General features: G+C 37.8%; 1 protein-coding gene across 1 annotated transcript; it reads left to right on the top strand.

Moving 5' to 3' along the window:
* The first annotated feature begins 76,442 nt into the window (after positions 1-76,442).
* AHR (aryl hydrocarbon receptor) lies at positions 76,443-141,904 on the top strand. Its single transcript, XM_052800776.1, has 11 exons — positions 76,443-76,982; positions 84,727-84,914; positions 117,432-117,547; positions 121,293-121,382; positions 122,783-122,906; positions 128,045-128,175; positions 129,045-129,247; positions 130,937-131,046; positions 132,546-132,687; positions 133,516-134,779; positions 138,800-141,904. Exons 1-11 carry the CDS (start codon positions 76,927-76,929, stop codon positions 138,953-138,955), a joined length of 2,580 nt encoding a protein of 859 aa, XP_052656736.1. The 5' UTR covers positions 76,443-76,926; the 3' UTR covers positions 138,956-141,904.
* Positions 141,905-144,179: the final 2,275 nt, after the last annotated feature.

The raw sequence follows: 144,179 nt of genomic DNA, 5'->3' as shown, positions 1-144,179 counted from the left end.
TAAGGATAATTAAAATATTATAAATCACCACTCAAAATGGTTTGCTCCAGAGGTAGTCTTCTGAGTCAACTGCTACTGAAGCTTCTTTAAACTTATTTCTTAAAAGCACTGATTCTCTCCACTAATAAAAGGACAAAGCCAATGCCTGGGGGTGAAAAATGTCATCAAAAGAGCACTTTCAGCTGATCCATGAGCAGTCTAACAAGACGTTAGTGGAAAAATCTTAGCTTTCCCACACATTCATAACTTCTCCACAAAGTCTGCATACTATAGTAAGGTTACACAGTGTAGTGCTATTGATTTCCTCTGAGGAGTATGCCTCCACAGTAATTTCATTTTAATCCGGTTTATTTACTTCTATTTTTCTCATATATATATATAAATATATGTATGTATATATACATATTTCCCAATGAAAGGGAAGCTAGCATTAACTGAAACATATCCTCAATGTCTTTCAGCAGCTGTAACAAGACTTAACTACAACTGAATACCAAAAGGGGAGGAAAAATTCTCTCATGGCAAGCAGCACTTTTGCAGGACATTTGATACGCAATATTATGCACGATAAACCACAGTCAAACAGAAACAATCAGCTTGATGACATATACCACATCTGGGTCATAGGCAGCTTGACAGTGTTTTTGCCTTGAGCCATAGCCATGTCAACTTTAATGTGACATTTAGCATATTTAACCATGACATATGACACATCTTTAGAAATCCTTATTGTCTAAATAACCTATTTTTACATGCATAATTGCCAACAAGAGTAAATAAAATTCAGCGTGAAGTGACATTTTGTAAGACCTTATCAGTTTTGTCCTGTGGCATTAGTCTAGCATATGCTACAGTACATAAGGCATATCCTGGATTGTTTTTCTTTAAATCCTGCACATTGACATTATCTTTAATATTCAATGCTAATTGTAACAAGGAATGTGAACTTTTCCTGGAATTGATCTGTCCTTTCTTTTCCTTTATATTTTCAAGTCCTTTGGACAGTGAGGTACTGTGTAAAATCCCTGTAAGTGACTGCCGTAACTTATGACAAAGAGTAGGGGACTTGACTTGGAAAGAATCAGTAACTGTGTACGACATCATTGCAGTGTGTAGTAGTAGCTGGACAACACATCTGGTGATGCTTAAATCTCTAACACTCTGGAGCCAATAATTTGACATAAGGCACCTTTTAAGTTGATTAATTCATTACATTTAGGGACTCAACTGGGTTCTCTGAAGAGAATAGAACATGCTATTTTTTCAGTTCATAGTGACATTGGTTCTAAATTTAGAGCAAAACATGAGTCTTCCAAGGTATCAAGCTTCAAACTGTGTTGATAAAAGACATAATTGATGTTATTTTGTTTTAGCATTCTGGTATTCCTGTTTTCTATCAGTCTTCCTTGTTTGTTCAGGATATACTCCTACATAGAAAACCACACTTCCAATATAATTATCTTGCTACATAATAGTATGAGAACATCAAATCTGGACTCTGGAATTTCTTGGGAAGATTTAGATCTTGATTCTGATCAAAGTTAAAAGAAACCTGCTTTTGGCTTGGGTGTTTATCCTGGTGAGATTCTAATATCAATCTTTAGCCTTGAAACATCTAATGGACATGAGTGATTCCTCCTCAGCACAGTTCTGTGACTAAAAGGCCTATGACATTTTATAAAAATCTAATTTTACCAAATCTATTTGTATATACAGGCCTCATAAGAAAACATTCCCGATCCTTACATCCATAATGTCATACACAATAGAAATGAGGAATTATTTTCCAGTTCACATGCACACACACATTTTTTTATATATATATATATATATATATATGCACCACCTCCCCCCCAAAAGCAGAAACCATTAATTCTTTCTTACTGTATTAGCCAAAATTCAGCTAAGTTAACATTCAAAATTAAGAAAGATCATGAAATTGGATGGGACATACACTTCAGGTTTAGTTTCTAACTGAAATTTTGAGCACTTATTTGCAGCTCTCAGAACCTTTTAGGATTGGGCCACTTGACATGAGTCAGCTCTGTGACTGATATTATATAGCTTAATTACGCTTTTTAAGAAGACTGTTCATTTTGGCAACAGTGACGAGGACTGAAAGTACAAATACGTATTTCAACAGAGTTTACTGGAATTAAGGACCTGACGAAGGAAGAAGAATATACCTTCCTCAATTTTTCACTAAGCTGAGCTGTTTCTTTATTGGAATTACAAGCCGTTATGCCAGCAAAGGATGTAGTGATAGAGATTCAGGGATCTACTTCTTCTTAATCAAAAACATACTTGGTCATTGGGCTGGTTTTGGCTGGAGTAGAGTTAATTTTCTTCATAGTAGCTAGTATGGGGCTATGTTTTGGATTTGTGCTGAAACCAGTGTTGATAACACAGGGATGTTTTCATTACTACTGAGCAGTGCTTACACAGAGCCAAGGCCTCTTCTGCTCCTCACCCCACCCCACCGGCGAGGAGGCTGGGGGGGCACAAGAATTTGGGAGGGGACACAGCCGGGACAGCTGACCCCAACTGACCAAAGGCATATCTCAGACCATATGGCATCACGCTCAGCATGCGAAGCTGGAGGAAGAAGAAGGAAGGGGGGATGTTCGGGGTGATGGCGTTTGTCTTCCCAAGTAACTGTTACGTGTGATGGAGCCCTGCTTTCCTGGAGATGGCTGAACACCTGCCTGCTGATGGGAAGAGGTGAATGAATTCCTTGTTTTACTTTGCTTGCGTGCACGGCTTTTGCTTTACCTATTAAACTGTCTTTATCTCAACCCACGAGTTTTCTCACTTCTACCCTTCCAATTGTCTCCCCCATCCCACCAAAGGGGGAGTGAGCAAGCGGCTGTGTGGTGCTTGGTTGCCAGCTGGGTTTAAACCACGACAGTCCTTTTTGGTGCCCAACGTGGGGCTTGAAGGGTTTGAGAGAAAGACAGATTTGATTGGAATGTGCTAGGCTGAATTTATAGCTGTTACTGCTGTTTAGCTATTAATTGACAGGCTCCTGTGCTTGCCACAAGGCTTGCTTGCCTTACTGTATATTACAGTCTAGTGCTCATTAGTGCCTGCTTTTTGCTTTTGCTGCTTGCCATACTGCTGTACTGCTTATTATCTTACTCTGCTGTGCCTGGGAACATTTTGATAACAGCAATGGTGATGTGCTGGGGTGGTACAAGGCCAGGGCATTGCTGCTGTTTCTGTGTGGCTGTACTGGGCAGGCTAGAACTCCAGTGCAAACCTGTGTTGAAGGGACTGTGGCCTGTGGATGAGTCCACACAGGAGCAGGACACCCCAAAGCATCTGTGGCTGTGGATGAGTCCACACTGCAGCAGGTACACCTTGAGGCATCAGTGGCTGTGCATGAGGTCATGCTCGAGCACCTCAAAGTGAGTGGCCGTGGATAAGCCCACAACAGAGCAGGTACACCCCTGGAGGGACTGCAGGCATGGGTAAGGCCATGTTGGAGCAGGTTTACTTCTGAAGGGACTGTGCTGTGGATAAGGCCATGCTGGAGCAGGTACATCTCTGAAGAGACTGTGGCTCATAGATAAGGCTCCACTTGGAGCAGGTACACTCCTAAGGGACAGCAGTCTGTGGATAAGTCCAAGCTGGAGCAGGGGCAAGGGGAGGAATTCATTGCAACGTTAAACCCTATGGTCTGGTCTGAAGGGACCAGGGGTGGAGATTGTAATGGAAATACCTTTAAATTATTGTAACCTGGGATTTGATTTCCATGTTATAGGAATTACTATAACAGGAACCACCGGAACCAATGGAGGACAAGCCTTACAAGAAGCAATGGAAGTGTAACAGTGACACAACCTGAGCTGGCTTAGGTGCCCAGCCACAGGAAGCTTCATAACATTTCTTCCCCCATGTAAATTAAGAGAATTTAGCATCAATGACCAGCTGACGATCACGTTGTTCACAGACTGCAGTTTGCTCTTTGCTGTTCCTCCTCTTCAGATTGGCAGTGCCTCCCAAGTCCGCAAAGAAGACAGCAGAAGTTATAACTATTACTTATTCACATTTTTAAACTAATATCTGCATTCTGCTTTCTCCTCAAGCTTGCTTATATAGATCTTTGGAATAAAGTCTATAACCTGCATCTTTCTAAAAAAAACAGAAGTTCTAGCCTGACCGGCACTTCTGGGCTTTTCAAAGGAGCAAAGCTAAAACACTGCAACAGGGCTGTGGAAGAGGCCAGGCTGGATGATCATAGTGGTACATTCTGATCTGGTGAAAAGATTTTCTTCTGTAGAATAGAGAAGAAAACAATTCCATTAAGTAACTATTTTTCCTTTGCTACTCTTGAACTAGATGACCAGATAACTGTGATACACTTCAATGTTACAATCAGGTGAGTACTGTATAAACACTATTGCTCAGAAAGTACCTGGTACATTTTACAGTACTGAAGTGATTGTGTTCTGAAGTTTGATTTACTTTTTTGGCTCATTAATGAAGTACATAGTTAAGTTTTGAATAATATAAAACCAGAAGTTTCTCAGCCACAACTTTGTGCTAAAATTGCTCTTCACTAAAAAGAACTGAGATTTCTCATACAGTTTGATGTCTGTAACATGTTTGTGCTAAGAGAAACAAGTATGGAAAATGAGATCTACATGATCTAACTGAACCAAAACAAAGCAGACTTTAATCTTTTTCAGAGGAATTTACAAGTTTCCAAACTATCATTTAAAACTGAAGTTTTACAAATTAATATTCTTAGTTCCATAATATATATTACCTATAAATGTGGTATCTGATACATGGCTTAATAATACTTATGTGCTGGGAACAATTATTTTCCATAATAAATAATAGCAGTAGTCTCATATATTAAATAAGAGTGTATATGCTGCAAATTATTTCTGTTTTCTTCATTGGGATTTCATGGATGTTGCTTTGTGGAAGATTTCTATTGTGAGCTAGTAAGTTCTGGCTGACATGATAAAATTATGAACTGTTTCAGTGTGCTGAGAGACAGCTGTGAGTTGATTAGGGCTTTATGAAGTACCTGCTAAAGCAAGAGAGAGCCCCAGTCATGTTGGGACTTTAAATGTGAATGGTTAGCAATATTGGCTGAAGTGGAGACAAATGATTCCTCCAACTATACATACTGGGGAGGGGGGGCGGAGAAGAGAGTGAGTTGAAAATCTATGACCAGATCAAAAGGTCATAACTAACAAAGTGAGACATTTTCAAAAAGAATAAAAAGGATTTAGGTCTTTTGCAAGAATAAAAAGTGATGGGCTAAAATGAGAGTCAGAAGGATGTGCTTATATAGCAGAAGACATATTTAGCTGCTGCACCATCTGAGGTCAAAGGAAGTTTATGTGGAATGGAGAAAAAAAGAGAGATGTAAGCAGACAAACTCATGCACTCTTTGATTTGAAAGGGAGCTGCTAGGAGGACAACAGATGCTCAGGAGCACAGTTAACCACAGGAGTGACTAACAACATGGAGCTTGGGATGGGATGTTCCTGGATTACCTTGCAGCCCCTCCGTCAGCACTGGGGCTGCCTCTGGGCTCACAGGGAGTCACAGTCTAATGAAGCAGGAAAAGCTGCTATCTGAAGAGAGGAAGATTTGGCTCACTGGTCTTCCCATCCCCACCACGCTGTGCTTCAGTTCCTCAGGTTTACAGTGAGGGTAATGATGTTTGCATAACAGCATAAATAAAAGGACAGAAATGGTACTTCTTGAGTGTTGCTCTTACAATATATAGAAAAATGTCCACAAGCTAGCATTTGGTTTTCTATCGAAGATATGGTTTTCTGTCTTAGCTTATGAGAACATTTGAGGATTTTATTATACACCCTTTATTTCCTAAGTCTTGACTAAGAACAACTTAAGCTTATATTTATAACTCATCTATACTTGAATTATTAATGTGTCAGATATGTTCCCTAATTTCCTTTGTCTTTCTAGGACATTTTTTTTAATTTTCCACAAAACATTTGTTTTTTCATCTGTAACTATATGTCCAAGAAAGAAGCAATAAAGTAATTTGCTTTTTAGAGTTAACTTACTTTATTACATCATCTTTACATGTTGCATGTCTCTTTCCATGATTATATTAATCTGTTTTAAACTGTTGATCTTATCAAGCTAAAACAAATTAACATAAACAGCCGAACAACAGATTTCAAATGTGGGATTAATTTAATGTAAATTTCAGTTTTATTTGCAATGTCTGGGTATTTTGTCACCCTTGTTTAGCCTTAGGTTGTTGTATTTCAATTTGGCAATCATTCTATACAAGTGTCTTCTTAACATCTCAGTCCTTTAGAAGAGAATTGATACGTTGTTTGATTAGTTATCCAGTTAAAAACTGAGAGGTTGGTTGTTTTTTTTTTTTCAATAATAGGTTTTCTTTTCATTGAATACTAAGAGCTACTGAAAAATACTTTTTTTTTTACCAGAAGCACTCTCTGAAAAAAGTATTATGTTTTCAGTAACACCTGATGGAAATACATTGTATGGGATAAAATGGTTTTAATGGAAATATTCTGAAGGGAAAGCAGTACCCTGACCAGTTTTAATAATGGAACAGTTTTATCGGAATAGAGACTTGGACCTGGAAGAAAGCATGGTTGATAATTTTTATTTTATTTAAGTTGTTGGAGTTATAAGTATGTGTAAAGTGACTATCAGCATATTCTGTTATTATCTTGCCACAGTAATTTTTTTCAGTGACAATCATGTTCTGTTGCAACGTGTCCATAACTTCTCATTTTTATTGATAGGAATTATGGGGAATACTCCCATGAGGTCAATTGCTGGTTAAAAAGACAAAAGTAATATCTTTCAACGTACCTACTACGTATTAGTCATAGAACTGTATAAAACTTTGTGTAAGCCCACACTCTGCCAGTAATAAAGAATGAGGAAATTAAAGGGATTTAAAAAAAAATCCCAAACCTTAGTATAAGAAAACATCCATGTCTTAGTTTGATTCCTGTAATCTCCCCACATCTTCCTTCTTTGCTGAAAATCACACTGCAAGTTTTCTTACTCTCCAACTGCTCTGTCACTACATCATACTGCCTCTGAGGACCATCTCATTGACTTGCTGTCTTTTACCACATGAAACTCCTTTTCCCACTTGTTTGGCTTTAGGAAGGGTCTAATTGCCCTGTTTTCCTACTTTGCCATCTTTTTATGTCATCTTCCTTCTACAGCAAGCAAAATATTGTAACCTGTCAAGGGTAAGCTAGAGCAAATAAATTAATTAACAAGTCGGCATTAATAAATTGCCCGAGGCTGGTTGCAGACGGGCACCACAGCACCTGAACGCTGCAGCGAGTGAGAGGGGCAATGATGCCTGCTCAGAGCCCCGTTCCAAAGATGCCCCCGGCTTCACCTCCTGACACACGGCTCAGTGCCACCAGCCCAAACCTCCTAGACTGGGCCACCCAAGAGATGCTGCTGGTGCCTACAATCAGGGGCTCATGGATATCACAGTGCAGTAGCTATACTTCACTGCTGATACATGGAAACATCCCACAAGAGGAAGCTGTTTGAAAAAAAAGGGTTTTTAAAGCAATTTTAAATGAATATAAATTCAATACAAATGGAAAGTCTTATTCAGACTCATGCAATCTCTCTCACTACATGAGAGTTTGCCCTGCCTATCTTGGGATGTTATTTGGTCTGCTCTGTCCCTCAATGTAACCTGGTATCTGTGGAAATAATAGAGAAATCAGACAATATCCGGTGTTCAAAAAAATAAATACATATATATAAATATATACATGCATTTTTATACCTAGAACTAAACATTTGTGGGATATTTCATACATTTAATTTACAGTCAGACTGTAGTTATTTTCTGTGCTCTCTGGTATTTCTTACCTTTACATTAGTTAAAAATAAAAAATTTGCAGTTCTGTGTATTTTAAATCCCCCCATCACGTTTGTTTCACCCATATAATGTAGCTATCCATAATTTTGGCCAATAATTCAGACTATTTAACCTTTTGTTTCAGTTTGATAACTTTACATTATGGGAACAACATCAAGGAAATTAAGTAATTTTGTTATTTCATTTGTATAATTGAATTTTTCTGAACTATAGCTGAAACGGAATCCAAACTTGAGTACAGAGGACTAATCTACGCTTGCAGATTTAGCATGAGAAGGAATATTTTTTGGATCATAGACCGATTTTATACCAATGACTACTGGGTAAAGACGGTAATAAAAGAAAAGATCATAGAAACTTGGGGCTGCTGCTGCCCAGAGGATGACGGGTGAAGTAGCACAAGAGAGCGATGGTGCAAGTCTGTGCTGAGAGGAAGCACCGGACTCTGCTTGCTTGGAGGGATAAGGAACAGACCTTCCTGGAAAGAGAAACCCTCCTGCACATCCCCAGGCTGTGTCTGCCTCACTAGGATCCAAAGTTCTTAAAGGTGCAGGAGTGGGCTGTCCCCATGGGCTGAACGACCAGCTGACAGGGAAGACCGGCCTGGCTGAACAGAGAGCTTTGGCTGGAACTCAGGAAAAAAAAAGAGAGTCTACGAGCTTTGGAAGAAGGGGAAAGCAACTCAGAAGGACTACAAAGATGTTGTGAGGTTATGCAGGGAGAAAATTAGAAGGGTCAAAGCCCAGCTAGTTCCTAATCTGGCTACTGCTGTAAAAGACAATAAAAAAAAGGTCTATAAATACATTAGCAACAAAAGGAGGGCTAAGGAGACTCTCCATCCTTTATTGGATTCAGGGGGAAACATATTGACAGAGGATGAGGAAAAGGCTGAGGTACTGAATGCCTTCTTTGCCTCAGTCTTTAATGGTAAGACATGTTGTTCTTGGGGTACCCAGCCTCCTGAGCTGGAAGACAAGGATGGGGAGCAGAGTGAAGCCCCCACAATCCAAGGGGAAATGATTAGTGACCTGCTACACCACTTAGACACACACAAGTCTGTGGGGCAGGATGGGACCCACCCAAGGGTACTGAGGGAGCTGGTGGAAGTGCTCACCAAGCCACTTTCCATCATTTACCAGCAGTCCTGGCTAACCAGGGAGGTCCCAGTTGACTGGAGGTTAGCAAATGTGACACCCATCTACAAGAAGGGCCAGAAGGAGGATGTGGGGAACTACAGGCCTGTCAGTCTGACCTCGGTGCCAGGGAGGGTTATGGAGCAGATCATCCTGAGTGCCATCATGTGGCACATACAGGACAACCAGGCGAGGAGGCCCAGTCAGCATGGACTTATGAAAGGCAGGTCCTGCTTGCCTAACCTGATCTTCTGTGACAAGGTGACCCATGTAGTGGATGAGGGAAAGGCTGTGGATGTTGTTTACCTGCACTTCAGTAAAGCCTTTGACACCGTTTCCCACAGCATTCTCATGGAGAAACTGGCTGCTCATGGCTTGGACACGCATATGCTTTGCTGGGTAAAACACTGGCTGGATGGCCGGGCCCAAAGAGTTGTGGTGAATGGAGTTAAATTCAGTTGGCAGCCAGTCACAAGTGGTGTTCCCCAGGGCTCAGTGTTGGGGCCAGTTCTGTTTAATATCTTTATCAATGATCTGGAAGAGGGATTTGAGTGCACCCTCAGTAAGTTTGCAGACAACACCAAGGTGGGCAGAAGTGTTGATCTTCTTGAGGGTAGGAAGGCTCTACAGAGGGATCTGGACAGGCTGGATTGATGGGCCAAGGCCAATTGTGTGAGGTTCAACACGGCCAAGTGCCGGGTCCTGCTCTTGGGTCACAGTAACCCCATGCAACATTATAGGGGGAAGAGTGGTTGGAAAGCTGTCTGGTGGAAAAGGGCCTGGGGGTGTTGGTCGACAGCCAGCTGAATATGAGTCGGCAGTGTGCCCAGGTGGCCAAGAAGGCCAATAGCATCCTGGCTTGTACCAGAAATAGTGTGGCCAGCAGGACTAGGGAAGGGATTGTCCCCCTGTACTCAGTACTGGTGAGGCTGCACCTCAAACCCTGTGTTCAGTTTTGGGCCCCTTACTACAAGAAAGGTGTTGAGGTGCCAGAGCATGTCCAAAGAAGAGCAAGGAAGCTGGTGAAGGGTCTAGAGAGCAAGTCCTATGAGGAGTGGCTGAGGGAACTGGGGTTGTTTAGCCTGGAGAAAAGGAGGCCGAGGGGAGACCTTATTGCTCTTTACAACTACCTGAAAGGAGGTTGTAGCGAGGTGGGTGTTGGTCTCTTCTCCTGAGTAACAAGTGATAGGACAAGATGAAATGGCCTCAAGTTGTGCCAGGGGAGGTTTAGATTGGATTTTAGGAAAAATTTCTTTGCCAAATATGTTGTCAAGCATTGGAACAGGCTGCCCAGGGAAGTGGTTGAGTCACCATCCCTGGAGGTATTTAAAAGACATGTAGATGTGGTGCTTAGGGACATGATTTAGTGGTGGACTTGGCAGTGTTAGGTTAATGGTTGGACTTGATGATCTTAAAGGTCTTTTCCAACATAAATGATTCTATGGTTCTATGATTCTATGATCTTTAAATGTTCACATGGTTTTTGAGAGCAGAGAATAGTTATTTAATCTTAGACAGGTTATCACACATTCCTGGACTAATGGCCATTAGATTTGAAATGGAGTAGCTTGGAACAGTGATGGTAAACCTTTTTGGCATCTGGTGCCAAATTTATTTTAAAAAGCACTGTAGCTCACTGACACTAATGCCCACCCAAATCTGTCAGTGCAAAACTTGGCATCGGTACAAACACTTTGCGATCCTTGGCTTAGACAATGGAAAAGCTCTTTGTAATTTGAGATGCCTGTTGAATGTGTGTGCTATACAATACTGCTAGCCAGGCTGCCATTGTCCTCCTAAAGGAATATTTTTCTTCCTAAAATGCTACACTCACACAAAGAATTTAGCTCAAAAGAAATGTTTGATGTCTACTGCATTTCTTTTCCTGTTTGTAGAGGATACAAAAGCTCTTAAACTGCCTAAATCAGATCATTGTTCTCTACGTCCAATTTTCAGCCCAACAGCAACACATTTCACTTGCTTCAGAAGAATGTGGATAAAACTGTCCAGGAGCTTGTATGGAATAATTTCCTATTCATGGAAGTTTCTTACTGACTCCTATAAGTCTGAGATGACTTTATGCCTTTAAACGTGATAGTTCCCATTCATTCCAAAATTACTTTTTTAGTTGACAGTCACCCTTAATGAGAACGAGGCCTGGTTTAGAGGATTTAATTCGCAGACAGTATTGCAAAAGACACTTCAATGGGAAAGATGTTACATTGCCTAGCAATAGATTTTTGTATCTGAGTTCCAATTATTTGTTTATGCATTCTGAGGTCTTGTTTGTTCTTTTTGTTTTGTTTTGTTTTTAATGTGGACATACACTAAGCTTGATTCTGCCATTCAGTGTTTTTTTTAGTGCTTTATGACTTATCTATTTATGCATGCTTGCTATTTTGGTTCCTTGTCCTCCAAATGTATGCAGTATATTTACATTAGTGTACTAGTTGCATTTTTGACTGCTGAAGCATTCACCTAAAAGCAGGATGTGAATGTAGAGGATGCAGATGAAATGCTGTCCTTTGCCCTACAGTGAAAGAAGGGCAAGGTAAATGCTTGGACAATTCTGCTCATTGAATGTGTGCCATTCCAGGCTGGTATAAGTCCAAGGAGACAAGCAGTGAGATATGCCTGCATCACATCTAGAAATTAGTCTTTGAAAATGTTTGGACCAATATTGAATAACACACCAACAGGGGCAATAGAGTGAGTCAAAACCGGAGCACAGCCCCTTCATTTCAAGAAACATGTGAAGTGTTTTCCCAGGTATGAATCTCTCATTATGGTCATTCCACATGATCTGGATGAGATACTTCACCTCCTTTCCATCCTTGTGCTCCCCTTCTCTCTTTTTGGCTTTCATACTAACTTTCAGTATGCCAAAGATCATTTTCCCAGCAGCTTCCTTACTCATGCATGTGACTGCCCTCATCCTTTCACCGCTTATAAATTTACTGTGAAAGATATGGTTAGACATGAGACATGACAAATCCTAACCGCAGAGAGCAATCAAGCAGCTCTTCAACAGCCATCACAGCTCTGAATTTTGGCATAAAAGCAACATTACAAATGAGTTTGTGACACCTCAGCAGAAGGCAAGGACCCTGCTACTGGCTGGCTTAATGCCATCACAGCAAGAAGTGCCCAAGAAAATGATCAAAATCTGAGAAATGGGGCTTCAGGGGTACAGCTATGCCGATTAGCTTGCTGTGTATTCTTTTCTGAACTACAGTACAGATTTTTTATATTATCTCAATTGAGGAGTGGGGTTGGATGTATATTCATTTCTCTATTGCACACTCAGACAGCCAAATTAACAGAGCTTACTGCTGGTTTTTGCAAAGCACAAAGACTAAACACTTGCCTTCCCCCCCAAAAAAGAAGTGTGTGAACATCTACTACCTTTCCCACAGATATCCTACAAGGAACTAGGAAATCAAGTAGAGCCGATTTACTGCTCTTTGTTGTTATACTCAAAGAACAATTTTTTATTTTTTTTAAAACGCAACAATTGCCCAAAGTGGTAGGAGTGCCAATATTTGAGAGATAGTTAACGCAATACAAACATTCCACACACAGTTGATTAAATGAAAAGCAACACTAAATAACACTCTATCTATAGTACATATTTCATTCATTGCGCAGACCTGGCCTGAGGCTTGTTTAAAAAAGCACCAGATGTTTCTCCAAGAAATGTATTTGTCTTTGTGTGATGACAGATGCTCTTTGAAATCACAAAGTATGTAATAGCAGAGTTTGCCATTTGAAATCAGGAAATTCAATTTGTTTTCTCAGAGGCACAACTGAAGGGCAAAGCCCAGTAAGAATTGCTGTATAAACTAATGCTTTTTAACATTATGTACTCCTCTTGCTACTTTGAACCTCATTTCCAACACTGTTCCCAGACAGAAATGGGAAAATCAGCTTCCAAATAGAAGCAACCTCTGCCAGTGGGAATTTTCCCTCTGTACTTTCCTAGTATGTTCTTTTTCTCAAAGGCAAGTTTACCTTTTGTATTAGTCACCTCACATAGTCTTGTAGACTGGGTTTTAAATAAGCTAATCAAATGGCTTATGGGAGGAAAATGTACTCAGTATGAACAAATTAAACAGAAGAAATGTCTATCTACTGTGTAACGTATCCTCTTAGTAATTCTCATATTGTAGCGAATTAAAATGATGCAATGCAGCAAAAGATGAATGCATGCCTAAATTTGATAGCAGAATCGTTTTGTTTCAAAGTTTTCAAAACAAACTGGCATTGAAAGAATCACTGATATGATAAGCCCAGTATGTGAGTTCATGGATATATATTAACAATCTAAAGTGATGAGCAAGCAGAAACAGGAGTTTGACTGAAAATAAGTTTTCAACCAAACCTGCATCAAAAATTGTGGCGAGAACACAGGCCCAAATTTTCCCTGTTTGAGCTTCTGTTACAAATCCAGAACTCCTGCCTTGTTCATGGCAAAGTTTGCTGAGGTCCAAAACCTGGGAGATTTTCATGCATCCCTAGTTCATTAGTGGTATGGGATAAAAAAAAATGTAAAAAAACCAGTGGTTTGGGCAAAAGTTAAAGCATAAATTTCAGGTCATGCATCCTTAAGAAGAGAAAGCAATGGTTTGAAAACTGTGTCATAATGTATATGTCCTGTAACATGTCTGAATATGCAGGACATAGTTCCTCTCGCACTGAGAGCAGCGAGAGTTGTTTCAGGCTATAGCAATTTGAATCTAGATTACTCTGAAGTGTCTAAGTTTAAGAAAGTTTTTTAGCTTTTCTTTTTTTAATCTTTCAGTGGTCTCAATGCCAAGCATTTGTTTTGGAATAAGCTCTGAAAAAAATGTAATGCTTGTATCAAAAATTTTCAAACTCCTTTTGCTAAGAGATAATTTTCTTGTAAGATATTTGGCAACCTCTGGTTGAGGTAGAAATAGCACAAAACCCCCAATTTCTTGACATATGCTAACTTTTGTGCTTCAAGTGTGGCACAAGCTAATGTGCATGAAAAATATGATTTTTGTGTCACTGTCCAACTGCATTAACCTATAGCAATATGAAATATTCATAATTCTCTAATAATAAAACTTATTATGAATTTTTCCACTGCTTTGAGTGGACACAGATGAGGTACACCTAATCCTTTTCTCACTTGTGTGGCTGTCAGTGACAATAGCCAGGAGGAGAGGAAATTCAGGGCCAAGACTTGTTCACACAGGAAAATCAGTGCAAATAAAACTAGGACATACAATACAATGCCCCTGGAAAAGGCAATCCTGCCCTCCTGCTCCTCTCCACCTCTCCCTGCCTTGTGCCAACATCAACATGTGTATGGCCACGTGCTAAAGTAGATCCAGGTACCGACCTGAATTGAAACTGAACTGGCAAGGAGGGAGGTTCTTTTCTTTTTGGCTGCTGCAGTGAGTGTTAGGCTGTGATGGATGAGGAGGGAAAGGGTGGGTTCTGCTCTTAGACCCTACCCTTTGATAATACAGAGAGTCTTGGGAAAACAGCTGCATAACTTGGTCATCTTAGCTTCTTGCCTTCCCATTCTTTTCTTCCAAGCTCCTGCCAACACATGCTGAAGATGCAGCAGACCACATAGCTTTTGGATTGTCACTCTGAGGATGAGGTCAGAAGCAACTACTGGGCTGTATATCAGCCTTCTGGTTTACAGTACGCTAACTTCGCTACCTTGAAAACACTGTAGAGAGAATAAAGCCTTGTTGCAATCCCGCACCGTAAAAAATCAGGTCTTTCAATTAAGTTGACTGGGTTTATACAAGTGCTGAATGAGTACAAAAGAAGTCAGAATCTGACTCAGAGGTTCAGTGTGCAGAGCCAGTGTTGGGGAATTCCTGAATATAGCACTTCTCCAGATTTTATAATGCATATAAATAGTGGTACATTTATGCCTACTTCCAGTAACAGCCTGCCCATTACTGAAAAAACATGCATTTAGTTAAATTATTTTAGGAAGTAATTACTGTGTTCTTAACCCTGCAGTAACTGGTACACAGGAGACCAGTCACTTCTGAAAACTGTACACTTCATGCCTACATGACTTCCATTTGTTTATGAGCTTTTCCTTTGTTTTTAATTATTGGCAATGCTTAAAAGGTCTTTCACTGTAAAATTTAAATCCTCAAAATTAGATAATGTGCTATTTTTACCCACTCTTTGATTATCACTTAGAAATATATCCTGTTAGCTCACGTGTTCTTATGGGGTGTATCTGGCTTTGATGGCAGTATTTCTCTTACCAGGCAATATACTCCTGGGAGTGTCACTTAGAATACAAAGAGACACAAGCCTGTGGATAAATCTTTGTGGCATGGGGGTCTTACAAGTCATATTTTTTACACTGTGTTGTGTTTTCTGCATTTGTTTTTGGGTTTTTTTCCCCAATAGTATATACAAAAGCTGAGATCAAGTTTCTGTGTATCAGACTTGAATTCAATGCTGCATTTATTTTTTTAGCATCTAAGTCATTAACTCAGGGCTTCAATTCCATGACCAAGCCGACGATGGTTGCAGTGGTGTCACCCTCTCTCTCATTTTTGATCAGGACATTTCTGCTTGTCCCTAGCAGCCCCTGCACTGCAATTAGGTTCATTTTGTTAAACCATCAGAAATCTCCACTGCCATAAAAGTGGTTTGTTTGCTCCTGTTTTAGTTTGCCGAAATGGTGTGGCACAGGGTCTCGTGCAATCACTCTGCCAGGGGCTGGCATGGGTTGGGTGTGTGCTGGCCAGCAGGCTGGCCATCTCAGGCCGTGGTGGACCTATGGTCTGTGATCCCTGTAAGGCCAATGGAGAGATGTAGACTCTCCCATGGATGTTAATTTTGATCAAGTAACTAAGAAAACTGTCCCACTCCATTGATTTTGGCATGAAAATTATATGCCTCATAGAATCTGTGTGAATACCACTTCCTTGTGTCCAACATCTAGCTTGCCCAAGGAGCAAGGAAGCAGGCATGCAATTCCCACCAGCTTGCATGACTCTTCTGTGAAAATTGTCCTTGACAAATCTTGCTGGCAAAGTCTGCCGGCTTGGACATGGGAGCAGCTTATGAAGGTTTCAGTAAACAATGGATAAGAGCAGAGATTTGAACCCTGGGGAATCTCTGAGAAATGTGAAATATAACTTCAGTGAAGGCAGGATTTCCCTCTATCAGACTTTGTGCTTAAAGATAGGCACATGCTTGCACCACTTGCTGAACTGCACCACTATATTTTGCTTCAGGTTTCCCATAGCCGCTTCAGGACTTCAGTTCATCCTGTCCCTTCAATAAGACTCTGGGAATGTGGACCTCAAAGAGACATCCTGGTTCATAAACTCCCTTCTCCTACCACATCACGGAGTCCCTTTCATTAGTTTATCCTCACCCACAGATCCAAGACATTTTCTATATATTTAGTTTCATCCTTGAAGCTTCTAAAATGTGTTATGTTTATATTGTTTCATTCTTTTGATACTATATTTAAGCAAGATAATTCCATGCACTCATAGCAACCAGCACGTAGGGGCCATCAGCACAGAACAAACACACACAAAATTGTTACCAAATGTTCTTAGTATATACTTTTCAATAAAAGAGAAACAAAAACCATGCATAGTCTGACTTCTCAACATGGCCACTTAATTACTTACTTGACAAATTGAATAATAAAATGCAAACGAATTCCTTCAAGATTCTGAATTCTTTTAGCTGCAAGGTACAGAAGATTTTTGGTGGATGGGTGGTCTAATAATTTGCCTTTTGTTCAACAATTTTTCTTGAGATGTGAATAGGTCTGTGTTTTCCTAAGTGAATCAGTGCAACAGTGATATATCATCAGATAATTCACAAGGCACATTGGTGGGGAAGGGGAGAAAACATGAATGAACATCTTTTGCAAAAGATTGACTATTGAAAGTAGGAGCTACTGGTAATGAGCTCCAGACATATTGCTGTAGGAGTGATAAGAAGAGGAAATGCTTTGGGCAACATTGTTCTACAAAAATAGCCCTTTTAAAATGCAACATGGCTGGCCTGTCTTTAGCAGCATAGCTGTTGAAAGGATTGCATTAAATGAATTGTACGATAGATGACTCTTGACATGCTGGGCTCCTCCTTGTTTCAGATTCTACTTTATGGATCTTGTTAAGCTCTGGGACTGGAACAGCAGACTCTTTCAACAGATAACATGAAGAAGTTCAGCTATCTTCTCTGTAGCTCCCTGTTATCTAGCATTAATGAAAAGATTAAGAATATCAGCTTATTTTAATTTGATGGGAAAGGCTCTGGGTATTTTTTTTACAGCCATGAAAGGAGTGTCTGACACAATCTGGGAAAGCACTGGCATTCAAAGAAGTATTTTTCTGAATCCAGACAGTTATATAAGTTTCACTGGGTGCCATTGCCAATTTACTGAAAGCATTTTTTTTTGGTATTACATATCATTTCAATTGTAAAGACACTAGAATATTTGCTACCTCTTGTTCTAAAGACTTTATTAGTTTGGGAACGTCAGATTCTAAACAACGTAATTATTCATCATTAACTTTTTTCCACTCTTCCGTCTGGAATAAACTTAATTTCAGGCCAGGCTTGTTGGGAAACTTCAAATGAGGGAAAGAGTAACCAGACAGTAAACAAAGGCAGAAGTTACGTTGTCATGGATGCATTTTTAAGTCATGTCCCAAAAGCATTGCTCATACGAAGGTGTGCAGGTGTGTAAGCATGACTGTAGCTTATACAATGCAGTAATTATCTAGGTCTAAGGACTTTGCTGTTGGCAGAAGAAAAAAATCAACAGTTTCAGTTAGCAGTCCACAATTTAGGCACAGAAAATTCATAGCAGATGTTCCTTGCAAAAGCTTGGCTCTTTGGAGGGAGATAAGACTTTTGGATACATATTTCTACAAAATACCCACTAGCACATTTTCAAGGCATTTGTTTGCTGCTTCGGTAAAAAAAGAAATGTTTTTTCCTACATCAGATACTTTAGTTGAAAAAGAGATATAATTAGATAAATACTTCATTTAATTATTGACTCCTTGAAAAAGAATATACTTATGTAACTTCTTGTGCTTTTTAAAACAATCTTAGTTTTAGGGCCTAGCTCCCAACACTTGAGGTTGTTCTGAAGGGAATTCTCAAGCAGTGAGAAGTGAGGCACATGTTTTCCACACTTCTTTAACCACAATTGTAGGCAGTTATTGCTTTATGAACTGTCCTGCATCAGTAGGCTGCAGATATACACAGTAATTAAGGTGACTAGCTTATTGAAAACATTTTATTTTTGTCTTAAAAATGGAAGTGAAATAGCTTGCTGATAAATTAATTGTGTAATAAGTAGCTTTACTGAAACATGAAAAAGACTGTCTTTGGAAGTGCCAAAGATTGAAAGGACATGAAGAGTATATTCTTACCAGATGAAATGGCATGGCTGAGGGACAAGGAGGTGACATGGCTGAGGTATGGCTATTCTCCATTTCTCTCATGCCATCTGAAGCTTATGAGAAGCAGTGGTACAGATTTTACTCTAACTGAAATCAGAAACCCATTGGCTTGAAGATGTCTGAGCCCCTGTAAGCCATTTTAGATCAAACATAAGAACTACATAATATGAATTTGGGAGATTTGTTGTTGAATAATTTGATTCCTCCCAGGAAACTTGCACAGACATTTTAAAGTTCTTGGGAAGACAGAATTTTCAGACACCTTCAGAAAATATACAGAAGTGACTAACCGTAAGTACCACAGTCCAGCAAACTATTTTTATTTTCTGACTTGAGGTTTCATCTTTTAGTCCTAAGCAAAGTCTACATTCTCACTTTCGCTAAAATGGGAAGCTATTTTATCTTGTTATTTTTCAGAAGAGAATACTGGGCTTAATCATAAGTGTCTGGTGCCATCTTAGACTATTCAGCATATCGTATCATTTCCTGAAGGCTGGAGGTCTCCCAGGTTGTCCTTCGTCATATTGTAAGCCCTGGGTTGATGTCTCAGGCACTTAGGGATGTCAAAAATAATGCCATATGCTTATATATAAGCACTTGAAACCGCCTCGATGTATTTGGTGACCTAGGACTAGGAGGATGTTGTGAATGAGCTTTGATGCCTGATTCTACCAGGCCTGTAGAAATTGAGGACTCAGTCTTTGTATCAGTGTTTAACATTTTGAAACCCCATTTTTAAAGCCCAATGGAAGGAATTTAAAGACACCAGGGAGAATCTAACAATCCTCCCATTCAACTTAAGTTTTGAGTGGAGCAGAACACAAACTACAACTGCAGCTAGAAATCCATTTTTTCTCCAATCATCTGACTCTTTGTTAATGAAGGAGAAAAAGGGAAGTAATTTTCTTCCCTAAAATCAATAATCTATTACTCTGATGAAAACCGTGCTTCAGCTACCAGCCAGTTCCATAAATTTCAGAATCTGCTACGTAGTTTGCTACTAATTAGTGAGTAATACCCCATAAAAGCCATTGCGTGTGAACTCTTTCCTTTAAAAACACAACCCTCAATGGGAGTTGACTTCCTTACTCTCCTTCGAAAATTCCATCCCTGGTATGTATTATTATATTAGTAAACAGTTATTATTCAGAAATTGTTACTGGCTAATTACATTAATTGGGGAAGGCAGATAAGGAGGAAACCTCATGACTGACTAATTACAGTAAATAGTATGCATGTCTTCTTAATGGTGGGGATACAGTGAGTTGTGCAAGAAACTCTGTTCAGGAGCTACAAAGGATGCAGAAATCAGTAATTTCTTATTCTGAAGACAGGTACCCTGTTCAAGGAGCTTTTAATTTTTCACATGGTTGCACTTGCATTTTGTCTGTGGCTATTCACTCCCAAAGTCTTACACTGTTGAAAGACGGTGGCTTCTGAGCCCATTGCTGCCCTGAGGCTGTCACAATGACCAAAAATGTCAAATTTATACTCAGAGTCTCAGTAAGTACAGGAAGAAACAGTACTGCTTATATCATGCAGACATTTATTGGAGTAAATGCTTTTCTCTCCCAAAACAAATATAACTGGTCAGAACTACAAGTTACTAAAGCATGGCAAATAGGCTCAGCCCAGTCAGGAGGACTTGAAATTACTTTAAAAAGGTCGCTGAGTCCCAGACGACACAACAAATGGGTGCGAGTGCACATTACACACTCTCTGAATATGCTTTAATGTTGTTGCTCCAAATGCCTGCTTGGATATTTTTCTGACTGTTTTTGGCAATTTCTCTTGGCATGAGACTATGATCTATGTTGAAATGATAAAGGAGACATTGTTACAATGGAGTCAGTGGCTCTGAATCATAGCCCCCTGCATAATTGTTTCTCTCTTTTACTGGCAACCCACTAACACTGAGGATGCTTTCGGGTGTCTATTCTCTGTTACCGAGGTATTTCCTATGCCCTGTGGTAAGCATTCTCATGGAACAAAGAGTCTGAGAAAAAGGTCCTTTTAAAGGACAGATCTGTGGTGTCTGGGGATAACAGAGAAATAAATTAATTCGTATCCACAAGTTGAAGTACGCCTACAAGGCAGTTAAGTGCTGTTATTCTATTTTTAAGAATAGTTCATGGCAGTGTTGATGTATGTTGTATTAGAACATGAAAGCAACCATAGTAGGTCAGATCCAAAACTTCTGCAGCTCAACATACTCTTTCCTATTGTGATCAATAGCAAATGACATTACTCACAAGTGTCTGAAAAGGAAAGCATCAGATTCGAAGAGCTGATGGGCATGACATATTCTATATAAAAAGCTCTTTAATCCAGATCATGTTGGAGCATGTGGTATCTTCAGCAAAGGCTGAAAAGGAAAGAAACTCAACATGGCATCCCAGATCTGCACCAAAAATTATGTCTGACCTGGATTTGGGTCATAAGGTTAGGTACACTTTTAGGGTTTTTCCATTTTTAATTATTTTTGAACCTGTGTCAGGAATGTTAATGCCACAGAAAACTAAACTCAGGGATTTAAATTTCCAGCCTCCTTTTCTAACACATGGATAATTTTGCTTCTTACTGGAAGATTATTAGTCTGGCCATTATATTGAGATAGGGGAAGGCAATGAACAGTCAGGCTTGATATAAATTTATTGAAGGTGCATCCTTCCATGTCTTATCTTTCTGATATGTATCTTTTAAAACACGTGGCTCATGCCAAAATCACTTAAAACTAAGAAAAGAGAACACTCCCTTCCACAACTACCTTGTGCTCTTTGAAGGTATTGCCCAGTTGTTAAGAATAAAAAACGTAATGTGAATTGGAGGCAAAAACTGCATAAAGTTTGTATTTGGTTTACATTAAGAAATAATAATCTAGGTTGTAAAAGATGTCAGCATTGTTGAGCAAACAACTTAAAACTTCATTCTCCCAAGGATAAACTAAACTTCCCCTACACAGAAGGAAATAATTCCTCACAAAATGAATTTTGATGTAAACATTCATAAGCACTATGGGTACAGAATCCTGTAAGGGAATGCGAACACCGCATGCTTGCTACTCTAGTGATCAAACCTTTTGGTCTAATACATAGACTTCTTTGTCTAAGTGGATTGCTCCTCATTTAAGGACTGATGCCCATAGATAAGTCTTTATATCACCCACAGGAGTCTCCTTTCTTATAAAGGGAAAGTATAATTTATCGTATTTTTGAGCTATAACCTACAAAATGCAGCACCTACAAAATTGTTGAGCTCTCAGTGTTATCAAAGACGAGAATACTGTTTGCCTCATTGTAAACTTTATCAAAGATAATGGAAAGCACTTGCCCTAAACAGTTAGTACCAAGCTTGGTGAAGATATATCAGGGTAAAATCCTCACATTGTTTTCTCTAAATAGGTATTGAAATATTCTACTGGTGTCATTTGAGATAGATTGGAAGTGCCACCCAGAATCTGTTAATAAAGGGCCAACATGTTGCTTGCTTGACTCATAGTTTCTAACAATATATTATACACTGTGCACATGTGGAGAAATAATTTGATTTCTGCTAGCACAGATTAAAGCAGAAAATGACCCACTGTGTTTTAGAGACACTTTAATCCCTCTCCATTTAATCCAGAATTATTCAGCATTAAAGGTAATATTTAATGCAGCTAAAATTAATTAATAACATTCATGAGTGATTGTTTGATTCATAGTACCTTAAACGTGCAGGTGGATCTCACTCAATGAAAGAAACACAAAACCAAATTTTAGAAATCCAACTGTCAAGGTTCCTCTCGGGCTGAGGCAGACTGATCAAATTCAGACCAAATCTGTTTTTGTCCCTGCATCTGCTCTCAGTTTACATGCCAGTACATGAATTTGAAATCAGTGGAATTACGTATGTGTAACTGAGAACAGAATTTGGCCCTTCAGCTGTCTCTGCACCTCTCCTTTCTCATAAAATTTTATTTTTCTTAGCAAATGATTTAAATATGTTCAGTTACATTGTTGTCCAACATCACATATATCTGTTCATTAGGCATCTGTGTTGTGGAGTAAGCTGTGGATCAGCAGTTAAACATGAGATTTTAAACAGAATCCTATAAACCCTGTTTTGTTTCAAGTCCAGCACAGATGTAGAGCTGTTCATCTTCATTTAATAGCTAGTATATCCCTGAGGTTTTGGTATTTAAATGGCATCATTTTCCCTTCTATGCCTCATAATCTTCATATTGCACCTTTTCATTAAATATTACTTCCAGGCCATGATACTCAGCTTACTGTTATTTAATTTTCCTCAATTTTTTTCCCACTACAGATCTTTCCTCAGAGCCAAAATTGGAGTGTTCTTATGGGCTGAAATCTTGGTGAAACTCCCACTGAAACTGGTGCAGCCAATATTTGGTGCTCTGTTTTCATTCAGACAAGCTTCTTTTTGTGGCAGCTGGCACACATTTAGGAAAGCTCAAGGCACCCTTGGCCCCTATGTTAGTCCCACCAATTAAGACAAGGAAAGAAACTCTGGGCCTGGCCCTCTGTGAGTATTTTGCTACTACTCTTTTTGCTAAACCAATTGCTCCTTATGAAAATCTTTCTGCAAATGCTCTGTTAGCACTCCATTCCCTCCCTATTGGTTTAAATCTGATGACTGGGTTACTTTTCAGAACATCTCAAGTACAATATAAAGAGTGTTTACATTACATATTCATAAAACAAGAATAAATTTCCATTACATTTATGCAAATGTCTGGTCTAACTTGTGTAAATTGTACATTCCCTGTGCACAAAGAATGGGCCTTATTACATTAGTGAAAATAGGCTAAGCAATTAAAAGGAGGTAGTACTTATTCCAACTCACTATAAACATACAAAAAAATTGAAATTAAAGATGATAATATTTGGATCTTTGGGATTAGGTGGAGGAAAAAAATGAACATAAATGTGAGAAAGAACAAGTTAACCTTAAATTCCCTGCTGGCGTCCTTAGCATGCACATGTGTTTGGCAACCATGAAATACTTGAAATATGAGACCTGGCAGTGTCATTGTGCCAGACACAGTTAGCATTAAAAATATTCTTCCAAATTATTAAAAGGTGCTCTGAAACTGCTGCAAAAACAAAGAGTTCCTAATCCTAAAATATACTCCTTAAATTGAGCATATATATGTATTACCGTCCTTTAACACTAAAAGAAATTGAGGTACATTTACGCACTCAGGACTGATTATCCTCCATCAAATGGAACTATGAAATGGCTCCAGGTTGCAAAATCACTCGCAATTTGACTTTACAAAGCTTTCATTTTCCACCACAATGCCATCATATAGACAACTGCTACAGCCTGTAGCGGCCAACAAAGGCTCTCTGTCACTCGACAAGTCTTCTGTGCTTTCTCTTGCCAGAATTTCTTTTTTTTTACATTGATCATAAGAAAGTGAGTGGGGTCAGCATTCATTCAATTTCTGTAATCTTATCAGGTTCTAAATGGCACTGATAAATAAGGCATACGTCTTAAGTGATTAAAGTGCTGTAATTATTTTAACTTTACTTCAAGTGCAGTTGATGTCAGTTCCTCTAGAATAAGTGTGTCCATCCAGAATGTAGTGATTACATAAAAGGCTGAAGGTCACTTAGAGGTAAACTTTCGTATCTTTGCACAGGATTTATGTACATACACATTCCCATTTGCCTTCTACAAGTATAGTATGGTTTAAGGGGAACTGCTGCTTACATCAAGAAAAATCAAAAGGCTGTAAAAGTGTACTGATTTGAATGAAAATTCCATTTGCTTTAAAAAAACTTAAGTTGGGTAACCTGAAAGTGACAAAATAACCTTTTTTAGTAACATCAGAAAAAAGCTTCTCTGACATCTTAATGGAATGATCCCTATTTTCCATTAAAATTACTTTTTTTAACTAAGAAAACTCAACATTTTTTAATACTGAAAGTGGAAACATTAAAAATGTTCAAAACTGGAACATGGTGCTTTATTTTTTTTTAAATGAATTACCTCAATGTTATGTGGGGTTTTTTTTCATGGGGCATTCCAGCACTTTCAGTTTATGTTCTCTTTCAGAAAGCAACAAAAGAGAAACATTTGCCAATGAAATGGGCAAGCTGGTTCCCAGCCAGCTTTATTAAAGTGTAACTAGAGATAGGCAAGCTAGGTGACTTCCAACATTACCTTTTACTGGTAATGTTCTACATGCACTTAAGGAATTCGACAGCCAAAAAAGGCTGTAGAGAGAGATCCATCATACATCTGTGCCGCAAGACCCCCAGCACATTCTACAAGAAGTTAGTAAGAATAGCATCTAAGAAAAGCTTACACTAAGCTAGGCTGACAGTTTCCACAGTTATAAGACCTTCTGTATGAAGAAATACCATGAGTTCCTGATGTAAAGACTGTTCAATGTGAAATGGAGATATGTTCCTTTGGTGCTTTCTGTAATTTTAACCTGCCCCTCCTTTTGCTCACTTACTGGGCTTTGCCTGTGTCATGAATCCTCTGATGATTTTAGTTCACAGCCCTGCTCAGCTTGGTCATCTTCTGACAAATGACTGCAGCTGTCAATGCTTGCTCCCTCTTTGCAAGGGACGGTGAGGACTGTGCTAACTAAAGACACTGCTATCTGTACGGATACACTATTATCATTGTACGATAACACTGTATTTTCGTAAATCAAACTATGAGTGTCCCTTGGCCATATAACTCCTCCAGCTTCAGGGAACACATAGATGTTCACCTGCTGAGGCTGAAACAGTAGAATCTCATGGGGCTTCTTTTGCAGTTAGCCTTCTGGGCTGTTGACAACAAAATTCTCAGGTCGGTGGACCACTGGCTGGATGATTCTTCTTGTTCCCAGAAGTATTTGTTATATCCTGGAGTTGTGATATTTTGCTGGTCTGTACAAGTTCCTTTAACATTCCTATAGTTGCATGTTCACCAGTACCCAATGCTTCATGTTGTGATGACACGTCGTGTTTTCAGTTTTGTTGAGTAAGATTCTGAACAGAAGAGTGGTCATTTCCACTTGTCAGCAAGGAAGACTGCTCCTCACACTTGATTTCTAGATGGAGTCAGATTTTGAGGCAGAGCATTGATCTATAAAGACTTGCCACTTTTATTATGCTGACATTCCTTAAAGAGGGAATGGATAGAGGTTTGACAGTTTCTTTTCCATAACTGGAACTTTTACAAGGGACTGTTTACAAGGGCATGTAGTGATAGGATAAGGGCTAATGGACTGTTGTGGTTTAACACCAGCCAGCAACTAAGCACCACGCAGCCACTCACTCACTCCCCCCCACCCAGTGGGATGGGGGAGAGAATCGGGGAAAAAAAAAAAGTAAAACTCGTGGGTTGAGATAAGAACAATTTAATAGAACAGAAAGGAAGAAACTACTACTACTACTACCACCACCAATAATAAAATGGCAATAATAATAATAAAAGGATTGGAATATACAAAACAAGTGATGGACAATGCAGTTGCTCACCACTCGCTGACTGATGCCCAGTTAGTTCCCAAGCAGTGATTCCCCCCAGGCCAATTCCCCCCATTTTATATACTAGACATGACGTCACGTGGTATGGAATACCCCATTGGCCAGTTTGCGTCAGCTGCCCTGGCTGTGTCCCCTCCCAACTTCTTGTGCCCCTCCAGCCTTCTTGCTGGCTGGGCATGAGAAGCTGAAAAATCCTTGACTTGGTCTAAACACTACTTAGCAACAACTGAAAACATCAGTATTATCAACATTCTTCTCATACTGAACCCAAAACATAGCACTATACCAGCTACTAGAAAGAAAATTAACTCTTTCCCAGCTGAAACCAGGACAGTATCCACCCCTTATTCTATACCATTTATGTCATGCTCAGGTCCCATACTTCTCAATACATCCTAATCAATCATCATCACCTTTTCCATCCTTGGAGAGATATATATATATATATACACATATACACATACACACACACACACACACAGAGATATCATTCCCTTAATCTATGGACCATCTCTATAAAATGTTTGTTGAGTTCATTCAGTCCCTGACTTTGGGCTTTATCTGTCATACCAGTTTTTCTGGGCAGGAGGGATGGTGCGAAGTCCTCTCAGTTGGCAGAGCAGGATCAGGCTTCAGTGCAGTGTGGTGAGCAGGTGACATTGGACGCAGCAGGAGGATGGTGTGTAATGTTGGATTGTTGCATGCTGAAGTCAGTTCTGGTTCCATCACCACTGCGCTTCGCTCAGGTTTATCAAAGTTCATTATTGCTTGATCTAAGTGATTCTTACTGTAATACCATTGATATTGGCTTTAAACTGCAAGAGGGTAGATTTAGATCAGATGTAAGGAAGGACTTCTTATTGTAAGGGTGGTGAGACACTGGAACATGTTGCCCAGAGAGGTTGTGGATGCCCCATCCGTGGAAGTGTTCAAGGCCAGGTTGGATGGGGCTTTGAGCAACCTGGTCTAGTGGAAGGTGTCCCTGCCCATGGCAGGGGGTTGGAACTACACGATCTTTAAGGTCCCTTCCAACCCAAACCATTCTATGATTCTATGATAACTAGCATTTTATAAGCATATATTTCACATAAAGACTACAGCAACAGCATGTTAAACTTGACCTAGGTAAACCTGCTTCCTGTCATCCCAATATTTTGTTGTGTTTTCACAACTTTTTGTGCTGATATGTAGGAAGCTACAAGCTAACACCTTCATGCATATTGTTACTTTTTCCAGGCATATGTTGTAAGGTGGTTTTAGCTGTGGCCTGAGGTAGGAGATTTTATCCCATCGTCAAAAGAAATTCCACCTTCTCTGAAAGTTCCTTGCTATCTATTGTGCTAATTAGCTAAACTGTGCATGCCTACGTTGCACAGTGCAACTCTATATAAAACTATTTAATGAGATCACAGAGGCAGTATGACACTGTTTGACTGTGTGATAACCACAGTGTAACCACAGTCATCTGTGTTGACTGCCCCAGTACTGACATACACTTGAAGTCAGGCAGACCTGTAGTAAAGAAGGTTAACAGCACTTCTGTAAGCCAGTGCTCCATCTCCCTTCTGCTCAGTTCTCTCCATCAGATAGTTTGATCATGAAAAATGCTGGTGGTAAATGACTACCACTAACACCTACAGCATATTAATCTGGGCACTAAAGAAGTCATCCATGCTTTATCCATGCTTTGCTATCTAGTGAGGGCTAAGTGAACACTACTGTGCAGTGTAATCTCTTTACCAAAAGCAAATTTCTGAAAATACCTGCTTTTTCTTGCAAGGCCTGTGGGCCTTCAGCTGTCTTTAAATCTGCAAAGGCAGTCCTAAGAGGCAGCCGGTGTCTGCATGTTTAAAAAATGTTTTTTTCAATATTTTCAAAAGAAGATGGGGCCATTGAGCTATGGAAATGCACCATTTGTCCTCTGTCCCAAACAGAAATTAAATATGCTCCAGAGAACAACAACTAGAGTAACAGCTCTGGCTGTAACCCAGTAAATTCTTCCCTGTTTATAATCCTCTTTCCTGTATGCCAGTAACAAATATGGTAGAAAGAACTTATTGGCTGAGAGTGTATTCTCTACCCTGACTTTTCTTCAGAAAACTACTCAAGGTTCTGGCTGTCACGTATCACTCAGTGTAGTGATCCTGGTTAGCTGTAGATTAGTTAGGGGCAGCTACACCCTGGTTTTGATCACTCTTTTTCCCTAGCTGCTTTATTTTTAGAAGATTGGTTTGAGCAAGACATACCAGGACTTAACTGTGCACAAGCTGTCTGGGGTGGTGTACATGGAAAATAAAGATTAAACATTGAGTTTAGTGATATAAAGCTTTTGAAGCATAGACAAGTAAGAGCATAACAGAGTCAGAAGCTTTAGGTACAGAGAAGTACTGGAAGGAGGGAAGGAGATGAAAGCCCTGTTAACGCTATGCTACATTAACACTGCAGAGTTGTCAGCCTAGCCCACAGAAATGCCTATGCTTCTCAAATAAACCTATCTATCTGCTCTACCCACTTCTGTATACTTGTATAGCTGTGAGAACTGGTGACAGACAGATGCGGTTACTGAATGCCAGAATCAACAAAACATAAAGTATTGCCCAATTCTCACATATCCTCTCTGTTGAGAGACCAGCCTTCAAGTCTCCATCTCTGACAGGGGGATATGCTAGTGTCAGATCGGACACAGGTTGAAGGGAAAGAGACAATATTCATGACCACTATATTTCTGCATCTGGGGTCAATAATCAGCAATTATTCTATATGTAATTGATTATAAAGAAAAAGTAATTAACTCTATATAAAGACATACAAAATAGTATCTGAAATTCCCTGTACTGAATGTTTTGCATTTGTAAATCTCTGTAAGACTGTAAAGCATCTGTTATATGGGTGTCTAAAATGTTACTAATTTAACTGGCAAGAAGCCAGAACATAATCTGTGTAAAAGTAGTTGGTGGTCTCTTTAATTTAGAATTTCTTACACCCTCCTGCTGGTAGTTTTTCCTGTACACCTTTCACTTCTAATTCCTCAGAGTATGATTTTCAGCAGCCAGAATTTTAACTAACTCAAAAAGATTTAAAGTGGCTTGGGATAATGTGCATACTGAGAGTTAGAGGGAGGTTTAAGACTCTTTCTTTTAGGCTTACCTAGGAACTTGGCACTGAGTTTTGAGGGCAGGTCCTCAACAAAGAAATCATAAAATACATCTACTGCTTCCTCTTAATTCAATGACAGACTCTCAGACTCTGTGGAAATTGTTAGCTTTTAAAGACCAGTCTGCCTTTAATTATGCCAATAAACTCTGTATGTCTATCTGTCTATTAGGGAAAACATTGCTGGCATTGTTTTTAATACAATGTTTTTAATTTACTTAAAGGACAAGAAAATAGAGTTAAAACCATTGTCCTCCAAGCAGGACTTAGAGGAGAATGAAAAATAAGTGCTGGGTTTGCCAGTGGCTAAGAATGGATTTTCAGCATCCCGACACAAAATTTTCCTTCTTTTCCTGCCAAAATAATGAAATGAAAAGTAGAAACATAAATGAAACACATGCTAAAAGTAACAGGTCATGGGCCACATCCTAGAATTCCTATTAGTACCCAATAACTTCATAAAACTGGGAGCTGTGGTCATGGAGCACTTGGATGGGAGCTCACTGCAACCCACAGGAAGTCACAGACAGGATTTGGGGCTCCAGACTGGGGAAAAATGAGCACGAGGGGCCCATCATCAACGAAACCATAATATGGGTCTCCACGGAAGCCAAAGAAAGAGGTTTGTGTCGTGTCTCCTCACTGTGTAGCAGTGGAGGAGTCCCTGTTGGCTGGAGACACACTCTTGAGTTTTGGGACCCTTCTGCTGCCCAACCTGCCCATACCCTGGGCTTTATGCTAGAGAAACGAGCGTTTGTCTTACAAGTCACTGAAGTTCATAAGCAACTGTGGCCAGATGACTTATATCTACTTACAGGGCAAGAGGTCAGGTGTAGTGAGCACTCAGGACCCAGGCAGCTGAGGCACAAGCTAGGCTTACTGCTTTTTCTTGCTCTTCTCCAGCTGACTATTTTCTATGTCATTATAACTATTCCTTTTCCTTCTCACGTTTCTGATCTTTTTATTACATTGAAAATCTTTTACTCCATGGCAATTTCAGGATTTTTTTCTGTTCAAATTCAGTAATTAATTCTCAAGAGTTTATAGTTTTGTCTTAGCAGGGGCAGAGTATGCAAATGATGTGTTGTACTAACATTTCAGAAAAGATACAGTTACTAAAGGGAACCTTTTGAAAGTGGAGTCTCTTGGAAGCTTATTCTGGTTGACACTAGTAAAAGGCAAAAGTCCCAGTTAAAATAAAATGACAGTTGTTTATATAAGCAGATCCTAGTTACTTTAATTATTGCTTTTGGCAGGATCCTAGAAGTTTAATCTTTCTTAAATCCCACAGTAATGTCTGCTGGCTGAAGGATTTAGTTACCATGAAAAAATATTCAGCCACTACCTAACCTAAATGCAACTATACACGAGGGCAATGTTACCCAAGACAGTTTCACTTGGATGAAATGGGAAGATTGTTCTCATTTACTAATTCAGTTAGAAGCCTGAGGAACATGAGATACATATAAATCTAATTTCTTCAATATAGCAATTTAAAAAGACTTTAGGTCTTTCAAGTTAAAAGGTCTTATTTATATTTCCTGATGTATGTCGGTCATTGCAGCACAATTTGCTCAGTCACCTTTTTGGGGGAAGCCAGTTTTATAAGAACAAAAAAGAATACATTCATAATATGGATACAACAGTGAAAACAGTCTGTCATTTGGGAAGCAACTATCCCAGTGTGCATCAAAGCAGATTTCACTACAATTGCAGTTCCCGCCTTCAACTCCTTCTTGAAAACATCACACAAAGTGTCAGGAAGCTGCAATGGGCTGTGATGTCCAGGGCTGCTGAGCTGCCCAGTGGGTGTAGCTTCATGGCAGAGAGGGTAAAGTCATTCTTTGAGTAAAGTGCTATTCAAGCCAACTCTAACACCGATGATCAAAACCACCATGGTCAAAAGGAAATTCCTTTTTCCCTCGCTTCAGTGAGATTTCTTTAAAGTTCTGACCTATTACTTTGAAAATCTATTTTGACTACAGAGTTAGCTGAAATATCTAATTAATTAAGTTTTCTTGTACAAGGGATGACTTAAAACTATCATTTGACAGCACCTTTTCTTGCAGCCCTTCAGCACCATGAGGCCTTAACAACCTTTCCTATCCTTCTGGCCTTGTGATTCAATGCAGCCCCACTAATTTAAGAAAACCAGTGCTGTGACTCTCTTGGGTTGGCTGGTGATAAAATTCCCTTCTTTTTTTAATTGCAACTCAAGGTGGACTATACCTCTACTTCTAGTTCTCATAACCCAAATAAAATACTTCTCTGAGACTTTTAAGAGATAAAGATTATTTGTACATTTCACCTCTATATTTTATTTCTATAACAAGAATGTTCGGGTTTTGCAAAGATGATCGAAATGTAAAATGCAACTCAAGGCATCGCTTTACATATTGTTAAAAGTAAATGTAATTTTACATTGGACTTAAAAATATTATATAAAATTAAATTATGAGATAAAAAATCTAAATATTTCTGGAAAGATAAAAATCTTTCTGGTGAAAAATTTCACTACTGGCAAGCCCTCATTTTTTCAACTAAAGGTTTCAGTCTAAAAGAATCAATCAGATCTAGTGGCCACACTATCAGAGTATCCAACCATTCAATCAGTAACTGCACGTGGCCAAGCCACATTCACATGGCAATTCTGTTAGCAATCAAAGTGGCTGGTCTGTATCCAGCTACATTATGCTAAGATCATGTATCACCACCAAACAAGCATTTTATTAGTTTAATATAAAGCAGGGTGACATCAGGAAAAAATAAATGACTGCAAAATGTTTGACAGTGACCCTCTGTGAAAAGCATTTTACTCCGAGAATGACTTAACCCCCTCCCTCAGTATTATAGTGCTGAGAATCTTTACATTATTGGAGAAGCCCTTTTTCAGATAAGGTATAAAAGTCATGTGCTCATCACTTATGATAACTGAAGATTCTCTGATAACATATCTTTTTATAAAAAAGGGCAGAAAAAACTGAGAAAAACCCAACAGATTTCTTCTTAAAATAGATTTCTACGTTAAAAAAAAAAAAGTTTCCTTGGAAAAGATTATTTGAAAACAAAACAGTGGCTTCTTATAGCTGTCTTCTAGAATGAGTAGCATGCAGAAAAAAGTATATATTGTTATGTATACAACACATGATACATTCTGCAAAAGCAGTGATTTCAGCCACATCCAGGAAAAAATAATGCTTGGATCAAAACATTAAGTGGCTTATAGCTACTGATTTTTTTTTTTTTTACATTTTTCTATCATCTAGCATTGAGTAAAGCAGCCCATAAATATCTCCTTGTTCTAGTATGTGTTGCTTTAGTTGATGTTTTTGAATCATTTTAGTGAGCTCTGGCCTAAGACACTAAAGAAGTACAAAGAAAATATATTCCACACACTGTTCTATAACAAGAGTCCATATGCTGTGTCAGAAATGATGTTGCAGACAGTGCCAACAGTCTTTTTGGTTATGTAAGAGAAGAGGAGAATGTGTATGGAGGTGAAATGGAATTAATAAAATGGACTAAGCTATTTCTTTCACATTAAAAATTGAATCTAACTCATCTCAGAATGCCTTTTAGGCTATTGGATATAGATCTCCTGACAGCTGCAGATGTAGTCACAGCAGTATTAGGAAAATAAAGATTTTTTTCTTCCACAGTTCAAGACCTGAGCACTGCCTAAAAAGGGAGACATGCCTTTGAGCATTGAACTTTTGATATTTTTCTGACTTTAATGCATACCAACACTAGGAGTTCAAAGCATGGATTTAGTAACCCAAGGAAAAAAAAAACCATTAATTTCAACCGTGATTACATAAGAACGCACAATACAACGTAACTTTTTCTTGGGAAACCTTGAAAATCCCTGGCTGTTGTTTTGTTTTTCTTCTCCTTTTGGGGGTGAAAATGGAGCAGGGAGAGAAAAGGGTGTTATTCACAATCATCTGAACCATTTCAAAGTTAGCAAACATTTCTATCTGTAAAAGTGGAGATCTGTAGTAGGTAGCAACCTGAATGCCTCCAACAACAATATCATGTGCTTCCACGCTGAGACAGATGGCTATCCGCCTAGCAATCCAGACAAAAAGCCATCCATTCCCTTTGGGCCCCTGTTGTGGTGCTCTGTGCAAGGCTGAAGCCAGAGGTGTTTTCTGGCTGGGTGGTAGATTGGACCTCAGGCTATTTTAGGAAAGCTTCAAGGCTGCCCTGCATTTCAGTCAACACCAACTCTGCTATGATTGCAGCTGTACAGCTACTTTCACCCAGCCACAGTGCAGGTTGCTGGATTTGTTTTGTCTTTGCTTTCACCAGATCACTTTTCAGGCAGACCAAATCCCTGATCTAGTTCCTGGAGCAGCCACCTGAAGACTAGAGCTGGCACATAGAAGGGCATCAGCCCTCCTCTTTTCAGTGGTGGTGCAGCTTGTTGTTGAATTGACAAGGCTGCATAAGTAGAATCTAAAAGTAACTGTTCCTGCAAAAGAGGATTTGAGAAGATACCGAGGGACCAAGGATAGACCGCTTCTTTCAAGAAAAAAGGTCAGATGAAGGGCTGCTATGTCTGACTGCAGCCACCAGGTATTTCTGTAGAAAAGAAAAGAATATGTATTAAAATTTTAATAATCTTTACCCAGCCTGACCACCAAAAAAAGTTGGGTGTAGAGAAGGGTATTACAAGATAATAAGGGCACTTTAATGTCAACCACATGCTTAAAATCTCTTAAACATAGGAGCAGCTTACGAGCAGCTTACAGTATTGAGACAAATGTCACATCATTAATGTTGTATCTCTAAATTTTCTTTAACTCAGAAAATTTTCCTTAGCTCAGAGTACAAGAAATACATTATTTTGTATTTTTAAGTTGAGCTTATGATACTTAATGCTTGGAAAGTGGAAAAAAAAACCCAAGGCATTCTTTCTAGAGGTAAGTGAATGAAAGTTTCACAACAGGAGTGTGCTATTCAGCTTCCCTTCTGGGCATGAAAATATTATTGAGAAGGCTCAGAAGAGTGCGGTCTATTCTCCCAGAACTACTAGACACAGTATTATCCTTTTTCCTATGGGTGCAAATCCCTTCCTTCAGAAGAAATCAACAAGAAAAGTTTACAAGTAACCTGAGATCAAATGCAGTCCCTATCTAATGTAAGAAATGTTCTCAGGTCCTGGATTACAGACAAGTCCTGGGCTCACTGAAGTCAATAGAAGTTTTATTGTTGATTTCACATGAACTAGTTAAAACTTAAAATTGTGTTAAGAAACAGTTACCATCTAAAATATGCTTAACATTTGACTTAGGGGAACTTGAACATGAAGCAAAGAGAGCTTGGCTTCCAACTGGGCCACTGACCCTGCTGGCCACATTCACAGTTATAATTAGGTTCCTTTTTGCTTGTTTGGCACTGTAATGGGTCTTTGAAGTCTATATTTCCTCACTGCATTTCTCTCCAAGTCACTAAAGACACAGGGCTCTGCTCCAACCTTGCCTCCAGGTCTATCACATAAGGCCCTTGCTGGTGTGCCATACACTCTTCTCTGGTTGTCAGCACCCACCTAGCAGAAGCCCCAGGGTCCTGGACATGGCAGCCAAAGGCTGGCTGAGAGCCACTGGCTCTCCATTCTTCCCATGGGTTCTTTTAATCTACTCTGGGGCTGGGCAAATAACCTCTCTTTGCCTTGGTTTCCTGATAAGTTAAAGGAGTATACTAGTGTGTGCAGTAGACCATGGAAAGACAAGTTGTGGGGAGCGAGATGTTCTGCATCGGTACCTTGGAAGTGGACTTGAGCTTCAGTCATTGGCCCTTACCTAACCAACTATGCATTGCAGTGAAAAAGCCAGTAAATAAAAATTTCTGGCCCCAGAAAGAGACTATGTTGTGGCCTGAAGAATATAACCTGATCATCTGCTAACTTTTTCTCACACTGCGGAGAGTCTAACAACAAATGTTAAGCTTAAAAGAATTTTTTTTTGTTTATTATCTATCTATTCTTGCTTATTATCTTACTATCTATACACCCACCATTGTTTGTTATTCTTGTTTATTATGCTTTTTATCTCAAGTGAATTTAAATTTCAAAAAAGATAGGAGAGTCATATTTTCTCTGATTAAAAACACTGAATGTAGGCATTGAAACCTTTTGCTGAAATCTCTTTCTAGCTATTTATATATATATGTATAAGCATAGATATGATTGCAAGCAAATTTTATTCACACACTTTTGGGAAGACAGAAATAAATATCACTGGTCCTCACATGGCCCTCATTTGTATTTTCATATATTTAACAGTTACAGATGTGTACAGCTTCTTATTAAAATGCAATTTTAGCTCTTCTAAATACCTGTATGTTTAGGTATATTTACTTTTCATATTGCAAAAAGATACTGTACAATATGGTATTAAAAAGAAAACATACATAAAATGGGATTATACTCCATCTCCATACTTCTTGTACTACAGAATTATTCTTTCCATGAGTACTAGGCTTTGATAGTAGTTTAGGGAACTTTTAATTTGTAGCTCTTGAGGAACGAGACAAACTATAAATAGAAAGTTCAAAAAATATTTTTCCAGTCATTTTCTAATTGTTTTTGACAAATTAAATCAAAACACTGTAACGTTAATGAACTCCTAGAACATGTTATTAATGGTTATTTTGAACCATAGCAGGGTGTTTGCATTAGAATGTATTCTTATTAAGTTCCTATCTTATTCCAGCCCTGACGTTGAATGAACACTCTGTATAATTTCAAGTAGCTGGAACAACGAGAGCTAAGTCTTTGCTTAGAGTTAAGAATGTAAGTGCTTTGCTGGACCAAAGCCACCATGTTTAACACTGAATTGGGTGTGCCAAGACTTCTTTCTGCCAAAACCCAACTTAGTAAAAACCAAAAAGTTTTGGTTTGGCAAAGAGAAATGAAAAAATGGTTGAGGAGAAGAAGAATTTCTAGTGAAGGTATGCCTCGGAGCATAGATTAGCCTGGGGAGTAGGTTGTACTCTGTTGGTAGAAGACATAGGTTTAAATTACTTTTCTGATTGGCTTGAAGCAAAGATTTTGTCTCTGGTCTCTCTGAATTGAAAAGAAGTATGGACTTTCAGTGTAGAATTTCTAAACTCCAAGTCTGGAATAAGTGCCCTTCCCAGTAGGGTGCAGAGCTTTCTCTCTCTCCCATGCTTTTCTTGAATTCATCCTGTGCTGATACAAAAAGAGGTTTCACGACCAATTTTCTGTGTGTGACAAGGAAATGCTCCCAATGCAGATCTATCCAGCAATTCGCAAAACTCAGCCCTCAGTGAGAACAGGATCTCTAATAGGCAAACTACCCAAGAAATCTTGCAATACTATGATAAGGTAAATACTATGGTACATAAAATAAACTTTTTTATTGTTTATTAAGAAACTCCTTTTCTTCAACCTTTCTTTTTCTTCTACAGTGAAAGACAGAGACCCGTCTGAAGAAGGCAAAGGAGATCACTGCGTAATTCTACAGGTCAGTCTAAAGTATATGTGGGACTTTCTAAAGAATTTTGAAATCATTTCAGCTAAACTGATTTTAAAGTCAGAAAGTATAGGACCAGCAAGATGTTTTCTTTGGAGAGCAGTTGTTTGAGCCTAAAAAAAAATCAGTTAAAGTATATTGGATGCCATTTCATTTCCCTATCCTCAGAACAGACATATGGGGCGACAAGAACACCAGTCTCACCGGCATTGAATAAGATAAGGGAAGTTTACAATTCATTGAAAATGTTGAAAAAGATTGATTTAATCTATTTTGGATGTAAACCACATTAAAAATATAAAACCAAAAAACCCAGAATATTTTTTACAAACCAGAAAACCACTTTCGAGTACCTCCAATTTTAGCTTATTTCTTGTTGAAATGGTTTCAGAAGTCAAGAAAATATTTCAATAAAAACCCATCAACCCCCTTACACAATTCAAGATTCAGGTTGTACTATATTTTAAATCACTTTGCAGAACCAATTTAACAGTTTTGCAGAAGACAGATTGGACGCTGCAGATCATATCATTCTTTTCTGGTGTGATTTCTAGCTGGCCACTGATAGCTCTAAGCCATAGAACTTAATGATATTAAGAAAGCCTATTTTACACAGTTATTTTTTACAAGAAGTTGGCATTTATCAGTCATAAACAGCAGCAAGGTAATACTGTGGCTTGACACTGTTTTGGTTGTAGCGATTATGTGGTAGGAAGTGGGTGTCAGGTTCCCTTGGTAACAAATAGAGGGTAAATGACATACGCTGAATCACCAATGAATCATTAAGAGAGTTCTCCTTCTGATTTTTGGCTTTTATTTCCAGATTCTAAAGTTATGATAGTTTTAAGATGATGGAAGAAGGTGAACACTTCACAGCATTCACAAGTGTGTGGTAAGAGTTACATCGTTATTAGATCTCCTAACACTGTGAAAACAGGAAGCTTCAACAACCAGCACTTACTGTTTCTTTCAGCTAATGACATTTAGAGTTAAAGGGTGTCCAGGTTCTTTGTACAACAAGAGAGAGGATGAGGGTAGAAGTATGAACTCTCAGTGGCCAGCAGCAGAACCACGAAGTTCAGCACAGTTCAGGGAGGTCTGGATTTCGCTCACAAAATTTACAAGAACTCATGCCCTGTAAGCACATGCTGTACTACACACTGTGCTCGAAAATGAACTACAGTATCTTTTACTGTAAATAAATATATGGATTTTGATAACTAATCAAAATAAAGTGATAACATACGCTAATTTGAGTAACTGGGAGCTCCCCCAAACTTAAGACATGATGCCACAAGTTAAAGTAAGAAATATCAGGCTGTTAAAGGGAACAAGATTATCTCCTTAGAGAGAGAGTGTGTGTCTGTGTGCGTATACATGTACATACATGGGTTCATTATGTGCATGTATAGTCATTATCATCAGTATTAGTTTGAAATTGTTATAAACGGAAGTTGCAAAAGCAATACCAGAGTTCAGACTGTCACTTTTGAATGCATTTAATTACATAAATTAAAAGATTTACTATAAAGATACACATAAAGTTTATTATGTATTGATTTTTAATTCCTGTGGGAGTTCATTCAACAGGACCTGGACCACGTGAAGGTCTAGGCTCTGGTGCCTTGACACACCAGTTTGAATTGGAGAGCAACTAGATCCACCCTGTCAGAAGCTTCACCCTCCACTGGCTTTGTCTGTTCAGTACTATATGACAAACTGCACTCATTGAGTAGGCAGCAGCAGAAGGAGCCTGGCAAAATTTTAGTACAGAAAGTGAAGAAATTTATTATGCAGGTTTTCCATCTGAACATTTCTAGATGTGAATATTTACAGCAACATTTGGATATTTATTGCCAACTCTATTAGCTGGAGTTTTGTTTTCTGTTATTAAGTGATTGCATTGAATTAGCAATAGTCTAGTAATATAATCTATTCAGGCCTCCGTGATGGTTGTTGTGTACATTCCAATGCTCCTGAGGGTTATAGAATAGTTGAGTTATAATAAGCAAATGATGCTGATAGAAAAGTGCTTTAGGATTGTCTAGGGCTATGACATACTGGCAGTGTAATGACTATAATGAAAATGAAGCGTGCCTTATAGACTCACAACATTATATGTTCTGTATTAAAGCTTGCGTTTCTCCCAAGAGAAATTTCCTCAGAAGAGAAGCATCATGCTTCATCTCCAACTGATTTATCTTTTTTATCATCTTGTGAAATGTTTAACTCTGGTTAAAAGAAAATTAACAAATTCAAAACTGGTTCTGGCTGCCATCCCAGGGCACAATAAAGAGTAAGTTTAAATTAGTGCATAGGCTATTATCTTGGGAACAACACCACCACTACTTTTCTTGACTTTTGACTTTTCTTGTGCATGTTTTAAATTACACAAGCACATTCAACTGTGAAAGATCTTGTTGGGTCATTCCATACCCTTTTCTTTCTAAGTTGAATTCAATCATAAAAGTTTGCTTCCAGCAAAAGCTTTCAAAGCAAGGACACAATGTTCTTAACTATTACTCTCTTTCTATCTTATGAAATTGTACATGCATCCTGCCAACTTGGAAATCAATGTTTTTAAGAAAATGAGAGGCTTTTGATGTCTTTACTGGAGCTAAGTACCTTCTTCTTCCATATGTATTACATTGCATGGTGGTGAATAAATCTCTCTGCAGATCCAGAGGTGAAAATTGAAGCCAAAAGCTTCCAAAAATTTCTGCCGCCTGTAAATGTGTACATGAATGTTGAGGTTCTGCAGTCAAAAGAATAACGTAATCCACATCAGGACAGTTTGTGCTGTTGTCAGCAGAAGTATCATGAGAACATGATAAACTAGTGGCCCAATTAGACCAAGACTGACTCTGACCTTGATTTCATACAAGGTTCTTGTCCACTCTGATTTTTGTAGTATCAGACTTTAAAATAGAGCCTCCATAACCATAAGGAAAACTGAAGCCCATAATTCTCTATTGGTAAAGGCCCAGACATCTCTGGGCTTGAAATTGCTGGACATAAGTGCAGTTGTGTTGACTCAAAGGTTAAGCAAGGAAGACTGACTATGGCCAGCTGACTATGCTTGCGCTGATTCTTGATATACACCGCCAGCTACTCAGCATAGCTTTATGTACATCATGGACTTCGGTCACCCTGGAGATTACACCAATGCAGCTTCATCAGGTGCTTTTCATGTACTGCTGAGCTTAGGTCTCCCAAATGCAGGTAATTCTTCCATGTGCTACAGTTACTAAATCTTCACAGAGCAGAACCCTGATAAAAAAGTGAATGCCTGTTTATGCTGCAGTCTCCATCTCTGTTTCTATCAACAGCAGTATCCCAGGTGCTAATTTTGCCAAAGTATTTAAGGTATAAGAACTGTTTCACATTGGCCAAGTCACATTAGAAGATAGATTTAGCCTTGTCAAAAGAAATCTAGGCCAGTTGGCCCATGAAAACATTGATTTGTGTAACATTTTTTTAGTTCCTTAAACCCGCAGTAGAAGGGCTAGATATCTATCTAAAATTAGAGAAGATTGCATAAATTGCCTGGGCATCCAAAGAGATGGAAAGCATCTATGGTAAATAGGCTGGGTTCTCCTCTCCTGGTTTCCAGATATGTCTCCTTCTCTCTATTGATTGTACAGGAAAAGAAGGGCCTGTGCTGGTGGATTCCCCCTTCCTGGGGCAAGGTAAATAAAACTATGGCAAGGCAGCACTAAAATGAGACTCTGAGTTAGGAGACTGATTCACCGTAAAGATTTTTGCTGAAGCTGCACACAGTTAGTGGGAGTGATTGGCACCATCTATCTCACCATGCTGGTAGCCCATCTAAAGAAAGTTGGGGAGTGCATGGTTGCCCCAATATGTACCAAAGTAAAGTTTCACTGACTCTGGATAAATGGTGAGAAAAAATCTTTTAAGTTTTGATGGACAAACCCAAACATACATATTTAGCATTTACGTGCTTTCAAATATAGTAAGTGCTTATACTGACATTTAAATTTCACAAGTACGAAGTTTCTGCTTTTACAAACTAATCTGATACATCTCCAAAACACACATACTCTTTCCTTTGCGATATGGTGCAATATTTTTTCTCTTTTTTTGGCTTCTACTTCCTTAGTTAAGGAGCAAAATAAAAAGTATACCTTGGGAGTTTAGGAAGTTATTAAGAAGAGAAACTTATTCAGAAAAGGAACTTCTTGTTTCTCAAGGATGCCAGACTCAGACAGAAGACGTCTCTTTTTTGTCTCTCTGTTGTTTTTTTTTTCAGCTACAACATACACTCTGGTTATTTGACTCATTATATTCCACTACAGAAATCATAACTGAACACTGGCCTTTTGTTTATCTTCTTCAAACAAAGTCCTATGTCTGAATATACAGCCTTTTCCAGACAGATGTTTTTATTTTACAGAGGAGTTGCAACCTCTAGTTTCACCTGGCCAGCTTCATCTCAATATTTCATCAGTGTCACAGGTGGAGATCATTTGCTCTGACTTCAAGATTACTATTCTTTCTCTTTGCAGATGAGAAATTATTTTCTCTTGTCTAGCAATGAGTCAGCAACACATTATGATGTATGTGATCATCTCACTGCATGAATTTTCAGGCAACCGTACACCGGATGTCAGCTTGTTGCTGTGCATTATCTATTTCTTATTTAAGTATTGTGTTCAGAGAATCCTTCTGGGTTGAAACAACAACATAAATAAAATAGTATGTAAAAAACAATAAGAACGGCACAGCAGGAAATAATAGTTTAATTTGTTTTACCCAGGCTCTGTCATATCTTTACCTTCTAAATTTGTTTGTTTGTAGATATAGGAAGCATGTCTACTGTGTGTTTGACTTCCATCACTTTTTTTTATATTCTTGATACCTGGAACCACCTGTATTCAGAAGGGTCCCACAGAGGCAAGCACAGCCCCCGTGCCCAGCATCACCAGTGAGCAATCCAGTGCAGAAGAGGCTCCAGCTCTGGAGCCATTGAGATGTACGAGGTGCCCTTCCTCTTCGTACTTGAAATTTTAGGGAAAATCACAGGGATTGTGTAGCAGAGTGCCCAACTTTCAGACATATCCATGAAAACCAAACCAGGTGCTTTGCAATTCAGATGATGTTCCCGGATTTGGCTACACTTACTCTGTCCTGTGATGACTGGCTCTTTACCATCCTGCTTTTTCCTCAGCTTCATTTTACACTTTGATTCTTACCTGTTTTCCTTCAACATCCTTCCATACTCTTTTTTTCTATTTACTTTAGTCCTTTCTAATCAATAAGGAAACTAACATGAAAGTGCTGTCTTCACACGGCTCAAATATATAATTATTTTACCACTTCCTCTACCTTGGGTATTCCCTTTTCTTTTTGCTTGATAAGCTTTACAGGAAACCCATGTCTCTATTTGTATAGATGCTAGACAGAATGATACAGGGCTTTGTTCTTTACAGGCCCTCAGGCACTACCAAATAGTATCATAATATATGTCCTTAAATTAAGACCTATACTTTGATGACAGAGAAACTCACCTGCAGAGGAGTGAGTTTCTTCTTTCTGCTTTCTACTTTCCCCCCAGATCAACATGCAAACTTTTAAACTAAGATTCTTCATCTGAAACTATGGAGTTACCTGTTTCACAAGCTGATCCTTACACCTTCATTTTTAAGCTGTTTTACTTTGTCCAACTAATGACCAGATGAGAGTCAGGCACACAGTGTAATTACACCAGCATGTCAAAGTACTGCACAGCAGCAGAGGCAAAGCAGGTCTTTGTAGGAGAGCCTTTAGACTGTGACATGCATAACAGAAAGAAACCTGGTCTAATTCTGTCAGTGTTATGTTGTACTCGCGAGTATCTACTCTCATCTTTTAAATGCTTGATAATAGTAGATTCTGTTTTTTGGGGGGGAGCGAAGACTGCTTTAGATCACTCATGTCATAAACCAAAGCAGGGGTCATCTGCCTTATCTTCATTTTTTAACATTATTCACTGAAGAAAGAAGAAAAATAAGCTTAGCCAACACTTTTTGAAGTATGCTTATGTTTTGAAAAGTTGTGAATGTAATAAATCAACCCACATATCTGAGACACCTGTATTTCATATACCTGTCACAGGATTTCTCAGGGAAATAGCTAATAAGGTTTAGTTTTGTATAGTGAATGTAACCCTTGAATGACACCGCAATATTCCACTGAGCCTTTGAAAAACTATAGGGCACTCTGGCAGCAGTGGGAGTTTAGGGTGTAAGAAGAGAGACTGGGGAAGGAGACGTGGCTGGAAGAAGAGCTGTGGGAAGGAGTGGAGGTGATGTCTGAGAAGTCACCTGTTGATTATACCGTGCAGATGTTATGTTGCCTGACACACTAAAATTAAAAGAAATGACAGAGAAAAAAAAGAAAAAAGAAAAAAAAAAAGAGGAGGAATGGCATTTCCTTCAATCCTGTGAAACAGAATAGGCACAGTTATTTAGGCCATGCTTTAACCTGAGTTATTTCAAGGTGAACAGAATTACCTGCATTGACTGGTTGTCTCTGGAGTGAAAGAGCACAAAGGCAAAAAAACAGGTGGGCAGCAGATGGTCCCGGCTGGTGCCTGCACTGAGCTGTCAGTGGGAACATCCTGGGCTTCACCAGGAGCTTCACTGAAAGTCTCAGACTGGTTTGCATAGTGAAATGGTAAACTTTAGTTTCTGCTAATTTTCTTTTTACCTACCTGTTGAGTTATACCTCAGGTTCCCTTCTGAGATATGAAAGAAAACAGAGGAACTGGAAAGATTTTTTCTTAAGTCAGAGGGGTTTGGAGGTTTGTTGGGGGAGAGATTAAGTTAAAACAATGTCACCTCATACTGAGAGACTGTCATTGATGACAATTTAGAAATATCTGGAAAGAATTTATTCTTTTTTTTTCATTTCCCCCCTGAGGCACTGTGCACTTGTGTCCCTTGGATACATTTGTAAAGCCTGTTGTCTTTTGTTATCGGTTCCCATTCTTTATATTTCCCCTTCAGGGAAGAAAACTTCTCTTCAGGTAAAGAGTCAGTCTTAAAACAACAGAAACAAAAAGCAGGTGGACTACTTATTTTAGATAAAAGGATATATTCTTGAAAGTCATTTGGTTCGTCTGTTTCTGTTGCTCATGTCAGGACCTATTTAATTCACCTGCAGCAGTAATCTGACTTCAGTTATTTCCACACTTTGGGCTGAAATTCTATCAAAAGACAAAAGCACCGTTGTGTCTACTACAACTTGCACCTCAAACTTTGTAACAGGCTCAATAAAGCAGTGTGTGGATGTGTTCAGCTTTCAAAAAGTAAATTTTTATCTCTGAGGACAAACGTTTGAAATTTTCTTCCTAAATTAGGGAAGAATATATTTACAAAATAGCTAATTAAAACAAAATATATTCATAAAGCTTCCTCTTAAGGCTGAGGATTGATTACTTTATTCTGGAAGATTGTAAAGACATGATCATTATTTTGGGGTTCTTATTCCCAACCAAAATAAAACATTTTGCTATTTTTTTACCTTCAGTGGCAACATTCTCCTTTAATGTAAAATACAGACTCTTACTTTCTCATCACAATATCTTAAATATATGACCTGATCAATGACTTGTTCCAAATAGTATTTGTGTCACTGAGAAACACATTTCTGTGATGTTTTCTTTAGTCGTGTGCGCACAGAACTTCCTCTGTGCACAGAATCTCCTGATTCTCATCATTCTGGAGACTCTGCAGACAAATTACCTGCCTTTCATCTTTCTGCTAGAGGGCGGGAAAAAGATTACTAGAGAAAAAAAAAGGCTTAGTAAGAGTGTTTGTGTAATAGAGTTGGAATGTGAGACAAAGAGAACAATTTCAGGAAGAAAGACTTTTAAAAGAGCGGAATGGAAAAGGAAGATGAGAAGATAAGTTATGCCTTCTTTTACATTTACCTTTAAAGTTTCTCCCCTACTGTATAAAATTCTTTAGTTTTTATTAAATAAAATGCACCATTTATTAAATGTGCTTTTATTAAAAGTACTGTTGGTACTATTAACCTTCTGATGGATGAACAAGTCTTAGGGAAGAATTTTAATTTGGCTGGAGAAGAATGAAGGGAACATACTAATCTGTTTTTCCCTTCTTTTGAAGCAATGTTAGGAAGTAATGCTCAAGTAAATTAGAGAAGCATGAAAATATGGCATAGGATCTAGTTCTTCTTCCTTGATAAAAACAGGACTAGCCGTCTTATCAGACATGATTAAATAAGGAATTTCATAATAAAGTAGAGCAGAATCTGCCTGAATGATGCCCAAAAGAAGATCTGGGAACTTTAATTTTACTTCATCCATTTCAGGGACTGCCAGGCCTTGAATATGACATTCTTAGACTTAAAGTTTCAGAATTTTCAGATCTTTCCCCCACCCCCAACATTTTCAGCTTTGGAGAACGTTTGCTCACAGTGGCTGTCCTGGAGGGAGACAGACACCGATCTCCTCTTCAGCATTCCTGTGGGTGGGAAGCTGCTTCATCAGTCTTGCAGGAAAATCTGAGAAGTTTGATATGCTCAAGTATGCACTTAAGTCTGATGGAGGTTGATACTGATGTAGGAAGTAGGTAGTACTGGATGCCTCAAACTGGAGGGAATTGAACCTGAGGTCCAGTATCTGTGTCCTAACCACAAGGCTGAGTAGTAGCCCAAGTGAGGTGCCACTCTGGTGGTTAAAGCTGATTCATCTGTGCTGCCGAGAATGGAGGTGCCATGGGGCGAAAAGGAAAGCAGGTAAAAGAGAGACTAGTCTAGTGGTTGAAGTATCCTGCTAAGGGACACAACTAAAATGCCATGGACAGGACTATGTATGCATTTATATTAGATCATCACTGAATAAAATCAAAACTAGTCCTGGAAGTAAGGACTACAACCCCAACCTTTTGCTGAAGCTACATCTGAAATAAGCATATGAATTAGACAGGATGATTTCATCACTGTTGGTTTCTTAATAACTGTGTTACTTGAAATCTTAAACAAATGCTATAAACATATGTAAATATACATATAAACATGCATGAATATAAAAGTAGTAATTTTCTAACCAGTATCACCTGCTAAACCATTAAATCTTCATCGTTTAAACAGGAGAAAATCTGATCACTCTGTGCCTTATATTGCTGTAATTACTCCAAGTTTTCTTGAGAAAACACTTGCCAGAAACCTGTGGTTTGCTTATGTCTCAGAACGATATTGCTATTTACTTGCATTATTTGGTAATGTTTCATTTTGACTGTCAGATTCTAGCATCCCTTACTTCTGTGATTAATTTTTACTGAAAGAAATCATCATCCCCCCTCCAAAGTTGCTTAAAATCACTTGCCTGAATTATTAAAAAATGCAGTTCCACAATATCACAGGAACTCCCAAATTCTCTTTCTTCAAATACTATGTCCTGAAGTTCCTTTAATGCTGTTCCCAGAAAGTGACTCATGATTCTTTATTAATTATGAAACATGTTAACTTAATGACTGCACTAAAAATGTGTTTTTCTCTTCTCACCATAGCTTGAAGGAAGTATCATTGCCAAAGCACTATCTCTAACACTGATCTCGTACAAGTAGTGTACACGTAACCTGTTCATGATTGATTCTTTAAAGCCTAGCCAAATATTTTTTTAAATGTTAATGCAAACCTGATTTCATTTCATTAGACTACATCTTTAATTGCATGAATAATTGTGGACATTTAAGGTTAAATATTAATTTCACTAAAAATGAGAACAAAAACTCTCTGACTGTAGGGTGGCCAGCATTTTTCTCTGTTCATGCATAAGTTTCTTGCTGATATGGCACATTGGCCTTTTTTTTATTATTGGGTTTTGCACTGTAATAATCTGAATAATACTACACTGGAAGTAACTTGCTTTTGTGAGTTTGATGGATAGGTTATCCCAGTGTCAGGAATTAAATGGGAATATTCCAGTGTTAGCTTCAGATACATTCTCCTGGTATCATCAAGGGCATGTCTGGAGAGAAATCTTGTGTTTGTATAGAGATGGTAAGTGGAGCAGTTCATATTCTTAGTTATGTTGTGCCCTCTGGCAAGCCTGCCAGGAGAGTGCTGTGCTTGTTTTGTGAGGAGAAACCTCCTCCACATTCCAGCATAAGCGTATCTATTGTTTTCAGACATAAACAGATGTGTTCCTTACCTAAGGGAAGCTCTCAAAAATATGGAAGTAAAACAGAAGAAACTGATGTGAAACCACAAACAGTATTTGACCTGTCTGCATGCATTAATAATCCCAATTTTAGCTGAAGGCAGAGGTCTGTTGCATTCAGTTTTATTTCTTTGCTTGATTTCTGCCCTGCAGTATGTAAGAACAATAAAGGATGTAAGTATTAACTTCATGTTTTTATTTTTAATTAGGATTTTGTTAAATACATACATGCTTATTATGTCGTTCCTAATTGTTAAATGCAGGATAATTCAGATTTGCTTAACAAGAGCTGGGAAAAGGGGAGTAAACAGATTCTTTGTTCTGCCAAACCACCCTCTATTCCACAGGCCAAAATCTCAAAACTTGGGATGAGACTGAACTATAGATCCAGAACAGAGCTTTTTCTAATAATTCTGATAGGGTGGATGAATTTTATTTGCATGCACCTCTGCTGATTTCTAACAAAAACCATACATTTGTCAACACTTGGATTTTTTTACTTCTATGCATTTACTTTCTGCAACATGCTGATCTGTCTTTTCTAACCTTAAACTGATGTCTGTAGGACGTTTAGATATGTGTTAGACTTTAGCGGTCCATGGGAGGTAAAATGATAACCCACAAGTGGATCAGGTTTACAACTCCTTCATGAAGGCAAGGCACACCAAACTTGTGTAGCTACTGGGTGTGCACCTTCTCCCTTGGGTGCTACGACTCTCTCCTCTCTTTCCTCACCCATCTGTACCACAGTTACAACACAGACTGTATGATGAAATTTTAAAAAGCTATTATTGAGTAACTACTACTAGTACTGAGAAAAAGTACTTTGTGTTGGAGAAGGACAGCAGGATGAGCGTATCAGTGAAGGGGAAGAAAGGAAAGTGTTAAACAAAATGCAAGTACAAAGGAAGGGGAGAAATATTGGAGTGAGGCGCAGTACACCCAGCACAGTACTCTACTGGAGCCAGCTCTAGGCACTCTGGGAAAGCAACACGTCACAGCACAGCACTGGCAGATCCAGCATCTCTCCAGCACACCATACTGCGCTGATGCTGGTGCTGCCTTCGCTATCTATATCTGTGTCATATTGCAGAGCAGATACAGCTGGCCTGGGTTAGAGCCCTCCCTGCAAGGCTACATCCATTTGCAGAATTAGCATCTTGGATGTAACAAACCTTATTTAAAAGAAAAGATGCCCAGAAACTCAGATTTTTTATTATTTTTTAATCCACAGATACCAGATGGTCAGAATAGAAGCTGGTTGTGACTCCCCAGTCCTGGAATGATGAAACTGTAGTGCTACAAGAAGAATAGAATAAGAATCTAGAAAACGGTATGGCAAAAAGTGATGGAAGGATTCAAGAAATGGAAATTAACTTTATTTTTAAATGCTATATATTCCAAAGTATTCAATTTTAAAATTTAAGTGCAAGTAGCATCTCACTTCCATAAAACTCAGTGAGACATAATTTAGAATATGAGACTAAATATAAACTAGAACTACCTGTCAAAAAAGAATAATTAATGGTTCAAACCCTTGTTACTCAGAGACAGAAGAATTTAATCAGTCTCATTCATAAGTAAACTGTAAGGTTTAATTTGTTCATAGAGCAAACAAGATTTCCTGTAGAAATTCTTCAGAATTAGTTATCATGATAGACTGCTATCTTTGTTCTTTATTTGTTATTTCTGAATGTGCATCATATTAAAACCTTGGTTTCTATGCTACTGCAGTATGATTCATATCTTGTGGTTAAAAAGACTGGCTTTTGTTTCCAAAATTTCTGCTGTGAGAAAACATCTGCTGAAATGTAGATAGTTTGTGGATGAAATATGTATTCTTTATAACTTCCTCCAGTAAGAATAGGCTCATCACAAGACATGTGACAACATTATTCACATAGTTACAGTCAAGTTGGCACATCACCCACTAATTGTATGATCAAAAATTTTTTCTATTTAGAAAGAAAGGTTTCATGTAATATTTGCACATGTATGATTTGCATAATTTCCAGGTTGTAGATGTATACATTACTGTTGTTGCAGGACAGACTATTTCTATTACTTAAAATGATATTATCAAAATTATTATTCCGTAAAATATAATCATTTCTATTACATAGAACAAAGGCTTCTTACAATACCAAGAAACACTTGTTCAACTGGAAATCCAGCTTTAAGTCCTAAGAGCAGAGATTTTTTCTTATTCAGTTGCAGTTTATTGGGCTGTAATGGGAACTGTCTAACATGTTACAACATGAGTACTCATTGACAGGAGCTACCTATTGCTGGTGGTATCTCCCAGGCTTCCAAATAGAGCTCATACGTCTAGACCAGAAATCCACACTTTTGCGTCCCTGTGTTTCTTTACCCCCTTTCGCAACAGAGGACAGCTCCCAGAAGGAGTAGGAGATCCCCAACCTTTCTGTTATGTGCTCCATGATGTCTACCAAGTAGCCACCTTCTCCTCCTCAATACTTGATGGCTTGGGCAATTCTCTTAGATAAGAAATGCAACCTCTTTCTCACCAAATTGGAGCCCCACCTCGTATTTCCAATCTCAAAGCAGTCCAGGCCTGCACCACTTGCAGATTGCCTAGAAGTGTACCCATGCCACCTGGAGAGAGACAGAAAGCTCTTCCTTGCTCTGTACATACATAAAAATGAAATGTTTCCTTTGCAGTCAGTAGAATTAGTACCACAGTTCAGCACTGTCTTTCTGGAGAAATGGTATTACTGTTCACACTACAGAGTGGTGGATACAGATGGGCTTCCTGGACTCCCTCTGTGGCTGAGACAACGTTGTCATTGTGTATTGTAACATGGAAGGGAACCGGAATTCCACAAAGTTTTGGTGTGAGAATTTTCATAGAGTCATAGAATCATTTAGGTTGGAAAAGACCTTTAAGATCATCAAGTCCAACCGTAAATGTTACACTGCCAAGTCCACCACTAAACCATGTCCATAAAAAAACCTAATACTTCGTGAGGGACAGGCAACTAGTGAGGATTTTGAAATGCAGGCTGCCTTAATTGGATCAGCGTATATTTGCATAACTTCAGCTACTTCAAAATGTTTGTATTTAGTGCAAACATAGGTAATGAAATCATTAATATGCTGTTGTCTAGCATTTTTAGCAGTTGTGTGAGGAAGAATTTTAAAAAGACAAAACTTGTGGCTTTTTTTTGTGTGTCACAGCATTTGATATCATCAGCTGCTCGAACAGCTTCTATTGCTTTCTCAGTTAAGGGCTTTGCCAGACTTTAGAAAGAATCAGAAATACCTCCAAAATGTTTTTATTCTCTACTTCAGTACTAATTTTGAGTTGCCAGAAGGATTTTGCCTAACAATTGCTATCACATAAGAAACAGGTTATATTTCACTCCTGTTTTCAGTGCAGTACACCACTGACAGACCCACAGATAAAACTACCCCTCCAATGTTTTTTATTAGCTGTCATGTCAGCAGGCAAATGTGGACAAACAGGGAAGAATGAGTTACCTGTTCACCCACAAAAAGTGCAAGCACCATGTAGGAGCTTGTACCGCTGCTTTCTGTGTAACACCTGTTTTACAGAGAAAGATGAGCCTCCAGCTTTCACCATGGTCAAGAGGTACTGCTGGAGTGCACTCATCCTGCTAGAAATCCTGACTGTGGTGGTGCTGAAGAAGGTTGTTACTCTGGCAAAGAGAAAACTAGAAACTCGTTACAGAATGCCAGCATAACTATAATACTCCTTACCAGTAGATTTCTTCTTCTACATACACATACAGTCTTTGGGGATGTACATTGCTTCCTCTAAATTATTGATACTTCATTTTAATGGCACAGATATAAATAGATTGCCTGGCTATTGCATGGGAGGGTAGAAAGCATAAAAAATTGCTTTAAGATTATAATTTGTTCCAATGAAACCTGAGTGTTGTGGTTTTGATATGTTTAACTGCATTAAGGAAAGCATCAGGTATGCAGACCGTAATGAAGGAAGGGAGGGGTGTGTTTTTCTGAAGTGGTTATAGTCTAGAAAAATCTGTCAGAGTTTTCTGGTATCATGTGCCTTTATTGGCTGTAGCTATTTAAGCTGTTAAATAGCTATTAAGCTATTTAGTTTACTTATTTAATCAAAAGGCATATAATGACAAAGAAAGAAATGTGCTTCTTGCATAGTGAAAGTGAAAAGAAAGACAGGGGAAAAGCAAAAATTTGTATTTAAAGACCATTATCTTCCTGCCACAAATGTTTCATTAGAAAACCAGCTGGCAGATGCTTAACCATTTCCTAACCATCGCTAAGGGTAAAATATCTCTCTGCAGCCTTGACCAAAGACAATAACAAGATGAGCTACTTACAGGAGATTGTGGTAGTCCCAGTCACTAACAGTCAGTACTGTATAAATTGACCCTTCTGCTGTGTCTATGCATTTTCTAAGTCTAAACCATACAAAGGCAGATCTCTGTGAAATTCATCCTTGTATTTAAGTGGCCCCCTTCAACTTCACGTGATCTAGCCTGAGTGAATTCTCAGAAGAAAATAGTGTGCTAGCTCCTAGCACAGTTACAAATTTCCCTGTGTATAAGTAATCCCCAGTAGTCACTAAGGCTAGCATTTCATCTGCTTTGTTAGGAATCCCAAGCAACTCCACTGCAATTGTCAAAAACAGAGGGATAATGCCACAATGTTTGCAACAGACTTCACTCTAGATAACTAAGTACTCACCCAGTCAATGTACATACATAATTTCATACTTAGCCTTCTCTTTTTCCTGTTTCTTCAGCCTCACACATTTAACAAAAATTTCACAGATCCTCTTCACAACTTGCCCCCAAAAAACTCAGACACACATGTTCTCCCTGTTCCATATACCATATGAAATACAGTTGAAAAGAATTTTTTCCCCAACATCATGATAATGTTTTGCAACACAAGAAGTCACACTTCTTTCACAAGAAAAGACAGAAAAACAGAGTGGATGAAAATAGCCCTTTACTCATATTTGAATAAGTTTTTAAAATCAATGTTATGCATAGGGGTAACACATAGTATGCTCACTTGTCCACAGGAAAGCTCAACTTCATTTCTTAATTTTAAAAATTAAACTGTAAAATGCATTCCAGATTTTAGAGAGTACAGGAAATAAAATACGTGCTCATATATCCTAGCTGGTTCTTTAAAACACGTTAAAAAGTATTCCCACAGCTAAGTAGTTAATGTAACAGATGTCTTATCTCCTCCTAGACTGATTTTTTTCTTTGGCTGCTTCCTACTACTGAAAAGCAGAAATATGTATTAAGTTTGTTAAGCATCATGGTATTCAAAGATTGATATATTCAGCTATGAACCTAAGAAAGATTATTTCATCATTGGTTACAACTTTACCCAGTGGTGTTGTGCCATAATTTTCCCTAACTATTTTTCTTTTGATTTCTTTCTTTTTCACAGTTTGAAATGGAGCTCACTTTCACACAGTTTGTAGGAGTGTCATATATGTTTTCTTGATATGAGCCAGCACTAAAAGAACACTTTTCATTTGAGATGCTTGAAGAAAGCAGTCATGGAGTGAAGTGGGTGTTCCCCTGTTCTCTGACATTTTAATAAGCTGAGCTAAACTTTACAAACATATATGCCTGTTACCTCAATGGGATTGCTCTTGCTTGGAAGTGATCAGATGTTCTTAAGAGGGAGCCTCCCTTGGATAGGGAACTGACAGTCTGATCAGCAGAACATACGCTGTCTCTATATGCAGTTGTGACCTCGTTCAAAGCCCCTTATGGAACTTATGGCATTGGTGACATTTTGAGAAGTCGTGTTTCCTTGATTGTCTCTCATTTTTATCCACATGACTGCTAACAGTCTGGGGTTTTTTTTGGTAGACTTGGGGGAAGTTGTGGAGGAAAATGATTCATTTAGTTGCTCTATGTGGGTGTGTGAGTCTATGGATTTAAAAAGCCACAGGAATACAGAAAGATATAGTGGGAGGAGAAATTGCGCTGAAGATTTTGTCAGCTGCGGAAGCAACAGGTGTAGTTTCAGATCTGTGTTTCTCTATTTGGCTGTATCAGTGAGAACTTGGTATTAGAACGAAAACATGATTTTTCAGTCATGGTTGAATTTCTGTCATTTTATCTGATTAACAAATATAGTAACATCTTGTCTCTCAAGTGGTTTAACATCTCTGTGGTATAAATGTCAAGAAATGGCAGAAATTTTCACTTCTGAGCCAATATGCCCAAGTATTTAATTGCCAAAAATGGTAAGGCTACAACCCCTATCTAAATTAGGTGGATGAACATATCAGGAGAGTAAACCTTAAAGCATTACTAGGCTGCTTTGGTCTTAAATATATCCAGGCAAATACACACTGTGCAATGGCAGGGGTTGTATAAAAGGGAAAGTTGTGTGGGGCTGTCAGCCGCCCTTTTAGAGCCTACCAAGAATGCCAAATTGAAATGCCAACACCAAAACAAAAATGCTTTGCTGCAGTATAGCAGACCTCAGTGTCAACATGGCAGCACTGAATGCAAATCTGCCTTAAAAGACTAATGTTTTCTGCTCGCTGTATATCCACTCAAGTATAAATTTTAAATTAACAATAATAACCACTCTGCCCCCCTCCCTCTGCTCACTGACAGTGCACGTTTTTTTAAACCTAGCTTTAAAGAAGGAAATTTTAGAGACAAACGCTGCTCTTTCTTGCCAAGTCTGGCTAAACTGGGAGTACTGGGAGCTATTCCTGATCCCTGGCTCTGTCAAGAGACAAGGGAAGACTTTCCTCGGTACTGTGGCAGGCTTCTCTCTGGCTTGGGAAGCGAGGTCTGAAGTTCTCCCTCGGGACGCCCGTGAAGTCCCCAGCAGAGGGAGCTTCCCCGGGCGCTGGGGGAGGTAAACCAGGTGTCTGGACTAGGGAGGATTCTGGCTGCCCGAAACATCTCACAGACATCGACTAAGGGTAGTTTCTTCTCTCTGTGGGGTGTAAACAGCCTCTTGACTTTCACTGGGGACCACAGTGGCTTCTAGTGCAAGCTAAATCTGACAACTTGAAAGCAGCAAAAAGCTCTGCTCTCTGAATCCTTTGACCTGGCTCTTACACTGCAATGTCCCAAGGCAAAATTCATTCTTTCTTTGCCACTAGTAAATGTTTACATTTCAAAGGTAGCTTGGAGGCCCTTCATCCTGTACAGAGGCTGTGGATTTGGAGAATGGCTGAAGAAGACTGTCTCCCCACACTTGCCTTTTGTTTTGATCTTTATGTTTCTTGTATACGTGAAGCCACCGACTTGTAGTCTGACAAAATAGAAATACCACCTTCTCTTTTTGTCAGATAGGTGGACTTCTGAGATGAACATAAACACCTATTCAGTACAAACATGCAGGAGAATGTTAATGTGCTAATGTTCAGTGCCTGCTGATGAATGTAGGAGACCTTTCCATGACAAGCTGACCAGACAAAGAAAACATGAGTGATCATTTGGTTAAAAGGCTAACGCTAAAATCAGAGGCTAAGCTGATGAAAGAACTGGAAGGCAAGAGGGCAGAGAACTTGCTCTTACTAAAGGCCAAAGGAACCTTGCAGACTCATTTGGTAGGCCACAGTTACATGTGCATCACCCTGTGCAGTGTGGCAGGGAAGAAACCCAAAACCAATATGGCTACAGGATTTACAAAAGGGAATCCTGGACCTGGTCTGGTGCCCCAGGTCAAAGGTTCTCTTAACAGAGATTTAGGAGCTCACAGCTAAAAGCAGGTCAGGCTCTGTACATTTTCAGTGCCTGCAATTAGGGAAAATATAAGGTCATGTTTTCAATTTACAATTTGTTCCTTGCAGTCTGGCATTGCTGATGATACTTAAGTAATGGTTCTTAGAATAATTTACTCATCATGCTCAGATTTGGCTCAAGACTTCCTTTGTATACATTTAGAGTCGCCCATGTCTACAGTTTGTTAATTACAGCTTTTGAATCTGTTCTCCTCAGCATTGCAGAGATCCTTTTATTTAAAATAACAGTAGGAACATAATAAACGAAGAGAGGAAAATAATCAAACACAACTGCCTTTAAGCTGATCCACATCATGTTATATTGGATACCCCATCAAACTAAAAAACACTTAGAAAAGAGTGATTCTTTTATGGCAGTGAAAACCAAATGCATTCAACTTCTTATTGGAAAGATTAATCAAATTGCATCATGTTGCTGCCTTAATCCCATTAGGGCTTAAAGAAGATTAGTTTATTCACAGCCTTCTTTCATATAACACTAGACAAAGCCCTACATTAAATCATTATTCAGAGTCACTTTAATATTGTAGATCCCAGTTCCATGTTTCCTACTCACACTGAAAATGGCTCATTTTAAGAACTGACAGGTTAACATTCATATTTCTAGCAAATTAAAAATAACTTTTTTTTCCCTACTTGTAATAATAATATATTAATAATCTCAGTTGTTGTCTTTACTAAGATGTGGTTTTAGCTTATCTGCACACTAAGGCTTTGGAAAATGATGCTAGGTTCTGTTCATATCCCTAGCAATGCTTCTTTTGTGGTTCACCCTTTTCCCAGGAGCCTCATTTTTTAGCTTTTCCACATTGTTATCAACACAGAATCTTTCTCAGTCCCCAGAAGGCTTGGTTTTAAGCCACTTGTTTCCAGTTTGTTTCAAATCTTTGCCCACAATATCATTCTGTGCCATACAGAGCAGTTATTCTCCAAATGACAGATGCATAAAATGCTCTTCACTTGGCTCCTTTCCTCAAAATTACTGATTTCTATGCCAACCTAATTTCTAATTTTTGGACTTCATAGCTGCTGATTGTGCTGTTTCCTCAGGGCAGTTGTTACTGGAAACAGTCCCAGACATCAGTGACTACTGTCACAAAACTTTTGAAAAAAATCTCCATATATTCTCTTCCTCATGTATTTTTCCTGGAACTTCTAAGGGTGAGAAACCAAAACTCAGTAGCAGTAGGTAATTGTGGAACCCAGAACTTGCTGCAGAACTGAAGTGTCACTTTCATAATCTCTGAGAGCTACATTTCAACAGCTGCTTCTACATCCTAAGTAACATTCTTTTAGCATTTTTTTCCCAGACATTATTTAAATATAAGTGACAATATAGGTATATTCCATGGGAATTAATTTTGCTTGCCTACCCTATTATGCCTCTTGGCATTTTTTCTCAGAAGATGAAAACATGCATAAAACTACATCACAGTTGCAAAGTTGCTCCATAGCTGAGGTGTCTTACAGCTGACAGTTTGAGGGCTATCCCAAGTTTTATGTGTTATAGAACTGAAATGTATGAAGATAGGACTGCTTAGTGTAAAATGCTACACACTATTGAGTCTAGAAGACAAGCTTTATAGTGCAGGAAAAGATATCAATAGTCTTATGCTGCACTTGTATATACCTATTACAATACTGTCTTCAATTACATGATCCCATGCTAGCTAATTCCATAGCACTCTATGTTTATTCTGACCTCTCAAGAATTACATAAGAAGGAAGATTTAAGGTTTCTCAGACTACGGTAAATCCTAGAATTTTTACTTTCTTCCTTTACAGTAAGCTACATTTTATGATATTTTTGTATGTAATAATGGTAGATATGACAGAAATATCTTTGGTAGTTTACCAAACTACATTCAAGCAGCAGGTTAATACTGCTTATCCATTTTCTAGGATTCGTCTTCTCCCTCATTCTTCTTTAGGCCTGTCAAAAGCCTCTTTTTCTAACTACCTTGTACCCTAGAGCAGATGTTTTGCTGATCCTTTTCTCAGAGAAAGAAGAGAACATAAAAGCAACTACTCCCCAGGAGCACAATCTGATCTCTTTAAGGGCTTACTTTAAGCCTCCCATCTGAAGGATTTTGTGGGAAAGCACATGAGTAGAGTGAACACTTCTGATTTGCAGGGACCTGCTTTCTCTGGAGAAGTGATGATTACAGCAAGACTCTAGGGAGTCGGTCATCCCTGCCACTGTTCCAGTCACAGGAACACCACAGAAGCACAAAATAAAGGCCAGGATATTGTATTTGACAATATTTACACAATGAAAATCACACACAGAAACCCCATAGGTGATGATTTACATACACACCTGTGCTGGGTAAATCATTGAATAATCCCTAAAATAAGGATCAAAGTACAGGTTGTCAAAACAACCATTGTTCATTTTTCTTTCTCCATTTCAGTTCATTTTACAGGAGATACTCTTCCTGTATTAAATATATTTTAGAGTATCTTAGATACCTTATTTTTTTATCTGCTACAACCTCTGTCTGATGACTATACTGTACACTAGCATAGAGTTGGTTTCTCTATTCTATAATCAGCGCTTCCTGTTTCTAACTACTACGATCAAATAAAATTCCTTTAGTTTCTACGCTGGCTATTCTGCTTTAGGGCCTAGCTTCCTCAGTGCTAATGGGATGGTTACAGATGTCCAGTCTTCTCACTGCCAGCCCTGCAAGATTAACAACATCCAGTTGTTCTGGACACAGATGAGGAGAAAGAGAATTCAGCTTCCTCTTTGTATTGTTTCTTATCAAAAGACAGAATGCTCTTGCATGGTGGTTAAAGAAATAATGTTGCTTGTTTTACACATTCCCTGGCATGACAGACAAGTTAAATGACACACTAATCGAGACATTGCATCTGCTGGAGAAACTCTTGAGTCTTCTGAAATCCATCCCCGTTTAGGAAAGTATTGGTCCAAATGTGGCTGTTGGGGGTTTTTTTATTATTCTTCTTTTTTCCCAAAGGTAAATGTGGATATGATCAGTATTCCTGAGTGGAAGTGCTGTCCTCACTCAGAGCTTTAGAAAGGTCTCCTGCAAAGCAAAAAGATTAACGTTTTAGATTCTCAAAACTGTAATAATGATGATTAAATACAGATAGGCCTTAGCCATCAGGTTTTGTTTTGCATACCAGCTTCTTTGGTGCAAGTGTTTAGGTTAGGGTATGTAGACATACAGGGATTTTCATATCTGGATTTGAATGTGCGCAGATCCTGAGAGTGTTTGAATAGCAGGTTTAGATCTCAGTCTTCCATCTTTTCCCATCTTTCTAAATAGCTGTTTCATATTGCTGCACAAAATAAAAAGGCCTTCTTGATCCAACTAAGCTACAGTAGAAATTTTATCAAAGTTAGGAAAAGACTATAATATAAAAGTGTATTGCTCACTGTTTTATTTTGTACACAGCAGCCACAGATGTTTGCTGAATTTCTTGTGAAGCTAGTCGACTGGAACATCTTTGTTATTGTTGTTACCATTTTTATTATGTTAAGGGGAAAAGGGAAGTAAACCTGAACGGAGTGCACTTGTCAGCACTGCCAGTGTGTTTCTTTGTGGATTCTGTGTGAAAAAAGACAAAGAAATTCTGAGAATAAAGAAGTCTGACAAAGTCCAGGAAACACTTTACCTCACTATTCTTCCTCTTTTTTTTTTTTTTTTTTTTAATATATCTTTGCTTGGTTTCCCTTGTTTTGGTAAAAATAATAAAATGAGCAAATGTGTCAAGTTGAATGAAGGAATGACTATTTGTAGTCACACTCTTTGTTTTTCTTTTTCCACTCTCCCTTGCTAAGTAAAGCAGTTAAGAGAACAGAAGTCTTACAACAATTAGCAGCATTGTCTGACATTACAGTCTCTTTAGATGAAATACAGAAGTATTATGATGGATACTAAAGTGGGACAGGCAAAATTCTCCCTTTGAAGAAGAGGTAATTCCCCAGAATTGTGGAAGCCTTTGTTTTGACTTTAATCCTCAAGAGAGCTGACACCCTTACGCGTGACATCACCCTTACACCCTCACGTTGGCCTTAGGACTATATCCTTGTTCATGCCTTCATTCAATATCTTCCCAACTGTCTAATGCAAAGAGGGATCAATCTCTCTGCTGCTCTGTCTGAAACAACCTTTAAGCTCAATATTTCCCCTGTAAATTAGATTTATTGTCCAGTCACTATAAAGGCACTAAAAGGAGAGACAACTGGTGTCTTGTTTGGAGATAGGAAGTGGTTGAACTTGGTCACACCACCTAGTCAACTCAAAAGGTCTGCATAGGTTTCTTCTCTTGTGAACCGTGAGTCTCCAGAAGTTCTCCCCAAAATAGGAGGCAGTATGAGTCAAATGTATTTTTCAAATGTCAGTTCAGCAAGTTGCATAGCCATGAAAACCATACAAATGGGTTTCGCTTTTCTGCAGAATAATTCACAGGCACACACAAAACTATACAATTACATCATGACACAAAATCCTGAAATGTTCAGGTCTGTTCACAGCTCTGGTATTTTCTATTGTATAAGACAAAGAAAGCAGCTTTTTTTTTTTTTAAAGAAAAAAAAAGAAGGAAAAAAAAAAGAAAACAAATCCTGCAGAAGGTGCACTGGAATAAAAATATACCTTCATCTCAGATAATCCAAAGTACCATGGTTACCTAGCATAGGCAGCAAATTTTGTTACTGATATTTGAAATAGTCCTACTGGAACTGATCTTTTATAGTAGGAGAGGAGATGGGACTCTCAGTTTAAGGAAATTTAAGAAAACCTTTCAGGAAAAGAAATCCAGATTCAAAAGATGTTGTGCATGTATCTTAATAATAGTAGCTATACTCCAAAAGAAATGGTTAATTTAACCGTATGATATCAATGCAAATACTTATCCTTATGGTTAAACAAGGTTTTAAAAACACATTTATACATATAAGATATTTCTATCTTTTAAATAAAAAGCTGGCTGCTTTTTCACAGGAGATTTGTCAATATACTCAGAAGTCACCTTGGGTTTAACAAAAAAGATTGAAGGTTGAAACCAAACCAAAAAAGGTTGAAACCGAACTACCGATACTTCATCTTTTTATATACTGCATACCAGCTACAGATAGAGCCTCCACCATTATGATAAAAAGCATCCATGAGCTGTCTTCCTTCCCCCATCTCCCTTCCAGAAAGCATTATTACTGAGAAATTTTAACATGTGGGAAGAGAGTAAGGAAAGGTTTGAGGGTTTTTATTTTCAAGTCATTGATAACTTATTTTAATTAAAATATTCCTGAAACTGCATCTGAGCATTTAGTGGGTGTAGAGTGCAGTGCATACTGTGCTATGCTGTGGGGTCTTACAAAAGGGAAAAAAAAAGTGCATCCAAGCTTTGTAAATATATTTTTAGTGCCTGGAAAATTCTCTTGCACAAATAGTTTTATGTCATGCCATGTACTGACACCTTTGAAATCTTGACTGAAGTAGTTTACAGCTTTGTCTAAATTGGGGTATTTGCACATGATGGTTTATACAATGACGAATTACTCTTTGTGTGTACAGGACTAACAACAAACCTGTACAGTTGTTAGGTTTAGCACTGCTATATAAAGCATTAAGCTTATTACACCCAAAAGAATTAAATTATGCTGAGGCAATTTGATTAGTTGTGTCCAAAGGAAGACACAGCTGTAATGAGCTAAAAGCTTGAAGTGAACATTGTTAACAGTAATATATCGTAATTAAAGAAAAAAATTTGCTTAACTATTTTCTTTAAATCTATTTTCCCTTTTATTTCGTCCATTTGCTGTTTTTGTGAAAATGTTATTTGACTTCAGATGATTCAAAGCAGGAAAGCTGATTGAGCTTTCTAACTTTATTTCAGTGTTTATACACACTACACACAATGTTGTGTTCACAATTTGTATCAGAAATTCTGGATTTGTTGGATTTCTTTCAAAATGTTAAATTATAGGCATCTTAATTTAAATTTTCTTGAAACATCCAGGTCTGTGTATGAATTGTGATACAAAAATTAAATAGCACCTACTCATTTCAGTCTGGCAAACTTAGACAAGTTATGAATGGAAGCTGGTTGATATTTCATTAGCATTATTTTTAATTTAAGCAAATGGAAAACCTACGTGCCTTGTGGTGGTCTGCTAAACACTGAAGAAGAGAAAAGACTGCTGAAGCAGTGAGGCAACACACTGGGCAAATCAATAGATTCCTGCAAAAGCAGGTTATTCAAAATCAGGACCTTGCCTTCAGAAGCAGGTAGTGATGCAGTGATGGCAAGTGATGTCTCATGGGCAGCCTTCACAGCTGTCCTGGTTTCAGCTGAGATGATAGAGTTAATTCTCTTTCTAGTAGCTGGTATAGTGCTACGTTTTGGGTTCAGTATGAGAAGAATGTTGATAACACACTGATATTTTCAGTTGTTGCTAAGTAGTGTTTAGACCAAGTCAAGGATTTTTCAGCTTCTCATGCCCAGCCAGCAAGAAAGCTGGAGGGGCACAAGAAGCTGGGAGGGGACACAGCCAGGGCAGCTGACCCAAACTGGCCAAATGAATATTCCATACCATGTGACGTCACATCTAGTATATAAACTGGGGGCGATTGGCCTGGGGTGAATCGCTGCTTGGGAACTAACTGGGCATCGGTCGGTGGGTAGTGAGCAATTGCATTGTGCATCACCTGTATATTCCAATCCTTTTATTATTATTATTGCAATTTTATTATTGTTATTATTATCATTATTAGTTTCTTCCTTTCTGTTCTATTAAACTGTTTTTATCTCAACCCACGAGTTTTACTTTTTTTTCCCCGATTCTCTCCCCCATCCCACTGGGTAGGGGGGAAGTGAGTAAGCAGCTGCATGGTGCTTAGTTGCTGGCTGGGGTTAAACCACGACAACAGCACAGCTATTTTCAGCAAAATATAATTTGATAAGCATTTTCATTTCAGCACAATTTAGCATATTTATTCCTTCGTAAGTTTTAATTCCTCTTAAGAGGAATGATCCTATCAACATAAAGGGGTCATAAGGATTGCTGCATGATCAGATTAACCTCTCTTCTACTTCATTGCCTCCAAGCTTTAGATCAGTTCTGCTTGATTTTGGAAACTGTTTGTGTGCTGTCTCCAGGCTACTCTTTCCGTTTTATTGTCATGATACTTTATTTATTTATTACTATCTATTTCTTTATTTATTTATATTAATATTTATTGGCCCATTCCTACCATATAGCCTGATTCTATGAGGATTACATATCAGCACTATATTTTAGGACTTTTCTGTCTCTTCATTGTTGTAACTTTTTTTGTAACTACTAGTTGTACCATACATATAACATGGATTTACACTGATATTAATAATAATCTCTTTCCTTCTTCACAAACTGAGGTGAACAAGCACCTGTTAATAATAGGGCTGTTTGCAGTATTTATGCTGAAATCTCAGAGCCATCAAAAATTCACCTTAAGACTAAGGCTATATGGATTTACTAATCTTAGCTTACTCCTACAGAAGTTTTTAAATGCTTGCTATGGTGTTTGATAGGATAGATGTGGATTTCATATTGTGGTTGCCCTCTGAAGTTGCTTGCTTACAACAACCCCTAAAATTCCAAGCTTTCTTACTGCCTCTGTTGAACTTGAAACACCTGATTCCTCGAGGTCCTATAGGAGGAACTGAAAGAGGAGGTTGACTTTGTTTCCCTCCAAGCTGAAAATATGGAATGAAAGCGAACAGGTTCATTTATTAGTTATTTAAATTAGTATTGTTATTATTATCCATATGCTTGCTTGCAGCATAACCACTTAAGAGTAGCAATTCCTTAAAAATATTTCCCTGGGAACTCTTCTCCTGCTTTGCATTGTTTTCCACCCAATAACAATAGCTCTTCGGGAGCAATTTGGCAATTGGGCATCAATATATTGGTACTCGGTTTTGGTTTTCGTTTTGTTATTACCTGTATTGTGTGTTGTGTTGTTTGTATTTGTAATATGGTGTGTTAAGGAATGTAAGGTATTCCGTATTTGTCAGATTTCAGGCAGGATGTTCAGTTTAATTCTGACTTTTCAAGACTCAACTTCTCAGGATAATTCAAATCTATCTATTAATTGTTATGCAGAATAGAAACTGATGCCTATTTATTTCAGCTTGTTAGCTTCAAATGGAATAGGAAACACATGGAAAGTGTGCCTGAGAGTCCATTCAAAATCTGAGCCTGAATTGTGTTGGATTCATTGTGCATGGTACTGTATAAACCCATAGCAAAAAGAAAATTTGCATCCATTTTGAGTAGAGCTGGATCCAAGTAGTTTATTTATTATGTGTATGAGATTCACTTATTTCAGCAAATCAACTGAGCACTAATCCTGACTTTGTTTCAACTGACATTGAAAAAAAAAGATTGCAGTGCTTTTTAAAATGTTTACTCCAAAGGTTGGTAATCTTAACCCATGCCTAAATGAAGGAATTTTCTTTTGGAAAAGAAACTTGGAGATAAAGAAGTGTTCATTTTTCTAGGAAGTCTGAATTATTGTTGTTTCAGTTCAACCCAAATCAATCATTTTTCTGATTCTCTCCCACTTTTTTTTGTCTCTAGAAAAAAAAAAAAAGAGTCTACATTATAAGACTAGGTCTCAACTTACACACTACACCTGTGATTTTCCATTGTGTTTCCAAGTCAGTATTATTGATATCTTCTAATTTCAGCCTCTGTATTTGTTTACTAACACAGTAAGAGTCACAGTAGGTAAAACTGCATGTAAGCATTGCCATAAGAACTGATAAAAAATAAAAGTATTTATTTTAATTATATCTAAAATAACTTTCCATGTATTTAGTTTAGACACCTTAAGCATTCATTCTTGAAGAATTTAGTTTAATTTCAGTAAGAAAGCAATTAAAGAGGAAATTTCTCTTCCTGGATCTTTTGCTTGTTTGGCTTTCATTTTGCTTGTTTTCCCCCTGCCTTCAAAATAACCAAAGTTGTGTGTGGTTTCATGAATGTGTCTTTGTGCAGTGTACAGCTGCAGAAGAAACAAAACAGATTCTGATGAAGGGTGATGGAGATACTTTCAATGACTAATGCATTTAGCTTTGTATTGTTGCCTGCCTGTTCAACAGCTAAGAGTTAGATAAAAGAAAGCAATAAAGGAAGAGCTAAAAAAGTGAGAAAGGAAGGTAAAATAATGGTACTGGTACAACTCCCCATACCTCTTCAAAGCTATAGAGAAAAGTGCTTCCACATTGGGTATATTGGCATAAGTGCTTGGGAGGAATACAACAGGGATAAGTCAGTAATCCTCAGATCAGGGGAAACCAAAAATTTCAAGAATCCTTCAAATAGGAGGAACTGTGAAGAGAAAGGAGAAACTATCAAAAATGTGCCATTGATATCTGTTCAAAACAACAAGGTGATTTTTTGTTTGTTTTCTTTTCAATGGTGGGATTTGCTCACAAAGAGGATTTATTTATTTATTACTTTTCCTAAAGGCTTTTTACCTTGCAAAAAGTAATATAAATTACTCTGTTTCTAAAGCCCTCTGTCAGTGCAAACATGCCGTGACAAGTTCCCCCAAGGAAAGTCCTGTAGGGTCCAAATCCCAGCTGAAATTCCTGAGTGAGCCATGGTGAATTTTTGAGACTGTTACTTGATTGCTGATTGGAGTGACTGGATTGCAGAATACCAACTTGAAAGGTACAAAAGCCTGAGGATCTGTACATCTGGCAGTACAGGTGGCTGCTCATCAAACCAAAGAGCACCACTGGCTTTTCTTTTCTGAATCCTATCACTCCTTAGAAAAGTATGATGAAATTGCAAAAGTACTCATCATTGGTTAGCTTCTGTTAACTTTATAGTCAGTATTATCTCTTCCTGGATTGCATTTAGACTACTGAGCTGGAGTAGTTTGTAATTAATCCTGCAGTTCAGCTACCCTGATGCACTGACTTTCCTTCCTATTGGTATTTCTTCTTCCAGTGTAACATGGAGTATAGGAAATAAGGGAAGAGGAAGAGAGAAAATGAGATTCAGTTGCAGATCACCTCATCCCACCATAGGATGCAGCCAGCACCTGCACCCAGGCTCAGGGACTAACAGCACCTGCAGTTTGGATGAACCATTAATTTCAACAGACCTTGCAAAACAGCATGCTGCTCAGAGTTGATGAGGAGAGCCACTTCTTTTAAACTGGAGTGATTTCTGGGAATAAGATAGGCTGGATATTAGGTAACCCACATGGAAGCCATAGTTTTCTAGAAATTAATATGCTTTTTCTTCCTATATCACCATTGCAATAGTTTCAGTTACAAGAGAAGACAGGAATAATGTCAGCAGCTTGCTGTCCTGATTATTTTCTTGAATGACAAGCTTGAAAAGGACTGATTTGTTTCCATCTGTGTACCTCTCTACATCTGTTAAGCTAAATAGATTGAAGGGATTGGGAAATACTACCAGACTAAACAGTGTGATTTCCGTGCTTTTTATAGATGGAAGTGACCTAGCTACTCAAAAGTAATGTTTTATTTCATAAAGAAGACACAGGTGATTTAGAATATGGAGTACTATTCAAAGCTTATTCTGTAAGTTACGTCATTCTTATCAAGTATTTCTGAAAATATGTAGTATCTCTGCTGTTTGGATACATGCAAATATATTATCAGTGTGAAAGAGGCTCAATTAACTGAGCGCAATATATCAAATATTAACAATATTGGCTGTTCTTACACCATGCGAATACCAAGAAACTCCATTAAGTGCCTAGTGTTAATAACAGTAATTCAACAACAAAAAGGATATTATATTCTTTCCTTTCCCTCCCCTGCGACACACTGTAGCTTAAAACAGAATCATTTGTTCATTTGTAGAAAATTCTGCTCTAAGTCTGAATATAGCTTGATGTTAGAAATTATTGTTTTTCTGACTGTATGTTAGGCATATATAAATCTTTGTAGGATAGTTTGATGCATATATATATATACATATATATATCATGCAGCTTGTGCTGCTTATGGACTGCAGTTGTAATAAACTTGGAGAAGATCACAGTAGGTCATCCTAGCCACCACAAGCCTAAGCTATCTACAGCATCATCATCAAGTTTAATGTCATTAATCATGTCTGTGTGAAATTATGTTACGGTAGCAACTATTCAGCTGCTTATGGGTAGACTGTACATAGGTGCTAAAGGAACAAACTCAGCAAAGTCAGAGCATCAATGACCGTAGCAGGAATAGAATGGCACAAACATACCTGAAATTCTTGTACTTAATGTTATTTTCATCTAATAAAAGCAGTTCAGGTGATGCGCAGCCATGATTTTAAGGTAACCATATTTCCAACCATCAGGAACTGTAACACTTTAGGCCCCAAATCCTAAACTGGCAGTTTTCTTTATTCTGCTCTGCCTACAATAGAAAAATTTGAGATGAAGGGCAAAAAACCCCCCACTGAGCTGTGTTTCTTCTATCTGTGTAGCTACAAAGGGGAGGAAAACAAGGCGAAAACACACACAAGGTAATTGCCAGGTTCTGCCCTGATCAAAATAACTGCCTCATTGTGTCCATTATAAATGTTGTCATGACTTTAGTTCAAACTTTGGCCTTAAACAATGGAGACCACGAAATACATATTTGCGTCATATTAAGAATGTTATGGGAATGACCTAAGTATTTTATACAAGGGTAGCAATACATCTTGAACAAACATTATCTAGCCATAACATTCTGGAACTTGGACTGCTGAAACAATTGTGGCTGGGGAGAGGTTCCTGCAGGAAGACTAATATCCCAAAGTAAATTTGTTTTCAGGTCTCCTTTTAGAAAGGCTTTCTTTTTTCAGTTTACTGCAGAAGGACTGTGTGGTGGGGGACGTGGAGGTTTCCCTGTGTATACCCTCCCCTGAGGGCTTCACTGAGGAAGAATTATTGTAAATTCACAAGATGCTCTGCGGAGCTAGAAGGCCACAAGAAGACTCTGTGGGAACAAGCTAAAGATTATTCCCATATCTTTGCCTTTCTTTGTCCATTTCTTGGACTGGCTGATTTGAGAACATGGGTGTAAAAGGCAACATCTACCTTGGAAATTAAGTAGACCCTAGACGTTGGCAATGATCCAGATGCTGCAGCTCAGACATACATACACTGTTAAATTTGTAGAATTCCTTGTATGGCTCTCTGCCACTGTAACTACTGCCATGAAAAACTCTAAGAAAGGTCTTTTTAATGTAATAATCTATTGATCACTAGATCCTACAGTGACTTTCTTAAATGAACTATTAGGAACTAAGAGCTTCCATGGTTCTGTGAGCTACTAGTGGAACTCTGTGATTTTCTCTTTTGTCTCTTTTTTTCAGATTTTTTTTAATTTTTTCTTTTTGGTCACAAGTTTCTCCTTAGCCATTGCCAGTTTTCAATATTGGCTTATTGTTATTTCCAGATTTCCTTCTATGCTGTGCTTTATTCTCTTTCCTTTTCATCAGTTTTATCTTCCTGTTCAATTCTGGTTGCATTTCTAGGAATGTACTGTATGAATCCCACTTTTAGAGAGTAAGACTTTAAAAGGCCTGTGACTCTAATAAAATGCCACAAGACTTTTTTATTAAATGTCTCAAGATTGTATAGAGATGCTTAATTATTTTTAGCAGATAACAAATGCACAATTGCACCAAGAACAACATGGTGTTCTCTTATTACTTAACATGCACAAAACTATTTGTCAGATTTTCTGATCTGATGGAATTAGGGAACTGGATGAAACATAAACTCAATTCACTGCATATTGTTATAACTATTTATATTTTTAGTAGGAATAGTAGGAGTGTTTACTAGGTTGTGCATTTCATTCAATAAGATAACTTCAGTAACTGAAGTAACCTTCAGCTGTAACTCCTGATTTTTTTAGGGTCGAGGTACCAACAAGACCAGAAATTATTTCTTCCTTCTTTGGAAACACATTTAAAATAAATCACACCAGTCTTGGGCCATTATGCAGACCACAGGCCACCTTAAGCCAAGCCTGAAGGTCATCTGAAAGGTTCAGGTAGACCAACTTGCAGCTGTTCATTCTTTTCTTAACATAGATGAGACCACCTCACCCAATTTCTGTGCTTATTGTTCGGTTTCTTTTCAAATCCCACTCTACTTCAAAATATTGTCATGTGTTCCTTGAAAGGATTATCAACTACTTTTGAAGGACCATCTGTCATGCTGCCCATTACTAGAGAAACCTCACCCTTAATTTTGTAATCTGAAAGAGCCCAGATCCAAACTTACCAACTATAGAGTCAGGGAATTCTTCTAAGAGAAATCCTGGACAAAAAATTTATGTTTGCTGGAGTCTTGCTGCCTCTGGGATATCTCTTTTAGTAAGCATTCCTTATGACAGAAGCTGCAAACTGGCTCCAGATATATGCCCTCAGAAATAAACCAGCAATATTTTGTACCTCTGAAATGAGCAACTTTTAATCTCTGGCAGATAGACTAGATAGCAGCTCCATTGACTATTTAGGGGAAATTATAAACTTCTAAAGCTTTGTGGTATCTTGGTGATGCAATCTATTGTAGCTATAGGGACGCAGTAAGAATATTTGTGTGAAACACTGAAGAAACAGTTCTGGACACTATTGTACTGAGATCACTAGAATTGCTAAGAGCACTGCCGGTCATAAAAACTGGCACTGTGGAAATTTTGAAGCTGTTTTTATCTACTGTTTTCTAGAAGATTAAAGACGTACACTGAAAATAAGCACTTCTTTTTTAAAAGATGTTTTATTACAAAGAATGCCCATGATGATAGCTTTTTTTCCACTTCAATATATTATTTGTCAGGGACATTACAAAGTTACTTATATAGTACAGAATACAAATTATAAATAAGGCAATTTCCTTTAAAAGAAACAGGAGAACAGCTTTTTTCACTGGACAGATAGTCTTCTAATTCAGTATCTTCAGTGACAGTGTAAATAGAAAAATACTTAAAGAACATTCTGAACTGCAAAAGAACACTCTAGACATTGGTCTGTTTTTTTCTATGTCTATAATATACAAACATTTAAGAGACAGCTTCTGCATAGCTGAGATGATTGTTAAAACCTTACTTTTAGACAGCACCTGAGGCTCTGCATTGAAGCTGATGCTACACAGCTAGTTGTGAAAACAGGTAAGTCACTATAACTGAGGAGCTAAACATTTATCTTGCATGCAGGGCACATTGATTGGAAGGTTTTCAGAGGACTTGTTACCGGCAAGTGTTAAATACTGCAAGTTACTCTGTGGGCCAGTCTGAATTTGGAGAACTGGAGATAATGGGACTATAAAGATGATATGTAGCTAGTGACAGTTGTGGCTTGCTTAGGGATACATGTAAACACAGTCTGGACAGTTAGGACACTTAACAGGGTAAATGTGGAAAAAAAAGAAAGGATAAAGCAAACAATATATCAAATGGTTTGTGGGCAGTTTTCAGTACATGCATGTTCTCCTGTAATGCTGAGAAGAAATAACATGCCATGACTGCTGTTTGTAGAATAAAAGTGTTCAAGCGTTTCCAATAGCAAAGATACCTGCTCCTGTTACCCGTTCTCCAGTGTTACTGTTTGCTCTATGTAATGTGGTACTTTCCTGCCCTAACACACTCAATGTCTTCTCTCCTCTCTTCACTTCCTCAGGTGTCTCAGTCACAACTGATCCAAAGAAAATTTACTGTTGGGATGACGGCAAGTTGTAGTCACTCTGGGAAAAGATGTTACAGGTCTAAATTACAAAACCTATAAAAATGACAGTTGCTCATTGAGAAACGCTCTCTAGGAGTAAGCCCTGGACAGGTTACCCTGGGAGGCTGTAATCTCCTTGTGACAGAAGGCTGTAAATGATGGGTAGGGCAATTAGCCATCAGGCGTGACACAGGTACAGCTCACTACGCCTTTGAGAACTATGGATTCAATGAACAACTGCATTTTGTGTCATGTCAATGAAAATAGTTTGCGTGAAACTAACACATACCACATTTTTGTTCTCAAGCAGGCTATTTCCTGAGCAGGTAATAAAATCACTTTGTTTGGTCGTTCTTGTTTGTTTGTTTGTTCCTGTTTATTATTAATTACGTGTTATGTTCTTGGAAACTGTGTAATTATACAGATTTCGTATTGGTTTTAGCCTTGGCCTTTGGCATTCAGACATCTGTGTATCTATTTGCTATTTTTTCATATTCTTCTCTATGTATACCTACTAGATTTGATAGGAAGTCCCATTAAAAAGAGAAAGAAAACAATTGCCATTAATACAATACCTGTAGCTTGTCTTAGTCATGGAAAGGTTTTATAAGGCTAAATTAAAATTCATGACAACTAGCTATATTTATTAAAATTAGCTCAGGTTTGTTGGCACAGAAATCAAACTCTGGCATGGCAACTGCATTGTCACTTCTAATTTAGATCTTTTTTTTTACTCATTAGTCTTACTGTGTGTATACACTTTCCTCTTAATGAGAGCAGAAAGAGAACTTGCAGCCTACTGAGTTAACCATCATAATTGTAAGCTTGTTTCAGGCCCTCTCAAACCACAGGTTTTGTTAATATTATAAGCCAATTTAGCAACAAAGCCCTGTTAATAAATATAGTTCAGTAATGTTTTTAAAGCAGAAGTAAAACGATCTGCTCTTTATGTATTTGTTCTGTGTATAACAGCACAGAAGGTCTTGGTGCAGCAAGATCATATGTTGGTGCAGTTGGATCATATGCTTCCCACGTTTGCTGATTGTCATGGTGATTTACTGTTGTGACCAAAACTTTCCTGCTTCTGCATACTAATAATTGTAGGCTGTTTGTAACATTTATGGCCAAAAGCATTGGAAATATCCTCTAAGGTTATATCTGTACTAATAAATTTAATGTGTGCCATGGAACTTCCTGGACATTAAAACTCAATCAGCAGTAGTTTTAAATGGTTAGAATCATCCTTTACACACTTTTGGCATGTTCCCACTTTATTTCCAGGGGCAGTTGAGAGGTTAGCACAGGTGGGTGGCCATTTGCAGTTTGCATGCAGCCACCTTAGTTTGGAAACTAAGCAAATATAATAGCATAGATCTGATTCGTTGTGTGCCGGTGAGCCTCGGTGGCAGGGAGGGATCCTGGGAACAGAAGGTATCTGTTGATCCTGATAGTTTGACTGTCACAAACATCGTACAATATATGCAGAAACAGTATTTTTCTTTAAATGGATTTGTAGTTGCAGGCATAACTGCTTGTATATTCAGGTAACAAACATAAATTTACCCCTTCAACAAGGAAGGAGGAGAGAAGGAAGGAGTGGCAATTGGTCATGCAGGTGTCTAACTGCTGGTGTCTTGGTTAAGAAGCTCTACCAGGTCCTCCTGACTTACCCTCAGGAAGGGATGACTTGTTACCACTGATTACTTTATAGCTCTCAGTACTTGATTGAGAGTGGATTACGTTGGATTAAAATAATGAGTGGCTCTTTACTTTTCAGGACAAAAGCATGAAGCTCATTGGGAATGATAATGTAAGATTATTTTAGCTATATAATAAAATTTACTTTTAATGCGTGTGGGGGAAAAGGGTTGCTGAATGTTTTAGGCAGGCAAGGTTAATTTGTTTGCTATATCTGTATAGCTCTTCAGAACTTTTTTGATTTAGATTAAAATAAGAGAGTTCTCTTGAACTGAGGGGCAGTTTCTGTATAAACTTGTTCTCTTCTGCTCATTTCCGTATAGGAGAGAAAACCTGACAACAGTAAGCAATGTGCTGATTTTCATACTAAGTCTATAATGAAATTGTTCCTTTATTCCTGTGCTTACAGGTGAAACATGCTTTTCATTTTACATATCATAGGATCTGAGCAGAATCATGATCCTGCCTCACAGATGATGATTATTAATTTCTCAAATTTTCTCAAAGTGGAAAAATCTTGAACCCTGTCTCTAAATTTTTTTTTGTCTACTCGGGATTTTTCTCTGGCCCCTGTTGGAACAATTAAGACTACAGTTTTCATTGGATTAGTACCATTCAATGAATTTAAAATAATTAAAATACCATTACTAACAAAGACCTTTCAGCACTAAACATTATGTGGGGATCATAGTCTACTTGCCCAAATATTAATTATGTTCCATATTTTTCATCCTTTATATGGCTCTTCAACTTCTGGAAATGCTTCCCAGGTTAAATATTCAATAGAAAACTGGGTGTAATTTTAAACACTGGCATAGCAGAAGCACCTGCAAGGGTAGTAGGAGTGGGGAGCCAGATGTAGGGCTGGGAGAAGAGAAAAAGAATGTGCTGGTCCTGTCCTATGTTTACAAAAATACAAATAGCAGGGGAAAAAAAAAGTTTCTTATCAATCTAATGCTCATTAAAACTGTATACCATTCAACTAGTACCTGCAAATGAGGCTTCTATAAGAAAAGTTGTCATAAAGCAGTGTACTATTAGTCCCATTACCGAGTTTCTTTTTTCTAGATATAATTATTTCTGTTTAAGTTTTAAAAAGTGGGGCAGAATTTCCCTCAGTATTCCTGGTTCCTCACAGTAAAATGTTTGTGTGACCTTCCCAGTCACTAAAGAGTCAGTATGTAGGCTATTCACTGACTCTAATTCAACTTCCCTAGATGATTAGTTCCCTGAAATGAGCACAAAGAGAGTCATCTGAGTTACCATAGATATTCTTTCTTAGCAGAGCAAAGGTGCATGGAAAATAACACCTAAATCAGCGGTAGTACTGTATATCCCCAAAATCTGACATGCATAATCACAATTTTAAATCACAATCCTCTTTCCTCCTCTTCTCGTCTCCAGAGAGGCAGAAAAGAAATCACAGATAACCTAAGCAGATTTCTTCTGTGTTATTTGCACTGGAAATGGCTAGGACAAGTCAGCACACAGAATTAAGCTGAGGGAAGTAAAATTTTGGCCATGGACAGAAAGAGTAGGATAAAGGCTAGAAATGAGTCAGAGATGACCCTAAGATAACAAGCTTATAATTCTTACAAATTCCTCCCAAATGACAAGACTTTTGTTGGTCTCGTGGTGATCCTGTGCACTCCAGCCCACTCGGGAATTTCTGGCTGTTTATTAAAAGACCCTCCTTCCAAACAGCTCCCACCTTGTGAAATGAGTGAGGGGCCAGGAGACAGAGCTGAGGAGGGGACTGTGCAGGGCAGGAGAAGCAGAAACAGGGCAGAACAGGTGCGTGGAGCAAAAGAATATCGCTCATTTTGGAGTTAGGGCAGCAGATGTGACTGCTGACAAGTGAGAGCTCTAGAAGCTTCAGAGGATGATAGCCACAAATCACACTGGATACAGAAGAATGTGTTCATTAACATAGCACCTCATACATGCCAGGGCTAGGGAAAGGCATAGTTCACTAGATGCACAAACACATTTGTCTTAAAAATCTCATCATTGGATGGCATCACGATTCATGACTATAAAGGCAAAAGTGCTGGATTTGAGCAATGAGGAGAAAAGTGGTTGCTAATGGTTTGAGAGAATTTATTAAGGGAAGATGTGATCTTTAGACCTAGTAAGCCACCTGGGTAGTAGCCTAGAGATAAAATGAGAAGAGACTAGTTAGAGCTGTACAATACACACGAAAGTGATCTGCATAGGAGTTAAAACCTTTTAATTGTCCACATGACATCAGCCACAGTCATCTTTTGCAAGACCAAACATGTTGCTAAACCTGACAAAACATTACTTTAAAAAAGAATAAAAAGAAGAAAAGCCCAACAAAAAACTTAAGCTGTAAAGAAGGCTCTAAGATTGCTGAATCATGGTTGTATACTTTTTGCCTGTTTTACACTGAATATGAGGCAAGATCTCTACTGTACCCAAATTATCAAATAGGAAAAAAAAAACCCAAAACCTGAGACAATAGATTAGGCAAAGAGACAGTAGGAACATCAGGTGAGGACAGATTTGCAGAAGCTGCGGATAATGTGATATAGACATTTTTAGGTAACTGTGTCTAAAAGGCCCCAGTGACACACGAGGAAGTTCTCCATGAATTCTGTGATTCTCTGTGTGCTGAACATCTGAAATCTCATATTTGTTATTAAATAGGTGGCTGACCCATAGGAGTGGATTTCCAACAGCGGCCAGTGGATTACAAGATGTGGTTTGTGCCTAGAAGCATGAATTTTCCTTACTCTCTATTTCCAAATTAGGGAGTTGAAGAGTAACTACAGTACCTCACCGGTGCCATGCAAATTCCCATGGCCCCAGAAGGGAACTGGGAGATGAAGTCCACCATGGAAGGCTAAAGCCTACTTCCTTCTTCATGTAGCTCCCAGTAGATTTGGAGCTGGCAGATGAGACAGCATAAGTATGGGTGTCTCTGACAGTATCTGGGTAGTACAAAAGGTCAAGAAACAGTTGAGATCTTGAGGTCCAGTGAAGAATAAGAAGTTGCTAGAGACTTTGTTCAATCTCAGTGAGGAACTAAAAGACAGACTGGAAGCAATTAAATTAAAAATTAGAAGAAGAGGAGCCTTAAACAATGCCTGTAAGCTTTCAACGCTGAGATAATGTAGCTGAAGAAAATGAAAGCAGAGCAGCAATTTATGTTGTGTATGGAGTGATCACAGCACACTTGTGTTGACAGAGGAAGAAATCAGTGAGCAGGAAGAGGCTAGGGGTGAAAAGAGTACTGAAAGGGACTGGGAAGTTTAGGCTGGAAAAAAATGAGTGCTTCAATAGATGAATGGGTTTGGAGTGAAGAAAATACATTCTTTTCCAGTTTCAGCCCTAAAACTGAAAGAAGAAGGGGGCTGGAAGAGAGAAGGAAGACGTGGTGTACAGTATTGCCTACCTTTTTTTCCAGGATGGTGGTAAGATCTTGTGAAGAGAGATGAGCGAAGAGGAAAGGGACTGAGGAGAGACAGAAGCTAGCGAATAGTTGACATCCTCTACACAGGTGTTTGGCCAGGAATGTGGCAGGAACGTGACTGCAAGGCACTGACCTCGTAAGGCGTATGGCTCTTTTACTATGTTTTTCCAAAAATGTTGTTTGCTGAAGACCTATTTTTCGAAGCATCATTTGATCAACTCCTGGCATACTAACAAGCACACTAGCATGGTTAAGGTTTAGTCAAATTAATTTTACCTGCATATTGTGGCTTCAGCGTACTTTGCATCTGGGATGGCTTCCCAGGCAATCAAACCCGTGCAATTAAGCTGGTAAACAAGCCCGCGTTATGCTGCCTAATCCCAGCTGCGAGCGCCGGCGGAGGAGGAGGAGGAGGAGGCCAGGGCGCGGACTCCTCGTCCCGCGGAGGCAGCGTCTGCTGGCTCCGGCACGCTGCCCCGGCCCCGGCCCCGGCCCCGGCCCCAGCCGCTGTGCTGCGGGGCGGGTGCCGCTCTCAGCCCGCCGGTTGGCTGGGGCCGAGCTTTGCACAACCCCAGGTTTCGGCCGTAGGGTAATACCTGGGCCGCCGCTAGTCACCTCCGTCAGCAGGGCGGAGCGGAGCAGAAACGCTCGCACGAGCAGGGCTTCAATAGCCAGCGAGGGAAGGTGCGAGCTCCCAGCCGCTGGTGCAGTGCTGACAGCCAGGCCAGCCCCCGCGGACGGGCAGGCACACGCCAGCACCACGGACACTGCCTCAGCCTCCCGGCAGCCGGGCACCGAACGGCGGGACCGGAACTGAGCCCGCAGCTGCGGTCGCGCTCCGGCGGCCGGGCTCGGCCATGCCCCGCGGGACGCGGGTGCCTCGGCGGGGGAGGGAGGGGAGCTCTCCCCGGCTCTCGTCTCGGCCGTGACCGCGTACAACTTGTGTTTACACAGGGCGACTCCCAGGCTCCCAAGTTTAGCGTCGAGACAAAATTTATTGCGGTTATTCCGGGGGAAGAGCTCTGCTGCTGCTGCAGCTGCTGCAGCTGCGAAAGGAAACGGGGGAAGAAAACGGGCGGCAGACGCGGCGGCGGGTCGGAACGGCACCGGGGCTCTTCTTGGATGGTTTTATTTGTCAGCAGTTTGGCAGCACCTCTTACTTTTTGCGATGCTGCTCCTCTCCTTTAAAATAAGTGTTTAGCTTAAAATGTCAGTGTAATAACTCGGGGATTTATCCCCTAATGCGGTACGAACCACGTCCTCGTCCAGTAAGCCCCGTCGGTCCTCCCGGTGCTTAGCGAGTGGCAACCTCGCCCCCAGCGACTTCCTTTCTTTCCCCAGGTGTCCCGCTGTCCTTGTCCTCGGTGGAGCCCGGTGCCTTCCCCCTTCTCGCCCCGCGCGGGTACTCCCACCCAGGGCTCCCCCCACCCCTATTTTGGGCGGCCGCGTACTGTTTCTGGTTTCTCTGCTAGGCGATCTGCGGCCGTGACGGTTTCAGCCCGGGGGAGGCGGGAAGCGGGGGAGGCGGCAGGCCTGCGGGGCGGGAGGTGACAGACACAGGCCTCACCGTGCCACTGAGGTAGTGTCGTTTGTCCTTCGAAAGTGAACGCTGCCATTTCCCCCCCCGCCCCGGTTATTTTTCGTTATTGGGGCTACACGGGCGCTTGGAGCTGACCTCCCTTCTCACTTGCCGCGGAGGCACCCCGCGCACCCCTCCCCGGCCGCCACAGGCTTGGGGGTTCTCCCTCTCCGACCCCGTCCCCGCGCCCTTCCGTCGCAGTCCCCCCCGGGCGGGCGCCCCCTCCGCCGCCGCGCCGGTCCTCCCTCTCCTCTCCTCGCCTGACCTTCCCAACATGGCGGCACGGCTGCCCCCCTCTTCCCTCCGCCCCGCCGCCGCGAGGGGCCTCCTCGGCGAGGGGGCGGTGGCGGCGGCTGTCAGCCGGGCGGGGCGGGACCCGGCCGGGGGAGCGCGGCGGCGGCGGCGGCGGGAGGAGCGGGCGGCGGGGCGGGGCGGCGGGGCCCGGCGCCGCGCACACTGACAGGCGCTCGGCCAGCAGACGGCGGCCGCGCCGGGGTGCAGAGGCCGCCGCGCACCCTCCCGCCACCGCAGAGGGAGCCGGCCGGGAGACGGCGTCGCCTCGGCGGGGAGACGCGGGGTGAGCGGCGCTGGAAAGCCCCGGCCGCCCCCACACCTGTGCCCTCCGGGGGCGGCGAGTGGGTGTAGCCGCCGCCGATCACCTGGGATCCCCGCCCCGTAGCGCCTCCGCCTCCCGTCCTCACCCGGCCGGGGAAGGCGCCACCGCCGCTGCGAGCGACGGAGCGCGCTCCGGGTCGGCCGCGGGCAGCAGGGCCGGGGCCCGCGGGCGAAGCGAGGCGAGGGTTGCGGCGCCGGTGGGGCTCGCCCCCTCCCGACAGCCGGGGCGAGGCGGGCAGGAGGGCGGCGGCCCCCGGCCGGTGGATCCTGCGGCGCGGGGCGCTGGACCCGCGGCAGGATGAACCCCAATGTCACCTACGCCAGTCGGAAGCGGCGGAAACCTGTGCAGAAAATGTAAGCGGCCCCGCGGGGCGGGAGGGGAGAGAGGCAGGGAGGGAGAGACCGGCTTCCCGGCGGCTCGCCGTCCTGCCGCGCACCGCGCCGTGGGGGCCCGGCGGGGGCGGCCGGTGGCGCGGTGTGGTGCAGGGGCGCCCGGGAGACGGGGTGCCTAGGGGTGCCGGCAGGATTTTTATTGGTTTTAGCTTAAAAAAAAAAAAAAGCGTGTCAGGCCGCGGAGGATCGAGGCGGTAGAAGCGCAGCGCGGCGCAGCCAGCTGACCTAGATTGGGAGGTATCTGAGGTGACTGGCGGCTCCCGAGTGGAGGCTGTGCTCGCCCCACCGGAGCGGGTCCCGCGGGTGGGTGCCTCGCCGTCCCGGGCGAGCCCCCGCGCCATGGCTGCCGCGCTCCCGCCGCGCCCGGACCGCACCGCGCCGCACCGCACCGCTGCGCGGCTGCCGGCGCGCTCAGGTGTCTCTGGGGGGAGCGCGGGGTCAGAGCCGGGAAAGGCTCGGCCGATTCCCGCCGTTTAGGGCTATTTTTAGTCTATCTGGGAGGGCTGAACCAGCTTTAACCCTCCGGTATTACATTAGATGTTTTTATTTGTTCAGCTCCAAACAAACCCAAGTGCTGCAGACAGGTCGAAAGAGGCAAAAAGAAAGAAAGAAAAAACAAAAAAAAAGCCTGGCCGTATAGTGGCTTTTTGTTTATTAATTTATCTTCTTAAAACTCTGGGAACAGCTTAGTACCTGAGCAAATTCATATTATGCACCTGCTGTAGGTTTGAGTCCTAGGCTTTGCATGCTCCACTAAAAGGCTGGTCTCATGAGAGTGATTTTTCAGGCTGGAGGAGATGTTTAACTTGCAGTTTCAACTGAAAGTCAAGAATCTATAGGTCATAAAAAGTAGCAAAGCTAAACTGCCGAGTTGCAAGAAAAATAAGCAAAGCTCAAAAAATCCCCATATATTTCTGCGAGGTACTTCTGTAGATATAAAATAACTGCCAAGACTACAAAAGCATTGAAAGAGAGAATGACAAATATTTAATGAAATTCTATTGTGAATTATATGTTTTTAGATTTATAGCAGACAACTGTCTTGGGGGGAGGGGAATTAGCTTAAGTGCTTGCTTCTTTATGGTTGGAGTTGTTAGAATGAATGCATGTACATAGCTGGGTTTTCACCCTACAATTTAAAGTCTAAAAATGCTATTTTTTTTTTAATTAAAAATTCCCTTGCTAGAAGATGCATTCATTATGAAGATAGCAGTATTTGCTTTTTTTACCATTCATTTCCAAATAAAAATGTAGAGGTACCTAATTAAATTCACGCTGTAGATCTGGATTTTAAGAATTAAATGTGTGTTTTTTCCTGAAGAAATAAAAATGTATTGGCGGTATTTGTAGACTATTAGTAGCTAAAGGCAAATAATTCTTAAGTTCTGTGAAAGGCCGAGGTGTTCAGCCTTGCTGGTAAGATTGCTTAATGTCTGGCTTACTATTAAATTCTGGTTAGCCTTGGTTAGAGGATTTGAAACCGTCATTTTTACATGACTGTAGTATCTATGCAAGGAATCCTTTTCCATCTATCTCCTCTACGTAAGTTGGCTGAGCTTCTCTGATTAGTTGAACTTGAAGCCTTTTTTTTATTACTAATGGGAACCATTTACCTATTGAGAGACTTTGCCCTTTAGGACCAAAGGGAGAGTAAGTGTTTCTTCTTAAAATAAAAGTATTCATATTAAAATAGCTTGCTTAACCATAAATTGCAGTGGAGGCTGATTATAAACCCACCCTGCTTGGGTTACTAGAAATTATTTTTATGCAAGACAAATTTATATTGCATGTAGTGCTTATGTATTTCTTTTCTCCTCAAAATGGCTAAGATCTTTGGTTGCTTCTTCTGTTAGACCAACCTTACAGAACACTGCTAGTGGGTCAGAGGGCTCCGATTTCTCACATAACTAATTACAGACCATACCTTTAGGCCAAAAAAAGTGAGAGAGGCAATAAGCTTTTGTAACTGATTGGGGGAAGGATTGAAGATGTACTTGCTGCTGGTTAATAATGGTTCGACACTACTGTGATTTTAATCTGTTTGAAGTTGTATTTCCTCCCTCCAGTAGAATTCACAGCTCTTTTTAAAAAAAAAAAAAAGGTGATACATTGTTGGGACTAGTATCTTTTATAGAAGAGATTGTTTCTGTAGATAGTTCTTCTAGTATTTTATTTGCCATATATGTAACTCTGAATGGAGCATGATAATTGGTAACCTGTGGCAATAGGCAGCTAATTTATAGAAATGGAAGAAGCTATTTATATAATGCCATAGTTGCCATTGAAAAAAATTAAGTAGAAGAAATACTTCTTGCTTCAGGTGCAAATAACTCATAAAGCCATGGTGGTAACTCAAAACCAGTTTATGAAACTTTCTCCCTGCAACTCCCCGTTTTTATTATGTGCCATGTAAAGAACTGAACTTGAGAGGGAATCTCGGGCTATTGTCTGACAGTGCCGAGTGTTGAAACGTGCTTTTTTGATTCAGTAGGGAATTACAGTATCACAGCTGAAAAAGAAAAGCAATCATGGGGGAACTTAATAGGCAACTGTTCCTGCAGTTCATCTTGTTATCTTGTCATCTGGAGGGGAAAAAAAAAAAAAAAAAAAAAAAAAGCCCGCTAAACCATGTGTACTCCAATTGGATGTAATATGCTCCAGAAATCACTTTCTTAAAACCTTGGAGTCTTTAAATTTCCTCCCCATTTAATGTTTGTACACTGCGGGTCCCCCTGGTGGCAGCAGGTCTGTGGGGTGTTTTACTCCCCACTGAAGCTTGGGGAGCAATGGGTGGCTTCTGCTTTTTGTTTTTCTAAGTCTTGAATTCCTTTTCTCTAGTGATTATCAACTGAACTGCTGAATTAATATACTAGTATTGTAGTAGGAAGGATAAAATGCAAATTTTATGGAAGTGGGGTTTACTGTAGATAGATTCTAACATTAGGTGAACGATATTATATAAATGTAGTTCCACCCTGTAGTTTTTATATTTTTCTGCCTATGAGCTCTGATTTGCCTTGTTTTTCTTTTTTTCAGTGTTTCAATAGGAATTGTTTTATATAACTGGATAAATGTAATAGACAAGGAACAGGGTGAGGAGGTCTAAATGTTTCATACTATGCAGGCGCAAAAAACATAATGGCATCTTTCTTTAGCAGACTAAATAAGAAGTTATGATATGGTCTTGTTCTGTGTTAGCTTAAATGTATTTATGATATTAAGTGCTCCAGAGAAAAATGTTTGACTGGTTGATCCTTAATTATGAGTAGGCATAGTAATTTCAGAAAGCAGTGCAAAGATATTTTAATTTAAAAAAGGAAACTACTTATGTGTTCTTTCAAGGCAAACAAGAAGTGCCAGAACAAGCTTTCAAAATGAAAGTTCATCAGAAAAGAAAAATAATCATTAGAAGATTCCTTTGTGTAAAGCAGTGTCTGCTACAAACAGCAGTTTGCACCCCTTATTTGAAATGGAGGCAATAAAGCTGTTATCATACGTAGAATAAACTTCTTATACATAAATGATAACTTTGCCAGTCTTGGGATACCTGTATGTTTTGGGGTTGGTTGGGTTTTGGTCAATGCTTCTTGCAGAAGTATACTTTTTAGAGAATCTGCAGCAAATGGTGATAGACAAATGTCGGTAACATGGTTGGTGGATAGGAACATACTTTTTTTTTTTTTTTTCTCTTTCCAAATAACCTTGGTTTGTCATCTCTAAACAGTTATGAAATATGTTAAAACTGAGTGTGGAACTTTCATTCTTGGTTGGTATTCTGGCTGTCTCTATCGCTCTGATGGAGTCCTTCATACACCAAAACAACCTGAGCAAACTAAAACTCTGCTTACTACTGGAGGACAAACAGTTGCCCAGCATCAGATGAGTACCATGCTGCTGATTGAGTTTTTTTTAGTAAAAACAACTTTATCCCTTTAGTGGCCTAAATCTTTGCTGATTTCACTGCCTGCTAAAGGAGCCACTGGAAAGGGTCTCTTGCCCTTTCAAGATAGGTTGACAACAACTTTTGACCAAAGAGGTCAATAGTCTGTGTCATATCTGTTGCTTCCAAAGGAATTGTCAGCTGAATTTTCAGTAACTGTAAATTTGGAGTGGGAAATAAGAGTAAATGCTTAGAAGTATTTTCCAGTTGCTAAAGTAAATAGAGAATTTTGGAGCATGTCACCTATTGTAATACTTGCTTAGTGGTAATTTTTGCATTTCATATATCTGACCTACATTGAATTAAATAATATTCATAAGAATAACATGTTATTGCATGTACTGTTAAATATGAGGTGAAAAATATATGTAGTTGGAAAGATTAAATCCATTAGCTAGGTGAAATGTATGCTCTTCTTCATGTCCTTTTTTTCTAAGCAATAAAAGAGTTCTGATGAACTTCTCATTAGGTTTTTTTAACAGAATTAGTTTTTTTAGCATGTTGCTGTATCTTTAATGCTCTTCTTGCACATTCTTTTATCTCCTGACTTTATTTCACACTTCAGTCTTGCTAATAAGGTATCATGCTTTTCAGTGCTTGGTTGTTGGGTTTTTTCCTTTTTTTCAAAGTTTTTGTTGTCATATTTTGAACAAAATAAATTTGTGCTTTCTTTTAATTTTCTTAAAGAGCTGCTTTCATTTCTCTTTAAAAAATACAAATTAGCATGTAAATATTGAAACTTATTTTGGCCTTTTGATAATAATTAAGACTCAGGTACTTGTGCACTTTCTTTTTAATAATTTTGTGTTGATAATGTCTGTGAATGCGCACATGGTAAGCATGTGTAATGAAAACTTCTGATTAAATAGCCTGTAGCAGACCTGTGAAAATAGTAGTCAGCTAATGTTATGATGGAAAATCCTTTAGAATTGTTAAAACAAGAATTAAGAGTGCTTGCTTGTCTTGCAGCTATTGGATAAGGATTTTAGCTCAGTTCGGAGGCACTGAGCATACAGAGACCTCTGGCCTTTGATTAGGGAATTCAAATTTCCTGTGAAAGGTAAAAGATCAAGAACTGAAAGATCAGCTTAAAATCCATTCCCTCCTTTAGTTCTTTTTTTTTTTTTTTCTTTTAAATAAAACACATACGTGGATTTAATCTTGACATAGCAAGTAATTTTCCTTGAAGATAATTTTCTGCAATGCAGCTGGGGCTGTCTTTAGCATCAAGGGTTTACATAAGTGGATGGAAAATGGTTTAGCTTGCTACTTATGCCCCTGGCATTTCTACCCTTATTCCCTTCGTCACTGAAGGATCCATTTTTATATAATGGATTTTAGTTGGGTGATGAAGGGGACAATTAGGGAAAATCAATGTTTGATTCAGAGGGAGAGAACATGGTAAGATTTATGCTGCAAATACTGGTAACTTAATATTCAGAAATGTCATATACTACACTTAGAAAATCCTTATGCTTTGAACTAGTTAGAAGAAAGAAAGAGATCCTTAGAAAGCAAAGCAAAAACAATTAGATCTAACTAACAACTTGATGAGATAACTGCACAGTTGCCTATAGTTTCAACTAACTTGTCAAATTACTTACAGAAGTTTTAAGCAAAGCTGAGGACAGTTGTGAAAATAGAAAAGTCTGGTATTTAGTGCTGATTTATTTGGAAAAGATTGCATATTTTGAACGGTTTCCATTGGGACCTCCACTTTTCAGAAGCAGACCTGTTTGGTTTGATAGTAGTGAGCTGTTCACTGATTGTTACATAGCTGTTATCTGCCTGAAGTTTAGAATTTATTATTCTGTCTCTATATTTATGGCAGTTTAATATATAAAAAATATTTATTAAGTAACTTTTAATGTTACTGGTAATTTTGGTGATTTTGAACTTTATTTTGTTAGGGTTATATTTAAGTTGTGTTAATCATATGGCTTGTACATGTGAATAGTCTGCCAGAATAAGAGAATGTGATGAAAGATTTACTAAATTATTTTAAGTTCAATATTCACTTGAGGATGTGGTGAGCTGCAGGTCTCAAAGTCAAGACTTGTGACCAAAGCACACATCTAACCAAATATTTAGTTTGTCATTCCTTGCAGTTGATGATGAACCTATGATTTTTTCCAAGAGAGAGAATTTTCATATTTCTTGATTCATCTGTTTTCTCCACTGTTCCAGTGTTTTTAGGGTAAAGGTCTACTAGAACTGTGTCCTAGACAATCTTTATCCTGCAGCAAGCTTAACTTTATCCATCTGGGGAGTTGCTGCTGATATATTATATTTCTGTGTGTTAACAACATTTTCTATTATGGCATCTTCAGGTTCCACATAAGGAGCATGCCTCCTTTAGTGTGCAAAAGGGCAGCTGTAGTGCTAGGGAACAGGCAGCCAGACTTAAGTGCAAGTTTTTGACAAGTGATGCTTGAATAAACAATGCCTGTAAAAAGAAGGGCTTGGATTTAAACTAACAAGAAGTATAATTGAAACATAAAGTTAAAACAAGCTAAAAATAGGAATGTCCACTTGATCACTACTTATTTGACTGGAAATGCAAGATGAAATAATTTTTCAGTGTGGTTTACTTTGAGCAGTGGCAAGAATAACTATTGGAGCTTTTGCAGTTTCTCATTGTAAAATTGACATAAGGATGAACTTGGAAGCAGACTAAATGAAATACTGAAGAAATTAACTGCTGAAAGTCTTTACGCTTAGTATTTTCGCAAGTGATAGTTCTTGCAGAACCAACGTTCCTATAAGAGCAGCACAAATTGATAACTGCTGCAGATCTCAAGTAGAACTGCAATACTGGAAAAGTGAGAATGAATCACTCTTCAATTAGAAAACTGTTTAATAAATATCATAAAATCTACTATGGCTTGTGCAGATAAATTTTTTGGTTTCAGTATTGGCTTGTAATGACTAATTATAATTCAAATGTGTAGGGGTTTAAACCTGTTCCTAGGCTTCTGCATATGTGGGAAGGTGTGAGTATCCAAGTATCTGGAATTGGAACTCAGGGTGCATATGAACGGAAAATAGCAAGTTTACGAAAACTTCATTATGTAGTTCATAACAGAAAGCTTTTTAAATTGTAGTTTGTAAGGTACAAAGGCATGCCTTCGTCATGCTGTACTCAAAAGAAATGCCTTCAGCTGAGAGGTGACTTTAAAGGATGAGCTCAGTAGTGTTCACCACAGATTTTTACCTGCTGACTGAGCTGTATCTCTTGTTTTCTTGTGCGGTTTTGGATGCCTTGTTGTCTAGGAATTACTAAAACTTCTGTTGTATTCAGTTGACAATAGCCTGTTCCAACCATTGACAAAAATTAAGGACACCTGTGAAAAATTGTGATTGAAGTGAAAAAGTGTACTGTCAAATGTATTTGTACACAAACATTACTGAAAGTTGTTGAATTATTTGTAATACAAATATTTGGAAGAAGCCAAGTGACAATTGAATGAAAGTGTAGGAAGCTTTTTATAAAAACGCTGAATCTCAAAGGTTTCAAATGTTTGTTATGTGTTCAAATAGCTATTGTAGCTCTAACTACTTCATTTAACAGTGTGTATGTTGGGTGTGGGGGGTTAAACCATCTTTGATTAATTATTTCTTTTTCCAGTGGGAAACAGAAGTCACTTGTGAAAAACATTTTGCTTGTTAAAGTTTAAAAGACAATTTGTAACATTGTCTGGCAAATATTTACCTTCATTTTGGGAAGGAGCTTACATTTATATTGTGTTTGGTTTTTTGCCACAGAGTAAAGCCATCCCCAGCTGAAGGAGTCAAGTCCAATCCATCCAAGAGACACAGGGACCGCCTGAATGCGGAGTTGGACCGCTTGGCTAGCCTTCTGCCTTTCCCTCAAGATGTTATCGCCAAATTGGATAAGCTGTCTGTGCTTAGGCTTAGCGTCAGTTACCTGAGAGCCAAAAGTTTTTTTGATGGTAAGGGTTGGGAATTTATTTGGTTTTGGACTGCTGCTAAAATTCTGTTCATACTGTATGTTGATTTCAACTGTTTAAGTACTTAAAACTGTTAAATTTAGCTGTATTTTAATGGAACATCCAGTTGCGTGGGTATATACAATGTAACTCTATAAAGTAAGCTTTCCAGTTTCCTGAAAACCAAATGTAACTACTTACATTTCACTTAAATCACCAGTCTTTCAAAGCTTTGCATTTGGAAGTAATATTGCCCTTAATGAGTCTTCCAGTCCTTTTCGTTAGACTTTCAAAGATACTTAAGAGATTTCTTTTTTTCCTCTCTGAAAATTGCCTTCATAAAACTGTCGCTGTTGAAAACATGTCATATGAGTTCCCATCAGTTGTATGTTTTGCTTAATGATGCATCAGAAATGACTTCGTTTTGATATAAAGTAATTGTTAGTGCCTCTTCCTATAGTTTATTGGAAAGGTGACTTGTAAAGAAATAGAGGCAAAGTCTTTCCTGTGTTCAAGCCCTGATTAATGCAGGGCATGAGGCATTAAGGCAACAGCTAAGGTTCTCCAGTTGTGTGGTCAGGTTGTCACTGACCCCAGCCCTGGCGAGGCTAATACAGCAGTGCTTGGAGTAGTAATCGGGCCAGAAGTACACGTTCTCTTACACCATCTCAGAGCTGGCCAAGGAGTCTTACCCTTTTCCTTTACTACCTGAGCTGTTGTGTAGGGTGAGGTGCGATGGCTGGCTTCATGCCAGTTTCTTCAAAGGCAGAAATAACCTGGGCCATTTCATTGCTGAAATAAAGCAGGGAGCTTGTATTTAAATAATTGTCCTTTTTTTTTATGAGTCAGTGAAGTTTTACAATATTATGCTGAAGATGGAATTATATTGATCAGCTGTAGCTAAGGAATCTTGCTTGCAATGGAGTTGATATTAAATTGAAATTTTTTTTTTTTTTTTACTTTTTTAGACATTAAAATAACCTCTGTCCTCATCAGTTTAAGATTTAGTGTTTCAGCCTCTTGATAGTGACTCCATACCATGGATGAAAGGAGTGAAGGAACCTAACTGCCTAAGATAGTTCCACTTTTTCCTGCAGGAATAGTGTATTTATTTTCATTTATTATGTCTAGTGGCTTCAGTTTAGTAATGCTCATAAATTTATATCCTGTGTTTTATTGCTTGACGAATATATGCAAGTGTCTTGTTTTCTGTACTTGTTCAGGACATGGAATCTACTCAAGGCTAGAGTTGGTCAAATATTTCTAGCAGTGTTTTTTCAAATGAAAATATTTGCTCCCATGAAATGGAAGAGTTCTCTTGGCACATAAGTTTCATCAAAGTCTTTGTGAGACATTATCTCAGGTTGACTGCCATAAAACAAATGATTTGGCTGTCTGTGCTCTCTTGGTGAATGGAAGAGGATATTCTAGTCTCAATGAAACTTTTTTTTTTTAATTATATATATATATTCTGAAACAAATACAAGATTGCAAGTTTTTTTGCCTTACTTGGGATGGAGTGATAATAGTAAATTTCTATTTCTCATGCAAAGGAAGTGCTTGATTTTTGTTTCTTCACCCCCTGACAATTTGCACTTGAAGGTCCTGGAATAAAGGTGTTTAAGGCTATGATTTCTGTACAGGAAAAAAATTCATGGCTTTAGCTGTAAAGACAGCCAGAATCACTTCACACCAAAATTTACATCAGTTGCTTGTTTCTAATTTGAACATGAAGGTAGCTTTCACCTGTTTGTGATAAATTAGATGTGCGTTAGTGGCAGAGAAGTTATATTTGCATTTCAGGTTGCAATTTAACTACTGTGGATCCAGAACTGAAGCAAACTTAACCTGTGTTTTCAACTCAACAGCATAGCATTAGGATGGTATCCACATCAGACAAACATAGGCAGCTAATGTTACCATAGTGGGCCACAGCTGTAGAATATAGGCTATTTATTTTGTTATAATGAATTAAGTAGCAAAATTTTGATTTGCCTCGTAGGAAAGGACTTTTCAAGCACCTAGTAGGTGCATTACAGCAGAATATTTTTACTATAGTGTCCATAAAATAAAAATGCCTGGTAAAAGATAAATAATTTGATGTTGCTTATCTTGTGCAAGGCATTTTGAACAGTGCAAGATGAAACAATTTTAAGTAATACCTTCAGGTAGAATAGCTTCAGTAGAAGCTGTCAACCTTTTTTAGCAGAAAAAGGCCTTTTGCTACTTCTTTTCACGTCTTTGAACTGTAGGACTACAAATCATGTTAGTAATCAGTATGTATCTGAAGGTGTTTAAAGGCTAACATCAATGACTAAAGTGAAGATAAGAGTAACCAATCTATGACTATGACAGATCCAGTATTGAAAATAAGATCTATACTATTTTAATGCACTTAAATAACATGGTATCTATTTCAGTTGAAACTTAGCCTCCAAAAGAGAAATTAGTGCTTTGAAGTACAGAATTAACAAAAATACCCTGAAAACCCCTAGGTTAGAGTTTCATGATCTGCCTATGCACTGCTTCTCACAGAACTGCTTTTTTGAAGGAATGTTTTGTGCAGTTAAATATACATGGAAAACCCTATAGAAAAAATCTGACAAAGGCAAGAGTGAGTACTGATTGTCACCTTGAGTGCCTGGACTGAGCCAACAGGTCGACTTTATTAACGCAGCATGCTGAAGTAAAGGGAAACGCTAAATGAATAACAGGATGCAAATGGGGGGTGTGTAAATTCCTGCGGAAAGTAAAATATAAACGCGTAATCATATGATCTTGCTTGAAAGGAAACCCAAGTTTTTGCTGTAACAATAGATATTTTTTCAAAGAAAACACTTGCATTTTTCCAAGTTTAAATAATCCAGAGTGAATGTCTGTTTTCTGAAGGTGGAAGTCGGGGGGGGGGAAGAACTGTTTTGTGAAAGACATCTCAAGAAGTTACATCAATTTGAATAAATGTACCTCAGTTAGATGTTGACAAGGTTTTTTTGTTCTTATGTTAAAAGCTAAGTGTATATATTAAAAAACAAACAAACAAAAAATAACAAACCAAAAAGCATCTTCCCCTGCCTCCAGTCATTAAGATGGTACAGAATTGTCTCCAGAGCTAAAGGCAGATGAGTTTTTCCATAGTGTCGACTGAAACATGGTAGACTTGTGCGTGCTAACCATATTTCAGGTTGTAGGAAATAGATGTATTTTGTTTTTTTTTTTAATTTTCCCTCTTCTACAACCTCAAAACCTCTTTCTTCTGCTGGTGATTTTATTCTGTTAAGCAGTTGTGTTTGATTGTTGTAGTTTGCTAGTGAAGTTATTGTGCTGCTAAGTGATCATTCTGTATCACTGCACTTCAGATACACTAGTTCTGTGTGGTCAGGTTAGTCTCAAGACCACAATAGTGTCAGAAGGCTTTCTGTATCCCTATGTGAAGCACTCTGGCATACTCTTATATGTACAAATTTGACCTTGTAGTCAAGAAGGAAATTTCAGTAGTGGCTTAAAATAATGTGTGTCAAGTCTGTTTCTTTACAAAGTCAAAGTTCTTGCGTGGTGAGTCAAAGCTAAGAAGTGATTTAAGGTGGTGTTGCTTCTCAGCTGTGTGGTGCTACCTGTCTGTACTGAAGTGGATTAGCAGTCCTCAAAGTCAAGCAGGTTAACGTAAATCACCGCTGGAGTATTTATTTTGTGCGTGTAAGATACTTTCTGAAAGTGGCTTAAGGCAAGCTTTTTATTTTTAAGAGACCAAGATAAATCAGGCAGGTGTCTGCTGACAGTCACTAAAGAAGGACTTTATATGATGTCCTGGTATTATTTCACTCCATTTTGATGTTAAGTGCCCATGCGTGTGTGCATTCAGCGGTGAAAAATATAAAGTGGAATACGGGACAACAGTTCTTTGTGTGGGTGCAGGTTAGTGTGAGTTCAGTATCTGGAGCACAACTGGATCATCATTTAGGCATAGCCTGTGTTCCCCATGCACACTAAAGGAAAAAGCCCTTTTGCCTCTAGCTTTGGTCCTTATATGATGAATTGATAATCATTTGAGTACTTTACTGCAGTAAGGAAGAACATTTATAATGAGTCTTCTTGGAGTTTTGGTGAAGCGGTTAGATTAAAGGGATAAAAGTAGAGTTTGTATGGTTGATTGCTATTTTTAATGTTAGGGGCATGATTTTTCTTTTTAAGGGTATACTGAGAATTAAGGAGAGGCTTTCAGGATCTAAAATGAAGTAGCTGTGCTATGTGTGTGTATCGGTACATTAGAAACAAAAATTAGCATGTTGCTTATTAATTATCGTTTCATCCATTTCAGTAAGAATTCCTGTGGTTTAAAGTATGTGGGTGTTTTTCCCTCTTGCTTATTGGACAGTGTTCTGCAATTACAGAAGAAAGTTTCTGCTCAAAATTAGTTTAGAATTGGTTTCTTATGTTGTATGCAAGTGATTCTGGCAAGCACAGCAATAACAAAATAATTAAAAATTTTTTCCAGTAAGTTTGCATTGCCTAATTTTACTTTGTAATATAATTAACACACATTCCTTGGCATAACATTGCTTAAATTTTCAACGCACTCATTGTCACCACATAAAATATTTTCTTTGATATAAAGTATTTTTCCTGTGATGCCGGCTACTCTATCATACTGTGTATTGGAGAGAACAGACTGCATGTGGTTCCTGCTCTGGAGAGTATAGCTGAAGATAAGATGTACAGATGGGAAAGACAGGCAAAGTGGGAGACAATGTACTTATTCTGTCACATTGAGAAAGGCTGTAACATATCTGCATTCTAGCAGATACAGATAGTCTTTCTGCCAGGTGTTAGGTGGTGGTCTGGAACAGAAACCTTAAAGTACAAAACAACTGATTAAAACTCAACCTGTTAAGGCCAGGATAATACAGCAGATCTGGCCTGACATGCTTTTATTTCAGAGTGTTACTATATTTAGCTGCCTTGTTTGTCTAATGCAGCTTTCCTCATATTTTTTGAAAGTGTGACTTCCTTTTCATGTTACCCTCTTTCCCTGCTCCTCCTGCTGCATACATAGACACACCTGACTCCCACATCAGGAAAAGCTAACGGGTAGAGTGGTGGAGTCAGGCTGCACTTGCTGCTTTCAAGTGTTTGTCTTGATGCCATATAGGAATTTACTGTTGCCAGCAGCTTCTGGTGCGCTTGACTAGTGTTATTCGATTCGTGACTCAGTCTTGAGCCATTTTTGTGCTCCCAAGGTAGAAAACAGTCCATAGTTTGAGAGAGAATGTTTGTGGGTTTTGTGGAACACCATCCGATTTTGATGTGAAGAAGTTAAATGGAGAATCCACCACATCTCTTGGTGATTCTTCTAACAGATATATCATCCTGTTAAAATATTACTCAGATTTAAATTTGCTTGGTTTCCAGCCTTTGAAGTTATATCGTTCTTTGTCTAATTTTCTTTTCTGTATTCAGTATTTCTACCACGCATATGAATTCATTTTCACATTTTTGAAAGAGCTGCTTTGAATCTTATCTGAGAGTTGGAGGAAAAAAAGAAATTGAAAAAAAACCCCAAACAAACCAACTATGTTTCCTTTTGTACTGTCTTCCCCCAGCCCTAATCTAAAATTATTACAAAATGTAATAATAATGTAAGAACCTTGGAATTGTATGGTTATTTCAGTATCAGACTATCGTACCATTCAGGTTATTTCCTAATCCAGGCTTATTCTTCCACACTGCTGTACTTGTCTTTTTTCTTCTTTTTTTTTTTTTTTTTTTCCCCTAAATATTCCCCCCCACCCCCCGCCCTCAATCCCCCGAGATTCGTACTGAGCATTTTTGGCTGTCTGCTGCAGGCTATTTTAGCCTGTATTTTACGTAACAGAACATAAGTAGGGATTTAGGCTTTGAAGTCCTAAATTCTGATCCTCAAAAATGATGATTAGAGCCATGTAGCCGTGACATCACCTTAAATCTCAAAATGTGTATGTTTTCACTGTTACATGCTCATTCTTAGCTTGCTCAGAAACATTTTATTTTTAGGAGTGCTGTGTCACTAGGCATGTCATGCAGCTAGGCAGCCCTATACCCCTATGGATTGATATAATTGACATTTAATATACTCCAAACCAAACATCTAAAATTGAAAATTCTGTTTATATCACAAAGTAAGAACTTAATATGTCAATATATTTCTAGGATAAAGAGGAGAAGCAGGGTACAAATACTGATAGTTATGTGTTCTTCAGATTTTCTTTTCCTGTAGTATTTCAGTGATTAATGTTAGTCATTGTTAGAACTCCGTTTGCAAGGAAGAGAAAGAAAAGGTGATCTCTTCTTCTCTGCACTATATGTATTATTTAATCAAAGGCACATGGAAAGTCAGTGTAGGAGCCTCTTATATTCCACAAAGCTGTTGTAAAATTTCTTGGAAACCCTGTCCTGCTATGCAGAGCATTTGTCTTTTCTCTATAGCCCTTGTTAATAAGGAGATAAGTTTTAAGCATAGTGTTCTGGGTTTTGCTCTGGATACCTGTCGCAGTGAATGTTCTTTTGTTTGCAAGATCACAGCCTAGAATATAATTTATCTTATGCTAATCATGTAAGTGTTCTGGAGATTGACATTGTTAGGGTTAGTATGACATTCAAACCCAGAATTGGTAGCAAGATGAAAAGGCTGGCCTCAGGAAGTACTGCTGTTTCTGTGACACTGTGTATTCCAAATCTTGTAATCTTTGTTAATGTGTTTATTGCTATCTGTAGCACCTAAAGATAATGAGATTTGGAGCTTTGTGTTTTTGTTGTATAAACCGCAGTAACTGTTGATCCTTCCTCCAAAGACAGTTTGAGTGGAGAAGTGTAATTAGAGGTAGCACCAGGCTCTCAAAATCTGTCTTCCATGGGCTTCGTGATTCATCCATTTGAATTTGTACAAGTATAGTTTGCTTGACTATGACCTTAAAAATATGTCCTGGTAATTTCAGACTTCAGTATGAATACACTTTAAAAATGTGTACAAATAATCTGTTAATACTGGAATAGCTTTTAATGCTGTGTGTGCCTTTATGACTCATCAGTTTTCCTCCTGTGTATGCTTGTTGATAGGAGAAATGCCCTAGCTTTTCCTGTTCGACTTTATCTGTATTCTGATAAGGAAATAAGACTTGCTTGTATGATTGATCTCTGTAGATGTTTACAGTTCTAGCCAGTTATAACACTGTTTATTTTTCCTGAGTAAACAAAAACTTTAGCTCTGTTAAAAGAGTTCCTGCTCCATCCATGCTTTGATAGGGCACTAAGTAGTTAAAGAATGATTGCTTTGTGAATCATTTTCGAAATCTAGCTAGATAACTAGAAGCTAATTCTAGTTACCAGAGCTTGGTTCTTGTAATGGATTAATTTATTATTTCTTTTTAAGAGAATCTGGAAAAGGTAAAAGAAATAACCAATTTCAAAAGTGCTCTTCAGAGTTTCAGATGATTTATTGATAAATGTTTCCTGGGAAAAGCCTCCTGGGAGTTCCTGCGCTTCAGTGCAGTGATGGACTATCCAAGCTGTATGTTTTAACAAGGTGTTATGTTAATGATAATACTTACCATAGTTATTCTAGAAACTTAAATGAAATAACTCTATTCTAGTTCTTACAGTTTATCTGAAACAGCCTTAAGAAAATGTAGGTTTGCTGTTTGCCAGCTGTGAACATTAAAGGGGACGTACAAATAGGAATTAGTTGCCCTCAGTGATGCATGCTAAACTCTGTTTTTAATTGAACAAAGAGATGCTCGTTTTTTTCCACTGAATAATTGCCTCTTGAAATTCAACCCATGTGCCTTTTGAATTGCTGAGTACTGCACACTTTATGCGTGGCATCATGTAACATCTAATAAGCTGAAAGACATACATACTTGGCCCCTCAAGACAAATTCTAACTGATTGCATAAAGGAGGAATTTGCTGGAGCAAGTCCATGGCCTGGCTGGTCAAATATTCTGACTCCCCCATCAGACTCCATTGTCACATCTTCAGAGGTATAATTCCTGTGGGCCAGCACGAGACACTAGCTTTTGGTATTGAAGTATTCAGTTTCAGTGAATTAATTTTTGCCTCTTGGTGTCTACATCAGAGTTACAAACTGAAGGGTGATATCTTTCCTTTATTGATTTTTTTCTTCTTTTTTTTTCTCCACTGTGCCACTTAAATATTTTGCATGTTTGGAGGAAAAGATAAGGGTAGCCCCCAGTCTCCACCTTGCTTATACCATTTGTTGTTTGGCGTGCTTTTATCAGACAATGGTAAGAGACATGCCTAGAACAAACAATCCCAGTCTTTCCTTCTCGTCCTCAAAACTGCTCTTAATTTTGCTTTGATACCATCATGCTCTGTATGATGCTATATGTAGTCTCTTACCAGACACCAGGCTGTTGATTTGATCACACTAAAGGATGTTGAAATGCATCTGGTGTTATACAGTACACTGATACTGAATGCTTTTGTTAATACAGTTTCTTGACCTATTTAATGGGAAACTTTGTAGACAGTTGGAGCCTAATACATGTAATTTTGTGTTTTGTAGCTGATACTTCAGAAGGATAGCAATGCAAATAAGAATTCCTGGTCAGTATGTTAGTCAGGTGGCATAAATTCTAATGAGTTACATAGTGATGTGGAAGGAAAAAAAGTTGCCCCTCTTCAGGCACCCCATCAGCATTTGAAGGTAGGACACAAGGCTTATGCTCTCTTGCGGGAAGGGTTTGAGCCCTGTGGCTGTAAGAGTTTTTTAGGAATGTATCAGCCTGTGTATTTCTGAAGTGTCCCCCCTTCCTCTGCTTGTCTCAAGCTGTATTAGCTGTCTGCGGGCCCTCTGCTGGAATGCTTGCAATTATCTACCTTCAGTGTTAGGAAGGAGCTTCAGCTACCCTGAATCCCTCAGTGTTCTTGTGACATGGATGTACTACTCTGAAATGGCTATTGCCTTAGTTAAGTGAAGAAATTCTTTCTCAGCTTTTACCCTGTGAGAATAGTAGTCTTATTAATCTGTAGACTATGGGCAAATCATGCCTGACAAACCTGACTGTCTTCTATGAAGGATGCCTGGTTTTGTGGACAATGGGAGAGCAGTGGATATTGTTTCATTTGACTTTAACAAGGTCTTCAGTGTTGACTCTCATTGTTTTCATATCACCAAGCTGGTGAGTTAGGGTCTCTTCGGAGAACCTCTCCAGTTCCGTCCCAACTGATCCATTCCTCTTTCCCCTCTGTGTAGTACAATTGAGGTCTGACTGTGGTGACCTCAGTGGCAACGTGTGAAGTGCAGGGGATGACTAGAGGTTTTTGCAAGGGACAGACTTGCCTTTCAGACTGAGGACATTCATGTCCATGGGCCTTGACAGTGAAATAAGCTGGGAATAAGTCCCATCTCCCAAGTAGAGAAAAGACAGTCTTGGGCTGGAAAGGAAGCAACCCTCCAAAAGCCCACTTGACTCCCTTGCCATGCTTCAGTCATTGCAGAAAGACTTCTGTTAAACTGCTGAAGAGTCTTGAGCTGGCATAAAAAAGACAACTTCATCTCTTTTGGTGGAATGTATGGGTTTTTTCATCAATTTAAATAGAGATATTTCTGTTAGAAAGTGCTTATTTATTAATACCCTTATATGCCAAGGGTTGGACTTGAGTGGTCTTGTAAAGAAACCTTCCAAACCCACCTCCATAACTTTTTAATGTAATAGTGACAAAACTCAACATCGCACTTTACTAGTAGAATAATTAAACTGTCCTGTTTCATACATGGAATGTAATTGACTGTTTCTTTTTTTCAGTTAAAATCATAGAGAAATTCCCCAAAATTCTATGAAGTTGCTGTTGAGCCATCAGTTGGGTGAAGCCAAAGTTAAGGCATTGTTTCAGTAGGGAAAAAAAAAACAACCACCAAAATGGATTTGAGTTAATCATTGAGTACCAGGTCCAAGTTTGAGTGAGATGAGTTCCTCACTCAAACTGATAGGTAAGAAAATAACTGTGAACTGTAAAAGGAATTTAAAAATCACTTTAGATTCCTAGGCTTTATAATAAAAAATGACTATTGATGTATAAAACTGAGAGAACAGTTATTTCAATAATTTCAATTTTTTTTTTTTTTTTAGCGAAGGGTTTAACCGTTTGTTTCAGAATTAGTGATTTAATTAAAAAAAGATCTATGGTATTAACTGTCATCTTCTACTTGGTATTAACCTGTCTCTTCTACAAATCAAAAGCATAACAATATATTGATGATTTTTAAGGAATAGGTAATGTCTGGTTAGCTGTATGCATGTAAACGTTCTGTGTTGTTCTAACGCATGGAAAAATCAAGTTATAGGAAAAGAAAACTCTGGTTTAGGAAGCAAAGGTTCAAAAAAGCAAAAATACGATTGGTAGGTACCTCCGTGCATCTAGGTTCAAATTCCCATAGATCTCATTCCACAAGGAAGTAAATCACTTCACTTTCTTTTTTGACTTTTCATCCCTTACCTCAAAAAAATTTAGCAAGCTTTTTTTCTCCCCTTTTTGCGGCTAAAGCAGTATCATATTAATAGGTCTGATGGTAAGTTACAATTTACAAGCATGCACCTCTCGCTGACTTTTTTCTGTAGAAGCAAGGAAGATGTACCCAGACAAGCAATTGAATGGGAAATACTTCAGAGGAAATGCGGCTGTGCCAGGATATGGTTTTGGTGATTCAGCAGGTGACTGTCGTCTCTGTGATAGTTATGGAACAAGAGTTCATTGCCTTTAAGTCTTGAAACCACAAGCAGTATACGGTTTGGTATGTGGTTGTTAAGCTTCAAAGCCCAAGTGAGAGTTGAAAAATTTGAACAACTGCATGTTTCCTGAGATTTACTCTTCTGTTTTAAAGTAAATGATAAAAGCAAAAGTAAAGTTACATTCCCTATGTGTGTTTAAAAAAAAAAATAATCCTGAACTAAAATTCTGGCGTCAGGTGAATAAGTACAACTGGCTAGCCATAAAAATGCTGCACTCTAATTGCTAGTCTGCTGCGTCATAGCTATGCCATGTACAGTCATTCTTCAGGGTTTTTTTTTTCCTCAACTCCAGGCTCTACTTTAAGTTGAGGAGAACTACCACTGATGTATTAGAAGCTCAGGAATTCCCAGACAGCATATAGATACCATTGACCCTCTCGGACAAAGGCATAACAGTTTGTTGCTGATCCGACACTTCATGGTCCTGTAACCTTCTGCCTACTTCTTGCTCTCAAAAATGGCTGCTTGCCTTTCAACTCCCATATAAATCTTGTTCTGTCTCCGTTTTACATTTTTGCAGTCTGGGAGCCTGATGGGGGTATTCTGAGCAAGAAGCACACACATGCTTGTAGGCTTTAAGGGAATGAACTTTTATTGCATAGTGGTTGTAACAGTTTCTGACTTTTTTTTTTTCTTCTCTTTCTTTTCCTCTTCTTTTTTTTTCCCGCCCCCCAGCTCAGGAGCGGTGACTCCTAATGCCTACCACACACATAAAATAACTCTGAAGTGTCTTGCATAGCACAGTTTGGGAACATCTGCTTTAGGTAGTGCAAGTGTTTGTGAACAAAGACTTGAGTCTTCCAAATGCGGTGATGGAAATCTCATTTTTGGAGGTAGGCACATGTTGACTCAGTGTGGTGTTTCTGGAGTGATTAATTAGCATGCTGTGAACTAAGTTCAGCATCGCTCAGTCACTTAAAGAAAAAAAAAAATACACAACTTGGTTGTTGGTTTTTCCTTCTACTTAAGAAAACAGCAGCGTGTTAAGTACCACTTTGTGGCAACTGAAGATATGTCCCCCATTTAAGGAAGACTACCGCATAAACACTTAACATTCCACACTTAATGCTGTTACTCTTTCTTTAAAAAGCAACATTAAAAAGGATAAGAACATAAAATATCCTGAGTTTAGCCGTCCTGTGTAGCAGAGCTTGAGTTGGTTTTAATCTGTCTTGTGAGCAATTCAGTGGTGTATAATGGTTTTTCAGATCTTTAACAGGAGATTTTTTAATTTATTTTACTCTTTTAATGGTCTTAAGAGAAACACCAATCTGCTTCAACAAACAGTTCAGGGCTTGCTGAGCTTCATTTTGGGAATGGCTTAAAAGAAAGTAGTCTATGAAAGTTGAGGAAAATATACACAATCTGGTTAAACTTCAAGTTCTTGGGTTATGTGAATGTTTTAAAACAGGATTTTATACCTTTATGGTATATATGTTAGGGAAATCCAGTAAAATCTAATGTCTTTGTTCTGTAAAGTGCTTTTAAATACAGTGTGTTTCTTCAATGTCATAACTTCAGCCGTGTTTAAGAATGCCATAGCTACTCTTAATGCTTTTAAAAGAAACACCGACTGCATGGGTGTGATATTGTAGGGTAAAGAATTCAATTACTCTGTAACTTATATTTTGCAAAGCATTTTGCTTTAAGCATGCAGCAGGCATTTTTGTATAAGCCAGTAGGGTTAACATCATCTGCCATGTAACTGACTTGATAAACTGTCCTGCTTCTGATGTCTCACATGGAGTACTAGAATGTCATGCAAGGTACTGAAAATGTAATTAATTCTATAGATGTGAAAAAAACCCCAACCTTAATTCATTACTTTTGGTCATAATTTTTCTGCAGTTGCTCATACAACTTTACTGTTTAGTAGCAGTAAATTTTATAGACAGTAGCGGATGTGACTTCAGGAGCGGGATTTAATTTGTAGGTTTTTGGGGTGGGAAGAGAAAACAGTAAGAGCTTAGGCGTTAAACTGCTGATGCTCATGCTAGTTTTCCATTTTAATGGGTCTAACACTAGGATGTTGGGGTTTTTTTCAGACTTGTGACATTTCTGTTACCTCAAAAGTCAAGAGATCTCCGTCAATAAATTTTTGAGGATAAACTGCTGATGTTGAGATTTGTATATTTGAGCTGAATTAGGAAAAGTTTAGTAGAACACTGTCAACAGGCTTTCCAATTGCATTTAGTCTGATTTGTATATTTTGAAAACATTTTAGAACCAGTACTTAAATATTTAACTCACTTCAGAATTCAAGAGCAGAATAGACATTTGCTTCTCAAACCATATCAGAAGAAAAGGTTACTAGGCAGTTTCAGTTCATGATAAGTTATGGTGTTTCTGTTGCTGTTTTAACTTTTTTGCATTAGTGATACAGAAAAACATTGATTGAGAAAATGTAAAAAAAAAAAAAAAGTAGCTAATTGCCTGGACTTTTGAGGTACTATGTTGTGCAAGGTGGTTTCCTTCTCAGACACAACTTGTGCTTGCTTGCTTGAAAGTGCTTGCAGTAGTGGGAACAGGCTTAAAAAAAAAAAAAAAACCAAACAAAAAACAAGCAACCCTGATCTTGTTTTGCGTTACAGGCCAAGTAAAGGTTAACTTTTGTAAACAATAAAAGGCCTTGACTGTAAAGAATTAAAAAATATTTGTGAGAGCAGGCCTGTGTGTGCAAGCAGATCACCCTACACCAAATGGATCTGAGCTGCCTGCTCATAAAATGTGATTTAGGGTATGTTCAGAATCAAAAGTTGGGGCAAAATTTCAAGAAGTGATGAATGCATGAAATAGATCAGTTGTATTTTTAACCTCTTCAGCAAATGCTTTTCCAGTAAAATATAGACTGTAAAAAAAAAAAAAAAAATTGGAGCCAACACTGGATAAAAGCAGAGGACACTTCTACAAAATCATTAGGATGCTTGGTCAGAGAATTAAATAAGACAGACACCTGGTAAAAGAGAGAGAAAGCTATAAAATCTGTGTATAAAAAAGATAAGTTTAAAAGCATAGTAAGACTAACAAAGAACAACTTTTTACATTAAGCAATAAGGACGCCTGGAAAAAGATGGAGTGGTGGAATATTGTAATAACTATTATAAGCTATATGGGAAAAAATAAATCAAGCAAAGAGTTGGATTACTAATAATGTAAAAAATGTAGTGAGCCTTACACTGCGTCTCCTAACTTAAGAGAAGAAAGTATTAGAGATACTAATGACAGAAGTGCCTGAGGAGGCAAACTTCTGAAAATAACATGACATCAGGCTCTACCTGTTACGTATGCAAGAACACTGGAGGAATCTTGTAAGATTTTTTTCTTGCAGGATTTGAATCTGCCTGAATTAGACCAAAACAGAAGAATGGCAAAAAAACTTGCACAAAATGGGGTTTGAGAGGAATCTTAGCAAGTGTTTCTATTCCATACCTCCCAACTTCAAATTACTTTGCTGTGATTTTATGTCACCTGCAACATCCATTCCAGTCTGTTTGCTAGTGCAAAGGAGATGTGTTTCTGGTGCTACCATTTACTTATGTTTCCATTCATCAGCTCAGGCAGCAGTGCTGAGGAGCAGCTTGCATTGTGAAATGCATCTTGCCTCTGGAACAGTATGGCTCAAACGAGTTGCTACATCTATATACAAAGACATGGTTTGGGGAGGGCTATTACATATTATAGATGGTGTCTCTCTCCATTAAAAGGCAGAATGAAAACTATCTGAAGTGCAGGAGTGGGGGCAGATTATCTGATGTCTTTTTGTGCCTTCCTCTAACTGAGGTCTCATACCTGACTGTTGGTGACTAACTTAGTGATAAACAGCTAAGGCTTTCCCTCACTTTTAGCCCTTCACCTTATTTTCCCAGTTTAAGCACCTAAATGTCCTAGGAGGGAATATAGCCATGTTAATTTTTGCTGCTTCTCTCCTGGGAAACCAATATATAAATTACTTTATAATCTCTTGAAGAGGACTTGTCTGATTAAGGAACATAAATGGAAATTAACAGGGAGGGAAGGCGATATCAGGTGGAAGGGGGCAGATTCAAATGATATACTAGTAGATGGTTATAACTGTTCAGAAAACACTTCTGCTTTAAACCCATCTCAGAGAAAATGGCCTTTGCAGAATCCTTCAGTGCTGTGCAAAGTCATGTGCTGCTTGAAACTTTATGGGATCTTATCTGTGTGAAATTGTACAGGAAAAGATCTGTCTCCCTTCGGATCTGATAATGGCCGCCAAGCCTAGAGTTGCTCTCTTTCGTAAAGTGGGTCACATTCCTTTCAGGATGAAAATAAAACGTGGGAATGTACACTGTATATAAATATTTTCATACTTGAGGTATCTTTCAAGTATTCTGGAGATTCTTTGGCTTCATTAGCCAGCCCCATACCCACAGCCATATTAAAGTAAATGTCAAATTAGAGCCATGTTAATTTAAATGGAAGATACAAGAGACTTTTGGAGGAATTGCCTTAATTGCTCTCTCTCATTTTGTTTTTTTTCTTTAGCAAGTTACAGCAATGAGAACACAGCTATATTTCAGACATTTTCAGATTTTCTAACTCAGGGTTTCATGATGGCACTGTCTGCACAGCTACATGATTCTTACAGGCATCCTTCCAGGGCTCCATCATCTTTCCCTGGTGGGAATTCCTGTCTTTATATAGGTGTTTACTGACTTTGTATGTCGTGACCAGATTCTCTCCTTTCTGTTCACCTTCTCTGATGGAAGAACCCAGTAGGTGCTATTAGGACCCTTCTTAGCATCAAGAAATTGAACTCCATGTTCGAGGGACTTTTAAAATGCAAATCATACCATTAAATGCTCATAGGCATACTTCAGGTGTATAGATATGTGGAAGGTTCTCTGGGAAGATATGCATTCAAGATTATCGCTTTCAGTGTTAACCACCATGATATGACACAGGAGGATTTCATCTCCCTTAATTATAAACTTAATGCTTAACAGAGGGTGTACCTCATTTGGCAGCATCTGTAAGATGTCTGGGGAATCAGCTCTGTATTTTAATAGCTTTATATTTTTGTTTGTGATTTCATCATTACAATCAGTAGGAACCAAAGCACTAAAACATTTCACTAAATGCTACTTTTTGTCAAAAATCAACCTAGGAAATAAAAAAATCCATATTGTGGGATTTTTACCATATTTGGATATATGTTAAGGCCACAAACTGAACTCTCTTCCTCTCAAGACATTGATAATAGCCTTAACTGATTTACACACAAATGATACTTGTGTAATTTCTGGTAACTCAAAAATTAATTTCACCCTGATAAATTGTTAGCTGATGCAGTAAGTTCGAATATAACATTGCTACAGCATCACCTTTTCCTTGTACTTCTCTGAAAATAAATGTTGCTTTCTCGTTTCTGAATGTGTTTCTCAAATTGAATTTAAAGATGAATTGTCACCCCACTTAAAGGCTTTGTATAAGGAATTTACATGCGTAAGATAAATGGAGCTAAGAGATGCAAATAATACATAATTTTATAAAAGCTGATTATTTTTGTATTTTTATGCCATGCAACAATGGAAGTTGTAATCAGCTGTGATACCCAAATTTGTTTTTTAAGTTTTACGAGCAGGATAATCTATAATCCAATGATAATGATATATCTTGTTTATAGCACAAGCTTTTGCTGTTTTGCTTGCGGAGTAAGTTGCTTCCAGGGAACAGGTTGGATGTCAAGTATTTTGTCACTTGAATTTGTCCTGCAAAGCTGGCAGCTATATATTTTTGTATATGTAGTCGGTGTAATACTACTAAATGTTTGGAATGAAATAGTAGATTTTTTGGCACTAGGATCTAAGGACGGAAATGCCATTTGGTACATAAAAGCAGAAAGTTGTAAATTACTACAGTACTAACTAGACTAAACACCCATAGTTCCTTTCTTAAGAAATACGTTACTGAACTCCATCTAGTTTATTTATAATTCACCCTTAAATTATGCCAGTTATGTTTGAGGAGAGCGGCAACTATTGGTAGTTTTCACAACCTTCCATGTATGAAGAGCAGGAAAACAAATCTATTACTATAGACACTACTTTTTTAATATGTCTTTTGTGGCTAAAGCTCGAAGTAGGCTAGGAAAGTTCATAGCAATATGATAACTTTTTGTCTGCCCTAGAAAGCCAGGCTGTCCTGAAGAAGGAATGGCTGATAACTTCGTGTTTGTCTTTTATGAGACCGAACAAGATCAGTTCCATCTCAGAGGTTCTGGATATGCTTTGTGCAAAATAGACCGTGTCTATCCCACCTGCTATTTTAGCTTTTTACAGGTTGGTACCTTCTTCTGCTCACACATTAGTATAGTCATCACCAGTAACATGCCTTTTTAATTTACTTTTGCACTTGAACTTTTGTGTTTAAACATACCTGAGAGACTAGTCAGAAGTTATGCTTTTAGCAGGGTGAAATTTTTTTTTTTTTTTTTTTTTTTTTCTGACTGAGTAGTTGATACACGTGTACCACAAAACAGGTACAGGCTCATTTCACTTTTCCTAAATTGGTAAAATAACATAAATCACTAACTTTTCCAGCAGCTTTGCACAGCTTAGTTGTTTTAATTGAATATGTTTGGGTCAGAGAGTTAAGAGCTGTTTATGGAATATTAACATTTGTAGGGAAAAGATAGTAGTGGTCTTCTGCTCTCTTTGATGGTAAATGTAATGTTGGATGCAGTGACATTTAATATTTGGCCATCACATTTGCAAATATCATTTAATGTATGCAAAGGAGGCTTACAAATTTGGGAGGCTGCACTTGATGTTGCTGAATATGTTCTATTAAACTTTATTCATCCTTCTGTCTCGCATTAGCAGTTAAGCTTTGCAGCAATGACTAAAGACGGGTGGCTGTGAATGCTGAGTTGCAGGGGTCTACTACTCACCGTATTAAGGAAGCACTATTGTTTTTGTTTTACATGAGCACCATATACTGTGAACTGTCGTAGCTTAAAGGCAAATATGTCCCCTGCTAAAGCTACCCAAGTTGTAGAGCTAGTAATGTCCACTTTCATGTGGGAAAGCAAGCTGGGGTAGTGTTTGATGGCTGTCTTACCTTCACAAATCAAACCCTTCCATTCTTTGAACTGTTGCCTTTGTTTCCATCTTATTACTTGTGTTTTGCTATAAGAATGAGGATCATTCAACTTTATACTCATTTAGAATGCAGGTATCTGAAACTGAACTGCAGAGTTAATAAACTATCAAAAAAGTGTTTGTATGCAAGTGCTATCAAACTGTTCTAAGAAGTTTTCATCTCTGTTAGAGAAATAGAAACATTCTTTTATTTCCTTTTATAAACTTACATGAAAAGGTAAAATTAATTCCTCAAATTATGATTGGCAGTTTTGTTACAGAAATGGTGATATGCAAAGCAGTAAGGGGGATGAATATAGCTTTTGCCAAAAATTCTCATGTTGCTGTTGCTTCTTTTGTACTGTAAGGTCAGGGTGATAGTATGAAGCTGTGCCCAGAATCAATCAGTACTCATTTCTACAAAATGCTTCATAGCAGCAGTATATTTGAAAAAAAATTACTATCAGAATATGATGTAGTTTACAACCAATAATTAAAACAGTCTTCGTGAGTTCAGAATCCTCCTGCAAAAAGGCCTGGGATGCAGGAAGGAAGTGGGGTTCCTATCAGTAACAGTCACCATCTGAATCCTGGGGAGAGCTCCGTGTCATCTTGTAATCCGTCCTCTGCATTTCCCTCGCTAACATATTAAAACTAATAATAGTTTCTCATTCTGTTTTATCAAAGCTAATCTTCGATTAGATGGATTAATTTTAGAACTAAACCAAATGTCTTAAATATGGGAGTAAAACTTAGTTTCTATTAAAAGATTAAACAGATGGTGAATACTTGCAACTGTACTGGATTGTTTTATATAAAAATATATCTTGTCATTAATGAATGACAGTTGTCAAAGAAATATATTTATAAATGTTGTTAATTCAAAAGGCCTAGTAAAGCAGATGGAGTCAATTGAGTGAAATTGTCAATAGAGTATTTCAAAGTATTTTTGCACAATTTTCTCTCCTATTTTAAACTAAATCTATATATTTCTGGAATTGTGTGGGTTTTTTTCTGGTGAACACAGTGAACAGAAATAGTTAATATAAATCTTTTTACCTAAGAATCAATTGTGCAAAGATAACTTGATGCACATTTTGGGGAGGAACTGCTCAACTACCAGAAGTGCTTTTGCCTTTTCTTCCTGGCTAAATCCCAAATATTCTAAGCATATGGAACAATTTAGCACAAAATACGTAATTATCAAACAGATCTGTCTTTGCCACCTTGAACATTATTTCATGTGGCAGGGTAAGTGAAACCTCATGTTTAGATTTTATTTCATTTGATCTTCTGCTGTATTGGCAGAAGATTTAAAAAAAAAAAAAAAGACAGATGGCACCATTAAAATATGAGTTGATTTGTGCTTACTCTAATATGAATCTGAATATACTTGATAAAGGCATGGCACAAACTTCTAACTGAAATTTTGAAGCAAAGAAACCAAAGTACATTTATCTTGGTAAGAACCTGAACAATCTATGTAACTGTAAAAACAAGTTTAATATAATGCAGGTGTTCACAAGCAAATGTATGCACGTTATTACATTCATTATAAATAAAGCTGCCATCAAATTTTGGCTTTAAGCTTGTTTCTGTTTCTTTTCTATGTGGAGGGCAAAATCAGTGAATGCTAATTCTCCATTGCAGTGTCCACTCTGTGGGCAGATATCCTTACTGATGTTGTAGCCTTATCTATAAAAACTCACTTTTTACATCGTAAGAAATGTGCTGTCAAGATTAATTCAGTATGCTGCCTGTTAAATGACTTCTGATTTCTCTTAATTACCTTACTTGATCTAAAGTCCTTCCAAAACTGAATTTTCTGGACTAGGTTATGTATTTCCCACGAAGCATCCATTCCATAAAAGAGTGGAATGACCCTTTCAGCGGGGACTGGATCAGGGATGGATCTTGTCCTTTGTGGTCAGTGCCTCAGCTGGGAATCTGCTTTCTGATTTTGACTTTCAGGCTTGGGAAACCTTTATTCATTCTTCTCTGTATGATAGAAATTTTTCAACAGGAAGAGTAGGTATTACCTGTACCCCCAGCTTTAAGACTTACTTCTGCTGCAGTAGAAGAAAGGAGTGGGAACAACATGTAGCAGAGGGAGGAATGAGGGGGGTTATCTTGATACTGTTAGAAAAGACTATGTAATTTTCTCCAGACATATAAAAGAATTAGTGGGCTACCAGCTGTCAGAAGAACCTGGATTTATGCTGTATGGGAGAGAGTCAGGAGAACACCTAGTTTCTGCACCATGCTTGGGGTCAGGGTGAAGTGGGTACCAAGCCATTCTTTCTCATCCAGAGGGAAGTATGGCAGCTATACATGGTGGGGCTTACGGTGAAACTTAGGAAACTGAAGTACATATGGTATTTAGACTGTGAGGTTTCTAAATAGTATATTGGGTATAGAACCCCAAATTTCATGTATCAGGTCCTTTATATGGATCTGGTGTTCTGGAGTTGAGTTGTACAGTACTCTGGCCTATAGCCATATCAATCTCTATTACGATTGTACATGTTAAAAAGTATTTCCTATTATGTAACTGTTTTCAGAAGTCTGGGAGCCAGACAGCAACTGTTCAAACCACCTACTAAAATGTTAAGAATGTTTTTCACTTCAGTAGCTACAGTTAATAAATAATGATGAAAAGTATTTTTATAAACTCGTAGTTGTTCTTGTTCCTGCTTTTCTGGCGGAACTTACAGTGATGGGGAGGACTGTTCATTAAGTTGGACTAGTTGTCTTTTGTTTCTTCCTTCTGATGATTTCGGTGGAGTCTCCTGAAGCAGTCTTGGAGATAGTATGGGTTGGTCTGTTCCCGTAACGCATGGTTATTCCATTTATCAAATCCAGTTTAAAACAGCTGAGATGCTGTAGAAGATCTGAGAGAGATGTCATTCAATTTGTAAAATCAGGTTAGGTTCTTGCAAATATAATTGGAACAGGTGCAGAGGAGGCCTAGAGACTGTATATCACAGGAGATGACTGAGTTTGTCATGTTTAGCATGGCAGAATGAAGGCTAGGCATTATGATGGCTGTCTTTGAATATACTGGGTAGGGTAACACTGAGAAGGGAGAAGAGCTGTTGAAGTTAATGGGTGGTGGTGTCACAGGAGGTCATAGGAATAAGCTGGATAAAAATGTACTGATAAAATGTACACTGGAGATTTGGGGGTTTCTAGTAGCAAAATAAGCCTTACTAGAATTAAAAAAAAAAAAAAAAAAAAAGAGGACGGACTAAGTATTCTTAAGATTTAGCTTGATATTTACTATGGTGATGTCCCTCTCAAGTCTTAAATTCTTACAGCAGATACTGAATATGTTGCTTTGTCTCCTTTAAGACATTGCACCTTCCAGCTTAGCTTTCTAATGGCATTTCAGCTGCAGTGAAGGTTGAATACGCTTCAAAAGGCATTTTGAGAGGAAATGGTAATTACTTACCTACAGCCTTTCAAATGTCAAAGTTTCTTTAGAAATAAGAATATATGGAATTCCCAAACAAGAAAAGAATGTGTGTGAAACAGAGTCGGTGAAATGGGCTGTTCTTTCTGTGCACCTAGCAAAGTCTCATATTTTCTATAGAACTGTGGAACAAAGTTATGTGGAAACAGATTGAAATCCCTTTTAAATTGTGATGTAGAATTGTCAGCTCCAGAGATACAAGAATGCTGCAACAATGCATCATGGGTACCTTATCAGCTCCATGGCCAGGTAGTGTCACAACTCTAGAAAGGTCCTTTGTGCTGTCAGAGTCTCACAATAAGTTGTATTTCTAAATAGTTTGGAAAACAAACAAACCCCACAATACAAACAGAAAACAAACAAAAAAACCCAAACCCTCCAACCAGTCCTGTCCCCAACCAAAAAAACTCTGCAAGTCCACACAAGTCACGTAGTTCTAAAGTGTGAAACTACAACAAGAAACTGAAAACTTGTATTAGAAGTCTGAGGTACTATCGCTCATCTTTTGGGTTTGTGTGGTTGCCCTCCAGGGCAATCTTCTCAAGGCAGGAGCTTGCTTTGTTTATGTGTATCTGTGGGTCAATTAAGTGGTGATGCTTAATGAATACTGTTTGAGTATCTGTCTTGATTTCTGAGGCAGTTTATTAACAGTAGAATGGAAGTATTGAAAATATTGAGACAATTTAATGTAGTTTTTGGTTTACTGAAAAGCTTGTGCTATGAAAGGGATGTATCATTTCAGTGTTTAGAATTATTGGGAACAGAGCCTTCACTGGACTGATTATTTAAATCATAAGTAAAACTCTAGATTAAATTTTGAATCTTAAAAACATATGTTAAAATATTTTTAAGGGAAAAAAAAGGTTCTGTTTATGAGAACTGGTAGCTGTGCCTGGTAATACACTAATCAAACTAGCCTTTTGCTTTCTCTTTACTGTGGCTGTCTTCATCCACTTCCCACTCAATTGAGCAGTTAGTTTTCTGAAAGACTAGTAAATTAGTTGTCCAGTAGCGAGTGTATGTTAATACTCAGTGTAATGTATCTAAGGTATATTTTAATATTTATGTAGTTCTGCTGTCTTAAAAGGCTGCCATGACTGAAGCTGTGGGGAAAGACAGCTGTCACTTTTGGAAACTGTTGCAGTTAAAACATCATTCTTTTAGGACATTTAACCATGAAGTTTGTGACCTTTCTCCAAAATAACAGTGGAAACCCAGTGTCTTGTCCAAATTCTGGCTCAGGAATTCACTATACATTTAGCCCATTACAAATAAAGTCATTTGGTAAGATCTAATTCCTGTCCTGGTTACCTGCTGTTACCTATTCAGCTTTCTGTAGAAGAGCGAGGTTAAGGTTCATTTCTTCTAAGAGGCTTTCTGCTAGTATAAAAATAATACCAGGGAGAGCTGGAGTTTTTTCATAGAGGCTTTCCCATATTTCAGGTGCTAGAAAGAAGGGGTTTATGGTTTTCTTCTTCCTCCTGTTTAGTATTTACTCATGTAGTTTAATATTTAGCAGAAAAATAGCTTGTCAGTACAACAGCCTATTAAAATATAGGTTCTAGTTTTATTATAAATGAGTTTTATGATTGAAATTGTCATTCAGTAAACACATAACTTTACATGCTGTAAAATGGCAAATAAGTTGCTGACTTGTTTTTTCATCTTGTGTAACTTCAAGACATTTTAAAAAGTTGCTGATGTGCATTTGTATGATCTTTTCTATAGCTATGCCATTTAATGACAAAAATGACAAATTTAAATGAAAATCATCTTCTATAGAAGATACATATTCAAATACATACTGTGTTCAAGTATAACATATCAAAACCAGACTAAAGAAAGGGGAATTAAAATATGTTATGGTATTCCAGGATAAGGTGGTTTATCAACAAAAGGTGTAAAGAAGGGTTTTGAAACTTTTTGAAAGGTTTTTTTTCTGCTTTTGTTTGTTGTTAATGTTGGTAAATTTTACCAAGCAGCAAAATAATATTTAAAAAAAAAAAAAAAAGTTGTGGGTTTGTTGGTTTTGGTTTTTTTTTTTTCCTGTAGAACAGTAAACTCATTTACTGTCTCATAAATAATCTTGTGATCCAGAAATGTAATTTCTGGGAAATTCGCAGCTCCTTTTAAGTCTTGGCCAGTGACATTTGATTGAAATTTAAGTAGGAAAAAAAGGTGATACTCCTGCCAAGTTTTTGTCCGTCTTATGATTTATAACTCTGAACATTGGGAACGTATCCTTGCCATAGACCTGGAAACCAAGTAGCACTGGTCTGAGTTCAGAGACATGTCAATTTTGAAAGGGCAAGCAACAGACTTCCTTATGCCAAAAATAGCTTTTGTGCTAAATTATTTAAGTGTAGTATTTGATCACAGATAAATGGAAAATAATATTTTGCACTTTGGACCTTTTTTATATAGCGGGGGAAGCCCAAGGATATTTTAAAATTAGATGGGTTTTGTTGGGTGAATCTGAAATACCACACATTCAAAAACCATGGTACTTGGCATTGAGAAAAATGTTGTGTACTGTTTTTATTCCTCGTGTGTATTTGTTATATATTGATTGCAACAAAGACAATATTTTAGACTCCTGCAGCAGTTAAAGTAATGTGTACCACTTCTGCGCTTTTCTGTTGTTGAGTGTAAAATATGTATGAAGACATGTCTGAAGTGTAAGTACAGTGGGCCCCTGGGAAGTTCTGGAGCTGCACCTTGACTAATTTCAGTCCAATGCTGACAATATATTCACTGGTTTATTTTTGGTTTGTAAGTCTGTTTTCATCCATGGTCTGTGAAACATTCAAGGGTGATGCTTAATAGAACCTTAATATTGGAAATTCTTTATCCTGATTATACCAAGAGTATGAATAGTTTTCTTTAGTCTAGCAAACAAATACGGCCTTGTAGTAGTTGCTTTGGTGGCAACCCCTAAAGGTTCCTAATAGTTTCTACTGAAACCTTTTGTATTAAGGCACTTTTAAACCTCAGAAACATCTACTTTTAGACATGAAAATTTCCTTTTTCTGTTTTCTCTCTAGCCTAAGCATTCTGGGGCAAATCCTACATTTCTTCTTCCCTTAAAGAAAATTTCTTGTATACTTGAACATTCTCACAGCTGGGTAGACTTGTGCTCTCTCTGCCGTGTCTGATTGTATAGCTGATGAGTTTGCATTTTAGTTGGTCTGAATTTGGGTTAAACTAGAAAGTACTGGAGGACTGGAAATTGAGGAGTGCACATGCGCAGAACTTGCGTCATGTTCAGTGCAGGTCTGTGGAACCAAGGGGTTCTGGTTGGAGTCACTGGCACAAAATCTGCATTGCAAATAAGACACATGCCTGGAAATTCTTGATTTCTAGAGATTTGTACACATCAGGAGATCTGTATCTCTACAGCAGTTAAGTTACTGACTCTCAAAAGCCCAGGAAATTCCAAGAACCTGACCATGTACTTTTTACCCTTGTTCTGTTCTCCTTTTTTAATTAGTGGAAATAATTTTTTTCAGGCTTTTTTTTTTTTTTTTTCCCCTCCATCTCTTTTGTTAAAATTTGTTCTGGTAGGTGTTATTCCCTCTCAGTCTCTTTTTTTCTTCCCTCACCAGCCATAACCTACTAATACTTCTTTGAAAGCATTCATGGTGGTATGATTTATCCTCTTGTGATAGCTGCTTCATGGCATTTTTGCTCTCTTGAACCATGAATAATTTCTTTGAGGCCAAGTCAAGAAATACCTGTCTCCCATGGCTCATAGGTTCTTTCAGTTGCTTTTCCTAAATGTGTAAACATGTTTATATGTCTCAGTATTAGCTGAAAATACGCTCATGAATCAAAGCACCATATCCTCTGAGGTTGAAGGTTGTTTGTTACTAGTTTTTTTAACCTTTGTTTGGCTTTTGTTATGAAGATATCAAAATATAGGCAGCTCCTGCATAAGTTTTATTGCTATTTTTCTGCTTTAAAAGTATACTCTTTAAAAGCAATTCCAGTATTGTCATAATTTGGCATATTCAGTCATTCACATGCTTAAGAGGAAAAAGGTATCCTTTGTTACTAGTCATTCCCAAATGTACAATTTCACCTTCATTTTGCTTATGTGTACAAAATCTGGTTATTCAACTTCCATAACTAGTTTTGTAAATTGTTTTCTATGTATATTGCTCTGGACTGTGTCAGAATAGTGATGTATTTTTTACATTTTTATTAATGTATTTACATTTGGTGTTCTGATAGTAATGGAAAATACATGTTTTTATACATCCATTCATCCACAGTTTACTGTAATTTACAAGCTGTATTGTAAGTTGTAATACAGCTTACAAGGAAGACTGCCCTTAAATTGTTTCTTCTTCAGACATGTAAGAAATAAAAAGGCTGCTGCATATCACAGCTTTCAGATTTAATTGTTAATAGATGGAAGAATAATTGGAGGCCAAGATATTGGAATTAAAAAATGAAAACATGGAACTCTTCAATATTAAAAACTTGTCAATATTAGAAACAAGGATGTGTCTACCATATGTTGCTTTTTCTTTTCATTTTTTTTTTTAGTACTTTAGTATAAATACTTGCTCAGCTTTTAATAGGATATAAATAAACAATATAAAGCTGTCATGAAAATTATTCAGAATTCATATATGAAGGGATAGGAAATGCAAAACTTAAGTATGCAAAATACAGTCAAAACTCTTTTTTCCCATATATAGCATGTTTTACTTGTACATGCAGCCTACACAGAAGTCTATCTTACCTCTTTGTGTAACATAACTAAAACTTTAGAGATACAGTTACGGTAATTCTAAATTGTATTTATTTTCTCTTGTATCTCTAAGTACAAAGCAATCCTTAGCAAGTTTTATTAATGAAATGTACAGTTTATGCTATCTAGTAGAAGTGTAGTTATTTACAAAATATGCAATCAATGCATGTTTTATCTTTCTAAAAAAATCATTAATTGCATAGTTTTCTTTGTGTTACTCAATAACTTTCATAAATGTTTTTCCCTTTATAGTGTCAGAGATAGCAGGTGCAAAATGTTTCATATAATCTTAAGTAATGGAGGTAGCTAAGGTTTCATATAGATACGTGGATATATATAATATTTTCTCCCACCTCAAATGGATCTTTTGCCAGTATAAACAGTTTAGCGTATACTAATGATTTAGGCAAGAGTTTAATATTAAACTCTGTTTTCTCAGTAGTGACCTCCTTGTCTTGCTTTGGCTGGTGAACTTTGTGTTGGAGGCTAGCATTTGTTGCTGAAGCGAGTAGGACCACCCGCCTCATGAGAACTGTTCTTTTTTCAAGTAGCCTAGAACAGACTAGATGAATTTATAATTCTACTGAAAAGGTTATGAAACAGTCTAAGTTGGCTCTGACTGCAAACTTTGACCTGTTCGGCTGAATTGTGGGAACTGTGCCAAAATTTGATATAAAGCAGTTCTGGGAAGCTCTTTAAGATTAAATTCCAGGACTGCATGACTGATGTGCTAACGATATACTTGTGGTATTAGGCAAGTGTTAACTTCAATACGGTTTTAGGCTTGAACAGATCATTCACCTAAAAGTAAAAATTATCTCCAGTCTGATTTAAGTAATTTGTTGTATCTCAGTATGATGTTAGAAGGCCCACTTAAAATTTGGCATCTTGATATTCCTTTCTCTCACCTCTCTGCGGTGAGCTACCCTGACTCCTCAAAAAACTTGTTGCTATGCTTTTTCTTCGGGGAAGAGGTAGGAAAGAGAAAAGGTTCTAACTGCAGAGTATCTTGGTATGGTTTCCGTGAAGCTTTTCAGCCAGCAATCACTGAATCGGTTTGTATTCAGCACTCTTATAACACATGGCTGGTTTAGGCAAATTTTGAGATGGAAAGTCTGTTTAATCATACATTTCTTCACTCCTTTAATAATAATGAGACATTTGGTGTGGGAATGCTCAAGTTTCAGTGGAGAATAATCTCTCCAGACTCCATGGCTGAGCACCAGCAAATGTGGTATATTTTCTTCATTTACGTCAGAAAAACTTCTTTATTCACTCAACACAGAAAAAATTACCTTTATTTTTTTTCTTGTGTATTTTGTTCTTTCTGATGCTTTCCAAAAATGCACTTTTTTTCAAATTAAGTCATTTCTAGATTTGAGGAAAACAGTGTAATAAAACTTGGTTTGGCTGAGTTGAGTATTGCCAGTGTCCTGATATACACTGCTAGGAATGCTCATCTCTTGTTCTATGACCAGACAACCAAATATTCCATAAGACAGTAGTCACGTGCAGGTTAAAGGCATTTTTATTAGGTTTCATTTTTACTAATATTCCTTTTGAATATTTGTACAAATATTGTAGGTGTGTCCCTTCTTTCATGGAAACGGGAACTGGAATAGTTTTTGAATGCCTCTCTATTACTTTAAGAAGTTTAACTGCCAATATTATTTTCTTAAAGTAATAGTAAAGTAGACAAGTATTTGTGTGTTAAATCAGGCTCCTATATGAATGCCCATCAGAAATTTGGCTAGATAGTTCCTGACATATACCTTATGCTGAATTCTCTGCATCACCAGTTACTTTATTAACTTTGCTACAATTAGTACAGGTAGTGTCCCCTCGAGTATGTCAGTAGAGTGTATTTGCTCTTGCTCTGTGACAATTTTGCGATTCTCTGCTGTTGTAACTTCTGGTAAACAGAGTAAGGAATCACCATTTACAGGATTCCTGCTGAAAGTGCTCTGGTAGCTACAGATGGCTGCATGGTCATTGATTTTGCAAGCTGAACTGGATGAAATAGTGGAGAAGGGACTTCAAAGCAGCTGGCTGTGAAGTGAGGCAATGATGGCAAAGGTTCTCGCTGAGAACAGGAGTGACAGCTCGGAAGGAAGAGGACACCAATTGCTGTGGGTTGCAGCTGGGGAGAGCATATCTACCATATCTACCAAGTAGAAACCCTAGAGATCGAGTGTTTGAAGGTGAAAAAGGCCTTTTTCATCCTGGTCTAAGGCCTCTCTTGGGGGATAGCATGGAGATTAAATGAGGTGGTGGATAGATTTTTTAAATAATTTTCCTCATATTAGATTAACTTCTGAATATCTCAACAGATAGTTCATGAAATTAATCTATCATGTAATATCAGTTGATTCAGCACACTGCTTATAACTCATGCAGTTTAGGATATATCCCAAAGCAGTTTCTCATACTATTCCCTGTCATTCTCATGTTATTCCCTGGAAAGAAGAAAGACTGCTTAATACCTGTTGTCTGTAGGTATTGAAAATAACTTTTCAATGAATACTTACATGGTTTTAAAATGAAAGGTGGCTTTTGGCAATAGTTAGGACTCAATTGCTTGAATTCTGTTCCAGACCTGAAGAAGTAGTTGTATGTCAGACTTACTTTCTTTTTTCCAGACATACTGTTAGCCTAATAAAGTACACTACATCTCTGTACAAATCTCTCATCACCTGAATGTAACAGTTAAAACCAGAGATAAGAAGCTGGTAAACACTGATGTTACCATCGTTATTTAACTTGTCCTTGTAGATATAATGTAAAACTGACTATCTTTCACATTTGCTGGTTTGGGTGCTAAAGCATTTCACAACTGTAAAACAAATGTACCAGAAACTATAATGTTGTTCTCTGTCTAGAAAAAAACTATTGAAGTTCACTATCTAGTTTTGTTGTCTTTGGGATTTAGCTTTTACTTCAAATCAGGAAAGTCTGGGCAATGGAAATGATGCTTGTTGCTGGACATAGGATTAAGTGACAATCATTAACCTACCTGGAAAACAAGTGCTTACAATCTAGCCCTCTTACTAAAATTGTGTAGCAGATTTTTTTTTTTTTTTAACAGGTATAAACAACTTTGCCTTATTTTTGTTGCTTTAAAGTTATTAATGGGAAATTCTGAGAAGCAATTTGCTTGTGTCTTTCATGTATTTTAGCGTATGTATACAGATTTTTGCTATTTACTCTGTGGGAGTAGTCATGTTTTAATTTCCTGTGGCTGAAAATTAAGAGGGGATAGGCTGAAATAAGTTGTACTTAATTCAGATATTCAAAGATTATGAAGCAATGAACTGTTGGGATTATTTGTCTGACTACATGAGTAACATAGACTACTAGAAGTAGCAGAATTCATGGCTGATTTTAAACTAGGTGATGTTGACTGTAATATTACCTTTGGATGAGTTGCGCGTTTTAGTTCTCCTTATCGTCATCTCTTACTATACGTCTAGCTGGTATTTCTGAGGCCACAGCATTGTGTGCTGTGACTAAGTCTTTCCAAAATTACTGCTTCACAAGATGGCCCTCCCATACTGTAAGGCAACTTGTTATTGGGATCTGGTAGCCTTCCACTTGACTGTATTGAACCACACACTGCAAGTTTGCAACCAGGTAGCTGGGGTTGCTCAGTGTCAGGGACCTGTGTTGTCTCTGTTACTCTTACTTAACTTCTTACTACCAATTTTTTTTAATGCTTGCTTGAAGAGTATTGATAAAGAAGTTTAATCACACAGGGCTGGTAATTACCATACCTTAATTGTATTAGCATTGTAAACTTTACAAGTTACATTTATAATTTTTTTTATTAAAGTTTACACTTGGTTTGGATACTGATTTTTTTTTTTTGTTAATATTATTTTCTTTTAAATATTTATTATTCAAAGTTCTGTATCATCCATTCCATTGTCTTATCTCCCTAGCAGGAAATTCAACAAGCTGTTTTTAAAATCTTGTGTAAAATTTATCACGCCTTTTTGATCTAAAATATCCATATTCAGTCACTTCTGTTTAGCTCTGTTGGACTAAAAGGACTTTCATCATGAAATGTGAATATCTCACTTTTTAGAAGTATTAAATAGAAATATTTGGTCATCTTTCCTTTTTTTTTCTACATTATTATTTATATTTTTATCACTTCCACCTAAAAAGAAACCAATTTTGTTGTTGCGACTATGTGCTTCTAGCTGATTTGACTTTTGATTTTTGTGAAATTGGCTTTTTCTAGTACCAGCTAAACAAAATCTAATTTTTATTTAATAAAAGGAATTTAATTTTTATGAAATCAATGGAAGACCACACCTACCTAAGCAACATCTGCACTTCAGTTTTGATGCCCTGTTATTAATGGAGAAGAGGGATGATAAAAATTTTCCTTTCCATAGATGGAACAGTTAACCTTTTTCCAACTTAGTCTTTAAAAGCGTGTGAGTGTTTTAGAGCTGTCATGTAGCGATGCATCTCCAAAGTCTCAGAACATGAAGTCCCCTGTAGTGTGATCTCTTCGCCTTACCTATGGGTGTTGAGGCAGAAACTCCAGTGACTTGGGTGGCTTCTGGTAGGCACTAGCTGGCCTATGATTTATCTGTCAGAACAAGGTAAATTTGGTTTGTTTTTTTTCTGAGGAGTTGTATACACCTGATGATGTATACAGCTGTAATTTCCACTGTATTTTCCATTTTTTTTAATACAGATTGTCAGCAATTTTCCATCTGTCTCAGTTTACAACAGCTTGATTCCATCCACATTCTGATTTCTGCAAAAGGTGTAGGTTCCAATTCAGCAAATTATGTAACTTCAGGTGTACCTATTGCACACTTTGAAAGTTAGGAGGAATATAGCCATACCAGTGCTTAGGCTGTGTTTGAATTTAAAATGAATTTGCAATTGCAATTCTGTGTGGCCTATTACAGGACTTTTTGACTATCTGGTAGGAAGAAGAGTATTAAGGTTTTAATTTCAAAGCAAACCCTCAGATAAATTCCTGACTGATTAATCAGTTAATGTCTTTTTAGAACATGTTTTTCCTCTGCGGTGCCTTTGAGGGATATTTTAATGAAAACTGTCTGGCTTGAAAGTTGTTAGCTGCAGTAATAGCTTAAAAAAACCTGAAAGGCATAATTTATCTTTCAGTTAATATACTTGGTGTAAAATATCATTTAACCTAGTTGAAAAGTGAGTGAACAGGAGTTCTTCAGGTTTCTTGACTAAAGTTCTGAGCAGCTGAAAAATGAAGGCTTTCAGCAGGTTGAAAAATCATTTGGAATTTAGAGTGAGTATCTCATTGTTATGAGATAAACTGTTGGTATTTTACGGAAGTGCAGTTGTTTCTATAAATTTCCCTTGGTTTGCAGCTTAGAAATTTTGGGGTTGGGAGCAGGTGTGGTGGTGTTTAGCTTTATGGTAAAAGTTTAAGCTACAATTACTCAAGTAATTTTAAGCTGTTTAGATGCTACAGACCCACTCAGACTAATTTCAGATTTAGAGACTTTTTTTTTTCTTTTTAGAACTATGTGGCAAGTAGATAAATTCTGAGTTATGGACAATCTTTGAGTATCTAGTTTTACTTGATGGTGTCCTTTTTATTAGAAAACATGGTGCAGAGATGGGAGGTAGTATCTCTTTCAGGTACTTTGAAGCAATTTGGTCTGATTCTTCATCCCTTATTGGGTAATTTTTTTTTCTTTCAATTGGATATATTTGTGACCTGAATAATGGTGATTCATGGTTATAGTATTTTATCTAAAATTGGAAAGTTTGCTTAATTGTTTTAACGGTTAAAATTTAACTATGGCAGAAAAAACAACCCCACCCTTTTTGTTTGAAATGGCTTTCTTTGTTTTCTTTAATGTGTAATATGCATTTAGGGTTCCTGTTTCTTTCTTTCCTTTCTCTGAAGGGAGCTTTCGGTCTAGAGCAAGCTTATATCTGAGGTACCATAGTTTGATGTCTGAAATTAGATGGTATAAGAATAAGTGTTGGTGTTGTCATACCTTAAGGCAGAGACGTTATCAGGTTATAGGAGGTTGTTGTATGAAAACAAAAATGTCCTTTATTAACAAGGGAGACAAACTAAAAGTAAGCCTTATAGTGAAAATAAGGAGAAGAAAAAGAAGGAATAAAATAATGAGATTTGGTTTGATTTCAATAATACTGATTCTGTTGTGAAAGTATTATAGTTTAGAAAGGAGATGGATGACAAATTTGGGTGTTATCTCTAAAGGTAAGGAAAAAGTCTGACACTGAAACAGAAATCTTTCATTAGATTGACTTTATGAGCATTTTTGAAATATAATTTTTTTTCTTACACAAAATAACGCATTATCACATAAATTTTTAGTGAGCCTTGCAAAGATCACTCAACTCTTTTCTTTCTTTTTTCTAGTTGCATTAAAATCTTCTAACTCTACAAGACCAGAAAGAAATGGCATTCAGGAAAACAGTAGGACAGCAAAATGTGGAGAAGGGATGCAGATCCTGGAAGGAGAACTCTTACTGCAGGTACGTGTTGCAGTGGACGTATTATACCAAGATTTAAATTAAAAAAAAAAAAAAAAAAAAAGATTCTATTGTATTTAACATACCAGTTATTCACTGATGAGATTGAAAAAATGAAGTTTTCTTATTGTCAAATTCTTTCCTCATTTTCTTTAGGTTAATGTTATACAGCTCTTGCACTTTGGTGGTAGTAGTGATACTGAAGAGCTGGTGTTAGACTACAAAGTCCTCTTAACATTTTGAGTCATTTCTTAGAGTTGTTTTTTCCCATCTCTTTGCATCTATTGTTAATAAAGATATTCATATAAAGAAACAATCTTCATAAAGTTCAGATAGGTTAGTCATCCACTGTAGATTGGTAACTAATTGTCAAAAGACCAATTTCTCTTTAAAAGACCTTGGGCTTGCTGGAATATCTTGCTTTCTGAATGGTTTGAAAGAACCCAGAGTTCATAGTATAGGTTCAGGACAAATTTTAAAATACTTTCATAACTTTCAGCAATGTGAACTAATGGAAAGTATTAATGAAAAACAGTGGGGTTTTAAAGTTATATAGTCTGTTTTATAGTCTGTTTTAATGTCCTAGAGTGTCAAAGCATATGAAATATAATGATATAATACTAGGTCCAGATTAAACTCAAGAAATGACTAATATAAGTATTCCAATGTTCTAATTAGTTTCACAAAATAGATTTTACTGTGACCTGCAGCTCCATTTGAAATATGTTGATAATCTGTCTTGTACACAGGTTTCACACTGATATATCTATCAGAAGTGGCAAATCATTAGATTGGTCAGAGCCAATGGTTTGCTTAGAACAAAATTAATTTAACTGTTTAAAGGGTAGAAAAGAAAACAGGTTCTAAGAATCCCACAAAACAATTATTGTAAACTAATGCTAGTTGAAAATTGTTTCCTAACTGACTAAAAAACTAGGACATGTATGTAGTTTTCTAACCTTAATAAAGTATGACAAAGAACTGTTATGGAGTTACTGCAGGTGAACAGCTTTCTTTTAAACAGAAATTATCTAAAAAGGTACAGTATATGGTTTATATTGGAGGCATCTATTTGATGTGAAATCTAGTTATTTTTTATGACTTCTGAATGGAAGTTATATGAGGGAACTGCTATAGCAAACTGCTTTCCAGTATGAAAGTCAAATGGGTGATATACTTGTTTGTTACTGTAAATTCTGCCCCGCTTGGGAAGTAAGTAAATGACCTGAATTTCTTAAATGAATTTGTTTAGTAAATATTTTATATATAAAAAAAAATTTATGAGAATGAATATGCAGATACAGTTTTCTTAGGGAATATAGGAAATGATGAGTGGTGAAAGTGGGAATTTTCTGGAAGATACTGAGCATCAGTAAGATTTAGATCTTGGTAAAATCCTTCCCTTCTGTCTAAGCTTGGAAGTCTTTTGTGTCACACAGGTTTCTGTAAATTATAACTTATGATGAACATTTCCTTTTTATTTTTCTCTCTATTTTTTGCAAAGGTGGTATGAACATATACCATATTGTTTATATTTGTTCATCAGACATTTTTTCTTGTTTCTGAACAAACAGAAGATTGTGTCCTTAATTTCCAACATAGAAACTGCCTTACCAATTCAATATATTGTGGAAGTAGAGAGCAAATGCATAGATGTGCCTTCCCTAAAATTAAGCTATATCTCCTTTAAAATTATTTATATTATTTCAAATTCTTATTTTAGATACATAATCTATTATAGTCTAAGCAAGTTTATGATATGAAGTGCAAGTCAAAGGAAGACCTCTAAGAAATTTTTAAAACATCTTAATTCTCACCAGTAATGAACAGTTTTGTAATTGCCTTTGCATTAGGAATATTGAAAGTATTTTTGTAGAAGCACAAATATTATCTCCAATGGTCCAAAATAATAAACTCACGGAGACATTTCATTATGCCTTTAAAGAAAATTATTTTAGGATTGCATTTTGCCAAAACCTCCATCAGAACCAATCTCCCATTTATTGGTATATCCTGGATACCTGTATGTTTTAAGGAACTTCCGGTAGTTTGTTGCACTAGATTTTTGGGCAAAAAAAATTGCATTTTACAGAATTTTTGGCTTACAGAAGGCATCTGAGTTCTGCAGTAACAATCCTGTTTTAAGATGAACTGCGTACCAGTGCCACTGTGAAATGTGATTGAATTCCAGGTACAGGAGCTGTACATAGCTTTGTATGAAACAGAGCAGAATAACCAATTTTAACATGTGGGCCAGAATTAGATACTGTGCATCTTGCAGACTTTTTCTATCAACCACTTGAGTTGAAATGCCCTGCAGAATAGGTCAGCAGAGGGCAAAAGCACCTGCCATTGCAGCATTCTGCTCCCTTGGAATTACTGTGAACTTCATCAAAACCAAAGATTCTATGTAACTACTCAAGATTTCTTGGATTGGCTATGCTATTTAATTTCACATTATTATTAAATTTTTTTTTAGCTCATACTGTGTTCAGGTAAAGTTTGCTAAACTTGCATAAGGAGTTTTTATAGAGCTCACAACTGTTTATGAGAATAGATAAGAGATGTCTACACATTAAATAGGAGTGGTTCACAGTATTTAAAGACCAGTCATTTAATCAGATATTTAACTTAACTTAATTAGACCGTATTAGTAAAAGAACAAGAAATAGTAAAACCATATCTCTGCAAAATATGGCAAAGCAGCGATGGTGGTTACCATACTGTGGGGCTATGGGAGTTAATGTTTGTGGAAGAATGATGCTGATTTATAATAAAAATATATTATGTTGTTACAATAAGATCTAGGATATCTTCACTTACTTTACATTTTTCTCTGTTACAATAATTTTGCATAATAAAGAGTTTTAAAAAATGTGTTTTGGGTATGCTGGCCAAATTTAACTTTGAATGCAGCTGAGAAAATTAAGTGGTACAATATACTTAATCCAGTCCCTCGAGACAGCCTTTTGTTAAGTCTTGACTGAAATCCATAGAAGTAAATCAGCACCTTTCAGATGAGCTGCCAAGTCACAAATGTACTGTTTGCTATCACAACAATTGCCATGAACCATATTGATTGGGAGTTCAGATAAATGCCCGTTGCATGACTTTGAGTAAGGAGCCACTTAGTCTGCTGCTTCATGAAGGGGGAAATCTCTTCAAAAACATTGTTTACTTGCAACAGTCCGTTTGTGCAGAGGTTTTCTATTTTAAGTATGCTATAAAATGTTTTCTTGGACTATATAGGGGATCTTGATCACTTGATTTCCTGTCCGCTTAGGCCTGTCTGCACTATGAATAGAACAGATTTTGGGAATGGGTTTGTGACATGGCTCCTCCTTGTGCTGTGGGCAGCTGGGCATACTGAGGGTTTGAGCCGTGCAAGCATTGCAAGCTATGGTTGATATTAGATAAACTTATAGTTGTTCATACTGCTGTCCTTCATCTCCTACAATCAAGAGTAATTAAAAGTCATCAACAGGGTTTGGCTGCTCCCCTGAATTTTCCAGGAGAACAATTTTTTTTTTTTTTAATTTTTTTTTTCCATTAGATGCAGTTTTCTTCATTGCGCCATGTATCCTGTAGAGACGCAATGAAGAATCTTGTGTTTGTGCTGTTAGATAATGATATGTTTTTGCATGCTGCGCATTTTATTGGGAGACTAGGGTATAGGTAGACTTACAGCCACAATAATTATCTGGAATTTTGTCTCTGAAGCTGACAGATTGGTGTGTTTCCTCCCCAGGCATTAAATGGTTTTGTATTAGTTGTTACAGCTGATGCTCTGGTTTTTTACGTCTCTTCTACTATCCAAGACTACTTGGGGTTCCAACAAGTAAGTTTATTTTTTCCTCTATTTTTTTGCAGAGGTTTTGCTTAATTTTAGAGGGCATCAGTGTTCATATTTAGGGTCTGATAGTCTGTGTAATAAAAATATCAGTTAGGTACTTTGGGTTGGATTACTCTGAAACCATATTACTTTTCTATCAGCTTACATAGCTAAAATGGGACCTCAGGCCAAACACAACAGGAATATAATTTCCAAAGTTGAGTTAGGCAAGATAGGAAATTTTCACACTTAATTAGTCTTTACTGGAACAACTGTTTGAAATTTATACTGTGGTGTTACCCGGTTTATGATGCTGAGAGAGACATAATTCAATGGGAAGGGAATTATTTTAATAGAAACCTTTCATATGAAATTAACTCCATATGCCTTGAGGTTTTAAGTATCAACTAAGTGATTGTAATATTTTTAGAATTTTAGTGTTCTCTTGCTCATATTTACTTTTTTTATTATTTATTTCAAAACAAGCATTTGTTACTTACAATTTATGGTGCAGATCACTTATAGCTAACTTCCTTTGGCTTGCAAGCCAGGTACCAAAGTAGTAAAGACCAAGCCCCAGTGGGCACATGTTGCCTTTCTTAGAGAACTCCTGGGATTAGTTTATGTTAAGATGATAGAAGCTTAGTTATAGTTATCAATTTATATCTTTGGGTACTGGATGATGATAGATTCATTTGCTGTCTAAAAATAGGGGGAAACTCTGCTTGGTCTGCAATTTTAGCTAACTGATAAGAGATGGGGGAATGTTTGTGTAGAAGAAAATATTTCAAACAAAACATTATTATTCCTGGGGTTACAGATTCTTTCAGTGTTGGGGAATGAAGAAAAAAGCTTGGAAAACAAATTGGGCATAAAATTTCTATAGTAATGCCAATAAATCAAGTGCATGATATAGAAGTAAAGTCTTAAAGTTACAAAAAATAGCATTTCTGGCAATTTGTTCTGGAAAATACTGATTCTTTTATGAAATTCATCAAAGCAAAATTTGAGCTAGGCTTCTGCTTTTGCCAGCTCATCTTAATTTCTTTAGATCTATGTTTTATTTTAAATATTTTCTGTTTGTATAATGGTTGGGGTTTTGATCCATGCAGAAAACAGGGAATTAACTCCTCTTAGTTGACTGACGCTTTTCTTGGGTGGGTTTTTTTCCCCTTAATTTCTTTCAACCACTGATCCTGGCTGTTGTAGCTTTGCCATTCTCCCCTGTGCTGCTAAAAATTTTTCTGCGAAGCTTTGCCACTTGCATGCAAATGTATGTTTTTATCCCTGAGGAAAATGGATTTTGCAATATCCATAACAGTGTTGTCAACCAGACAACTTATATCATATTGTCATATAAGTTTCTTATTGTCTTTCTTTCCCACCTTTTTACCTTTTGTATGTAGTCTGATATTATACACCAGAGTGTATTTGAATTGATTCACACAGAAGACAGACCTGAGTTTCAACGACAGCTACATTGGGCATTAAATCCTGCCCAGTCTGCAGATTCTGGACCGAGTGTACAAGGTGAGAATGCAGCCAGCTTATGTGTTTGCCTGTCTGATTAGTTGGGGTTTTTTTTAATTTGTGTATGCAAAAAAGTTTAGATTCTTTTATATGAACGCAGGAAGGAAGAACATCTTTTAAACTTATTTGAATTTTATGGATATGTTTAGCCAACAGTGGGAATTACTATTTTTTTGCACTTTAAATAAGCATTGCTATTCATAGCACAGCACCATTAAAATACCAATTATGCTTTAAATTGGAAGACTTTAATTTGGAGCATAAATGACTGAATGTCTTGCATGTCTGTGGTAAATAGCAAAGCAGGTAATCCTGTGTGGTTTTGTTGCAAACAGGGCAGTTAGAAGTGGACAGTTTCTTTTGGTGACATAAGAAACAAGGAAGTTTGATTCTTCTGTGTTCACTCTCAATTATATGGCTCATCTTTAATCACTGTTTGAATGAGAAAGTGATTTATCTGAAGTAATGATCTCTCTTTTACATCTGCTACTCCTGGTTACAGATCACTACACCAAATTTATTAGCTTAGGAAGGCCAACAGACAATGGGGTATGACAGCTTCTGTAAGTTCTTCAGGCTGGTAAATCCGTTCCATGACTAAGAATGTGTTAGTTATGGTGTTAATATATGGAATAGTCTATTCCTGATCGTGAAAGAGTAAAACTTGCACATCTGTCACGGTTATATGCAGGCTGCCACATAGATCAGTACTTCTCTTGGGAATAAAAGGGGAAGAGAAATAAAAGATGAAATAGATGAGCCTTTAAGACCAAGTAGTATGCTTGTTAGAGCATCAGATTGTCATGTTATTGGCTGATGCTGAAGTGACCTGCTATATTGAGAAACAACTAAGGAGAAACACATTGCTTGTATAAGGGAACAGAGATTATGTAGGTACAGTTAGTTATGTGTAATACGGGAAGCATGTCCCTGCCTCATAATGACAACAAAACTGTTGAGACAACTGTAATGCTCCATTTTGCACAACAGTTGTTTAAGTATGTAGGTAAAGCTCTCTGTTACTGTAAGTTACTTGATTATAGATTATTTTTTTAATCCAGAAAAAATCCATGTTATTTTTTAATAAATCTACCATTCATAAAGCAACTTGACTTAAAACTCTAACAATTTTATATTTAATATTTCAGAGTATGGAAATGCCATGATTTGATAGAGAAATAAACACCAGCAAATTATGTTTACTGGTTTGGCTCACAGCTCAGTAAATTTCAATTTTTCATTTAGTGGTCAACATTGTTATATCATCTATGGATCAGTCTACACAGTCCAGTTGAAAACATGCAATACAACTAGTTAATATGTCAATTTGGTATAGCAAACAGCTGCTGGCACTCAGAAACCAGGTTTTTATGTGGTGGCTTACTGTTTGCTTTAGAGTGAAATGGTGTTCTATAGCACTTAAGCAAGTGCATGTGAATTTACAAAAGGTTGTGTTTGAAAAGTACAATGCCAGGTTGACTTGGCATCAGATTTGACTGAATGACAGGAAGTGCTGAGCAGGATTACAAACAATTGTTTGTTTCGTACCTTGTGTTCCTAGCTTACTAAAAGCTGCTAATTATTTTTGGGCCTCAAGTAGTGTAAGATCTTTGGACACTGAGGATTTTTAAACTGAATTCAAATTTATAACAAAGGATAATGATGTGATAATAAGGATCCCCTCCATTTTTGCTCATTTAATCCATTTCCTTTTTAATACATTCAGCTGGCATTATGTAGATATTTATAGACATATTATAATTGTCCTCAGGCTTAAGCACAGATTTCAGTCTGAGTCTGGGAACTAATTCTTCTTCAGTTAGCCTGTACTGGTTGTTTCTCACTCAATACTCTGGTATGCCCCTAGACCACTGGTTTCCTCAGCTGTTACTGTGCTTCCCAGACATTCCTCCCAGTCCTGTCATCTTCCCAGAGAAGTTTGCAAAATTGATTTTTCAGTCCCAAATATCTGCTTCAGGGCCTTAAGTCTGGATTATCTTTTAAAGTTCACTTGCTATGCAACCATGTATGGTTTTGAGCTTAAAGAGAAAGAAAAGGACTTAATGCACAGCATGTTTTGCACATCACTCCATGGTGTTGATGAGATCCAGTGTGACCTTCATGAGGGATACAGGTTCTAACCCCTGTAGTGTTAACTGGTGGTTTTGTTCCAGGGACTGCAGATGCTCTGTAAGACTCTTTGCCTTCTTACAGTGAGTCACTTCTCCAAGATCCTGGCACTAAAACCTCTCTGCCTCCTGTCTACCTGGGAAAGTACAGCAGTATTCCTTTCACAGATGTAGGAGGCTTGGGCTTGAGGCCCATTCCATCCAGTTTTGAGTTCTGTTCCACTCCTCTCATGAGCTACAGACGGTGTTGCTTCTTCCACCAAAGCCTTGTTCACTCTTGGGAACTGCCTGTTTTACTAGGGAAGTTGACAGACACTTGAAAGAACCCAGATAAGATACCTGCATTCAAATTCCAGCTCTGTATTTACCAAAAGAATAACACTAAGTTGCTCCTGTGGCAGAAATGCTGAAGGACATGCTCACCAGTGCCAAGGATGCCAGCAGAAAGCCTTGCACTGCTTATTGGATACTAGAGCTACAGCTGGTAGGCACTCCTCAGCCAGAAGATTTATCTGAGTTGGAGGACTTAATCAGAGCCCTTCACGGAGTCTGCTACTGATGATTAAAGTCCTTCCCTACATCCCCTCCAAGAAGATGCCCATAGTCTCATTTAATCTCCATGAAAGAATCAACTGAACACACATAGAGCCTTTAAGGCACTCTAAACTACTCGGTGTTCTCAGTATGCTCCTGCCTGGCCAGCAGCAATTCCAGTCAGCTCTTTTCCTGACAGTAGCCAACTGTTGATATCAATTTTCTTTTGGCCTTGCTAGCCAGTACCTTTCTCAGTAGTAGCTGGTCTTGCAGGAATAAAGTTGTGGCAATAGAAAAGGAACACAAATATTGGGATTGCTTGGGGGAAAAAAAAAAAAAGTATTCTAGTGGCTTCCTCGGTGCTGATACTTGTGAAACGCGAATGTTGATATATGCAGCATATTAACCGTTTTGAGGAGACCTCAAGTAATATATATGCAGGGATTCTCAAGGATGTCAGATTTGGCATTTTTGAAAGATGAGTTGGGATTTGCAAGCTGTTTCTTTTGATAGCCTTTCTTCATAATCATTGCTTCTTCAGAGAGCATCTCACCCATTTCAGCACCTCGTGAAGAAACAGTACTTCAGAAGTCTTGAAAATTCTCACCAGCAATTAGGCAATTAAAAAAAAAAAATCTGCAGCAGTAGGAAGTAAGGAAGTAAGTTTGCTTTTGTCTGTTGAGAACCATCCATATGGCAAGTGTGGGAATTTTTTATTTTCTAATATCAAATTTAGGTCGTAACTATCTTGGACTACAAGTATCTGAGTTTCTGTACCTGTGGGATAGGCTCATAATGGTGGCTTTGGCCACCATACTGTGTATGAAAATCTGCAGAACTGTAGATGGCTGTAATTTCAGGTTATCCCTTTTCATACACATTATCAGCTAGGGCCCTTTTTCTTTTTCTCCATACCTGGAAGTTTGTTCAGCAAAAATTGACCTTGCATAGCAGTTCTTTTAGGAAAAAAAAAAAAGGTATCTCCTGATTTTATCTGAAAAGCAGGATAACTTGGCATTCTTGTTGGTTTTATATGGCCTTAGGTTGCAAGGCCTCTTGGTGAGCCATCAGCAATCTGATTTGACTCCAGTTCAGTCCCTTCGATTAATAGGAGATTAAATTGAACTAGCTTTTGGTTTGTTTTCCTTTGGGTTTGATTTGCCATTGTACAAACCACCTAGCCTATCTGTAAGTTTTTCCAGCTGTCCAAGAGACAAAATTATGTTCCAGAGAACATAATGTGGTGTGTGATTAAGTGACATGCTCTCCCTGGCTTCATCTCCAAGTCTGGAAGGTCAATATGGGTTCTTCCTTAAAATCTGTATTCTTCTTCTGTCTGTGTGTGGCAATAGGTTCTCTCAGAGTATACGGACTATTTTTTTTAAATTACAGAGGGTTTAGCACTCTAAAATTACATTTTACACTGTTTTTTCTTAGGTTTCTGTGTGTATGAATTCCTAGGGAATTACCAGTTTGTGGGTTTTTATATGTATTACAAACAATATCATTTTGCTAAATTTGCTGCGAGTAGACATGCTCTGGTATCTCTGTATATGTAGTCTCATGCAGAACATATGTATTCTATCAGAAGTTTATTGATTTACCTTCTGGTTTTACTTTATATTCCAAATGTTTAAGTCTGTTTTCTAAATGCCACTTAGCAGCAAATGCTTGTCTTGAAGTGGCAGAAGAATATCATGTTGTTATCCTAGTTGTCAATCATGTTTTGGAGTCTTATTTGGTTTAAAAATTAAAAAAACCAACCAAACAACAACAACAACAAAAACCCCAAACCACAAAATCGACAAAACAGAAGTGCTCCAGGTTCCTCTGGAGAGGTAACTGTGGTGTTTTCTTGATCAGCACAGCCCAGAAATATTTTCACTATTTAGTGTGTGTGGGGGTGCATCCATTAGAGAAAGTACTCACATTGATTTATTGTGGTGGTTCCTTAAAGATGCTTCTTTTTATTTACTGCTACAGCTTTCACCTGGCTGTCTGGAAAGTAACAGTTTCACAGTCTGCTACCATCTACTGAGCGTTTGAATACTCAGTTCCTGTAGTTACTGTGCCTTTTGCAGATCCTGCCATTGCAGAAATGTGCTTTCTGCTGAGAACTTTGCTCTCTACAACTGATTCAGAATCTAGATTGTTGACAAACATAATGAATAAATTAAAAAACCAACCAACCAAAAACCCAAAACAAAACACCAAAAAGCACCACTTAAAAAAAAATAAATTGCATCCAGTTTGTTTTCTAATACCATAGCCTGTAAAACATAATTCCATCAGAAGAACTGATACTTAACCTAGTGTTATAATCAGTATAGGTTCTGAGGATGTTTCCAGTTTACATTGTTCTTGCTCGGGTCATGACCTAATGCTTTGTTTATGAGACGGAAGATGATTTGTTATAGATAGCCTTCACTAGGTGTTCTTCTAAAAATAATCCTTATAAATAATCCTTTCCTGTAGGAGATAATGGCTTTTCACAGCCAGCAACCTATTATAACCCAGACCAACTTCCTCCAGAGAATTCTTCCTTTATGGAAAGGAATTTCATCTGCAGGTTACGATGCCTCCTGGATAATTCATCTGGGTTCCTGGTGAGTATGGAGTTATGTAAAAACTTCCACATATGCTTGCAAGTTGGAAATCTGCATCATCCTTACAATACGTACAGCAACTTAATTTCTGAAGTCTCCGTAGATGTCTGAGCTGCTTGAACCAGTATGTTTCACTTAGAGACACCAAATGTGTCCCCTTCAACATGTTGTTACAACCAGGTGCAAGTTCTCTCATTTCTCATGGCTGTTTCCTCAGTGCAATATGAATAAGAATCTGCTTTTGTAAAGTACTATGTGATTTGCAGATAAAAAAGCATTACAAAGATTATTTTCTGTTGGGTATCTTGAGATGCAATAAGTCATAATTAACAGAACCATAGTTTTCCTTTACTTGGGAAAGTCTGTGCTTGCTCTTTTTAATACATTTATTTTTTGTTTGTCAATGCTGTAGATTTTAGAATAAATACAGGTTTATCACCCTCTAGGTGACTTCTTACAAATAGAGTTGATTATATAGGATTTTGCAATTGTACACATTTACATACCTTATACTAATGACTGACAGAAATGGAAGAGAAATAATGTTATGTTAATTGTACGTATGTTTAATACCACATTCACTAGAGTATTAGAAGATCCAGTTGGCATTTGCTATTACAATTAGTTTTACAAAACAATGTTCCCATTAGTTCTTTTTCCAGTGAGTTTATTAGTAGATCTCGGAGTGACATGCTCAGGGGTATAACAACAGTATTCTGTACTTGTTAGCTAAGTTTTGTGTGTGGCATGCTACAAAGCTTGAATCTGATGGGTCTTAAAAAACAAACATATTTTTTTTAATAACAACAGCAATATCTTACTCTTAAATATCTCCAACATATAACAATTACCTTTTTCTTCATCCTAAGGCTATGAATTTTCAAGGACGATTAAAGTTTCTCCATGGACAAAACAAGAAAGGGAAGGATGGTGCTACATTGTCTCCTCAGCTTGCTCTGTTTGCAGTAGCTACTCCCCTGCAGCCACCATCTATCCTTGAGATACGAACCAAAAACTTCATCTTCAGAACTAAACACAAACTGGATTTCACACCTACTGGCTGTGATGCAAAGTAGGTGTAAATTATTCTGATTAATATTCTAATAATTTGCTGATAGGTATCAAGTATGTGTTTGAAATACAAAGCTGGCTACTGTTTCTGTCAATACTGATGATTAGGAACTCAGGATTTTTCTCTTCAGCCCTGCTAGTAAGTAAAGAGAAATGGGATTGTCATACTGTACTTCCTTAAAAGGGCATATTGCTTTCTGACTCTAAATCATTAAAGAACCAAACCAAAACAAAGAAAAGCCAAAACCCCCAGAATCAAAACAAAACCCCCAAAAGACAGAGTACTAAGGAATTAGGGAAGAAGTTTAATGTTTAAATCTGGTTGAAATTTGGTTTTAGAACTGATAGAACAAGTGTTTCATTTTTTTCTACATGCATATTTTCTCCTTCAGTTCAAATAGATGTAAAATACAATGGAAATGTTATTTACTTCAGAATAAACAAATGAAGCTCTTTTTTATACTATGACTTTTACCCATTTCCAAACCATTCTTTTCCCTATGTAAAAAATGGAAACACTATTGCATTACTAGATCAGCATAATGTAACTATGCATCAACATGGCAAGAAGCCCATTAAGATGCTTCTTTCTCAAAAGAAGAGCTTCTGGCCTCCTTCCTTCCTTCCTTCTTCCCTCCCTCCTATTTTTCACTGATAATGCTTTCAGCTTTCAGACTCATTTTCAGTGGAATCTCTCATATGGATTTCCATGCCTACTGATAGGATAACGTAGAGTCAAATTGTTCGGTATTCTGTTTACTGATAAACTAAAATGTTTTTCTTGGGTTCTATAAACTGATACAAGTAAAAGTTAACAAAATGTTAACACAAGCCTTTCTTTCCTCTGATTTTTTTTTTCATTATGCTTCACTCAAAACCTTCAATTTTTGTCAAGTTTTACACTTCTGTGTAATTGTTCTGCATCCCTAACTTTACCCCCAACCCAATCTTTGGGTCTCCATTTCTTTGTTCCAAATCCTGTTCTAGTCTCTTTTTGACTACTTCATTCTATCATGTATCTCATAGTGCTCACACAAATGCTGTTAAGTTCTTCATCTCCCTGACCTCTAGTAAAGTACTCTAATTTTAGCTGCCAGGGTCAAATATGACTCTATTGCCAGTACTCCTCTGAGGCATATCTTAGCTTAAATGCAAACTCAGGGGTCCCAAACCACTCAATAGTAAAAGGGATGTAGTTCTGAGATACGCCCTGTTTTGAATTTTAAGCTACCAAAAATACTAATTTAGGTGAGAAGCTTTAAATAACTAAAGTTAAGCCCCTACTTAATTCTACATGCAAGCACCTCTAGGTAAATGCTATGAAATAGGACTAAACAGTGTCTTTCATTGCAACAAATGGGAGCTGCCTGCTGTAAGTGAATATATTCAAAAGTATGGAATTAAGAGTCCAGCTGAACTGTAGACATACTCTTTTTTTTTTTTTAAATGATCTAATAATTTTGTGAACCCATTCCTAGTCACTGAAGGCAACTTGGGGGACTAGTAAAAATTTTGTTTTGTTACCTGTATTTTTTATTAGAACTGTCATGCTTCTGCATACAATCGATATTGCAACAAAATGTAGTTAGCACTTGCGTCTGAAATGTTCTAGCCATAATTAACTTGCTTGGCATTCATTCTGTGAGTTGGTTCATCAGCAGGGTTGCAATTTTTTGTTTTTATGTTCCAGAGGAAAGATTGTCCTGGGATACACTGAAGCAGAGCTGTGTATGAGAGGAACAGGATACCAGTTTGTTCATGCAGCTGATATGCTTTATTGTGCTGAAAATCATGTCCGAAGTAAGCTTCATTCCCTAAGAAAGGCTGAAAAATCAAAGCATGGGTTTTATTCATACTGAAAAAATACTATGAAGTGCTCTTTAAAAAAAAAAAGAAAAAAAGTAGTCATTAACAAAAAGAACACTATACATTTCATGTGATCTTTCCCTCCGTATAAAAACTTATACTGGATGAAGAAATATTTAATATTCCTATCTAGACTCTTTTAGGTTATATAGTCCAGTTTCTGTCACATCTTGTCCTCGCTTCCTTCTCCGCTCAACCCAACTTCTGCTATTTCTACAACTTCCTTTGGGCAAAGGGACTATTTCAAAGATAGCTTTCCTGTTAGGAAATTAAATAAAGCATTTTTCTTTTGATAGGAGTGTAAGATTTTTAACAGAAATTAATCTCTGATTTAGCATGCTAGTGTCCTATGCATTTCTGGTTTTGATTCTTGGCAGCTTGATTTGGTCTAAGTAACAACTTTAGGAGAGAAATATAATGTTTTAAGCTAAGGAAATAAGTATTGGCTATCTGATATGTAACTATTTAGTGGACTACTTTACTTTTATGTTATCTGCAAGATTTGTCTTTGGAAGTTACAGAAGCATCTTCAGGATATTTTGGTGCTGCTTCTTTTCTACTGAATTCTCTTGAAAAACTGTTTTTTCTTTTGTCCCCTTATATACAATTAAATAACCCCTCTCAGTAGATTAGTTCTCAACCTATATTAAGCAGGTTTTCAGTTTCAGGTATAGCTCAGTCACTGTTGCCTATCAGTAGTTTTGTTTGTTTGGTAAAGAATAAGAAAGAAAATAGTTCCAGAATAGAATGGAATGAAACTTCGGTTTGAAATTTTGGTTTGAAACTTTGTCTTAAAACTGGTTTTGCTCCATTTCTGATGCTAAGATAAAAAAGAAGTCTTGTAGCAAAGATTATTCTTGGTTAGGATTCTTAAACTTTCCTAATATTTTTTTATTTAATTTTTCTGTCTAGAAATGCAGTGTCTTCAGCAATGTACAACAAAAATGTAGTATGTTTATCAAGCATTGCTAGTGAAGTAATAGTGTGAGTGAAAAATAATGGATTTTGAAGTACCTCTGCATTAACCAGTCAAAATGTGAAAGAAGTGGATTCAGAGCTAATATGTTTTCTAATTTCTTAAGTAATAGTCACTTTTCAGATCTAAGAGAGTCTTAGGCTTTTGTCATCTACATGTTCTAGTATGTATTAATTTCTGTTATTGCAGAAATAATGGATGAAGCTCAATATAGGATGTTGCCAATCTGTAGTGGGTGTGTTACAATTGCTTGCAGTTTTAGCTTTTATTTTACCAGTAAATTAAAGTGATGGATCATCCTGTTTCACTAGGAATACATTAGTGCCACACAGCAATGGATGATTGAGGACATGAGAGTTGTAAAATTGCTCTACAAATGGAATTATTTCATGACATGCCAGGTTTTCCTATTTTTGTTCACTGGACAGTAAATGGTATGCTTACTCCTTAACTCTAGTGATGAAGACAGGTGAAAGTGGAATGACTGTATTTAGGCTTCTAACCAAAGAAAATCGATGGGCCTGGGTACAGGCAAATGCACGTCTTGTCTACAAAAATGGAAGACCGGATTACATCATTGCTACGCAAAGACCTCTTACGTAAGTCATCATGGCATAAAGTAGTATACTTCAAAAACTGAAAACTTTGGAGCTTGTTTATATTCAGAAAGAAATTCTTTATTTTTAAACAAACCCCCTTTAAATCCTGAACTCCAAAAAGAAAACCTCTTTCAGTTTGCTAGCAAACATTGAAAAGAATTCTGATATTTCACTACTTATGTGGCATAGTCCTTTATGTGTAAAACTTTAGACATTTTGATTTCATATAAAGAATAAGAGCAGCAGTACAAGCACCAAGTTATTCCATCCAACCTATTTTAATTCAGTATCCCCATTAGCAAAAGTTAAGAAATCCAACTGCAGTTGTGTAGAAGAAACAACAGATAACATAAAGAAAATAAGTCCTTAATGGTGCTGAACTAAAGTCTACATAATATGGAATTCAGCATTATTATACATAGGTTAACATATATAGGTTAGATAATTTTTGCTAAGGAGTCTGTAATATGGAGGAAAAGAGATACTTCAGTATTGAAGTATTCATTTACTTGCTATGCCAAGAAAAACATAATGCATGGAGCAAAGCCCACTTTTTTCATTTCAGCTCATAATGCACAGAGAATGGTGTATGCTATCTAGATTTAATTACAAATGTAATATGTAAAGGTGGTATTACAGTCATAAGCTCCTTATTTCATAATCTGTCTCTTGGTTCAACTCAGCCAAGTTGAGCTGGAATAGCCAGGAATTTGAAAAATGCCTACAAACAGAATAGTTCATTTTTTTAATATTAATTCCAGGGGACAAAAAGATTACAGTAACTGTTTAGTACTGCAGTATTATGCTATATATCTGATTTATTTTCAGAGATGAAGAGGGGGCAGAACATCTACGGAAGCGTAACATGAAGTTGCCCTTCATGTTTGCCACTGGTGAGGCTGTGTTATATGAGGTATCTTTCCCTATGTCGAGCCTTGTGGATCCCTCTCAGCTGAAGAATAAAAGCACGACGGGAAAAGGAGCCAAAGCAACGCTACACAACGATTCTGTGGATCCAAACTCCCTCCTAGGTGCCATGTTAAGGCAAGATGAGTCTGTGTATCTCTGCCCTCCAGCATCACATAAACTTTCCTTTGAGCGGAACTTCTTTGCAGACAGCAGGGATGAACTGGGCAGTGGTGTTAGCAGCAGCTGGACGGATAATCTCCTACCTGCTGGAAATCACAACGTTCTCAAACGGGAACTAATGGAGTGTTCCCAGGACAGTACTATTCCACTTTCTGAAGACAGTGCAGCACTCTTTCAAGATAACAAAACCAGCGATTTGTACAGCATCATGAAAAATCTGGGTATTGACTTTGAAGACCTAAAGTGTATTCAGCAGGATGAGGAGTTTTTTAAAACTGAATTAGCTGGTGTGGATGATATTGGGGACATTGACATAACTGATGAAATCCTGACTTATGTTCAGGATTCTTTAAATAAGTCTGACTTCTTATATTCTGGCTGTAACCAGCAGGAGCCCATGGTCCAGAATGAAGGTTGCTTGGTACAGCAAGAGTTAGATCCACATCAACTTCATCAGCACCAGAAACAGCTCATGGAGAAGCAACAGCAGCAGCAGCAGCTCTGTCAAAAGATGAAACATATGCAAGTCAATGGGATGTTCACAAATTGGAGCTCTGACACCAGCATGCCTCTTAGCTGCTCGCAGCAGCAGCCCCAGCAATACGTATTCCCTGGCATGCATGCCACTACATCTGAGTTCTCTTACAAATCAGAAGTAAACACTTCCCCTTATGCATGTAGGCAAGAGTTTATTCCTTACAAGCAACCCACAGCGATGATGCCACAGCTTTCTAATTTTGCTCAAATGGATTTCCCTGTAGCAGGTTTTGAGAGATCGACCTATTCTGCTTCGTCCAACTTGGAGGATTTTCTCAGTTGTTTGCAGCAAGTCCCTGAAAATCATGAGTGTGGGATAAACTCTGAGTCGGTTATGCTAACTCCTCAAACATGCTATGCAGGTGCTGTTTCTATGTACCAGTGCACACAAGAAGCACAGCCCAGCTGCGTGGATCAAATGCAATACGATCCTATGATGGCAAGTCAACAAATGTTGTTGGACAAGGTAAGGTAAACAGCATTGCTACATTGCTTGCATTTTGAATCATGTTTTCAATGTTTTAGGTGGCTACCAGGATGCAGAGTTTGTCATAATTGAATCACTGAGTTTGAAACTGATGGGTTAGCAGCGTGTGAATGTCCGTGCTTTATTCGTTCATCAGTTGCATTTGGTAAAGTTTTTAGGTACATGTATCCACAGCCTGGTAGCTCTCTTTGGCAGTATTAAAGCAAGAGTGAGTGAACTAGTCTGTTGTACCTACCAGTAATTTTCCCAGTAGGAGCAAAGGAAAAGCAGATTGGTCAAAAGCTTGGAATTTGCTTATATACCTTTTCTAGAGGAGTGGAAAAATGTCAGTAATATTGTCTGGCACATTAATTTTCATGAAATATTTTGTAAGGATCCAGAAAAATATCTTGTTTTTAAAATGTTAGCGTTCTCTAGCTACTCAGTTTCTCTGATGATTTTAGGATTGCTTAAAGTATCAGATTATAATATCACATAAATAGCATGAAATATTATGAACTATTGCATTTCTACACACAATGATACTGCAAAAATATTTTTATATATTACCCTAAGTGAAAGTCAGCTTGTTCTCTAAATTCTCTGCTGAAGACAAAAGAGCAGGAAAAAATTATATTCACAGTAGATAAGCTGGACCTTTTTCACATTGTGCAAAGGAGAATGCACAATAAAAGCCATAGAAGAGAGGAGCCTGGCTGTGGCACAGACTATGGTTTTAAGCACAGTTCTTCATAGGTAAAATTAACTTAGAAATAAAAAAAATTCAATTACTAAGGTAGTTCCTGATTCTGAATAACCTTGAAGTACTTTAAATTGTACCAGTTATTTGTGTTAATGCTGCTCAAGTACAGAGCTGCAATTCTTTTTTTTTTTTTTTTTTTACCTCAATGAGTTAAGGTTCTAAAGTACTGATCCTACAAATGCTTATGCACATGTATAAGCATTTACAGAATTAAAGTATTAATAAGCATTTAACCTACACAAGACAGAGGTGAGGAATGCAAGTAGAACATACCCAGTTTTTCGGTATGCTTAATGCAAATACAAAACATATCCTTTTCAAAACTGCTTCACTAGCGGAAAAAATATAATTGCAGAATTGCAGAAATTTACCTAAAAATGTAGGACAGTTCAGCAAAATGAATAGCTTCTGCCCGAGTGCCCAAGGGCTGAAATAGCGTGAATTGACTTTGGCAAACTGCAGTGCACAAGCTTGCACAGTGCTTGGCTGTATGTTGCCTGGCTGTGGTCAGTGTTATTAGTCCTCCATAGTGCTTGATAATAGGGTTGCAAAGCAGTTCCAGGGTCATCCAAGTTCATCCCTATAATAGTATAGAATTATTCTTTTCACGAAAGCTATACTGGTGTGGTGCATCAGTTTTGAACAGCTGGTGCATAAGCAATTCCATTTCTTTCTTTTTAATGGTTGGTTTCAAATACATTTATTTTGTAGATTATTTTGTTGTTATGTTGCCTTAATTGTTTTTGTTATGACCCCTTTTTGTTATTTTCATGCTTACTTTTTCTTCTCATCTATCTGTAAAAAGTTTAATGACTAATGAATGACGGCATCTCTGAATGCAATAAATGAATATGTCTATTACTTCATATTTACTGGAATGCTGTGCTGCAATGGTAATATTGAGTTTAGCTTGCTTGTCCTGAAAAAATGAACAAAGGCCACGTTGTGAAAAGTTATCCTTACTTAAGTTGTTCAGAAGCAAATTCAGCCCCTCTTGCTATGGTACACCTATGCTGTGTGGATCTGGATAGCATTGCATAAGCAGAAGCCTGGTGTAGAACTGATGTTACTCTTGTGCACATTAGCTCCTGTTTACCTCAGAAGAGAACTGCTGAACATTTGTCCAAATGAGCTTAAAAGAGGAGCATGCTTCTTGATGAGATAAGGAAGGATTATTCCCCCAACCCCTTTTGTAAAAGAGTGATTGTAGATAGCTGATAGCTATCTCGAAGTCCTTGTGAGTCCAAAACTTATGTATGCCAACTGGGTGCAGTGGGGGATGGGAAGAGACTGCTTGTTCCTAAACCAAATAGCATTGACTTTTGCAGGCCATACTGCTATATACTGCTCACATGAAAAAAAAAAATCATCTCTTGTATCAGACTGTACTCAGTTTTGACCTTTAGTCACATCTGCCAATGAACATTTTTATAGATTGAAAGCAAAGTAAGGCTCTATGTAAAACCAAAGTTGCTATGCTGAGAAATGTTTTAACGTAGAAACATTTTTTTACCTAGAAAGATCATTGCTCCAGAGAAAGATAACCCTATATTTATATATGCTTATATTACAGAGATTGTATTTAGTCTTGTATCAGAGGAGTTACGAACTTTAAAATATGTGAACCCATGGGAACTAGTAAGTCAGAAGTACAGCTGCTGCACTTGAAGTGACCTTGTAAAATATCACCTATGCCAAAGCCATGGTGGCAAATAATATATCTTTATTGTAAGTAGGGAGAATGTATCACTGCTTATGATAATAAACTTAAGGTTTGATTTTATTGCTAATTGGTAACTTCAGTAAGCTTGCAACTAAGCAGATAGGATACTACTGTCTGAGCCCACGTTCACAGAGCCAAACCAAAGTAGGGCAGTCTTTGTAGCTGGATTTAGCACACTGACATCCCTATCAGCGGTTGGAGTCTGGAGAGAGGACAGATGTTGCTATACAAGCCATGATTGCTATCCTTTCCTCAGCCTTCTAACTCCCATTGATTTCTACGTGAAAAGACTAGGGGATTAGAAAGCCAGAAGGGTCTATTGTGGTCATCTGCCCTGACCTTCTGTCTAACTTGTAATTGTGGTAGGATCATAGCCAATGTAGTCTAAAAACACCTTCAGTGATGGAGAAGGGCAGAAAGGCCTTGGATAATTTGATTGCTTGTTTAAGGTCTATGTTCCTTTATTAAGCAGGAGAAACCTTGCGAAGTACTAGATTCTGTGTTGAGAACTTTCTCAGAAGTTTTAATGAGCGTGCTCATCTTGTTAATGAAGAATATTGAAACAGTCTGCTTCTGTCAGAAGTTATTCTAGCTTATGTTATTGTAGCTGTCTTTAAAAGTATGGCAACTTTGATTAAAAACATAATTCACATGGCTATAGTCTTGTTAAAAACTTAGAAGAACTGTGCACAATTAGTCAAATTTCAGTGTTTGCATAGAAGGAAAACAAAGAAGTTTCCAAAGCCCAGCATATTTTGATGAATGAATGAATGTATAATATATGTTTTTAAGGACAAACCTTGAATGAATGAGTACTTAACAATATAAGCTACTCCTGAAGAGATGATGGAAATGTTTAAAATACTTTGTTGTATTTTCTTTCCATGACTGAATGGAGCATTTTGTAGATAAAGTGACTTTTCCATAGCATGACAGGAAGCATTACATCAGATATTTAAAATAATCCTATGAACAATTATGTCAAGACTGATGAAAGCCATTCATTGCTCTTACTTGGTGTTGTCGATATGAAGACCGTTTGTCAAAAAAGCCCACCCTGCGACAGCTTAGCTTGCAGATTGAATGCAGTACACTTCAGCTTACTAATGGGACTGCATGTGCATTCCTGGAAGAGCTGTAAAGTCTGGATCCCATTGCAGACATGAAAATATGTAAATAGGTTGCTTTTAAAATGTAACAGCTGGATGTGGAAATTAGGAGTGCTCAGTCAGACTGTACTTTCTACAGATGGAAACTATATTATGCTTTAGGTAACAGCTATGTTTCTTTACTCTAGCCAGAAGTAGGACTCACCCATGTTGAAGTCAGTGGAAGTTTCACTGATGATTCAGACCCTACTTTAATGCAAATTAACTGCTCTCATCATTCATCATTAAAAAAAAAAAAAGTTTTAAAGCTATTCATTGTATTTAAGATGTTTTCATCCAATCTGTGTCATTAGGAGGATTTTTAAAAACTCATAAATAAATTGGTTTCCCATACTAACCATTTATATTGTCTTTTTTCCTGCCAGTTCCAAAACGGTTTCAATGGAGGAAATGTAAATGAAGCATATCCCTCTCAGTTAGATGTGATCAGTAATACACAGACTGCCGCACATCTTCAGCCTCTTCATCATCCGACAGAACCCAGATCCTTCTCAGATTTGGCATCTAGTGGATTTATGTGATTCAGACCTAGAGCTCCATCTGTGATTTTTTCTGGGCGTCAGGCTGCTCTGAGGAAAAGCTTGATAATTCTATCTTTGAGCATTGGACTTTAACAGCTAAATTACATTTTGAGAATATGAGGTTGGTTGCACTATATACTGGTGGATATGTAATCCAAGATCTGGCTTTTTAGAGTGACAGGTGGAATTGAAACTTCTGACTATAAGTATGCCTGTGCTGTTTTCCATCAGATTGACTGTGTTATTGCAGTATGGATTACATATGTACTACAGACTATGTCATGCTATACAACATAAGATAAGGCAAATGGTTTTGTCGTTTAGAAAACAATTGGGCACTTTACAAATAGCATCAATGGCACAGGGAAGATGATTTCACATGTGGATTATTTCCAGACTTTTATTTTTTAAAAACTATTAAAAAGCTCTGAATTCATGACAATCAAAAGCACTTAATTTTAATGCATACTAAGCTCTTTAATCACTTATATTTAAATCCTTTTGTTTTAAGTCTCCATTTCTAGCACTTTAATAGAAGGCTTAATACAAGGATATGATATGCAACTTCAGGTTTTCTATGAAACAGACCCCTTGCATTCCTCCTTTTCTTGTCAACCTTAAGTGCCTCACAATTTAGCTACCTTGTTTCTGATGGGAGCTTATTTTTAGCAAAACTCACTATAAATGTCATCCATATTATGTGAACTTTTATCTAACATCTACAGTGCTACTGGCTGTATTTTTTTTTTTCCCCAAAGATAATTTGTTTAGAGAATGACTTAATTCTTTATCTGTGGATTTGTTACACTATTAACAGGAGTTACTAATGCTCTGAATTTAGTTCGGCTAAAGAGTTTTGGTTTATTCTGTACTGCTTTTCTGCTTTCTTCAGGTAATACAGGGTATATTAAAAAAGCAGATTTTGCTGAGGGGGAGGAGCAGATCCTCAGGATTAGTTTTAGATTATTAATGCTGAAAAACATGTGCCTTATCTTGTGTTAAAACGCTCATAATGTTCTTTAGAAATAATACAAGGCTGCTCTATGCAAATACTTTCATTAAAATGGATATTGAAAAGGATTGCATTTTAAGGGGGAAAGGAATCTCAATAGCAATTGGTATTGACATTTACTTTGACTGCAGTTTTCAATGTTCATAATGGGAAAGGGTCAGTTTTGGTTTAAACTTTATCCCTGGCAAATTGCACTGCAACGTACAGAGAGGTTATTCTTTCTATGTGCGTTGAACATTTTAAAAGCTTCGTGCAAAATATAAAATTGGGAAAAGAAAAAAGTCATTAGAGAAATTCTCTTTGTGGTAGGTTTTATTTTCAGGAAAAAGAACCCAACATCCATGAAAACACTCTGGGGTTTTGTTTTGTTTTTATCTGAGAGGATTGTTAGAATTGCAGACACCAATGTTTGGTGCAAAATAATAATCTACATGAAAAATACAGAAATGTGTATATGTTCAAAATATTTCATACTCTTGTGTGTTATATAGTTCATATGTAATAAAATGTCTTTGTAAAATATTTTAAACCAGTTAAAGTGTTACATCATTATATGTTAAGAACAATTTTAGTACATTTGTTATATATAATATAAAATGGCAATTTAGCCAGTTTGTTTAAAACAGGCAAAAGTAAATTGGCTCCCTCTAGACAGATGTTAATATTATTTAATACAAAGACAATCACTTAAAATTGGAATCCTTTCATAGCTGAAACATGCTTTCTTTGAAGAAGAGCATATTTTCTTCCATTCTGTGTGATATGATATGCTAGGCCAAACTTCTAATTCAGTTACAACTTTTCAGATGAATAACTTCAGCAGTTCTTTTAAGTGAAATTACCATATATGAAAGGGACATTAAGGATGCAATTACTGTTCAGGAAAAGCCCATAAAGACATTGCGGGTTTTATTACAAGGTTGTTTGGGGTTTTTTTAACGTTTCAGATTTTGTTTTCAGCACAAGACGTCAGTTACAGATTTAGTTAATATCATTTGAATTAATTTATGGATTCTGTCTTTTTTTTATTGAAGGTCTTGTTTTAAGCCAATATCTGAAACGTCTTCCATTTCTAGCTAGTGTATCATGTTTGCTTTTGAGCTTGAAAATTAGAAAAATGCTGTAAAACCAGAAGGTTCAAAGGGATGATGTATGTTTTACATCTTACAAACCAGTATATATCCTGTTTATGAATTTAGTTAAACCAAATACATGTTGTCCTATCACTAAGTGCCAAGGATGCAGTACTACAACTGTGCTGCCCTACTTACTGTAAACAAATTAGTTGTTTATATGCATATCAGCGTATTTTGTGCATTATCTTATGCGTACAACATTGACTGTATTAGTGCACTCTTGATCTGCACCAAACTGTAGCTACAGTGCACAGATGATTCTGAGTTGGATCTCTATTAGCCCTTCAGGTCTGTTATAAGTAAGATTATATCCCAGTGTTAGTCAGTATTACTATCCATTTTTGTACAAGTTTTCTTAGCTTGTTTTTCTTTCCAGTTCTTATGTCTCCTTTGCTATGCCTGCACATACCATGCAATATACCTCTTGCGTTAAGGTATGGTTTTGTTGCGCTCTTGCTCATCTCCAATAAAGTTTGTAAGACATAATATATGGTAATAAAATAATCACTTGAATGTAGCTGAAATGTATGTTCTTTTACTGCAAAAATGTTTGATTTCAGCAGTATACAAAAAAATACATTATCATACAGTTACTAATATCTTTTGAGAGCTCGTCATCTAATAGTTTACAAAAGTTGTTATTTACGTCACTGTGGACTTTGCACTTCTCTGAATATTAGATGCAAATACAATGTATATAATTTAGAGTGGTGAACAAATGTGTATTTGTCCATGGAATTAGTATTTTATAACTGCATGAAAATGAGTTTATAAATAAACTTTGTAAATAGTAAGCCACAATTAGCAGTTGGAAGGCTTCTATATTCATTGCTTAGTGACAGTAAATTCACAGTTGAGCAGTACTAAGGCAGGAATAGATTTCTGCATAGATGCTGCTGAAAATAAGAAGCATTTTCTCCTTTAAGATTTGTAGCTGGCCATTGGTAACCTATTTACTGTTTATTGGTATTTCATAAATAGTGATTTTAAGTTAAGAAAACAATTCTTTTAGTTTATTTCTAATTACTGATATTACTGTTTCCTGTGTGCTGTATTGGCTTTGCATGATAATCTTTTAAAATCAGTTGTAATGCAGAATCAAATGTTTCACTGTAATTCCCTATGCAGTTTGCCAACCTTACAATAGTTCTTTGGTTTAGTGACATGATGGGCAAGAACTTAATTGGTTTCAGCTACACTATTATCTTATAATGTAGGAAGACACATGTCTTATCCAGAATCGGTACTAGGCTATGAACTCTGTATGTAGGTCCTCTTGTTTACTCTTCTTGCTTAGCACAAAAAGACAAGCTAAGATGCAAGAGTAATTCAACAAGGCTGCAAATCTATGAAGTAACATCTGGAAATAATCAGACAATAATATAAGCAACACAACCATCCTTTTTTGTAGTCTGTTGCATTTGTTAAAAGGATACCTTCCAGCCACTTACCAACCTGTTCCCAGAAGTGCAAGACCTCACTGTCCAGTTTTGTTTGAAGGAGGGAGATACTTTCTTCTGGGCTAAGCCATTTTCTTTGATTTATGGAATTGCTCTTCTATTTCTAATTCAACATGAAAGTTAACAACCATGGTGGCACCTAACCTGCCGTAGGCCACTGTATCATATGCTCAGGCAGTTTGTTGGTGGAAGTCATTATCTTACTCAAGGCTCGGTCAGAGGAAGGCTTTCCCAAATAGCTCTTTTGGAGATGCATTTTCCTAGTGAGGAACCACGTTTCCCACTCACACACTTAAACTGGGAGCTGTTTTATTCTCAGGTGAGTTTCTTCACCTGAGAACTAGCTTAGTAAGTTCAGTTAAAGTTACTATCTAGAATAAGAGCCTGATTCCACTTTTAATATTTTTATTCTGTCCATTGATTAAGTTCACAAATTATCTTCCTGCCTTCTTCCCTTTCTGCCTAGGCATCCTTCTCTGCAAGCTGACACTTCTATTGCTAAATAAGTAATACTAGACCAAAAGAGCTTTAGACATCCAGAATACAAATTGACATCTAAAACTAATAATGAAATTCCACCCATTGTATACTCTGCATAATCTGAACATTTAATGATTTCCAGCATGGGCCACTGTTCACTTTTCCCCCTTTCATTTCTGTTACCTCCAGTGAGCAGTATTCACTTAGATTGCTTAACCAGGGAATCTGAGCCAGCTCTCCAGAAAAGCATCCATTCTTCCTCTCAAGCAAGTTCTGCTGCATTGATTTTTGTGGTGAACATATGTTTTATAAATCCTCTTATCTCTTGAAGTTGATCTTCCTGACAAGTGGAGAAGGACCATAATAATCATTAGCAGCTAAGTGCAAAATTTTCAAAGATTCAACCAAAGATGTGAAATCGAAGATGTGATCAGTCTATGGGATAATGAGGTTTCTTCTTTATAACCTAACCTTTCTAGTCAAGGTCCAGCAGGCAATGTTATTAGCATTAAACAAAGCTATATACAATTTAGTTTCCAATGTAGCCAGTCTTTGAGAAAGGGAGAGGTTCCTCAACATTAAAGTTACAGTGTTTTTTATAATTTATGCTGAAGCCAACAGGCTCTTATCTTCTCTTGAATCCAGCCTGGCTGCAAATAAAAGTGTAAGCAATCCTCAGAAATTAATAACTTCAACAGGTTTTTTTACACTGTTTGAAGGTTGTGTGTGATCATAACTGTCTGGATGTCTGAGATCCGTACAAATAAGTTTGAGAAGTTTCATTATAAAAAAAAAAAAAAAAAAAATTAAAAAAACAGAAGAGGAAGCCTGAGGGATGTTGGGACTAATTGGAATCCTTCATACTGCATAATAATAATATTGAATGTAACAATTCCTCCTATATTCACAGAATGACAAAGGAAAAGAGAAAAAATTTTGATCAAATTTTCCCCTTTTTACTGACTATGGACATGAAGACTTCCCTTAACATGGAATAGTGGGCATCTGTTGGTAGGTGGTATGAGCCAGAGGAATTTGGCTCCTTGCTACTAAAAGTAAGAGCTAAATTAGAAGAAACTATTGAATTTACTTTCTGACACTAGTCACTGAAGTTTTGAGAGGCAAGTGCAGGAAGA

Source organism: Harpia harpyja, chromosome 1, assembly GCF_026419915.1.
Source record: "Harpia harpyja isolate bHarHar1 chromosome 1, bHarHar1 primary haplotype, whole genome shotgun sequence".
NCBI lineage: Eukaryota > Metazoa > Chordata > Aves > Accipitriformes > Accipitridae > Harpia > Harpia harpyja.
Note: the sequence above shows the minus strand (reverse complement) of the source record. Positions and strands in the feature narration are given on the sequence as shown.

Coding starts and splice junctions, on each gene's coding strand:
- AHR (XM_052800776.1), top strand. CDS start 76,927: ATGAACCCCAATGTCACCTACGCCAGTCGGAAGCGGCGGAAACCTGTG. Junction 117,548..121,292: donor AAGGAGAACTCTTACTGCAG/GTACGTGTTGCA, acceptor TTTCCTCCCCAG/GCATTAAATGGTTTTGTATT. Junction 134,780..138,799: donor AACAAATGTTGTTGGACAAG/GTAAGGTAAACA, acceptor TTTTCCTGCCAG/TTCCAAAACGGTTTCAATGG.